At 42.6% G+C, this 144,179-nt stretch overlaps 1 protein-coding gene across 1 annotated transcript; it reads left to right on the top strand.

Moving 5' to 3' along the window:
- Positions 1-39,090: 39,090 nt before the first annotated feature.
- Positions 39,091-132,149, top strand: LOC115369719 (IQ domain-containing protein J-like). The gene is made up of 5 exons (XM_030066388.1): positions 39,091-39,099; positions 42,033-42,097; positions 42,384-42,455; positions 43,390-43,525; positions 132,075-132,149. Exons 1-5 carry the CDS (start codon positions 39,091-39,093, stop codon positions 132,147-132,149), a joined length of 357 nt encoding a protein of 118 aa, XP_029922248.1.
- The last annotated feature ends 12,030 nt before the right edge of the window (positions 132,150-144,179 follow it).

The raw sequence follows: 144,179 nt of genomic DNA, 5'->3' as shown, positions 1-144,179 counted from the left end.
TCACATGAACTCCTAACACACACATGTCCCGGTCCCCACACCCTTTCTCTTGCTAGGGCTGTGCGGTGGGCTGATTGAGATTCAGTGGTGAGCCCAGGCCTGCGCTCACTGCTTTTATCACAAGACTTTTATCTTCCCCTCAACCTCCACACTTCACCTCAGTCAGATAGCGCAACCTGCCCTAAGCCCCGTGCTCTGCTGGGGTAGCCGGCCAGCCGCTCGCTGGGGCACCCTCACACCACCGCCGCTGCCACCACCACTGCCATCAAACAGACCATTTCTCTGTGAGGCACGAGCTACAGATGGCAGTGTGGCACACAAGCTATGTTTTGATGTGCTGTTTTTGTGTGCAGAGTGGTTTAGTTATTTTTGTGCTTGTGGGGACCACAGGTATGAATATCTGTGTGTGTGTGTGTGTTGAAAAAAAGTGAGAGTGATGTTGTTAAGGCTTTGTTTACAGTAGTCACATGAGTGCGTGTGTGTGTGTGAGAGAGAGAGAGAGAGACAGTATGGGTTTTTCAGTGAGCATTTGTGTAGGCAGCTCATGTCTGAGGAACATTTAATTAGGTCTGGCCAATTTTCTTGCATGCCCTCCATCCTACATTTTCTTTCTCTTTCTATCTCTCACCCTCTAATCTCTCTCACACTCGCTCACAACACACACACACACCCTCGTTAACTACAGACTCTTAAGGATGACCTCTATAGCCTATTAGCACTACAGATAGAACAGGATAGCGTGTGCATGCATTTGTGTGTGTGTGTGTGTGCGTGCGCATCCACGCGTATGCCTATGATGTGTAAATATGGCACTTGCTTAAAGGTGGGTGATTTAAAAGCTGCTGGTTGTTTGAAGAGCCTGTATATGTAAAGCAGGTCATGCTGGCAAGGACGTATGTGTGTGTGTCTGCGTGCACACGTGTGTCCGTGTGTGCGTGCTCGTGTGTATGAATATTTGCTGACACAGGCTTTGTGTCCTCCAGCGTTTCTCTTTGCTCTTTGCTTACCCAACTCTTATTAAAGCAGTAAATATGGCCGGGACATAAATTTGACGCCATGATTTAATTCCATTCTCTCTCTCAGTCTCTCTCTCTTGCTCACTCTCTCGCTCTCCCTCTCTCTCTCTCTCTTTCTCTCTGTCTCTCTGTGTGCTCATTAATATGGCATTAATGTTGCCTTCTCATTAGGAGGCCAAGAACTGCTGGGGGGCAGAGTTTGATGCATTCTGTTTCAGGGCACTCCTTGCTCTTTTGAAATATGCCCACCTTTCCATTCCTCATCAATCTAGTTTAGCGGTGGTGATGTATTGCAGCCTGTGTGAGTTTTTATGTGTGTGTGTAATTGCAGTTTTATGTAGATGTTCTAGGGACGTTAAAGAGCCAAACATGTGCTAGGTGTTACTCTGCTCCCATCTTGAAAGCTGCACCGCAACGTGCGCACTCTCAGGATACACACTCAGAAGATACTGGAGGGTATCGAAGTGTGTACTGCATACACAGCACAGGCCCTTGTGCATTCACGGGCTCCTTAAGCGAAGATGAGCCCAATGCTATAAAAATATTGGCAGATTTGTAGTAAAGAAAATGAATTCCCTTGTAAATTTGGTGTTTGGGAAATTTAATTTAGAGTGACTATAGTTACTTCAAGTACCGCCCACCTCACATCACACATGATCACATTCTGCACCACGATTTGATGACTCTGAGGGAAAATATTTAATTGGCATGAAAAATGATTCTAATTTATTCAGATTTTATGTTGCTTTAATGTAGGTTATTACTTCTATTTAATTTTTACCGGCGTGTTATCCTTACCAAGCTCTGCTCTTAATCAGAACTCGGTAAAGAGCTTTTTAAATATGCTGCTCACAATGCCTGGAACAAAATGCAAGAGGTTTTTAAGCTTGATAAACTGGTGCCCCTTGGAGTTTTAAATAATTGTTGAAGGACTTTAACAGTGATAACATAGAGTGACTTTGCTTCAGCTATATCCACTTTATCAGAGTATCTTGTATATTGGGAAATTTTAAGAATTATGTAATTTGCATGTTTGCTTATTCTTTATTCTGTGTTCTTTATTTGGATCCCCATTAGCTTCCAGAAAGTGGTCACTAATCTGCCTCGGGGCCAATAATTAAAAACACACTGAAGCAATAACATAAATAGACAAAAACAACTCAAATGTAAAGATCAGTAAATAAGTAAAATAAATCTACATATGAAACAAAAACAGTAACCTACAATGAAAACAAAAATGAAATTGTCCAATGCACAACAACGAAAGGCAAAAAATAAAAACAATCAAAAATCCTGTGACAGAAAAACCACAATAATATATATAATATCTATAATTCCTCAGTTTTTTTTTTTTTTTTTAAAGCAAATCCTCTTGTAGTCTGTCTGATATTGATGAGGAACATATTTCAGATAGAGGACAGTTCACATTATACAGTTAGTTTCTGGACTTGGCACGACCAAATGACCAGGGCTCACTTGTAAAATAGTATGTCCACAACAAAAAACATTACATACAATATTATCATAAAAGAATTGAGGAGTGTTATTCCAAATAACATGTTGCTTGTTCGCAATGACTCATGAAGTTTAAAGCCTCATGTGCTGCTGCTCATCTCGTCCAGGACTCCCCCGAAAAATACAATCCTGGTTCCAAAAAAAAGTTCATAGTAAAAAAAAAAAAAAAAAAAAAAAAAAAGTTTTACAGTGTAGTAAACTCATACACATATACAGAGCCCATCTTAATGAGCTGCATTACATACATACAAATACGCTGTGCAAAACAACACAGGATATGGAGGAAATAACCACTCAATAATGCTAATGGATTTATGTTCATCTCACGCACGCGGGCATGTGTTAAGCAAAATCTGTCTCCACATAAATTTTTCTGATGCCCCAGCGAGAAGCCACTTAGTTCCTGACAAGTATTTACTTCAGCGTTTACGAGCCCGTTAAAATCATATCAAGCCATGGAACCGTCATGAACAACATCGTTCTCTTAATTTACCAGCCATTATGGCACTTTTTATTAGTGGTAATGGTGCAAAGGAAGGGAGGCGGAGATCCGGCTCGTAGAGGAATATGGCATGGAGAGAGGAGAGGAAGAATCGAATGGGGTGACACGAAGAGTGTATGCTGTGGAGATAGATAGATAAATAGATAAAGATGAAGATAGGACGTGATACTGTCTCTGGTCTCACAATATGACAGATATATTGGGTGTGCATCCCTCTATGGATTCTTACACAATGGGACAGTTTCCTCTTTGTTCTTTTAATTGTGGCAGCATGATAATCATACACACTTATTATGCATATCATGAACACAGCATCCTTCCCCTCTTTCTCTGTGTCATAAATATGAACATACATATTCACACACACACACACACATACACACACACACACACATTCGCACACTCGCACATTCTTCCCTCCTCACATCTACAGCTCACACATAGAGCTAATTTCTCACAGTGAATAGCTGTGATGGAGGTTCCTCTGAGTTGTGAAAGATCCATTTGGAGCGGTGCGCAGAAGAATGGGATGGCATTGCACAAAGGACTGAATACAGTATAGAGCTTCGCCTCTTATGCACCCCCCTCCCCCTCCCCCCATCCACCCTCTTCCTGTGAGATGGAGCCAGACAGTGAACAAGAACATTAGTGAGAGTGTGAAAGGATGAGAGGGTTAAGGCTGGACACTTCAGGGCTTTAGACTGGAACCCAATTTTCATCAGCCGGCTGATGGAAAGGAAAAAAAAAAAGACTTTTTTTGTGTGTTTGTTCTGTTGAATATGATTCTATAGTATAGAAATGGGGCTGCCCCAGCTTAGTACAGCACACATGAGGTTAGGCTGACTTTCTGTTAAGGTTGCTTTGTTGAATTAACTTAAACCATGTCGTCTGTCTTTTGTATGCTCTGACGTCTCCTTTTGAGCCACTCGTTTCAAATATTGCCTTTTCTTCTTATCTGTCTTCTTTTCCGCTTATGCTCTCAGTTCCTCATTTCTCCCTCCTCCTTTCTCCTTCTCTGTGCTTTTACCACCTCTCCATCCTTGTCCTGTGGTTACCCGGGAAACTGTTTCTGCATGTCTCTGACTACTGTTCTCTTCCTTTGGGGTTGATGTAATAAGAAAAATGCATTCTTAAGCAAATGAGATTAGGATTTGTCAGGTGTTTTTTTTTTTTTTTTTCTTTTTGTGTATGATGTTTTGTTTTTCTTCTTTTAATACCTGTCTACAAAACAAGTTGGCAGCATGTCTGTATTTTTTATGTGTCTGCAAGTCAGTCATCCAGCCTGCAAACTTCTTATTTGAAGGACTCAAAACTGAATTTAACACATTGTGTCTAATATTTTTATACTGTATTGCCTAGTAACTTACATCATCATGTACTTACGAGGCACATTATCCCATCAGAGGAAAATGTACAGCAGAACACACAACTATAACTGATAGATATAAAAGTGTATTAATGCTGGGGACGGTAAAGGTGGAAAGGTTGTTTTAGGGCTGTACTCAGTAGGTTTGGAAATTTAACAAAACCTGTGGCCGACTGATCACTGCTTCATGGTTTTTGCCTCCTGTTGAATCCTTCACCATTTTTTTGGTTCTGTAGCAACAGTGAGAGAAAACAAAGGAAAATGTTATCAAGTTTTGTACCATTTTTGCGTTTATGTCTAACACATTTATGGCCATATAATGATAACATCGCCCCACACAAAATGTCCAAATGGCTAGATTACTAAAATTGGAAATGAGTGACTGAGATTAAAAGTGATTGTTACTCAATAAAAGGCATTTCTAAAGGGCTTGTCTACCAAAGACCTGTGATGAAAAGTGCTGCCGGTGTTCTTTCATCACTTTCATCACTTAGCACACAGCGCTGTGGGTGCAAGATGTAGCTGTTTCAACTTTTTCTCAAGTTCACTGCTCATCAGTGTCACTTCAGAGCTCCACCGGTCAACAAGGACAGAGCAGGAGCTGGACCAGAGAAGAGTATCAGAGCCGGTGTATCCTGGTCTCCACTGATAAAGCCAGGCCTACTGTATACAACAAACACAGAGCTATCTATTAACCAGCACCAGCCAAGTGAAGCAACGAACAGGCATTGTGGGAGACCTCAATGATGAGAGGAAAGAGGCAGGACTGCCATGTAGCCGTAGGAGAAACATCAGATGATGAAATAACTTTTGCCGTTCTTGCTTGACGAGGTGTGCCGCCACTCAAAGCATTCTTACATGGACATCAGGACGGTCATGCGAACCACATGATTCATCTGTAGGTGCAGGGAAAGTGTCAGAGTGCCAGGGCACAGCTCCAAGGGATTAACCAAGCCCGGTAGAAGCCATCCAACACAGAACAGACATTAGTGATCAAGTCAGGCAATCAAGCAACAACATATAACAATTAGTATTCATAAAAATGGTTTGTGCATGTTGGTACATCTGACAGGGTTTCAGCTCCCCTGAATACATTGTAAGACATAGATGATGAAATATGACTAAACATTTAAATCTTTATTTTTAGACAAAATTTATCAGAAAAGCTGCTACTCTACAAACACATGTCCGAAAGTCAGCACACAATTAGCATGGTCTACATGTTATAATATAAACTAAAATGCAGGCATTGACAAAGCCCTTAAACAGCCATATCAGTGTTTTTTCATGTTTAGTGTTATTGTAGTGTTATGTTATTATTAAATATATATACTTTATATATACACTACTTCATATATGTATTAGTTTCTGCTAATCTTTTGCAGAAGCAAGCAGTTGTATTCTTGAGCTCTGATATCATTTTCCCTACTTTTTAAGCAGCCATTGGATTCCATTCATTCCACTATGATATCAAAGTAATCTATCACCACACATTAGTTTTCCTAAACGCAACAGCACTGATGTGTTTTGATGACTTGAAATTGGACAGAGTGAAATGGTCCCTTCACTGTAAAATAGTCCACTGGGAAACATTTGCGTTACACAGCCAAATATCAGTGCTGTGGTTTGTGGCTGGCGACGACCTTGTTAGCCACACAAGCAGAACATTACGAGGTGGGTGCTTTAACCAAAAATTCAAATATGAAAATAGAAGGATTTTGAATGCAGAATGGTTTGTTGCAATGTAAAATGACAGGTAAACTGTAGTAAATGGGCCAAACATTCAAAATCACTGATATAGTGTTTTAAAGCACTTCATGTTACCGCATTTTTAAAGCCAGCCAGGCTTTAACTTCCACTAAGTGTCCAATGCACAGGGCCCTTGTTCAGAAACAGGAACAAAATCTGTTTAAAAAAAAATACACTATTTAGGTAGTCCTAATTGTAAATTAAAATGACATTACAATTTTTAAACTTAGACTTTATGCTTACAGCTGTTGCTTCCAAAATAAAACAAAGACTTTTCAAACAGATTTTTGCTGTGGCTTCGTCTTTTTTCCTCAATTACCTAGAACTTGGCTGTGTGATCGACTCAAGCCTGTCATTGTTATCCATTGGATTCGCAGCAGCTTAAAAACTAGGCTATAACCTCCAAGTGACTTTGCATCTTGGCCATAAGTGGCAACAAGCACCAAATAGCACAGCTTGCTTTCTCCAGGAACACATGGGAACAATCCCCAGGTGCTGCACAGGCTCAGCTGCACGGCTCACACCAGCAGAAAGAGACATCCACACGCGGGCAGCGCTACTAAACATTCAGTCGATACAGAGCAGCACGGGAAGAGAGAAAAGATGAACAGATATCCCCGACAGAGAGAAACACCTCCAGTTGCACATCATTTAAAGAGCCATGTGAGATGGAGAGCTACTGTATAAAGGCCTCGAGGTAGAGTGAGAACACAATTTACTGCCGCCACCTGTAACCAGTTAAACCCAGTACAAGCACAGGCTCGTGCGCCCTGTGTATACTATTCAATTCGCCTTAATTTAATTTGTGCACATTCTTGTGCATCACTGCCCACTGCAGTCTGCTGCACACCAGGAACAGCACAAAGAGACTTCAGGTTTACTGCCTTGTAGTGCCTTGGATTAGTATTGAACTTTTTTCAGTAAACAGTTGTACCGCAATGCAGGTTTGACCAGATCCATCTGTTTGCTTGCATTCCACTCCACTTTGTGTGTGTGTGTATGTGTGTGTCTGTGTGTGTTTACTGTGTTTATGAGTATGTGGCCATGCATTCCCTTTTTCTGTTTATTTTGTTGTTGTGGTGACCAGCTTTAACCTTGCGAGGCAGTTGGAGTCGCAAGATCACAAACACGTGAGAATCCGTCTTGCATGCCAGGCTGGCAAGACAGATTCTCACGTGATTGTGGTTGGGACCAATCAGTGTCCTGGCAGCTACGGGCGTGGTTTATGTGTGAAAAAAGCGGGATGCTGCTGTATGATCAGTTGTATCAGTCAGCAAGAATGATCTCCTGACACGCTAATTACATAGGTAGCTACACTGACTTGTTTTCCAGCTGTCAGAGTTCCTCAGACTGCCGCTTGCTGTTGTTTTCTCTTCATCAATTTCCTACTATGTCTCATGGCTCGTTGATCTGATTGGATTAAGTTAGCCTTGATGAACACTAACAGACAGATGGTTCATCCAATCACCTGCCAAGTTTTTTTTTTTTTTTTTCAAAGTGCCTGCCCTTTTCCAATGAGTTTCCGATCTCAACTTTTCAGATGGTTCTGTGTAACAAACCATCTGGCATGTCAGGTTAGACCAGCCTGCTTCATGGGCACAACATCCTGGTCTCTACAAAAAAAAAAAAAAAAAAAAAAAAAAAAAAGCTTTAAGGTTACTTTAAGGTTAAGGTAAGCATTAAGGTTAGACGTAAGATGGTTATGCTTAAATGAAATTAATATAAATCCAAACGATGTCCCTACAATGATAGTAATACAAGTCTGTGTGTGTGTGTGTGTGTGTGTGTACCTGTATGTGACAGGGCCCCACTATGTGCTAGCTGAGCCCTGTAACCCACTCCCACAGTGAGGTGAAATGCTCTTCACTGCTCGCTGCCTTTCTCTTCCTCGTTCCTCAGGCTGTGGAGCATCCAGATGGGACAGCATAGGCAGAGAATATTGAAACCCCAAAGCTGTGTGTGGCAGTGTGTGTACTGTGTGCGTGTCTATTCAGCATATGTGTGTGCATATGTAGTAGTGTGTAGATGGGTGTTTTTCTGCTAGCCGTCTGTGTCCAAACGTTCAGACATCACTGCAGGCAAGCCCTCTCTATCCAACACTCCCGTTGCTGGGCTTTCTCCTCCCCGCTGCTCCTGCCACAGGATTAGTTGACACCATCCCCTTTTCTCTGTGTGTTTGTGTGTCTGTGCGCTTCAGAGAGAGAGAGAGTGACAGGGTGATTGGGTGGAGGAGTAGAGAGCAGTAAATATGATTCATTGTGGTGCAGCCACAGTAAATGTTTAAAATTTGAAATGATAGTGGGGCCGGTTTTTCTTTCCAGCACCTCAGCCCGTCTTCACTTTGCCACTACAAACTGTATTGCCTTCATGTTGCCCATCATTGCACCGTCTCACCCACTGCCTCATTAACCCCAGCATCAAGTTGCATGACTAATAGACTAATATTACACTGATAACAATCCTGTTTGTGGTGGTAATTGTGTGAGGCAATTTCCATCCATATTATCCCATCTCTCCAGAACTGATAAGGAGGAGGGAAACCATCCCATTAACTGGCTAGGATTAGTCATTAGATCAACAAATATCAGGCCTCATGGTTGTCACTCCCAGTGGATGTCAGAAGTGTATGAGCTGCAGATGGAGCCTGTCTGGGAGCTGGCGCTGGGTCAGACTTGCACTGTCTCAATTTCAGGTTTGGCAGAGTAGAAAAAAAAAAAAAACAGTGGCGCTCTCATTAAATCAGAAAACTTTCAGCCAACAGTTGATGGATGAAGAAGTAGGAATGAAACTTTATTGATTATCCATTTTCTGTGTGTGTGCGTGTGTGCGTGCGTGCGCCAGGAAGTGTGAATATGTGTATCTGTCCCCTTGTGTGTGTATGTATCGGTATATTTGTAGGGTTTCTGTGTGTGTACACGCAGACATATGTGTGTTTGTGTGTGTGTCAGGGGGTTTTGCTCGCTCACTCAGTTCCAGATGGCACTTTGATTAGGATAATTTATAACTTCTAATCAAGCATCTCTTTAATGACATGTCTTTTCCTCCATGTTCTTTCTACACTTTCCGCCTTCTCTCCTCCCTCGCCCTCACCTCCTCCCTTCTTCTGTTCATCCCTCCATCCCAGCGGACAGTTTGGTGGCTAAAAGATGGATGCCTTGCTTTATTCCTCCCTCCCTGTCTTTATTTTGAAAGTATTTATTTCAGTGCTGCTGTGCTGTTAATTAGAAATAGCTTTATGACACCTTTTACATCATGGCAGAGACAGATGCCCCTGCAGACACAGAGAGGGGGGAACCAGACACCTTAGGAGGATGTGTGTGTGCGAGGGGCTCAGCCTGCATATTTAAGACAACACACTTCAACCAAGCATGTATATGCACACACACTCACTCACACACACACACTCACCACACTCACAGGCAATAGCATAAAGATTGCCTCCTGAAGGGTGGGAGTACAGACACATGGCTAGTAAATATTCAAGTCTCATTGTGTTTTCACAAGATTGGTGTTGCGCATTTACAATTTCCTACAGTGACACTGGCTGAGCATCACACACACACAAACACACACACACACACACACACACACACACACACACACACACACAGTCATACATGCTGCTCAATCATTCATTGAGATAAGCGGTGGAGCTTATCAGTGATGAGCACAGGCTGCGACATGGCAGCCAAGTAACCTGACTGCTCCCAAGTTGAGACAATAATGACATTCATGGAACATACACATGCACGCACACACACACACACACACACACACACACACACACACACCAATGTGTATGCCCTTCACCACAAAGACAATCGGCACATGCAATGCAGTCAGACCACAACGTGTTCAGTGCATCAGAATAATGACCCATTTGCTAATACACATGCAGACAAAGGCAGAGCTCCGATCCAAACTCATACTCGTGTTGAGGATTTATCCAAATTAAAGAAGCACACAGTCCAAGAATTGTCTTCATTTGCATTCAACCACCTTAACAAATACAACACTGGCATTCAGTAATGTACCAATTATACCAGCAGTGATAATCTCTCCAGTGCTCTTGGGCATAACAGGTGATAGAGCTCAGAAAGACACACTTCTACCTTACAGGAGGTATTGGTGAAGTGCTGACGATCATAGTGAACAGAGGTCTTGAGGGTATTATAGCACTGATACAACACTTATTGCTCAATGTCAGAGAAGTTGTCTAATACCTTAGCATAAAAAAGTCAAGAGAGCTTGAAATACGGTTTCCTAAACCTCCATAGTTGCCATTATTTAGCTTGGCCATCAACTCATAAAACAGTTTGGTGTGTTTTACAAGCTCATAAACCTCATAAACAGCACAGTTGGAGCCACTAGTCAGATTGATTGGCTGAAACTACTTGTTGTATAAGCCCAAATGTGCAAAATATGCCTCACATATAAAAAGTGCTGATGCCTGAATGCATTTATGAAGGTTTATGAAAACAGTCTCCAAACACTGAAGGAATAGCAAAATGGTAGCTACAATCTGGCAGTACAATGACAAAGGATTTTTTTTTTCCTTTAATGGCTGTGCTGACAGATGATACTTTAATACAATATGACACAAGGAAGAGAGAAAGACACAGAGAGGTGGGTATTTAACAAAATACCTGGGGCCTTACCATGTAGATACAGTCCAGATCCACACTGGGAAGCATTACCCTAAGTAGACAAAGATAGAATGTAATTATTTTTTGCTCAAGAGACATAATCCTGTTATATTCAACCAATATATTGAAAAATTACTCTCAGTGTAATACTAAAAACATACACTCAGTATGATTATCTCTAAAGTAGACTCTTGTTTTTTTTTTACCTGTTTTTAAAGATATGTTTTACTAACATGACATAAAAGCTCTTCTTATGTTTTGCAACAGCACATTAGTGCCGAAGCAAACTGAGTATTGAATTCCACAGCAGCAATGTCATTGCACTCATGCGATAATCCCCGTAATGCATATCAGACAGATCAACATCGAGAAACACTGAATAATTTATTATTCATTCACAGCAACCACAGAATAATTGGATACCAGAGTCTCCAGTTGTGCACATGAAGTCAAAACACATACACACACACACACACACACACACACAATTACACAGACTCACTGTCAGCAATGCACTGAGCTCTTTTGGTTGGTGTAGTCTCCTAGAGGGTTGTTAACCAGAGAAGTTCGGCTAGTGTGGAGAGACACACACAACATAAGTGGAGGCAAAACACAGCGTAGACCCTGCTGGTGGTGGTGGTGGTGTGTGTGTGTGTGTGTGTGTGTGTGTCCCCTCTACCTGTGAGTTGTTGAGTGGAAAGAGCTCATACTGGGAGGGAGATGGGCTTTTCAGTGGATGCTTTGTGGCCCATTGAACCTCCCCCACCTCCACCCGCCCTGCTGGTTTAGTCTCTCTCTTCATCTATCCTTTTTAGTCTCCCCTGCTTCCATTACACCCCCCCCCCCCCCCGACCCCCCACTCCCCACCCTCCACCCAACCCCAACCTCCTCGTGTAACCACCTTCCCACTCTTCTCTCTCAGCCTCTCCTTTAAAGCCGTCTCTATGTCTGCCTCTCTCCCTTTTCCCGTTTTCCTCCAGTTTTCTCCCTCTCACCCTCTTTTCCCCACCTTCTGTATTCTTTCCATCCTGCCTCTAACCTGCAGGTAGCCCACATTCATCCTTATCTGTCTTTTTATGCCAAATGCAGCTCCATTCTGCTCCACTTGCACCCTCTGTCCCTTCACTCCTTTCCCATTTCTTATATCCTCCATGATTTTGTTCATCCTTTGTGCTATTCCTTTCCATCTCTCTCCCATTGCAGGTGTTTTTTTTTTTTTCACCTCTTCTTTTGGCTTGATTTTGAACCGCTCTCTCTCTTTCTCTCTCTATCTCTGCCTGCACACTTTTTTTTGTCATTTCCATTCTCCAACCTCTAGCCCCATTTTGCCCCCATACCTTCCTCCTTCTCTTCATCCTTACCCGTTGATGTTCACTCCCTTACGGTCTCTCTAGCTGGATAGCATATAATTGGCCACTACAGGGCTCCTATCAAAGAACAAGGAGTCATCAGATGAGGGAAAATTGTTCTCTGTACTCTGTGTTGGAGCGAGAACGCAACGAAGTTCAATTCAGAGTTGCACTTAAGTTTCTGAAAAGAAAGCACAAAAGAAAAAAACGGTCCATGAAATTGGATGCCCAAAAAAAAAAAAAAAAAAAAAAAAAAAAACTATAGCCTCACACGTTTCTACAATAGGTTGGCATTCACAGTGCTGTTGCGAGGAAGCCCAAATGTCACTTCAAAATATCACTTACTCTATTTAAAAAAGTATGGGAAAGTGTAATTCTCCTGTAAATCAATGAATGCTTTTATATTGCTTTCACAAGGTCATTGGTCAAACCATTGCCTTTTAGCTGGCATCTAGCATAGTGTAAATTAGCATGTCATTGAAACCACACCAAATTTACTATGATATATGACATTGCACATGAAATGCTTTTTGTATCACTGTGTAAACAATCTAGTCTGTATCAAATTGCTCAACATGATTATTTATCTTTGAGAAAATAACTTAAATCTTCTCAAACAGATACATGAGGCCACCAGATGACAGTGAGAATTTGTGCCTAATTAGAGAGTACCACATAAATATGAATGCAGCACGTATACAAATAATGCATGCAAATAATGTAGCTCTTAACCCTACAGGTAAATGCCTTATGTTGTTTGCAACAAGTAACAACAGTTGGAGAAATAACAACATTTCATCTGCGCTGCCATCTCTCTTCATCTGTTTCCTACTTTGTTTTGCTCTGTCCCCCCTTCCTGCACCCTCCGTCTGTCCACGGTGGCCCTGTGGCTCTGCTTTAATCTCTTGCCCTGAAAATCATTCAATCACCAGCCACCCGACCTGCCACGTTTCTTCATGTCCCTCCCTGCAGTATGCAACACTTTCCCCTCAGCTGTCCCTCTCTACATCTATCTCCCGACTCTATCGCCCATTCTGTTTCTCCGCTCGGTCCGTTCCTCCGCCATCTTCCTGTGTCTCTATTTCTTGTCTTTTATCTATGTTCTCCTCATCATCGGCGTCTGTTTGGTATGCTGAGAAGACAAACACTTCCTGTCCCCTCTAATTTTGTACCCTGTGAATATTTGTCTGCTCTCTTAATGAAAATGTCAGTTGAATAAGGGGAGGGGCGGGCGGTCTGGGCTTTAAGCAGCTAATTTGGTTTCTGGTAATTTGTTTAACCTTTATATAGCCCTGTTTTCCAGTCCAACACATTGTTGAAGGATCAGCATGCAGGGTAGAGGTGGGTATTTGAGGTCTGCTCTGTCTATAATATACTATTAATAGTCTGAATTACTCTCTCTTAGCTGTAGGGAAGGGGAGGGATAACTGACCTCTTTGGTATGAACCTGACCTTGAAGTGAAGCTGATATATCATGGACAATAAAAAGCGCATGCATAGAGAAACGGCATCTGTCAAGTATGACGGCAGGGAACAGGAGAGGAGCTGTTGTTTTGGGAGAGGAGAATGATGGGTGGATATGGGGCGAGAGAGAAATGAGAGGAAGTGGGCAGACAGACAGGTTGAAAGACAGAGAGCCGAGGTGATGGGCAAGAGAGCAATCTGGGAGAGAAACACAGAGACAGGCGAGGCAACGAGAAGGATGAGGAGGGAATAAAAGTGAGATTGGTGTGTTAAGGAGATGAGTTTTCAGATAGAGCAAACAAGACAGAAAGAAAGAGTGATGAAGGGGGTCAGGGGCAAACAGAGAAAAAGAAAACACAGTTAAGGGGATTTGAGAAGAAAAATAGTGTGTGTGTGTGTGTGTGTGTGTGTGTGTGTGTGTGTGTGTGTGTGTGTGTGTGTGTGTGTGTAAGAGAGACAGAGAGAGGGTAGATGTTTATGGAGTTTGTTTTAGCCCCTTCTGATTGACGAGGCTGTCTGTTGGCAGTAATGTCCGTAGAGTACTGATCAATTGAATGTCACCCGCGGAGAAAAAAACATAACATGCACCATAAAACTGCTGCTCACATTTTTAGTAGCCCCGCCCTCTCTGGTCACACACATACACACACACACGCAGACATCTCATGACACAAATAGCATGAGGCACATATCATGACAAGTTGAGTGGGACAGTATGTGTGTGAAGAGGTGTAGGTGTCACAGTTTATGGTTCGTCAGATTGTTCCTCCTTTAATATCTGTGTGTGTGCCCCAGTGCAGGTAGGTTGGAGCTGGGGTTGGGAGGAGCTTGACCTGTTTACGAGGCACCATAACACAGGATTTACTCTAAGGGATAAATAGATATAGCCAAGAGGAATGAGCAGCAGATAGATGCGGAAAAGACAGATGGAGGGATGGAGTGGTAGAAAGTGAGGGTCACCAGTCACACAGCGGCGCACGCTGACAGATAACCGCTCTGGGCTGGATGTCAACGCTTGGTGTTTATCGTGCACTGGCCCGCCAAGTATGAACAAAGTAATTCTGTGCGAACTTGCAATTCTCAGAAAAAATATATCATTAGATTAATACATTTTATCGCCACTCCTGGCCTTACTTAGCAAAACGACAATGTGCACTATTAATGCAGAAGGCTACTGGCTGCATTCCAGCCACAACCTTAATCAATAAGACAGAGCACAGTGCAAAGAGAGGGGCCCGCCCTTTCAAAGATGTTATCATTAAGATAAATTTTGAGTAAAATCCTTAGAGAGATGGCAAACTAAAGCATGTAATTAGAAAACATCATCAAACTGTGAGAATCCGAGGTCCTTTCTGCTGATTTCTTCGGAATCAAATGGTCAGTTTTCCTGGGGATTAAAGCTGCTTTCTCATGTAAGACTGGAGCAATCCAGTGAACATACATCCTGCTCACTTTTGATTGTCTCTTCAGCTGCACCTCTTATCCTCCACTAGGCTCATCAAATAGTATTAAAAGTTACAGTTACTGCACTGTAGCTTGTTAGCACAATGCACTGAGGTTTGTTTTTGCCAATTACTGTTACATCAGAAGAGGCGATGGCTCGCAAAGGCTTCCATGTAAACATGGAGCTTTAGTTAGCAATGGCATCAGGCAAGGAATTTGTCACATCAACTCTACTACTATGACCCAGGCTGTAAGTTTTTATGTAGCAAGCTCTAAAGGGATTTTATCTCTAAAAACATTAGCTAACATATTATTGCAGCACTAGTAAGACTTGTAGCTTTTTCAGTTCCAACAAGCTCGATATTTTCACTTTGCTGGACAGTTGGTTGGTCTTTCCAGGGTAACAACACTATTGTTACTCTACAGGGGAAACTAAAGCCCACCCAGCCTTGCAGGAACATATTACTGTAGAAAATGGAGTGCCTAACTATTATCCCTCCATTTTCTTACAGTTATTGACTTTTAGGAACTCTCAGTTCTTGGTGGATGATGAAGATAGTACTCAAGAATAATGCTAAATAAGAAAATCCTCATTTTTATTTGGGTTTACCATCCCTTTAAGTCCCATTCCTAAGAAATGCCCTAGCACAAAAGCATGCTGTATGTAAGGTGCTGTGGTATTGACCTGTTTATTAAAATAGCTCATTAAATAAAGTTGACCTCACTGGACTGCCCTCCTTCTCTCCTTTGTTTCTCTTTGTCTCCTAGGCCTAAACTTTGTCTTTTGCCCCTCCTCATCTATCATCTTGTCTACCCTCCCCTCTGTCTCTTTCTCTCATTTTGTTTGTCCAGCTAGCCGTCCAGCTGTCTCAGTCTGCTTTTGCATTCTGAATACTCATTTACGAGAACAGGGTGCTGATGTGAAGCAGCAGAAAACCACGGGAGTGTGAGAAATTTCAAGGAAAGTCAGGTTAGGAGCTGCTGAAGTGCCACGTGTGGTACCCAAGCCTTATGCACACACACACACTTACATGTGTGTAAGAGGAAAGGTCACAGTGTGGAGGACATTAACCAGCCCTACATTAATATTAAACCCCTTGAAAGGAAAGGAGAAATAAGGGGACTTCCAGCAAAGTTTTCTGTTTAGTCGTATCTCATTTGGACAGATCGAAGTGTCTGCCTTCCAGTTACTAAATGACTTGTTGTGCCTGCAGGGAAAACTGCTAAATACATATGAAAGAAAAAACATCTGAAAAAAACACATATAACTGGTGTGCATGTGTGTGTGTGCGCCTGTGTGTATTGTGTGTGTGTATGTGTGTGTACATGTATGCTGTATGTCAGTGTGGGTGGATGTGTAGAGAGAAAATTTCATTTTGCTGATTCTCTTGTTTTTTCGACTGAATTATTCATTCAGGCAGCAAACTCTTTCATCCACCTCTGCCCTGTTCCCCTCTACTGTATGTCTCCTCTGCCCTTTCCTTTTGACTAAACACAACACTTCCTCATGTACACTCCTCCAGGCTGACTATCTCTTCTCCTCACTCTGTCCTGACCTCATCCCCTCATGCCTTTCTCATTTCTCCTCCCTCTCCCTGTGTATTAGCCTCCCTCTACCTGCTCAGTCCTTTCCTTACCTTATCAATCCCTCAATTTCTAACTCTGTTTTATGTCCCACTGCTCTTCATCCACTTCTTTTTCTCTGTCCTTATTTCATTTTGTTTTGCATCCTACTCTTTCCTCTCTGTCTCAGATCCCCTTTCATCTTTGTGTCTTTTGATGACAGTCACTCCCTCTGTCTTTCTTCAACCCTCTCTTCCATCTCTTTTTGTCTCTCACTGTCTCTGTATCTCTCCGTCTCCCTAACTCACTGACTCATATGGTCCTCCTCCATTAGTATTCCTCCAGGGTGGCTAGACACCACAATGTGTCATGTGTCACCTCGCCAAAAGGCAAACCATGAGGAACAGGCCATGTTAAGAATTCCTGCAATATCTCTGTGTGTGAGGGAGGAGAGGGAGGAGGAAAAAGGCATTTAGCTATAGAACCAGACAAAGGGGCAAGGCTTTGTTCTGAAGGAGCACAGTTATGTTTGGTCATCCATATGTATTGAGGGCGCAGACAGGGAAGGAGGCAGACCAGCCGAGGGAAACGTGCTGACTGCATGTGTGGAGTGAATAACTGCTCGATTTCATGCTTCTCAAAGAAAAATGATCCTGCTGAGGTGTTGTCTGGTTGTATATGTGAGCATGCTCCTGCACCTCGGTGTTTATGCATCTCTGTGTGTAGGGGTGTGTTTCCATCCTGTGTGTGTATGTGTGGTGTGTGGTGTGTGGATGGGTGGGCAGTTGAGTGTGCGCATGCATGTGTGCATGTAGACAAGAATTTTCTTGTATTTCTGCACTTATGGAGATCAGATGAGGAAAGGTCCTTCAAGGTGAGGACATATTGCTGGTGTTCGCTCCTTGGATTCAGGGTAGAATTAAATAGGTTAGATCGGTTTATGCTAGAGTAAGAGGTGAGGTTGGGTATGTAGTGGTGTTAAAAATTTAATGTGTGTAGGATGTCAGAGGACTACAAGAAATGTGATTGGTCTACCTGCCCACTCTGTGTTTCCTCCCACATGCTTATGATTAATTTCCCCTAATAGTGATGACATCATGGCTCAGGCTGAACAGAGGCTAATTGAGGAGATTAGCAAGTATGCAATATGCAAACGTACCGACAGCTCCTCATGAAATTATAAATCCTGCACGGTGTTGCTAAATCCACAGTGAGAGCTATTCCAAAACATCAGTTTGGGCAAAACTCAATTTGCCTTACAGTTTCTTTCAGAGAATGTAAACACAATTATTCTCATTTTTTTTAAATCAGTGATTTATTAGCATGGAATTAATAAAAAATTTGACACTGACACCTAGCATTTTGGTGGTTAGGCGCAAAGCCAGCAAAGCAAAATGCTATGGCATACAGTAGCAGTGGCACTTTGATTCAGAGCATTAAATCGTGCAGCAGGGGGAGCCGATGTAGCCAGTGAGGACCTGGAAAGTAAAAGTGTCTGTGTGGGTCTGTTCTGCCTGTTTTACAATCTCACATCCATGCAGGATGCTATGGATGATGCTTTTTTTCTATATGTGTGCGTGTTCTGTCTATTTGTATGAGTCTGTTCTGCCAGACTCAGCTTTATCTGTACAATATCAGTGACAGTAAATACAGACTACAGTAACTCATGGTGAGGGCCTCCTTCTTCATTCCAGCTCTTTGTAGCTGTTAGCTAGACAATAGCCAGCAGATATAATCCGGGACAGCCCTGTCAGCTTGTACAGGTATTCATGAAATGCATGAATAGCCATGAATCTAAAATGCATGTATTATTCAGTGCGAGTGTGTGATGTAGTCCTGTGTGTGGCCTCATGCCTGTCTTCCCACAGTAAACCAGCAGTGGCAGGCCAACTCCTTTTCATTTTGCTGGAGAAATATATTGAGTGCGCCACTAGAGAGGGATCCTAACCCTCTCTTCGCTGTTTTGCTTGTGGGCACCAACACATGTACACATACACACACACATAATTGTTCAGTTTCACACACCACTCTGCACTTTCTCTCTCTCTCTCTCTCTCTCTCTCTCTCTCTCTCTCTCTCTCTCTCTCTCACTCTCTCCCCCCAGGGCTTGACATTAACACCCCCTCCCAACCGCCAAAAGCAGGCAGAATTTGGCAGTAGCGTGTAACATCATCACCTTTATTATCGACTTTGGCAGATAGCATTTTATTCAAAAATAAAAAATATTGTAGTTTACATATGACACCTGAAATAATTCAATTGTTTCAGTGTGATACTACATGACACCATGACTCCCATGAGCTCTGCCTGCACACTGTGCTCATCTCATTGGTCCATCCATGTCATCATCCCACTTGGGACTTATTCAAATAAAATGTTATTTCCAAACAAATGCATGCTGTTACAGTCTCCAGTTACCCTTTACAATGGAAACCGCTCACAGTGGACTCTCATTCAGGCAGAATTGATCTAAAAGTAGGTGAGTATTACAGCCGAGGGAGGCACCCAAATCCAAATCCATATTCAGCAAGTAAAGAAAACCGGCTTTGGGACGCATAAATTACCCCTCTGAACATTTTTCTAAAAGTTTGACCTTAAATAATTTATATATATTCAATAATATTTACTCACAAGAGATGACACCGCTTTGGCTCAGTTCACTCAGACGTTGGTCACTGGGAGAGACAATAGTCTGCCAAATAGTCATTAGAGAGGGTTTCCTCAACCTATATATTTTTAATAAGCAGGAATTTCAGTCATTTTATATTTCTTTGTGGTTAAAAAAAAAAAAAAAAAAAAAAAATGATTGAAAGAAAAGAACTGAAAATCACATCTGGTTTGAGCCACGTCTACTTTTTACCCTTTTTTTACTTCTCTTGCAGATGAATGTCTAATTGACATTTCTATATTTATAACATGAATATAATATAATGAAATGGAGAGCTTTGCTATTTACTGAATTTAATTGACTGTTTCAAAATACAATACAGTTGTTTTCAAATTACAAACTAAAGTACTGTATAATTCAAATATAATACAGTACAATATATAACATATACTGTGAAACTCCCAAATCCTCTTGAGTTTAGCTTTTACTTGTTCTTCTTTGTGTCTATTTCACTGTATTACACACATCAGACCCACACTCTGGTAGCGTATAACTGCGGTGGCGCGTGTCGCCCTGCCTGCATGCTGTCTGCAGCACAGACCTTCATACCTGTTTGAATAATTACATAATTAGAGTCTGATGGGATTCAGATTGAGAATTATAAAGTCTAAATCATACCAGCGCCTTAGCCGGTGTACTAATTTTGTCCCAGCGCGGTGACGTGAAACCACACAGCTGCTGCCCAGAGAAAGCCACTTTTCACCGGCAGGAGAGGCCCTGCCCCAGCGCCGTACTTTGTCAACATGCGGTGGTTAAACAGCCTAGCGAACCACAACAGATTATAGTTTTGAATTTGAATGTTTGCCCTGGCTTCTAATAGGAATCTGCATTTATTTGTCAAAATATGTACTGTAGCTTTACCTGGCCAGTAAAAACGACTCAGAGTTTGATTGGGAGTTGGCTTTTGACTGAAGTTTTATGTTAGTTCAAATTATAGTCTAAAGTGGTATTGTGCTGTTTACAGATACAATAATACACTAAGCAACAGGTTTGCAAAATTCAGTAAATTAAATAAATATTTTTTAAATATTAAAAGAGTAATAATCATATTTTCATGTGTGAAAAAACTCAAAATTAATACTGTAGGACTTCTTGATTACAATAACCAAATTATTTAAACAGTAATTAGCAGGTTCCACTGTATTACTTTTTGTGAGCCAAGAGATTTGGGCTGGTGACGATGTTTAGTGGCTAGTGACTTTGGAAAACCACTAGTTAAAGTGGCCGGTGAGTCAAAAAGTTAATGTCAAGCCCTGACACCCCCGCCGTCTTTCCGCTGTCGTACCACTGTGAGCAAGGGCTGCCATCGAGCCAGACGGTTGTTTTTCTGCTACAAAAGGAAGCTGCTGTGCTTACATCTGTACTTATCAGCTGTACCCGTCTCCCCACTTATCACACTTAACTAGAGCAGGTCCTCGCGTGCGTGCGTGTGTGTGTGTGTGTGTTTCATGTGACGTAACCCTGGATATATGGGTAGCGGCAGAAAGGAGGAGGAGGAGGGATGAAGGAGGGTGATGAAAGGACGAGATAAGGAGAAGATGGCCTGAGAACACAGCACATAAAAGCAGCACGTCGTCACACAGCCTCTCCTCCAGGCGTGAGAGATCTCTGTGTCTTCCCCTGAGGCATTTTAAAGACCTGCAGCATGACCACCTGGCAGGTCCCTACGGACACACACATAAATAACGCTCCTCACACACACACGAAGGCCACGACACTCAGACACATGCAAAAATCACAACTATGCGAGTGCCTATCACACAAACCAAGCCTATTATAAATACCTTTCCCATGTTAATATTGTTGTGATGTAATGTGCTGAAATGTGACAGGTCTGATTTGCGGTGCTTTCACAGCTCTCAGTTGGAGTTAACCCCTTGAACTCTGATTTTTCTTTACATTTACCCTTACAAAGCTTCAAAGTCAGAAAAAGCATGTTATATATTTGTAAATATATGTACAACAATGACACATACCTGCTGGTTTCAGTGCCTCATTAAGGCTACATCATGCTTATATGGAGTGAAATTTTCAAACCCACAATACCGTCGTTTTATGGCTGCACCATTACATCAAATAGAGAATGCTGTATCTAAATGTCTTGTGCATCATTTTATTCGCATTTGCCTCAGCAGGACATATTTGGTATCTTTAGAAGCCTTGGGATCTCCATTTGAATTGAGGTTCTGTCAGTATGAACAAAGCGTCGTGCATTTGCGAGTTAATAAAATGGAGAAAGAAGGAATCAGAAAATGATAGGAAGACATGTAGTTCTGTGTATTTCTGGGTGATAAGGTGCCCTCTAACACATGCTAACACACACACACACACACACACACACACACACACACACGCATACTGACCCTCAGTGTGTGCCCTAGTAGACAGGTGGCGGTGCCATTGCTTGTTGCTAAGCAATTACCAAGTCCATTACCCCTGCAACATGCCCATAATGTGTATTTTGTCTAAGTGTGTGCGCTGACTTAGCATGTGTGTGAGCTTTTATTACAGCAGGAGCTCTGAATTAAAAACCAACCAGGCCATTTTTTGTGTTTGCTGTTGAAAGGCAGTACTTAGCTTTTAGCACATATTTATTCTGTTGTGTATATACAGTCAAGCCTTGGGCATCACTTAGTGTTTATGTGTGTGAGCACATATGTGGGTGCCTGTGTGCTCTCATGTACCCATGTGTGTGTTTGCATGACATGTGCAGGCTGATATACGGCATACCAGCTAAATGCAGCTGCGTGCGTTGGCTGTAAATAACCAGCAAGTTATTAGAGAAGGTTGGACCACAGTCGCTCACGAAGCACACTGCAGACGCAGGCACGTGCTTGAGCACACAAGAACCGCCTTGATCACACAGATCCATACTCACAGGTACATAGGCAGACACACAAGCTGTTAAACACCCCAGCCCTTGTCCTCTCCCTCCTTACTCTCTCTTTGTCTTTCTCTTTGTACCATTCTTTCTCATTTTATATATCTAGAGGATGGATGTGGCTAACAGTCCACCTACTGCAGAAACTCTCTCTTGTCCCTAATGCAGAAATGATTGCTATCCTGATAAAATTACCTATCCCCACTATTCTATTAAATTCACTCCTCTCTAAAAAAAAAAATAATAATAATAATAATAATAAAATACATATATACAGAGGGAAAAGGCAGCAATTACCCTTTCTGACTGCTCCCTCTTCCCCACCCTCTCCATCCTGCTCAAAAAGTGGTGATAATGCTTTACCTTTTTTCTCATTTGTTCTTTGGCAATTACTACATGGTGTTTGCTAACAAGATGAGGAAGGAAGGTGAGGGCTAATTCTGGGTTCCCATCACCAGGACACATACACACTCACACATGCATGAACCCGCTGATGACAACACACAAAGGCTTCTATTAATTACTTATCTTTATTGGAAAGCAATTTTTCACCATGTTGGGTGGTAACATGCTGCAGCAATATTACTTGTCTCAGTAAAGAGTAGAGATCCAATTTTCTATTTACGTTGCAGGAATAATATTGCCGTCATCACGCACGATTTATGCAAAACCATGACTACGTAATTGTAATTCTTTACATATCCTAATCTCTCTGTATATTTTGTTCAAAATCTGTCATTGACCTCTTAACATGTGCACACATTTATTGTAGTTCATTCAGATCTTCAGAAATGTCTGTAGACCTAAAGTAAGCATCTCCACGACTTTGATTTCATCTAGCCATAAGATCACAAGAGCAGTGTACATGAGTGTCATTTGGTCTGACTGATCTTCCAGGAGACGGAACTGAGACGTACAGAGTTTTGAAGATAAGAGAGGACGCGGCTGACAGATTTGGAGATGTAGCAGAAAAATGCAGCGTAAAGAATCACCTCTGAGTAATGTATGATGCTTTTTGAGAGACAAGCTCAAGACTGATTATTTACTGCAATCAGATTATTCCTAGCCCCGATTACGCATTGTTCTCTCATTCGCTGTATGCGACTGTCACACGAACCGAATGACCGACATACATTTTAATAGACATCCCGTCCGCCAAGCAGGAGAAAGTTTCAAACTTTCAATAGTTTCAAAATTCAACTGTCATTTATTTCTAATTAATTTACCGCCACCTCTCTGGGTTCGCTCTTACCATGTATTGAGGATAAGGGCATGTGTTTTGGAAAGCCAGTAAATGACAGAAAACTTCAGACAGACACCTCTCTCTCTCACACACACACACACACACACATGCATTCTCTCTCTGTCTCATTTCTCTCGCTCTCTCTCTGGGTGGTGGCCGAGTAGTAGCAGCATGCTGATTTATGGTGTATGTCTGTTGGCTCTAAATGGGATGTTTTATTCAGTGGTGGGAGGAAGTGACTGCCTTTTCTACCGCTCTCCAGAGCCTTGCATTAAAACACACACGTTTGCACGCACGCACACACACACACGCACACACACACTAAAAGGATGATTTACCGACCAACACTGACACTTCCTCTTTGTACTGGAAATGGTGTTACACAAAAGAGACAGACAGACAGCTTGACTGACTGACAGAAAGAGACTAAATTACAGGCATATATGCAAACTGACAAACCGACAGACAGACAGACAGACAGAAGCCAAACTGACATAGAAAGAATAATAATAGGACCTACTGTGGCAGTAGTTAACTTTTTGTGTATGTGTGTGTGTGTGTGTGTTTGTGCATGAAGTCAAGGTCACCCTCGTGAGTTGCATTTCCCTCCCTGTTGTCAGACGTCACACTGACAGCTACACATTTAGTTGCAAGCGGAAGCAATGGAAATCTGTGCATGTGTTAGTGTGTGTGTGTGTGTGTGTCTGTCTGTCTTTTTGTGCATTCATGTGCGTTGGTTCAAGCGAGTTAGACTAAGAATGTATGCTTTCGGATGTGTGTGTTTGTGCATGCATGAACAAACAGTGTGTGTTTGTGTGTGTGTGAGTGTTCACAGTGGTGTGAATAATGTAGTGAGAAAAACAACGTGAATATTCATTAGTTGTGTACCGGTGACAGTTACTCGTGTACCTGTCACTCAGAGTCTCTTTGGGTGGATGAAGTTTTGTGAATGCCACACACACACACACATACACATCCATGTCCTTGAAAAGATGTATGCCCCTTCTGCATTGGGGTATTCCTGCTGTTTGCATTTGTATGAGTGTGGTGTATATTTTTCCATGCCTTTCCCGGTGTGTTTGAGTTTGTATTAATGTGGTGTGTTTGCTTGAGGGTGGTGATCTGCTGATTTATTCATCACGCCTGTCCCTAAGAGTCATCAGGTAAGCAGGGTAGACTCAGGCTTGTCTCCTCTGTGCTTTTATGACCTCCAGTTGATGCTCTAGTGGCAAACCTCTCATGCCTCTGCCTGCTTACACACTGCTTTAATACCAACGCAACACCAGCCAGGCAGACAGGTGTGCTAAACATGACTTATCCCTCACCTGTGTCACTTCCAATTGGACTCTAATTGAACATGTGCGTTCGTGCACATGCATGAGTATATGCATGTGTATGTCCATGTGTGCGTGTTTATACATGTATTATATGCCCAAACTCATTTCAACACCATGCCCTCCCTGCAATCAGGAGAACATGGACAAGTTGTGCAATAGCTCAGCCTGAAGCCGTAAAAACGGCAGGTGAAATGGCGCTCAGAGCGCACACAACTCTCCCTGAGCTCCACAAGAATATTCAGATAGTTTTCATTTGCTGCATGGCTGGCTCTGGGTGATGGCCGCTCACTAGGAGAAGAAAGGAAAATATAAAATTAGAGGACCCGTATTGCATAGGGGAAATGTGTTTGTGTTGAACATTACAATTCCCCAGTCCCTCACTAAGTCAGAGAGGGATAGGATGGTTTACAGCAGGAATGACAATGTGTGTATTCCCTGCCGCGTGGGGGATGTTACCTGCTTTTGCATGCCTCTCATCTAGTTTGCATGTTTGTAGACTTGCAGTGCATGATTGTGTTTTGAACAGTGTCCATTACCTGCTGTGCTCCTGTTTTCCTAAACCCTGCAGGGAAAAAAGAAGGTAACATTCAGAATATGATATGTGATGTACCAAATGTATCGCAGGGTGTCAGGGTTACAAAACAGACAAAGACTGACGTGATATCTGAAATAATGAGGAGACGGGCAGATTGTCAGTGAAAGGACAGAGCAGTGGAATTTTTGAAGGGCACGCTGGAGAGGAAAGGGAAGGAGGAGAGGAGACAGTGAAAAGATAATTGGGTGTTAGGGAAGAAGAGATATGGGAGCCTTGAATTCCTTGCAAAACTCAAGAGTTGACCCTGGGTAGAGGGAGGAGAGAGTTACAGTCCATCAATAGGCCCCAACTAGTTTTGAGCCCACATACACTTCCGTGCCTTTCTCTGTTTTCTTTTTTTTGTCCTCTACTTCATTGTCTCTTTTATAAATGCCCTCTATTGCTTCTTTTTTTCTCCTTCACCTGTATGCCCAGCAGCTAAAACATGTTTTGGTGTGTGTCTGTCTCTGTGTGTGTTCGTGCATTCTCCCACATTGCTGCAGCTTTTCCTTTAGTGCTAAATGTAGTTAGAGTTTAGCCGTAGGGCCGGATATCAGAGAGACACCCCTCATTCTTTCTATTAAAGCTACCAGCAGCCTGCTATTCTTAGCTCAAGTAATTACAACACACTTATTATTACACAATAGGCTGGAGAGGAGTGTGGAGGCGTGCAGCTCATCATCTCTCACCATCTATACAGCCCCCGGCGATAAAAACCCACACAAAGATGCATGCACACGTACATGCGTATGCATACACACCAAGCACATGAATACAGTTCAGCTCACATGCCTGTCACTGTCTATCGTATCTGAATTTGTTGTTGTATATTTAAGTAAGTGAGCAAGTGCTAGTTCCTCAATATTTGGTGTGTACAGTGCAAAACAATCACTATGTTACCAAGACATTTAGTCTCATATTCAGTGATAAAATCTTGCTTTTTTAAAAACAAGTGAAAAAATCTTGATACTAGTGGGCTAAGTCTTGTTTCTACATATTTGTCACAGAAAAATTCCCAACACAAGTGAAACGACATTGGACACAAGTGAGATTATCTCCTCCTACTGGCAGATTTTTTTCACTTGACTTGAAAAAAATACAAGATTTCAAAACTGAATATGAGTGTAAATTGCTTGTTAAGATGGAGATTAATTTTGGCTGGTGCTCTTTGTGGTATCAAATTTGTATGGACTCAACCCAGTGGCTTCCTATTCAGCACGAGGTGACTAAGGAAAAAGTTAGTCTGCACTGAATGTAGGGATGTGAGGAGAGGAGAGGAGAGGAGAGGAGAGGAATTTGGGTGTAGGAATAACAAGAAATGAAATAAGCGGTAATGAGAAGACAAACCTGTGAAGTGACTGCTCTAACAGACCATATGGGTCAGGCTGCTGCATCTCAACTTAGTCTGCTGATCTGCAAAAGGTGTGATGTGAGACTTTTTTTATGCACCTTCTGTCTGGAGCTATCTGTTAAATGTGGCACTGCAGGATTTAGATAGCAACTCTTTTTAGATTAAAAACCTTAAGATCTGTGGATTTATCATTGGCAGTTCAGAGACACAGAATCAGAAGGAAAGATAATGAGAAAGCGAAAAAGGAGGAACAAGAACTGCAGCTCCCCTTCCTCTCCTCCGTGCTGTTGCTGTCATGCTTGTGTGTTTGGGGGTGTGTAGGACAGGCGAAATGGCTTGTTTATGGGCAGATTAATTGCTTTTATGGCCATGTTTCTCCCTGTGACTGGTGCTGGGGGTTTTAATGAACGCCCACGCTGTCTGCCTGCCTGCCATGCCATGCCTGCTGCTGCTTTTCAGAGCATAGCCAGGCTTTAGCTAGAGCCCACCACGGTTAATGCCTGACGCTCGCTGCATGGCCCTGCACAGGTGAATGATTTCATTGGTGTGTCTCTGCATGTGTACGTGAGTGTGTGTGCGTGTGTGTGAATACGTGTGTGTGACTGCGTATAGTTCTTGAGTGGCACAGTACCGGTGGGTGGTTCTACCCGAGGCCCACACGGCTGAGGGCGACCAGCCGTTAACTGGACCGTGACTTTAATCATTTCCTGCTGAGCTGGAGAGGAGTAAGCCAAGGCTTTACAAACTGTTAAGCTTCGGTCATAGACAGAGAGATTCTTCAGAAGACTTTAAGAAGTCTTTCAGCAAAGGAGATAGAGCGATTAGACAAGAGGTGAAAGAGACAGTTTAGCAGCAAGGGAGAAGGAATTAGGACTGAGGCAGGGGCGCAGAAGAAGGTTTACATGGATCAATTAAAAATTCAACACAATCTCCCTCTTTCACTGTCCTTCACTTACAACTTCATTGCCTCTAATGTGCATTACCTTCTCACTCTGCTGTTTTTCTTCTCTCTCCTTAACATCTCTCTCTCTCTCTCTCTCTCATTAATCAGGTCTGCAGGCTTTCTTTCCTTGTTATAGCTTTCTACTTCATTTACTCTTGAACAGGGATGCACCGAAGCTAATGGACAGTCGCAGCCCTAACTAACAGCTCAGACCTGACGCAAAGTGTGTGTGTGTGTGTCTGTCTCACCCTCTGCAGAGCAAGAGAGAGCAATAAGTGAATCAGTGAATAAGTGTCAGTGTCAGTGAACCTGCATGTATGACTTTATGTTTCTTCACACAAATTTGACAAGTTTTATGCGCATTTATGCATCCATTTAATTGGGCACATGTATATCATTTCAAAAAGCTACGGGAGAAGGTGTCACTGTATCTGCAAATCAAATCATGACAACCTTTCCTCTCCTATATCATAAACTTTGCTCCCTCGTTTACAGCAGCTTTAAGTGCAAATGGCACCTTTAAAGGCTCCTTGGCTTGTCCCTACAGAAAAAAAAAATGTTTGCAGGTGCCATTTGACTGCCTTTCTCAGTCTGATCTCTCAACGTGGAGCTCAAAATGACTGGCAGAGCTCCAATAACTGGCAGAGGGTAGAGATAATGGATAAAGTTCCCATAAAATTTAGGGGTCTTCCAAAATTGTTCAGATTTGAAATAAAGTTCTAAACAGGATTGTACCATCAAAATTATAAGGCCCCGGGGAGCTTGTATTCCTTAGTGTGCATTTCTTTTACTACCCTCTTCACAACTGCGTATACAATCTTATTAACTAAGAATGCCCGTCCCTCCATTTGACTGTAATGTTCAATAAAAAAAAAAGACTTTATCGTTGCATATATTTACCTTCAGCTTTTTGCATATATATTGCTCTCCGCCAAGCAGTGCGGTCTTTAGTACAGTGCAGTTCCGCTCGGCTGCAGTAGAAGGCAGGTAGTATTGAGTGGTGTTGTAAAAAGGGTTGCTTTACTGTGTGTTTGTTCTGGCATGTTAACGGCTAGCTTTACAGCTCTGATTATGGCCCACCGGAGGAGCTGGGAGTGCTAACTACCCAGGGAAAATGCCTTTGGCAGGAAGGGGAACGGAAAATGTAAATGTACATATACTGCCTCCTACATTCCTTTAGGGTGCACATGGCCTTGTGGAGAATGGAAAGCCTACTGTTAGACGTTTTGCAGTCTTCGAAAAAAAAAATCGAAACAGTGTATATTATGTGGTGCATTGCTCTTATCTGCTCTCTAACATCTGGTATTCACAAGCTATGTTTGGTCCTTAGTTATACCACAATTTTAGCAGTACAGTGGTGGGCCAACACAAAACAAGAACCTATAACCCCACAGCCGCCACAAGGCAGGAGAGCCCCACCGTCCAAATGGTCCCTACCCCCACCTATTAACAACTATTTTGATGAGAATATATAAAAAAAAATGGTTTTAGTACTATTTTTTTGAATTGCAATTACATAGGGTGCATATTGTCTGTATTTTTAGACCCAATACTGGCATAAAAATAATATTTTAAAAAACCTTTGGTGGTCCATAGTTTTCTCCAGGGGATGTAATATTTGTTGCTCTGTTTGAGAAATCGATTCAAACTAAAAACATTTTGGCCTTAAAGGAAAAACTTGTCCTCTTGTGCTTCTTACAGCTACAACTTTGATAATGATATCTGGCAATCTACATCAATGAGTAATGAGGAGGAGTTGAATAAAGAGCACTTTGGACAGCTCCTGCAGTCAAGGCTGTCACAGGATCAGCACCTTGACTGCAGATGTGGCATTTAATAGTTGTAATGTTAAAAAGCTCCAACAGTTTAAAATGAGTAAAATTTAGGTTAATTGACTAAATAATCTGTGTTATTATTGCCCTTGGCAAATCAGGTGCTCTTTATTCTCCTGGGAACTGTTTTTTTTTTTTTTTTTTTTTTTTTCTTCTTTTCCCTAGAAGCTCCTTACACTTGAATAGCCTGACAGTGAAAAGGTTTTGTTATTTCAACAGAAAGGGAAATTGATGGACATTTTATTTTTACAACACACTGTATTTCATTCTGCATGACCAGCCACGTCGTTTGAGAGTGTGAGTCATGAGGTACATACGCACACACACACTCACACACACACACACACACACACACACACACACACACACATTACACAGAATTATATTTCCACAATGGACAAGTGTCTGTTCCAGCCTGACATGACACAGATGCTCACTGTTGCCTGACAACCAGGGGTCTGTGGAACTTTGTGTGTTTGCTGTTGTTGTAGTTATTGTTGTTGTAGTTATTGTTGTTGTTGTTGTTGTTGTTGTTGTTGTTGTTGTTGTTGTTGTTGTTGTTGTTGTTGTTGTTGTTGTTGTTGTTGTTGTGTGTGCGTGTGTGCCCCCTGGCAGTTTGTCTCCTCTCCTCCAGCTGGTGTTATCCACATACTGGCTCCATTAAGCTCCCTCCGCTCCTGAATATGTTCAGCTATAGGCCTGCTGCTGGTGTTAATTACTGACCACTCAAAGAGAAACAACCCATTTTTTTCCTCTTACCCCTTCAGTTTTGCCCTCAAAACTGTCATTGTCATTACATTGTCATTTTTCATTATTTGAGCATTTTTATACAGTAATTGTGATGTGGTAATGTTTTGTTTTTATTTATGTGTGGTTGTGTGTGTGGTTATGTGTGTACTGTATCTGTCTTAAGGTTTTCTTCCTGCTCCATTTCCTCTCTCTCAGTATGCAGCGCCTCTCCTCTCTGTCTCTGACTCCGTCAGTCATTAGCCTAACCCTCAGAGCGGAGAGGAGGACGTGTGTGTGTGTGTGTGTGTGTGTGTGTGTCAGACTGCGATAGAAAGAGAGAGTGCCAGCAAGCTCTGATTGCAGGGTCATTCAGGGACAAGACTACTGCTTCTGTCTGTCTGGAAACTGAATCCCAGCAGACACTGCCACACAACACACACACACACACACACACACACGCGCGCGCACACACATATACGTGCAGGTGCCAGAAGACACAGTGTCTGGCCAGTAATGGCTACAGATAACAGCACCTGTCCTCAGTTTTTGCTATCACTTACACACATACTCGCACATACACAAACACACATACACACACATACACACTATGGTGACAGGGTGTGTGTTCTGTGGCAGAGGCAAGTGATGGGGATGTGAGTGTGATGGCAGGGATGGTGCCGGCTGGCTGGCTGGGCCAATGGACCCCAGGGAGGCTTGACTGATAGAGGCTGCCTCCAAGCCCTCTGGATAGCCTATCTGTGTGTGTGTGTGTGTGTGTGTGTGTGTAAGAGAGAGAGAGAGAGAGAGAGAGAGAGAGAGAGAGAGTGGAATAGAGAGATTACCACTGCCTGTATAGTATGGCAGATGGTGTGATGGTGTTTAAACCTGTTAAGTTACCATCAGTAGAGGGCCGGGCTCTGACAGCTTCTTGGCTCAGAGGTGACTGGAAGGAGTCCTAGCCTCAAGGTTATAGCATATTGAGTTAGGAGAGTTGGGACTTTACTTGATGACAGTCCAAACTGAGCCAGCAAGAAATAATCCACTTATGCAGTGACAGGGTAGTTCATGTTTCTTGGTTGTCTTTGTTTGTTTGTATGGTGTTTTGTATGGACAGGATATTCTTGTCAGTTCGGGTCGTGGAAAACTAACGGTTTATCGTAAAAGATTATTCACAGTCCCATAGTTGCAGTGGTAGACAAAGTACACAGTCAAAGTATAGATATTTCTGGTCCAATATTACTCCGCTACAAGTGAAAGTTCCACAGTCAAATTACTAATTGAATTTAAGTACTTGCATTTAAAAATACTTCTGTGTTCAAAAGCACATGTTCTTTTTAATATCAGCACATTGCTGTGTTATTTTCACAGTGCATTAACATAACCTCGTAACTCTCTCAAACCACCCAATGAATGTAAATGACTTGACTGTAGAACCACAATGCTTCACAAATGTACTTACCACTGCTGGGTTAATTGTTTGCACTTTGCTAACAAATTGGAATGGATGTGTTTTACTTTGAAAGCAGATGTCTTTCTTGCACTTGTTTCACAGAGCTGGATGATGTACATCTCTGCTTTTGAGAGCGGTTGCTGTGATTGTTTTTTTTTTTTTTTTTTTTTTTGAGGAACACGGCATGGGGTCAATCACATTTTAGAAGAGAAAAAAATTCAACAGCTGACTTCAAAGTTATACTTAAAAGTAACAAGTAATGACAGTAGAGGTCATAAGAAAAATAACCCTGCTGCTTACTTACCCATTTAGAGATGGACTTTGGAGAGCTTATACAGAAGATTCATTGATTTGATCCACATTTTGATTGTAGTCAGACTACATTTCTATTGCACTTTTCTAGTGTACCAGACGCTCAAAGCACTTTTCAATGTTTGCCTCACATCCACCCACATACTCACAGACTGATGGCAGAGGCTTCCATGCAAGGTGCCAAGCCGCCCATCAGGAGTGGTTAAAGTGTTCAGTGTCTTGCTCAAGGACACTTCAGCACGCTCTCTGGAGGAGCTGGGGATCGAACCAGGAGCACTCCGATTACCACTCTACCTTCATATCTTGTTCGACCTTCTTTATTCAGTTTTGACTTATAATGACGTGCGTTTCTGTATGTTGTCAGTATGCAACTTTTATATTTGTCTTTAGGCTGCATTATACAACCTGCAAGGTTGCAGTTTCCAATATCTGTATGACCCTTTGCTGAATTAGTTTAAAGAGAGACAATGTAGGAGGTTCTTGACTCCGTAGGCTTGAGAGGAAGAGAAGGAAATGACTTTTAAATTATACCAGAACACTGTTTCTCAAATGGGGGTACACGTACCCCTGGGGGTATGTGGAGGAACTCCAGGGGGTACGTGAGATTTTTAAAAAATTATACAACACGTAGATCCGACCGAGCAATCTGATTTGTCAATCAGACATTTAGAATGTGCTCAAGTGAGCATGACAGCACGGCTAGCCGTGCTCAAATGAAAAATATCTCATCACTGAAAATATTACTCCACCTACAACTTATTGCCCAAGTCTGTGTGGTTTCCATGGCAACACGAAATGTTTCACTGAAACCCGCATCAAAAGCCGCTGTCAACTTTGTTAGTCTGTCCTCAGTGGGGGCCCTCTGCGCTGGTGGCTGTTCTCGGCTGGGGCTGGGATGTCTCTTCTCGTGGGGCACACCGGCTGGGGTGGGTGGGGGCTCTGTGGCTCTGTGGCAGTGCCCTGCTGCAGCGCCATGGGTCCTCTGCCTACCTGTGGCTTGGTGGGCCCCTGAGCTGTGGCGTCCTGGCCTGGGCCGTGGGCAGCCCCCAGCGCAGATGGCAGCGCTTCCTGACCTGGTTCCTCTGTACTCAGCCAAACAAACATTATGTGTGTGTATGTGTATGTGTGTGTGTGTGTGTGTGTGCGTGTGTGTGCGTGTGTGTGTGTGTGTGTGTGTGTGTGTGTGAGTGTCTGTGTGTGTCTGTGTGTGTGCGAGTGTGTGTGTGCGTGTGTGTGTGTGTGTGTGTGTGTATCTATGTGTGTATATAAGAGAGAATCGTGGGGTGGGGGTTTAGAGGTTGGGGTGGGGAGGGGGGCGGGGGGTGTTTTTAACATGTAAAGCACTTTGTGCTACATGTCATGTATGAAAAGTGCTCTACAAATAAAGATTGATTGATTGATTGATTGATTAGTCTGCATAATGGACTGTTTTGTTGTCAATTTTTATTTATTTGGCTACCTAAGTTTGGATAAATGGCTGTACAAGGAAGAAAAGACAGAACAGATAAAGCCAAGATACACGAGAGTGACGAGTGAAGAGCTGGATCAGCTGGAGAGGTCAGGAAATGAAGCCGGTACGGTCCGGTCAACGTCTTGGGCCGTCAAATGTCTACAAGACTACCTGAAAAAACCCTGGTCAAACAGTTGATTTTTTCAACTGTAAGTAAAGAAGAGCTAAAAGAGCTCCTCTGTGAATTTTATGGAGCTTTAATTTCTATAATAAAGAGAATGAAATGCCTCAGCAGAGTCAGCAGCACGGACAGTACCTGCTGAGGCAGAGTCAGAACCACAGATAGTACCTGCTGAGGCAGGTTCAGCACCATGGACAGTACCTGCTGAGGCAGATTCAGCACCATGGACAGTACCTGCTGAGGCAGATTCAGCATCATGGACAGTACCTGTAAGATTTTCCACAGTGATGTGCAGGCTATAACTTTGTTCTTGTTATTAATGTGTTAATGTTATCAGTTATTAATTAGCCTATTAATCGTTAATAATTTTAGTCTTTATGAGTTTCCTAGGCTATTAATTTAATTCGATTCCCACCCAAGGTCCTTTCTGTGTGGAGTTTGCATGTTCTCCCCGTGTCTGCGTGGGTTTCCTCCGGGCACTCCGGTTTCCTCCCACCGTCCAAAGACATGCAGGTTAGGTGAATTGGAGAAGCTAAATTGCCCCTAGGTATGACTGTGTGTGTGTATGTCAGTGTTTGTCTGTCTGCCCTGCGATGGATGGCGACCTGTCCAGGGTGTTTCCTTGCCTTCGCCCTATGAGCGCTGGGATTGGCTCCAGCACCCCCCACCCCCCACCCCCACCCCGTGACCCCAGTGAGGATAAGCGGTTTAGAAGATGAATGAATGAATGAATGAATGAATGAATGTTTACATCTGTACATTGAAATGAACATTTAATAAATCAACATATCTGTGAAAACTGCCGTCTTTATTTCAGAGGTAAATTGATAATAGCCCGAAAAGGTGATTCGCAAAAGCCCCCAAAGGTGGGGTTGAAATTATATAACTCTGTTCAGCCTTAATGTGACTGCTTACTGTTGTTACTTTTGCTGCTTAGCCACATTAATCGGAGCTGACGTTAAATTGGAGTACACACCTACAGCTCAAATAAAACATCTGCCAGTGAGTTTATGAACAGATAGATGTTTGTTCTGGCGCTGACACTGGAAAGCAGTAGCCTATATTTAAATATAACTGTTAATATAAGTTCATTGTAGATAAAGATCAGCTGTGCTGCTGAGTCGGTGTCACGGCACCTGTTAGATTAAAAATGACTGAGAAGTCGGCAGAAGTATACCTATAAGTCCATGAAAAAATGATTTTTTCCAGCGGATATTCTAGTTACAACATGATTGAGTTTTGTGTTGCTATGTGTGGTATTTATTCAGTTTTCGGAAATCACAATGTCTAGAAAACATGATAAGCCCAAGTTGGCTGGCTGACAGGGACTAGTTAACGTCAGATCTCATGTATTTCCGCTGAAATGGAGAGAATACTAGCAAAAAACTTTTATATTTTGAGAGCAAAATGCCCACAGTATGAATACATTTTGACTATACATTTTATTTTGTTGGTAATAGTATAATCGCATTATTACACTTGAGGGTGTGCTTGACCGTCATTATTGTCACTTCACACCCTCTCGTGTAATAATGCTTAAATATATGTTAAAAAAAAATAGCATCCATGCAAGGTTCCTTAAAAAATATTATTTAGCCTAATAAACATTCATTAAAATATAAATGGAAGACCATAAATGGAATTTTATATTCAGTAATCAATTTCATCGTCCTGAAAAACCATCCTGAGATTCTTAATCTCAGTAGGACTTCGTTAACACGGTGAGTTAACAGTTAAAATGTATCTTTGCACCTGTGTATGTATGTTTGTGCAGTGTGTGTGTATGTGCAGTATGCTGCAAGCTGTGTACTGGACTTAATTGAGTTCATGAGGGAAGTGAACACAGCTGGTCGGTGTGCTGCAGCACTGGGAGCGGATGGACAGCCGACCAGGAAGCTGCTGCCAGCACTTCACAACATCAGGAAACTCATCAAGTATTGAAGAGGAAAACCAACTTCAGGTCGACTGAGAGCTGAGGAAGGATGGAAGACAGACTACAGAAGCAGAAAATGAGTTGAAGAGTGGGAGAAATAGAAAGATGTGTATTGTTCTTGCAGAAAAAGTGAATGAAGGAAGTACCAGCCGTGGGATGACTTGAAAAGACCATCACAGTTGAAAATATGGTGCAGTAATGTGCACTGTAACTTATGACTTTGTATGTTTATAGGTGTGTGTATATGTGTGCATGTGTCTGCTCTCTCTGTCTGTAGGTCTGTCCCTCGTGCTGAGTTAGGGGGGCATTTAGAGGAGCAGGAGAGCTATTTAAATCATGTGTGTGAGTGTTAGTGAGTGTGTATGCATCAGCTGGAGGTGCAAGGGACAGATTTACACCCCGTGCACAAGAGAGATGAAGGCCATTTCCTAGGCAGGCCGTTTCTCTCTCCTTGTCTCTCTCTCTCTCGCCGGCTGGCGGTGGTCCAGTTTAATTTCCTCTGAGCCCACAGGCTTGTTCTTTCACCCCCACATCCCCTCTTCCTCTTCCCACCCCCAACATCCTAAAACCTACTTTCATATCCTTCTCCTCTTTAACTCCATCGCCAACTCGGTCATATCACTTTCTCTCTCACCGCATCATCATCCCTCCCACCCCCATCCCCCCGTCCCCGTCCCCTGAGGCTCTCTAACCTCTCACAGCTTCATTTGCTCAGCTTCAGTTTTTGTCTCACCATCACGTCTCTCCCCTCTCCCTCGGCTCCCCTCTTGTGTCAACCTCTAATCTAGGTTTCATCGTCATTTACCCCTTTTCCGGCTCTCTTAATCCCAGTCTTTCACTTCCCTCCCTCTCACCTTCCCCCGCTTGTTTTTTTTTTTTTTTTTGCCTTCCTGTTCTCATTTGAAAAGTGGACTTAGGGATAGAGGATGAGCACAAGAGATGATGAAGGAGGGATGGGGATGAAAAGGGGAGGGAAAGAGAGGTAATGGTGAGGTCTACGGTTCACCTGGTTGTCAGTAGCTCTATTTCCTCTGTTGTTGTATCGTGTCGCGTGGGTTCAAGGTCCCATCAGCCTCTCTCTCTCGCTCTCTCTGCTCTCTCTCTTCTCAGTGACTGACTCTTCCATAAATCCACTAACACACACATATTTATACGCACACACACACACACACACACACACACACACACACACAGACACTTATACACACATAATCAATACAAGCCTGCTTGGCACTGCCAAAGCCCAAAATGACTATAGATTTTCTGTCGGCTCTGCCACTAAATTATGCAAACCTCTGGTTTATGTTCCGGCACTTTTTTTGGCATTCCCACTCCTGACACCGGATGGGCTCTGCCACCGAAGATAGAAGGATACAGTGTGGATGAGCAGAGAAGAGGCTTTTAAGTCAGACTTGGAAAGAGGACCGCTTACATTATTTTTGACAACAGGCTTTGAGAGGCTGAGGGGGAGAACGGCACTGGCTTTGGCTTTGTCACATAATAACTGCACAATGAATGCCGCTGTAGATTCTGAAATCTATACCATCCATAAAATGTGCAGTGAACATCCTGCTGAAGTTGGGGGTTTGTTTAAGTGGTGAATAATGCACTTTGGATATCAATGTTGGAATTACTGTTTCTTAAGCACACACACAGGATCAACAGTAAAAATTCAGAGCCAGCACATTGTTCCCGAGGAGACTAATGACAAGCATTATAGATCTATAATAACCATAAACTTTATTTATATATCACCTTTCAGAACAAAAGTTGCAGGGTGCTTTAGATACAGTAAAAGATAACGGCAATCAAGTCATCACTGAAATAAGCAAGCAATAAACCAGTTGAGACTAAATAAATTGAACAGTTAAACCCAAGATTATACATTATGTGCTTGAGTAGGATCTTTAAAAACACCCACATAGTAGTGCAACATATATTGACTGGGAGGTTGCTCCATAATGTTGATATTACAGATGAACCTCTTGACTTCCAACTTGATACAAGGGACTGGTAAAATAGTTTGTTTTGTTTTTTTTACTTGATCCAAGATTATAGTTTTGCACTGTACATACAGGGACAAAAGTCCCATGATAGAGTTCAGGGCCAAGCCATTCACCACTTTAGCAGTCACCAAGAAAATCTCAAATTCATTCCAAAATCAACAAGAAGTCAGGGTAAAGGTAGGAGTTAAAGTGCTCTTTCCTCTTCTCCAGGCAAAAGCGTAGGAGCTACAGTTTGAGCTATTTGCAGTGAGAAAAAAAAGCTATTCACAACGTTTAAGGTTGGGGAAAGGTCAAATGTAATCTGCTGCACATTATTGCACTTATTGATAACTGCCTTAAAACTATATTCACAGACTTAATCCTATTTGATGACTGAATGGAGAAATATTACTCTTTATTCAATAAATGTAAATTACTTTACCTCCAAAATCCTTTTTTTCTTCTTTACAATACGAGGCAGATAATTATTCACATTTATTAATCAAATTTTGGGAAGTGTTAACATTATCATCCACAGATAAAATGTGTAAAGTGACTATTGCTCAATCAAGGTTTTTTTTTTTTTTTTTTACTCAAATCATTTTGTGATAACAATATGTAACCAACAAGACGAGTATCTAGACTATAGTTTGTTTTCTCATGTACTTAACACATTATACTTAACAATCCAAGGAAATCCAATCACTGTAATAGCTGTTCATTGTAATTTGTTAATCTTCTCCACTGATAACATACTTTTTTCTTATCCTCTATAATGTAGTGCTAATAAGGTAATACTAAGTGAGGAGAAGAGAGGATCATGTGATACATGATAGCTAATAAGAGCCCCATTATGTTGTGTGTGTGTGTGTGTGTGTGTGTGTGTGTGTGTGTGTGTGTGTGTGTGTGTTTAAAGTCATGCTTTGATGTGTGTGTGTGTTCACATGTATGTCCATATGCCTACTTCCATGTGTGTGTATTGTGATCATTTCTATGTCAAAGTCTGAGCTTCTCGTCTTCTCAGCCAGTCCCTCTGTACAACAGCAGATCAGTATCCCACTGGATTCTACTCAGCTCATTCCCACAAAATCTGCCAGAAACTTGGGTGTCATGATTGTTGACCAGCTGACCTTTAAGGAACATGTGGCCTTGGTGGCTCACTCATCAAATCAAATCAAATCAAGATACTTTATTAATCCATAAAGGAAATTGATGTGTCACAGCAGCAGCATTCACACAGACAGACACAGAAAAGACACAGCAACCCATGAAATATACAAATAAATGCATGACCATTAAATAGAACAGATTTAAATAATTAAATTTTTTTTTAAAAACCCTCTAGTGAGGTAGAACAACTTATTGGTCATTAAAAAGCCTTATGGCTGCGGGCAGAAAAGACTTTCTGTACCTCTCTGTCTTGCATCTCGGCAGGATCAGCCTGTCACTGTGTGTACTCCTCCTAAAAACCCCAAGTGCATGGAGTGGGTGACTGTCGTTGCCCATGCTGGAATGCATCTTTCTAAGCATCCTCACAGAAGCTACCTGCTCAACCCCTTCCAGAGTGATGCCACTCTCAGGCCTCTGCAGATGATCCAGAGCACGGCGATGCGTCTGGTCTTCAACCAGCCCAAAACACCACATGTCACTCCACTGTTCATATCCCCCGACTGGCTCCCAGTTGCTGCTTGTGTCAAATTCAAGTCCTTGACAGTTCCATACAGAGCAGCAACCAAAACTGCTCCTACCTACCTGGACTCCGTCTTCCAGGTTTACACTCCCTCTTGGCCTCTTCGCTCTGCCATGGACCAGCAGCTGGTGCTGCCAGCACAACAAGGCCCTAAATGACCAGCTAGACTCTTCTCCTCTGTGGTTCCTCGGTGGTGGAACGAGCTACAAAACTCCATTCAATCTACAGATTCCCTTTCAGTCTTTAAGAGAAGGCTAAAAACCCAACTCCTTAGGGAACACCTGCTCACCTAATGGACTGTGTAAAAAAAAAAAAAAAAAAAATCTGTCTCTATGCTTTCCTCCATCCTCCATGCACTTTATACACTCTAGATATTACCTCCTTGTAGCTCCTCTGTCCTTTGGACCAGAACCAGGGGTTTCTGGCACTTGATGTCATTGTTCTCTGCTAAATTGATCTTTGCTTGTTGGTGTATAAAAATTTCATGTGTACATCACTTTGGATAAAAGTGTCTGCCAAATGTGAATTGAAATTGTAATTGTATGTTTGTGTATGTGTGCATGTGTGTGTGGGTGTTTCTAAGGGAGGCTAATAGTGTGTCTGGCCGGGGCAGTGACAGGGCTATCCGTAACTCCAAGGGGGAATTAAAATGATCGGCTCATTCAGTCTCACAGCAACTCTATTATCCAGAGACCTACAATCACACACATGCATACACTCATGCACAAATATATCCGCACACACCTCCTCTCCCCTCTCTCTCCATCACTCAGGCATTTCTCTTTGTCTGCTGTCTCTCTCTCTCTCTCTCTTCCCCTGCTTTTCTTCTCCAGGTTTCCGACTTCATGCTTTCTTTTGGTGTCTCTGTTCATTTTCTCTTTCTTCTCTATCTCTCTTACTCACTCTCTTTCCCTCTTGCTCACCCTGCCTTGCTCCTGCCCGTCTCAAAATTCCCAAGTGACCCGTGTTTGAAAGCCTATTTGAAAGTGTCTAAGCGAGTGTGTGAGAGACTGATGGACTGTGTGTGTGTGTGTGTGTGTGTGTGTGTGTGTAAGAGAGAGAGAGAGAGACAGAGAGAGAAAGAGAGAGAGATGGCTGTCTGTCTAGGATAGTATTACGGGGATTTGGGAAGGCTGAGGTGACATTGATTCTTAATGCAGAAGAGTTCAGGGGGTTTAGGTTGTACGGAAGCCACAGTCAAGCTACAGTTATGCTTTCACAGATCCTCTTTCCATCAGACAGAAGTTGAGAGGGACACACTGACAGACAGATGAAAAACCTCCTTGAAACGATCATTGATCACAAGTCAAAATCCTTGATTTTGCCTAATGAGCAGCTTGTTCCCGCTGGGAGGCAGAATAATTAGAAAAACAACACTGGCTTGCCACAGTGGGATTGGACAGAAGGCCAAACAAGACTTTTTCATTTATTTGATTATTTATTTTTAAAAGAAAGAAAGAGGAACTCATGATGCTGGCTGGCTTTGTTGCAGCTGGCTTTGCATAGAGCTGTAGATTAAATGAGACAAGGCTGCAGTGGGACAGGATATATATGTTTGGCTATACTTGCATTTCCATGTTCAGTAAATGGTTGTTAGGTTGTTTTTTTTTTTTTTTTTTTGACAGTTACTATAGGAGAAGCACTTCTGGTGCAATATGAAAAATATTTGTAGTTATGTGTGTCTTCCTTGTGTCTACACTACATACACCAAAAGACATGAAAAACCAAGGGACCACTGGAGCAGAACTGTTTTTCTTAGAGTGTGTTAGTGCATCTAATAGATGTAATATATTTCTTAGTGTGTTCGTGTTTTATAGACCAATCTGCCAGCTAATAGATGTAATACATTATTTCTTACGTACTTTACGCTCACATACTTAATTCATTATGCAGAAATGAAGCAGTAACACAAAAAACTGCAATAAAATGGGAGAACCTTTGCAGAATCCTCTATAAGTGTGCACCCTCCCTCACACCCACCCACCTTTCCACACACACACACACACACACACACACACACACACACTCTGGTACAGCCGGTAGGTACTCAGCGCCCTGATGTGACCCTCTTGACTCATCAGGAGGAACTGCTCCACTTAAACTTTGTTGCTCCCTTGTAATTGAATTAGTCTGCTCAATTATGTAGAGGCAGGCCTGCCCTCATTACATGGCACTATTAAAGTACAAGGATGGAGCCAAGGGGAGATGAGCAGAAGGCAAGGCGTGGAGATGGGCACTGCAAATAGTTTCCATTCAAAGTTTCAGGTTTCAGCTCTCTATCAGCTATCTGGCATCATCTGCATGTGAAATGTGACACACTTTATGAATTTTCTCCTGGTGGACAGCATCTCCTCTGCCGCTCAGTACTCGACCTCCTGCTGTTTCTCCTTCGATCTCTCTTTTACTCCCCTTCCCTGTCTCCTACTCTCTTGTTGTTTGACTTTCTCTCCTCTTTGACTTTCTTTGTGCTTCTGGGCCAAATGCCGGAAAAACGCTGAGGCAACAGAATCGGCCGAGTTCTTCCAAAGCGAGCTTCACTAACTTCAGAGGGAAACATCTAACCTTGCCCAAATACTGCCAAATTCACTTGCTGCAGGGTTCCCTGAGCTCAGCACTGCAATCACACACACACACTGGCAAGCATTCACTCCCGTATGCTAGGCACACACACACACACACACACTAGACTTGTTTTATTCTGCAGGGATCTCCTTACTCTGTGAGGGCTTTTCCCTGTGTCTATGCCAAACCCCAAAAATCTGAGATGACAACCCTACTTTCTTCTCTCTCTCTCTCTCTCTCTCTCTCTCTCTCTCTCTCTCTCTCTCTCTCTCTCTCTCTCTCTCTCTGTCACACACAGAAGGAGCTGAAGAGCCTCCAGAGTGGCTTCAAGCATGTTAATGATGGAGGTTTCCAACTGCAGAGGTGGGTTTACACACACACACACACACACACACACACACACTGCACACACCATGCAGAGAGACAGAATGAGCAGCCTGCCTTTGTGATGCTGTAAAAACCCATTTCCCTGCAGATGGGACCAAGTCATCTCTGTTTAATTACTGATAACCCACAGTGGCACAACACCCCAGACTAGGATTGGAATGTGAGTGTGTGTGTATGTGTGAGTGTGTGTGTGTGTGTGTGTGCGTGTGTATCCTCTGACTGTCCCCTAACTGTCCCCTAAATCGCTTCCTCCTCTCCTTAGTAATCAGCTGACCACAGACCTCGACAACAACATTAATACCAACATGCCGCCTATGGAGACCAAGGTGTTGATGTGAGTATATCTGTGTTTACTATCAGAGAGAAGCCACTGTGGAAGTGGAACAAATGGAACGTGACATACTCAGGCTTTCTTTGTGTCAGCAAAGAACATGACAGCCGCAATCAGGCTTAATCGGTATCCCGACGGTGGTTATCAGCTTAGTTCACCCCTCTGTTTTCTCTCTCCATGCTTTCTGCACCACTGCTGCAGTATTACCCCTCAAGACAAGAGATAATTTGGTGTTACCGTATAGATTTTTACTGCTGCTCTATAATTCTTTAATATTTCTGTGCACAATTCTCTCAGGGTTGGGTAGTACTGGAACACCTGCTATCTAAAAAATATATGTGGGGGTGAAAAGCTTCTGGGAATGAAAAGCTGAAATACAGTAACTTTCCTGAACGTTGGACATTTTCACTTCTTATTTTGTTTCTTGTACCTCAAAGTAACTGAGAAGGTTCAGAATACATTACTGAGTTTGGGTAATCCCTTGGATTGTATTATTGATTACAATTTTGAGCTGACTAGTGATTATGAATTGTTACTGAGTGGAAAATAACTTACAAACCCTATACATGGATACAATCGTCAGGGGTTGGGGCCAGCATGGAAGATATCATATGTTTTTACAGATTGTGTGTGTTTCATACTCTTTCCCTTGCTGATTTGTCATTATGTATGTGTTGGAATGATTTTATTTTCATCCGATTTAAGATGCAAATTGGAACTGGAATATATGAATTTAGACAAGACTCTGATTGGTGTTTATTTATTCTTCAAGGCTGAATGTGGGAACGTTCTTAAATAAACCTTTATCAAAATTCACTTCCCAGACTAACTGAGTCCAAAGTGAATTTGCATCAGCCCTGATGTTACAGCAACACGTGAACTGTATATGCGATCCTCTGTGTCTGTGTACATGTTGTCTCTTTGTCAACGTGTGCAGTATCCAGCGCGCCTGGCGTGACTTCCTCCAGAGACAGGAAGTGGAAAAGAGGAGCCCATCCCCTCCTTCCCTCTCCTCCTCTGATAAGATGAGCACATCAATCAGCATGACGACTTTATCAGATGGCAGCACCCCGGTACGTCACGTTTAATTCACATGTACATTCAAAGTGTTTAAATGGCGCTTTGCTCCAGGGGGACTTACAGTGAAGGAGGAAGTAGAGATTCAGTGTCTTTTCAGTACACTTCAGTACACTTTGACAGGAAGCACGACCAGTGACGGACACATGTTGGCTGGTGCAGCGGCCTTTGGGTTGTAGGTCAACTTCCTGCTTTGTTTTTAATATGGGATTGTGACCTGGTAAGGGATTCTCTTGCCTACGGCTCACAACCTCTGTGCTAAGATTTGACTGTTTCCATCGATGCTTTGGATGCGTGGAGTTGTGTTATAGCAGCAGGAGATTTGTGGAGACGTTACAGTCATAGTGTGCTCAGACCTTTGCTTCATCAGTGAATATGATCCCATTCCTGTCCAGAAGGGGGCAGCATCTCTCAGCCAATTTCCTCAGTATGCAGCCCCACACCAAGCCTCTTCTCCGGGATCAGAGGGTAAATATACAAAGATTTAGCCCCGACATGCACACACACACACACACACATAGGCACACGCAAACAGCATGCATGGAAACACAGAGAGAATTAAAATCAACAGGGCAGCCATTCTCATTCAGCACACCTTCTCTTCATTTGACCAGACCATGGCAAATCCCTGGATTTTCACAACTGCGTCTGTTCTGGTCATTATAATTCTATACCGACTTTGTCTGCACCTTTCTCGCTGAATAGCAAGTGTGTACACTTTTCTGCTAATCTCCGAGCTTGGAGTCAACAGGCGGGTTAAGTCTCCGAGGCAGCTGGGAGAGTTCTGTGTATGAGCATACTTAGCCAGTACTCCAGCTTGCCCACTCAATCACTGCGGTGGAAAGCTTTTACATTGAAGCAGGCTGTTTGATTTGGATTTATTACGGATAAAGGAGGGTCAGCTGGGTTATGAGTGAAGAGAATTCAGAGCAGCAAGCATCCGTAATAAACGTGCACTCTTTTCTTAGCCATTAGGTTTACTGTAGCAGATGATGTCAGCAGCTGACAGGCAGTGTTCAGAGCAAGGGCTGTGTTGGGGGAGGTGTGTGTGTGTGTGTGTGTGTGTTGGGGGGGGCATCATCAATACAATGTATAAGGGTATACACACATGCACACACACAGAATAAATATTGCTTGTGTTTGAGGTCCTGTGGGATGGTCAGGAAATGCTTAGCTCAGTGACTCAGACCTGCTGACAAGGGCTGATGATCATCACACACACACACACACACACACACACACACACACAGAGAGAGAGAGAGAGAGAGAGAGAGAGAGAGAACAGACAGATATGACCCCAGGGTCAAGAGAGATGGAAACGGAGAGTGGCAGAGATGAGAGGAAGAAGAAAAACAGACGTTGGTACACCGGTTGAATATGCTGATACTGGCTCATGCTCTCCTTTCTTTTTTCCTCCCATAGTTTCTATCCTCTCACCTTTTTATTAGAAGAAACAGAGAGCCTTGGCTCCCCTCTCCCATACTTTGGTTTCATGGCTTGTTTTTTTTTTTTTTTTTTTGTTTTTTTTTTGTCCTGATTGATCACAAGAGACTGTAGTAACATATCTATTCTGTTATCTTCACTATCTCTGCAGTCTTTCTCCCTCTGTCTGTTCCTCTATCGTCCTTCTTTTTCTTTTAAAGTAAGGCTGTGGTGGATGTGACAGTTCCACCCTGTTTGAATTTCTAACAGCCCTGTTTCTGTTGACCCAGCGATATGTTTCCCATCTGCACTGGGGCCTTGGAAGCACACATGTACACACACACACACACACGTAGAGGAGGACAGGAGGAGAGAGAAGAAGAGTCATATTTTCATGGGACACACTGATGTGGCAGCCATAGCTAAAGTGATTGAATTTGTAACCTTTGTGCCTGTAACATCAGTCTCTGCCACATGCAACACACATGCTTATAGGACACATACACTACTGCATGTGTATGAGTGTGTGTGTGTGTGTGTGTGTGTGTGTGTGTGTGTGTGTGTGCAGTTCTCTGTAAGGGCATGCATATTTCCATGCAAAGAAAGCTGTTTTCAAGTCTCATGTTGCCGTGTTAATGTACTGTCACCTGCAGTGCCCTATTGATTTGTAGCTGACATGATACTCTGACAGACACTTTACTGTATAAATGCTCCCGCACAGTGTAAGTTACCAAGCTCATTGCCATGGCAATCGAGTGAAATAGGGCAGCAGTGGATATCTCTCTTTATGATCAATCCCTGTGCTCCATAGCAGCACTGTGGAGGGAGGCAGAAATTATAGGTTTCATTAAAGAGGAACCTAAGAAAACTCAGGCTTTCATACTCAGATATGAATCAGCTGTCTAAATTTTATTGTTTCATAATACTGTACTGCATCAACACACATCCCACCGACCACATACATGCATACGCACGCACACACACACACAAGCGAGAGTGAGCACACACATAGACACAGACACATACACACTCCACTGCAGCTTCAATTTCAGTCTGTCGGGATGATAGATGTCTTTTTATAGCCAGACATCAATCAATAGTGTTTGGGGACTGACTGAATGCGATGTTTTAGCCGGATTACTATAAAATGGCTTCAGAAAAAAAGCACAAACAGAAGATGTAAACTGACACAAGATGTTTTTGTTTATCGTTAACTTTGATTATTTCTTATCCTACATTCCAGAAGAATATAAAGTCTTGCTTAAAGTCCTTGTTTCTCATGTCATATTAGGCCTGTCCTTTGGGCCCAGTTGCTGTCCATTGCCTTGGTGCTGATCTATGAAATGATGTAGTAACAGAAAGTAGACACTAGAGGGAGATGTGGTATCACAATGAGTTTTATTGCTTTAACTTGGGATCAGTCTGATCTGTAATAGGGAGCAAACCTGTTGATGACATTAAGGGCAGAAAAAAATGAAAAACCCCTAAAAACCCATCTGTGGTTGTCAAAAGCAATATAGCTGAAGTGTTACTTCCTGTCTCATTTAGATAATTAAAAAAGGAGCCATATCAGATGTGAACATTATTTTTTCTTGTTTATTTTATTTTATTTTTACTTCAGGCACGTTTTTGCCTCATAATCTAAAAACTCCATTCAGTGGGATAAAGATAAAAAGGGATTCAGACCCTGGTAGTGGCAAAGGTCTCCAATTATAGGGTATACAGTATGCGTTCATTTGTAGACTGCAGGTTTGCCTGTGTGTTGATATTATATATGAGTGTGTCTGCGTCTACATCAAGAGTGAGTGCGAGTGTGTGTTGGCTGGTGAAGGGCGCAGGGGGGGCAGGTCTGTCCATCTGGCCTGCTAAGGTGCAGTGGGACCGGGCCGAGCAGAGCAGCACCGCCCTTCCTCTTTGCCAGCTGTCATGGTTCTCACTCTCCTCCCTCTCCTCACCAACACTCTTTTATTGGCCTCCTCCTTCTATCTGTCTTCTCCAGCATGCCATAATTTCTTTTTCAGCTTTTCATTTCATTCTGCCCCTTTTGCTTTTGCTTTCAGTATTCCTTACTTCTTCTCCTCTCTCTCTCTCTCTCTCTCTCTCTCTCTCTCTCTCTCTCTCTCTCTCTCTCTCTCTCTCTCTCTGTCTGTTTCTGTGTCTCTCTTTGCTATTTACTCACCACTCTTCACATGGCCTCTTTATTTATGTGGTAGGTCCTTGTACATAATGCAAGTCAGTCATAGTTGAGTCTACAGAGAAAAGAGACATTCAGACTGGTTTTACCCTGAAATCTCTAAGTTAACTGCTAGGGCTGCCTGACCTGACTGACTGCATTATCCTTAGCTGACTCCAGTTCATCATTACACACAATAAGAGAACCTTCTTTCATTTATGAACCAACAGCTTAAAAGGCTGTTATGTATATCAAAGCATTTAACCCCTCGCACTTGCTTTCAACCATGCAATTCAACACAGGGCACAAATTGTTAACCTGCTGCTGACCTTTCTATTCCTAAATCTCACACACCTTTCTATTTAATGCCCAAGCTAACCTACAAGTTTGGCTACTATAGATGGAAAAGCAGAAAAGGTCACATATTGCAGCACCTCAGTAGAATGGTTATTTGCACAAAGACCAAGCTTGCTACTGTATGTATGTGTCCCCCTCAGGCTCACCGTGGTCCCATTCTGTTTTATTTACTGTACATTAATGTCATGGTGTGCCATTCTCTGGAAGGTAGACTTCATCGGCTCAGTAGTCTCCCATTCGTCTATTGCTAGAAAGCTCATAGCTGTAACGCCGCTCTGTATTTGTTGCTTTCGACTTCAGCAAGTACAAAATAATACAATACAGTAATAATACAGTATTAAGTAAAACAAGACATACAGTACATTAAGAAATTAATAAAATTATCAAAGTTAGGTTTTGTTGTTGTTGTTTTTGTTGTTCCTTTACTTTTAAGTACAGAGAACACTGACCATTGCAAAAGCACTGTCTGATGTACTGTACACGTGTGTATAGCTGAAGCTAATTTCCAGCATCAGTCCCTTGATGGGCTTTGATAGTCCAAACAATTGTACACAAGTGGTACATGTACCACTTGTGTACACTATGTTATGATTCAGTGCAAACAGCTACTAAATACACAGTACTAAAATAAATACGCATACACATTTAACCTGCCAACAATAACCATTCCTTTGTATGCAGCAGCTAATGTACAGCATAGAAGCTGTATAAACTATCGGAGCCTGTTTCCTAAACACAAGCAAATGCTTTGCAATGGCTTTAACATTACTTTACACGGAGATCCTTAAGATCATTCTCAGTCATTGTAATGCCAGCTGTCATACCAGTAGTCTAATGCATACTGTGCCACTCTTTCCAGCCATGGCATTTCCCAGCAGCCTCTTATACTGCTCTTCCGCTGTTAACCAGAACATGCCTATGATGATGTATGCTAATTATGCAAATACAGCATAAGGTTATGTAAATGAATTCCAACCCCCACCATTCACTTTGCTGCTGGATGATGGGTGTGTATGGAACCAATGCTTTACAATCCTGTTACTCTAATACCAGGGACAATGCCAAAGCCTAGGTCAGGCGATTATGGATTCACTTGAATTAGGTTAGGATTATCAAAGCCTTATGGGGACAATTCACATGTTTAATCATTTTTATTCATTCATGAACAGCAAATGGATTGAAGAACCAGCCTACACAAGGTTTTATTCTGTTCCTGCATTTTTCAGAAATGATATTGGGTCTGCTTTTGTAGGCTGCAGGTTTAATAATCCCTCTCGCCTCTGTCTTTCACCCAGATTAGATGTAAGGGTGCAGTTTGCATTCAGTGTGCTGTTGTAAGTGCGCCAGGCAACTTGACAAACCTGGCAGTACTGTATGCAAGAAGGCTGCCGTGAAATGCCTGCCATGCTTTGACTGACAGCATAATTTGTGACCTCTCACCGCTCCACCGTCACCATATGTGGAGCGTCTGGCTGTAGATGTGAAAGCAACAGACTGCACTCTCTTGTGACTGGAAACCATCAAACAGTTTGGAACAGTACAGCTGGTGCCCAGTCAGCACACTCCAGCTCTAGGTTACTTTGTGATTGCTCCCTCCTCTCTGCAGCCCTGTGAAGGACATTCATATGACTCTTGTATAATTATGTACAACGGAGACGGAGCCTTCTGTGTAATAATGCGTGATGGGGGCAGTGAGGTCTGACTTTCTGTTAATCACCTGCCAGCAGCATGTCATGTCTGACACCGACCTTATCACACCTGGGACATGTCATGTCACACATGCTCTGAGGTGTGTAATACAGTACATCCATGTGACATGCTGTGCATGTGGCGTGTGTGTGTGTGTGTGTCTGTGTGTGTTGGAAGGTATGGGCGGCAATCTGAATATGCTGTAAGTCTTAATCAGTCGAATCCCCGAGCATTTATAAACTTTCAGATATAGAGCTGCCTACAAAGGACATTGAAATGTGGAATAGTGATTTATTCCTTATCAGAATCTACACAATGCAGGCCAGTTGTTTGCAACTGTTACCTGCTCATGCCCCTCTTCAGAGTGACGTCATTTTGTATCTGTATTATCTAATAAAATCCACATGGTGTCACTGTTCTGCTGTGCTAGGACAAGCCATCAGGAGAGCAGGGAGTAGCCCATGTCTAGTCACCCGCTGGTCAGGACGGGTGCACGGTCTGCTCTCTGGACAGCATTCCTCTCTGCTTTTAACTGTGGAACTTTAAAAGTGTGACATTTGTCTGAAATTACTGTGATCAGCTTGCTGCCTGTGATTCAAATGAAGGCTGGAAATAATATGGCAGATGAATTTACAGTTGTTATGACTGGTACTTACTGGAATTCTTGGAATATGATGCTTGCAACCTCAGGAATGAGAATCCAAATGGTTGGAACTGCGGGGACTGCATGACACTGAATGTTGTGTTGTCAGGGAGACTCTCACTGAACTCTCTTTCTGTCTTGCTGTCTGTCTCTCTGTCACTCTCCCTCCGTGTCTCTCTTTCTGATAGTGCCGGTGGAGGACCCCCTCATTGAAGATAATTATCCACTATCAGAATATTTGTAATTAAAAGAGAGGAGAGTTGCTATTTTATTTCCGCCTCTTATCTAGGTTCTAGTTTCTCTCTCTCTCTCTCTCTCTCTCTCTCTCTCTCTCTCTCTCTCTCTCTCTCTCTCTCTCTCTCTCTCCCTCTCTCTCTCTCACTCTCTCTCTCTGCCCCCCTCACCACCACCTCCTCTCCCTGAGCCTTTTAATTTCTTGGCACTTCAATTAAATATTTAGCTGTTTCAGGATTGCGTCAGACTCGTGAAGAAGGTGCTGGGTTTTTCCAGTGCCCACTCCTTTTTTCCACCCCCACTCATTCGCGTCACTCTCTCTCACTCTCTCTCTCTCTCTCTCACTCTCTCTCTCAGGCCAAGGAGGCCTGTGTCTCTGCATCTCCTCAGACCCCACAACCACCATCACATGATCCAATTGATCTCTCTTTGCCCAGCAACAAGGCCTAATTGATCATTAATGTCTGATTGGGAACAGCAGTGATATAAAGAGCAGCAGACTGATACCATTATGAATCACCCTGGCACTGGAATCTATTGATTGGGGCTTTGCAGAGGTAATCAAGGCCAGATTAGCCACATGCTGTAAAGTGTCATACTTTACCCAGAAGGACAGTTTCTTAGCCTGGGCATGAGGCGGTCTATCAGCTTATGCAGACAGGAGACAAATCTCTGACGAATACTGATGAGCATTAACTAAGCATTACAGTAGGTCTGTCCAGTAAAGCAGACGTTCATTAATATAATAGAGGACTGTGCATTAACTGACCAGGACAGACAGAACGTCTGGAGATGATGGGAAGGACACTGGAAAATCATCCAACCAGTCGCATACATCATAATGTCTCATATTTTGTTTTAATTTTGTGCTATCAATCAGTTTGTAGTGAGTGGGTGTCACGTCACAATCCCCACAATTAGTGGCTATCTTATTTGAAATGACATTCATCACATTGCTACTATGACATGTGAACACTCATCATGTCACACCTGTCTGTGTTACAGATTTTAAAAAGAAGAGCAGTGTTGTAGCCCATTAACTCGGGTTGCACATCCATAGTATTATTGTTATTAAAGCACTGTTGGATAAATCTCACCTGAGCAGAGGGGAGGCTAAAAATTGCTTCTTGTTCCTGTGAAACGAGCTGTGCTCTCTTTTAACCAGCACTGATGGCGACAATGTTTTATTAATAGGGGAATCATCAGAGATGTTCTCAACAGCACAGATGTGTTCGCACACACATACACACTCACACTCACACACACACGCACATGCACACAGTGAGACACAGGGGAGGGAAACAGGTGAGGGAAAGAGTATTTCCCTTACCCCCCCCACCCACACACACACACACACACACACACATGTGTATGAGTGACATTGCATGCAAAGGAACAGCCTGCAGCATTGTGCATATCCAGCCTCATTTACCGGAGAATCAACTCCTCCATTATCAGTAGCATCATTACGCTCTCTCCTCTCTGCCTTCTCTGTCTGTCTCTCCGCCTTCTACCAGGACTCAAGGTGGCAGACCAAAATATCTACGCGCACGCCCACCTCACCCTCACCCAGAACTTATTATAGTTGCTTTGCATGTGGATTTGAAACACCAACCCTGGTTCATGGTGGAGTAAGAAGATATACGTACATACCAGTGTTAACTTGTGAAAACTGTGATGAAAATATCCATCAAACACCACTTTTTTCAAGCAAACAGCAATAACTGACTAAAATAGATTGAAAAAAAAATGTAATTCCTTGTGGTGAAGTAGGGCAGTCATGATATCAGATTTTTACTAAACAATTATCGTGTCCAAAAGAATTTAAAATAATGGTATTACTGTAAAGTAAATAGATTGCTAATTATGTGCTTGCCTTGAAAAGGCAACACATCTTATTATCTTGCATATTTCTTCTTCTTATTATTATAGTATTTTATTATTCTGCACTTTTTAGGCACGCTACTCCTCCTACAGCTTTGGTTTGAGGCCCACACAAAGAATTGGGAAAATGTGCGGCCCCATTGGGAGAGGTGTGCTATTACTTTTATAAGGAATCCGACTCACGGAATTCTCAAAATTCCAATTTTCCTGAAAATTTCGGCCATCCGAAATGAATAGCCAAAACTTCAGAAGGCTCCAAGGCCCAGAGCTTTTGACCTGCGTCCACGCACCAAATACCAAAAACGTGCGTCTTGTGTAGAAGAAGCGGTGTGTCGATTTTCAAACCGATCGGACCTTGCGATTTCTCATAATTCAATTTTAAAATCGCGATTTTGCCCTCATAGAAAAATAATGGGAAATCGGCAGACACTCATGCATTTTCAAAGCCTCACAGCTCCCTCATTCTTTAGCCCACAGACTCCATTCAAAGCTTAAATGACTCAGCAGATGTTCAACTTTATGTGTGTCATCTTCAATTTTTCATGTCTGCTTTAGTTTGCCATAAAACACAGTTTAAGTTTGGAGTTATTTTTGAGCCGCCTCTGACTTTTGAATGAGTGTGTATTGCGTGAGCTAGAGTGGCATTCCTGAGGGCTAGAGTGGAGCAGCCCTGAAAATTCGCCTAAAACTTTTGTCTTTTACTTGCTCTCCTGGCCACAATTTTCACTCCACATGCATAATTTTTTGGAAAGTAGTAGGAAAACTAGTTGTGCTTTGAAAAATGCAAATACAAAAGCAAAGTATCTTCAACTTTTTAAACTGTGACCCTTAACGAGGCAGGAGTGCCAGCTCTCTCCCCCATAGACTCCCATTATATCTGGAATGCAAAGTCTCAGGAGAGAAGCAGAAAGACACACTTTTCCAACTCGCTCTAGGGTGGGCATTTTTGGGAGTTGGAAAATAATTTTGACACCGTTTGAAAGCCCAAAGCCTTGCCTTTCTCATGGTATAATTTATTTTCTGCTCGGACTTACTATCATTGATAAAAAAGCATTTGTTTGACCACTACTTTTAGGTGATTTTTCACAGAAGCAGCACTGTCACTCATGCTGTGTGCTTCATAGAGACTCATTTCTGGCTCCGCCCACACAAGCCCCAGTGGCACAGTGGATAGTGTCTCTGCCTGCCATGCAGGAGACCAGGGTTCAACTCCCCACCTGGGCAAGAGCCACAACACTACACAGCTCACAAACAGCATAGGGCTGGCGCTTTAGCGCATGTCCAGGCGCTCGCAAGGCAAGCACATCAAAGTTTCTTCAGAAACTTTATATCCTCTAGTTACTTTTGTACTATTTTGAACCTGATCAGACCTTTAACCTGATCAGCCCTTATCAGCAGAACAAGTCACTAACTAAAACATATAAGCACTGAACAGGTTTGGCTAAGATGTTGTGTTAAATCTTATTAAATAAAAGTTTATACCTGATCCTAAGCCAGCACTCTTGAAACATCTGCACTTATAGAAACCGATTATCATCATGAACATATAGCACTCTGTAACTTTCTCACTGTTCCCCAACTATGTGTGTGTGTGTGTGTGTGTGTGTGTGTGTGTGTGTGTGTGTGTGTGTGTGTGTGTGTAATTTGCTTACAGGGTTCAGAAGAATGAAACAAGAAGGTGGAGGGTTCAGATTGTAAAGTTCAGAATATGTACTGAGTTGAATGAATGCAAGGCGTAAGAACACAGGCAAAGAGATGAATTATTTTCCATTGGAGATGAATTGTTTTCCATTGGCAATAAAGGGAACAATGTAGACGACTGAATGACTGGCATGGTTTAAAAAAAAAAATAATAATGAGAGGAAAAGGCACACCTACTAGTATCATAGTAGTCATAGTAGCATTAATGGCATCAATAGACTGCAAAATTACATCAGCATTCGCCAGATGGCTTAAGGGTATAATAATAGTTAGATAGAAGGTGCTAAAATACACAAACAGGCAATAAACAAATTAACAAAATGAGCTAAGTGTGCCTGTGTGTGTCTCCCCACTCACGGTCATAGCGGTGTGTAAGCTACACTGAATGGTGCATCAGTGGAATATATTGGAAAGCTATGGAGATGAGGAGATAGATATCGTAGATGAGATTAAGGATTCAATTTTCCCCCCAGTAGCACGGCTGAATATCACTCACCTGTTATCTGCTTTCATTCAGTTGTACGCAGCACTGCTGAGCACGGAGGAGTTGGGGTTTATGTCACGTTATGTCAAGGTCACATTTAAACAAACACACTGCTAGCTTTGTGTGGGGGTAATTTAATGGACTGTTAACCACACGTACGCTAGCTGTCTCACCGTGAAAATAATCTGTACACTGCAAAAAAACTCTAAACAAGTCACTTCGTCTCAAATTTAGTCTAACCCCCCTTATTAAATTTGGGGTTCATTTGACCCCATTGAATGTTTAACATCTCTAAATACTTGATTAACATTGTTGTTTGGCTTCACAGTTAATGATTTTTCCTGATGGGGGCAAGTGGGTAAAAGTAAAATTAACATAATGATATATGTTCAATGTCCTGTATACCTTTGGTACCCACTGGTGTTTCACTGGGGTCTATTTGACCCTGTGTAAGACATATAGGAAATATTATTTTGTACACATTGCTTTAGAGTTTATGTTTTATTTATAGGCCAATTTAGATAGTCAGCAAGAAACATAAAGTACCTGACACATAAACTTGGGTAACAGTTGTTATTATAATAGCATATAATAGAGGTTTAAATTGCTGGGGCCAAACTGAACCTGGACTGATAAAAGGAAATATATCTGGATGAGATCATGTGAATTTTTCTGGGAACAGGTATAAATATGTTGAAACAAGACAGAATAAGGCCTATGAGCCTACTTCTGTGAAGAAAATGAGACTTTTAGAAAATTCTTGAATCAATTTGATTAGTGTTAGAAACAGGTGGGATTACCTCATTCCATTGTCATATTTCCCCCTTGTTTGAAGAAAAACAAGATAGAATGACTGAATATGAGACTTGTTAAGATGGAGATTTTTTTGCAGTGTAAAAAAAAAAAAAAAGATCAGAGTGTTGTTGAGGTATAGTAAGCTCACTGATTTCTGTCTAGTGCTCTGTAGTTTTTCCCTTCATATTTCTCTCCTTGATTCAGTATTCCATTCCTCGTCCTTTTCATGTTCCCTGCCAACATGACAGCCTTCTCCCACTCTAATTCTGTGTTTCTGACCTCCTGGTCCGAACTAGTGTTTTTTGAGAAGTTAGACTCACTATGTTCTTATTCAGCTTGAACAATCCCACTACTTATTCCGTCCTGTGAGATTCCACTAATAGTCACAGTGGCTGGTGAGGCGTGCCTCGGTAGGTTACACTAAACCAACTCTGGAAAAATGAAAGACAGCACGAATACTACAAGTTGATTGCTTGTGTGTGTGTGTGTGTGTGTGCATGTGTGCGTGTGTGTGAGAGAGAGAGGGAAAGGAAATGCGTGTGTGTGTGTGTGTGTTCTCTCACTCTCGCCATCTAAGCTGTGATTTTATTAAAATACTGAACATGCAGTCTGTTTGAGAGGGAGCGAGAAAGAGGATTTTGTTTCTCGGTTTATTGGTTTGGCATTTAGAGACTGGAGAAATCACGGGAAGAAGACGGCAGGAAAAAATGTATTGAACAGAAGGGAGATAAAAAGAGGGGAGAAAGAGCCCATTCTCCTTCCCACTGAGTGGTCTGGTCTCCGGAGAGAAATAAACTGATTTGTGATTAATGAAAAGATGGAGCCGACTCTTCCCCTCTTTCTCCCCCCCCCACCTCTCTCTCTCTCTCTCTCTCTCCCTTTCTCTCTTTCTCTCTCTCTCTCTTACCCACATCGCTTGCCCAGAAAATCCATCACGGTAATGATGTCTGTGTGTGAGGAATGATTAGGGCTGAGATGAAGAAAGAAATCAGCCGATGAAAGGAACACAAAAACATTCTACAATATTATCATCACACGTGCACTCTGCGGGGAAATGGAGATAACTTGTTATCATAAAGCAACCACCTGACCTCTTGCAAAACACAAAGTCAAAACCTTCTCTTGTTTGACTTTCTCTCCACTTTCACAAGAAGCCTTCATAATTTTCAGTACAAATTTAGCAAAGCGGCAACAAATTAGTAAGCTTTAAGGTGCTAACAGGCCCTTAGGGCTCAGTTTAGATAGTGTGGTCATTAATGTCTCAGTTTAAAAAGAGATTTGGAGAGTTGATGCAGTACACAGCGAGAGTTTTGGTAAAAGAGAATGAGAGATTTGAGTTTTAAAGGAGACAGCCAGAGGGAGAGAGAGAGAGGCACATCCTGAGTTATGTGTAGCTCCTTCATGCCTCATTAGGCCAGTAAACTCATATTGGCTGTGCTCTCCTTGTCATCACCTCCACTAGCCTGTCCCATCACACAGCACACAGCCCTGCAGCACACTCCTATTAGGATCACAGGCCATCACTCTGGCCTCCTTATTTAGTCAATGACTGCGTTAAGCAATTTAAAAGTTGTTTTTCTCTGCATACAAACCCATTGAAGCAATGTAAAACACACTGTTCACATTTGCCATCATGGACATCAACTTTTAATTTACAATGTAAAAATGTTTGAAATCCAAACAAGTAAGAAGCAAGCGTCATCTTTACTGATAAATAAATAAAAAATCATGCTGGCTTTTAATTTAATTATCAGTAAAGACTACTTTCTCTTTTTTTTTAAGTGGCAGGTGTGGCTGGAACATCTTTCCATTGTTGTCGCACTCCTCAGTTTTCCCATTGTTTCATGAGCGGCCATTTTTTTCCTATTTTACTTTGTTTAGCCATGAACACCCACCCACTATTTTTCCTGCTTTTGTTAAATTTTTGATTTTAAGTAAGTCAGTCCATTAAACTTTATTTAGGGTCTTCCTGTGTAGATTTTTTTTTTTCTATTTCTGAGGCTTTCTCTGACAGGGGAGGAAAGGAGTGTTGGTGGAGAGAAGATGAGGGTGACATTCACAATGAGAAGTTGGCTGATACCAATAAGGCTGTTTTTCACCTGCACAAGAGAGGGTAAGAGGAGGAAAGCGCAGGAAATGATTTGATATGAGAGAGAAGAGCGGGGATAGTTGTAGTGGTGTAGAGCAGGAAGAGGGGTGAGCGAGAGTATCATCACACACGTAACCTGGAAGATCAGAAGCCGCAGCTCTACGCTGCACCTCCCTGTCACTTCACAGCAGCTGCAATGCACCCAGTCATTCACACAACCTTACGCAGCGAGAACACGATGCTTTGAGTCTGTCAGGTGGGGACAGGGAGGTGGTGCGGTAGAGGAAAAGATGCTAATTAGGATGAGAAACAACATTTCACCTGAAATCCCGGATGTTGAGAAGACATGCTCTGATTTTACGCATAATGCCATGCTATGCTGAGGTGAAAGCTAGTGCCATGCTTCAACAAGACACTGACAAGAGGTTCATATGGGGGTAACAAAACATGGAGTGGTGCTGAACCTCATCCTGACCTCATCATACATCACACTTCAAACTTCTCCATCTCACGTGAAAAGGATGATATCATCTGCAAACAGCAGAGATGCAAGCCAGATGTCACCAAACCAGACACTCCTTTGACTTCAGCTTTACCTTCACATCCTGTTCATGAATACCAGAGACAGGAAAGGAGATTAAGTGCACCCATGTTAGAGTCCAATTCCCGCCCTAAAGGAACTTGACTCAATGCCAAAAATGTGAACACAGCTCTGACTCTGACTGTAAATGAACCAAATACTTTGCAGTAATGACCCTGTCACCCCATCCCTCCTCAGTGCTTCCCACAGAATACCTCCAAGACCACAGTTGTAAGACTTTTCCAATCCCACAAAACACTTGAGGACAGGATCAGCAAATTCTGAAGACCCTGAAAGTATCTGCGACAGCTTAAAAAAGCTTTTCTAATGGGCTATGTTCTCTTTTCCAGCACCTTTGCATAGGCCAGGCAAAGCTACCAATCCAAAGTAAATCCTTACAGTTTTCAGGCCAGCTTTCATTCAGCCCCGGATACTTGCTACAGAGGAGCTTTCTAAGTACCCCAATAATCTCAGTCAAGGAGATCGACTCAGACCCCCCACAATCTTCCAGCACTGCCTCCTGCACGCAGAGTGTCTATCAGGTTGAGGAAATCCTCATTCTTTCTTCCTTTTCTCGACAATATCCCCAGTCAAGCTTGAGATATGATAAAATCAATCTTACTACAGATGTTTACACACTATGTATAGTGTTGTACAGTACACATCTGAATTTGAGTCAACTATCATCTTTTGTCAAACAGCTATTCAAATATCTTGAACGCACTCGTATATTCTGCATCTTTTAAAGTAACTTACTACATGTTGTCTGAAACACAGAGGATTCTATCCGCATCTCCATATTGTACATTGAATGACAGCAGGCATATTGTCCCAGACTACAAAGGGTGTCTGATATTCACAACACCTAAGAAACAATTCATACAGGATTCATAAAGCAAATCGAGAATGCCTGATGGCTTTGATATGACAATACATCCTCTTCGCTTGTTGGAGCTGCACATTCTCAAACTCAGTCATACCTTGAGTTCATGAACTCTGAGAAAAAATAAATAAATAGATTAATAAATAAATAAAAAAACACAGCGACAGAAAGCAATGTGAGAGAGGAGCGGTGTGTGTGTGTGTGTGAGGGGTAAAATGAGAGAGAATACAGCGAATGTGAGGGAAGAGAAATCTTTCCAAGAACACTCTTGCTGATCTACATTTCTTCAGTGACTTCCCACTCCTTTCTCAGCACAATAGAGGTTCTGCTGAGAAAGGAGATCACATTACTATTAAGAAGACAGCATTTTAATGTCTTTGTTGTGAGCCGATCTCACCTGGGAATAGCAGAGGTAGAAAGTTCATCAGGTGAATACGAGGAGAAGCTAACTAGTTCAGAGCGGGGGAAGTTTTCAGGTTTCTGTTATGTTTTATTAATTGTGGTTCTGGAAATGAATATCTTGCTAGACATCATTGCTATAGGTCCCCCCACCCCCACCCCCTTGTCCTACATTTGCGTTATTAATTCATTGTCTCTCTGTGCACACCAGCTATTTTGGTCTTCAGTGTGGATAAATATTTCATTGGGTGATTTCCATTCTCCAGTAGGCAGCTGTCTCCCAGCCATAAAGGCTGGAATATGGAAATGACCCTGGTCTCTGTGGCACAGTAAATGTATTCAAATCACACAACATCAATCACAATGTATATCTAATACACTTTTATACCACCATCCCTCATTTGCATATGTTTCAGAGTCTTTTACAAATTCAATATTGTGCTCTTACAAGTACCATTGTGAATGGAGGGACACTCCCCGCATGCATAATGCAGGAGAAAAAAAAAAAACCTCATTCAACACAGCTGTGTTGGACTTTTAATATGAATCCATCTTGTTCAGTGTATGAGTGCAACACGGTAGACACATATACCATATTTAAACAGCAAATGACTCAGCAAGCACTAATTTGTTGAACAGGATTTCATTTGACACATTACTGCAGTCAAGGGTGTAGGAAGGAATTTTAAATTTGGGAGGACAAACTGTCAATGTCTGGGGGAATGTACATTGTTTATTATTATTACTGAGTTATTGGAGAGTACATGTAAATGTGTGTTACCCAATTTCCTACAATAACCATTCCTACCTACCATTTCCAACCATCACTCACAATAATCTGACTTGTTGTGTGCATGTAAACGTACTGAATTCCTCCACCTCCCTACCTGCTCTGCTTAGTGTACACAACAAACAACACCTGGTGACAGAGCAGGTAGAAGGCAGACAACAAGAACACATATGTATGCTATAGCTGTAAATGCAAAAGGCATGATTATTCAATATCGGGACAGCTTATCTGGAAAACGATACGCTATCTTTCAGACCCAGGTGTCTGTGACTTAAAGATTTCAATGCCAGGTGTAAATGTCTATTTGATTATTTTTTAAGATTGTGTTGAGGTTTTTTGCTTTTTCCATCCATAGGCAGTAGACACAAATTGGACACGTTAAGAGAGAGAGACGCTACATGATAAAGGTCCTGAGCTTGATTCAAACCGAGGACACTGTGGTTACATGGTATTGACCCCAGCCACCACAATGAACTGTAAATGCCAATTTTTCTTGTTGTATGGCATCCTCGCTGGATTTCTCTGCCTTGCTCTGCTCTCTCTGATTTCATTGCGGGTGAAGGGGAAATGGTTTCTGTCCTACATTAGGTCAATTCTTACTCTTCCTAGATCCTGTTCTGTCATTTCATTACATGATGGGGAGATTGAAGGTGGATGATATTGACCAACTAATGCCTGTAATCTGGACAAGCGATTCATACTATTTTACTATCTTAACTCCCCTCTCGCTATCCATATCTGGTTTTACTGGGGGTGAAATCCATCTCTTTGCTCCTCAGATTTAGGTCTCTCTCTGTTATTTTAGACTCTGCAAATACAGTTTTGCCTTGGCCTAAGTATTACGTAATGACCATAAGGATAAATCAGGAAAACACTGAGCATGATATATTGCTAACATGAACGATATAAATTGTGAGAGGGTTCAACTCCATTAGCTACAGATATTCACATTAAAGATGGCTAGTTTCCTGACATATTTCTCCTGCATATGTGGGTGATGTAGCTAGTCACTGTAAGGTAGTGCTAAAACCATGTGTGAAAAAAATACGGACAACACAGATGGTCTGGCACTGGCGATTGCTTGAATCTCCTTTATACTCACTGACTTACAGTTTTCTGCACTCATCTTTTTTTTTTCCTCTCATCTTACGTGGTTGCTCCAGTAACCCATTCAGTATTGCTAATCAACTACTTTACCCTTGTCTTGCCAGCATGCTAGAACCATGTGAAAGGAAGCAGGCAGGAAAAATCTGTCACAGTGAAAGTCCACTCAGCGTCCTCTCACAAAAGTATTTTCTGTGAGGCTTCAAGGTTTTTCAATATTAGCTCTCCATTAGCTGAACAGAAGCTCACATTGTGTCACTGTCAAACACTCTCAAGTTGATCCCATTCTGCTGAACAGTCCGATGATCATATCCTTTTGTATACTGGACCACCTCATACACACCACACTACATAATGCTTCACCAGTGCTATCTCTCTATGACAGCTCTTGGGGTTTGAATGTTTCCGTGTAGTTTGGTTGTGTTTTGTCTGCTGTGATTCTGTGCATCATATCTGTACTGTATGTGGTTTGCAATGCTTTGTCCTTCACCCGCGGTGTAAATGTTTTGTGTAACTGTCTTGTCAAGTCATATTCCTTATAGGCACACATTGTACTTCATGCATGTAAGTGATTCTGATATGCTTGAGATATGCTCATCAAGCTACACTCTCTGACAGATAATTATGAGAGATGCATAATGAGCGTGTGAGTTCCAGAGCCTTCCCTTCTAAAAGACTACTGTAATAATACACACTTAGCAGATAAATATAATGAGAGAATCAATAAGAGAAAACGAGTGACACTGAACAATGATCTAGAACAATGGTTTTCAACTTTTTGGCCCCCAGATTGTTAAATATCAGGCTGTGGACCCGTATTTGATCAGATGTAATCTCAGGGATCCCCATCTGATAAGGTTTAGTTATTCCATAACTGTCTATACTGTAGATTGTCTGATTAACAGCGAAGAGTGTGAAGCCTATGAGCAGAATAATCCTTCTTATACATCCTCTCTTTGGGCTAACTTCTAGTTAATGAAATAATTGTGAAGTTAAAATATTCCCCATTTTTGTGGGAGCCCCCCCGGAACCTACTCAAGGACCCCTGGGGGTCCCCAGACCCCAGGTTGTGAGCTGCTGAACAAGAAAGAGAAAGATGGAGGCTGACAGGGAGATGAAGACAGTTTAACAGAAGGCAAACGGCTACATATTTCATCTTCTCCCGCTCTGTGTGTGTATGTCTGTTAGTGTTTGTACACTCATTTGGTGCTAGCATGTGTGAACACTGGCCTGCCGGTATGCTGCTGTTAACTAAAACGCACTGGGCCGTGCTTCCATATGTCTGGCCTCAAAGCAACCAGTGTCTCTGAGTTATGTGCTAAGTTGGCCTACTGTAATTAGCTTTTCAATAAGGCAGCCTCGCTCTGCTCTGAGGCACACTTTCTTCCGTCTGGCTCTATACATTCTTCACTCCATAATGACAGAAAGCCAGACTACACATGCCACGGTTCAGGACCCTGAGTGGATTGGAGTCAGAAAGGCGTGGATGTGGTATGGAGAAAGTGAAGGCATGAAAACACCCGGACGACATTGTGACATGATTAATGAGCAGCGGTTTCTACCTCCTGTGGTGTGTGATTGTGCAAGTTTGATTTAAAAACTGTACACTATATGTGTACAGTTTTTGAAGGATGAACGATTTTACTATCATACTATCACATATCTCTGCAAAATTAAGGGTTACACTTGTCAAGGTCAGCAAAAAATCTTCTCTGCTATGGTTCGCAACAAAAAAACATCTTTATATACCTTGGCTTTATAGAAGCATCATAATTGTCGTATTTGTATCATTATAGAGCAACAGTATGCTACATGTGATCTGGCAATAATAATCAGAGTTTAACACCCAACCCAAACAGGTGTCCCTCACAGTGTGAAACTGCACCTTAGAGGGTTTTTCCATAAACAACTGTCATATTAGTGTACCAATGTCCATCTCGGCACAGCTAATTATCCTGTAGGAGAGAACTCAGCATAGCATGGTTGTTTGGATGCAATCCAACAAACAGACAGAATCTGAGAGACTGGGTGCCGTAGGCATTTGAAATCACGACAGGACGTTGGGAAATCTTTTTTGCCTCAGACAAAGCATAGGATTACTGGTAATGGATTTACCTTGCTGCAAGCAGACTGTGGGCTAAAAGGTGCAATTTTGTTATTGTTTCTGCCACAGGCTGCTAAGAACCTTCAACTTTTGGCCAAAGGTTTTATCGTGTCTTCAAGCATACAGCCCTTTACATTAAGATAAGGCATTTTAACTATAGTTCATGTCACCGAGAAAATATCAGGTGCAATCACAGATGTGTGCTCTACATCTGTGTGCGTGTGTGTGTGTGTGTGTGTGTGTGTGTGCATGTGTGTGTGCGTGTGTGTTTGTGTTTGTGTTTGTGTGTGTGTGTGTGTGAGTCTGTATGTGAATCATACCCCCCTAACCCCTTGGGCTCTAGCCTAACACATGTCCCTTTGATCAGGCCTAATGTTTAATTATACCAAACAAGATAAGAGTGTGTCCTCCATCTGAACTGCTTTAGCTTTGTCTTTTTCCCTCCTATCTGTCTCTAATAGAAAACAGCGGGGTCTTATCCCAGTAGGCCTGCTATCGTAGCTGTTTGTGCTCATCTTGTGGGTCTCTGTAGAGGCTGATCTACGCCAAGTGCCCGGCTACTTATCTGTATTATAGTGTAGTACATCAGCTGACACTGTGTTAGGTGAGGTAACATTGCCTCAGGATGCTTTATTAACAGAGATGCTCACCTGACAGAGAGGGAGAAAGATCAGTGTGGATCCCTATACAGTGTGTGAAGCTGAAGACCACTGTCTTTAGTGAAAAATGATCCCACAGAAGACTTATAAACCTGGCTGTTGGCAGTTTTAGGTGGCAGAGATTAAAACAAATGGAAAGAGAGGGTCCCAACACATTCCATGTGCTTCTCACTCTGCCCCGAGCCCTGTGCATAGTAACTTGAGATGTGGTGAAAGTGGAGAAAAATGGGTGGAGAGAAAATGTGAGTTATGGAATCCATAATGAATAGTTTCAATGACACCACTAGCTGCCAGATCACATAGTTTAGCCCAATCCATCACTAAAGGGACATTTCAGACTCTTCTGCTGCAGAAGAAATATGAAAATCACAGCTACTCTGCCTGTTTTTAATTCCGCAGCCATCAATTCACTGGCCTCTATCTCAGCATAGCCTTAATTACATGGTATCTGATGTGCTATCTGCCCTCCCGTCCAAGCCTGGTCATCATTCAGTATAAGATGAGAGAGATGAGCCCATTCTAATTAAATGAGAGGGGAAGAGAGAAAGAACGAATGAGAGAGAGAGAGAGAGAGAGAGAGAGAGAGAGAGAGAGAGAGAGAGAGAGAGAGAGAGATGACATTAGAAGTGTGTGTGAGATCAATGGGGTGGGACGTCTACATTTTGGCCAAAAGAAAACAAGAATGGTTGGGATCCTAAATTACGCAGCAGTTGAGTATAAGGTAACAGGAATAAGCTATAAAACACACAAGATCAATAAGACATCTGCACTACACACACATTATTTCATCAGATGGAGCAGAAAAAAAAAACTTTAACACTGCCATATTTCATGCTTCAAATCAGTGCAACAGATTCAGGCATTCAGAGAAATCATTCATCGTTTTCCTGGTGCAGCAAATGAGTACACATACACACAGGGTTACATGACAAAACAACTAAGGGTATCTGTGGCTGTTTGTATGAGTAATTAGTTGTCTAGTCAAGGGAAATCAGCTCCCACCTCAGGAGTGTATAAAATGAGATTATGCTTTTCTGTTGGAAATTTGGCCTGCCTCTGCTTTCTCCTTCTCCAATGACACTGGGGGAAATGACAGGATTCTCTGTTTCCTTCTGCTTTCACCCTAACAAGGTGACTAATATTAGATGAAGCTGGTAAAATAAACTCTTAGCGCTTTTATGCAGCACTGTGCTGAACTGATGAGGTTAAAAGAAAAAAGCTTAATATACAGGCTACAGTAGAATAAAGGCCAATACAGCAGACGTTTACCAAGACTTTGATCCTTTTTGCCATCAGTGTGAGAGACACCTACAGAGAGAAAAAGGCTCTGTACTGTATGTGTGTGTGTGTGTGTGTGTGTGTGTGTGTAGAGGTAAGCAGCCCTGCAGCAAGGCATAGAAGGTCCCAATCCCTGAGAGCATTATCTCTTAACAGAATATGGAGCCTCCTGTAGTGCTGATCAGCTGGGCAGCCATCTCTCTCACAGTGGGACACACACACACAGAACACACACACACACACACACACACACACACACACACACACACATACACACACACACACACACACACACACACACACACACACACACCACTCAGCATCCCTCTTTGCCTTGCCTTTCTCCCAGAGCAAATCGAAGCTCTGCAGGTATCCTTGGGGGTAAACAAGGGAAAAGGAGGGGTGCGGGTGGAGAACAGGGCTGGGAGGAAAGAGGTGGGCTACACAGATTTATTGAATGCAATGATGCTGAGTTTTTAAGAGGTGCTGCTGCTCATGCTTTTGCAGTGCAAAAAAAAGATCTCCATCTTTACAAGTCATTTAGTGCCATGGTCAGTCATCAAATCTGGTTTTTCTTAAAAATCTGCCAGTGGGATGAAATAATCCCACCTGTTTCCAATGCAGTTTCAGATGTTTCAGATTTTTCTGTGTGGGAGGATGCAGAAATACTTTGAAACAAGGCAGAATGGCACAGATCAGCCCACTTGCATCAAGAAATAACTCTTGATTCAAGAAATTACTGAAAACAATTTGATTAGGATTGCAAGTGAGATTATCTCATCCCACTTTATCTCTGAATAGAAGACTATACGACTTAAAATGGAAATGTTTTGTGTTGTGCTTCCTTCAATAATATCTGTGTTGTACATTCTTTGCTATATGTCTCCTCCGGTCCAGTGTTTTTCCTAGTATCCGCACCCCCACTAAGGTCAAATAAAAAGAGGATTGTGTGATTAAGTCCCATATATCCCATCACATGACAGAAGCCTGAGTTCTGACCTCCAGGATGAGGTCAGGAGTCACACCACTGAGCCCTTGACCTTACCTCACCTCTCACTAAGCCTGTCATTGATTTTACCAAACCCTCAGTGGATGACCTTGGAGGGAGGAAGTGAGAAGATTTATGGGTTTCTCTTCTCACCAGGTAGTATCTTTTGAAGAAACGCCTCACCCAGAATTAAAAAAAAAGATTCTTTCCCTCTTACCCCGCCTCACACCCACATAGTTACCGTGTGATTTGGCGAAGTTTCCAAGAGTTTTGCTCAGAACTATTTCCTCCTGAAGAACATCAGCAAACTGTCAATCTGCCCCCAAGGAGTATGTGTTATGAGCCGATAGATATTGTTTGGCGTGTATTAGCTCCTAACAAAACACTTCACTCCCTGTGCGGTTGTGTATTATGCCAAATGTGAATGGACCTTCGGGGTATGATGTGTTTTTACACTGATATCCAGCATCTGAAAAATGAAACTGATTAGCCCGCTACAGTGCCACCAAGTCCTGAAATTTAAAGCCACACACTTACATACTGCACATCATGAATAAAAAATAGCCAAAAAAATACAAACAAAACAATTACACCCAGAGTGGCAAGTATGGACAGGGTACATCAATCGCGGGGGACATTATGGTCTCTGTTGGCTTGTTTCAGGTTGCACTGATTGTTTTCTTTCAACCTATATCACCTTATATCCGCCTATTATCCACCCCACTGCCTCCTCTGCTGTCTCTGGCTTTGTTCCCAGAGCATCTGTGAACTAAAGACACAGCTTGACGGCCATCAAGGCTCTGCCATGGACAGTTTCACAGTAAGCAATGGCTTGTGGCTTCACAGTGTTGAAATCAACTCGGATAAGAGGATTATAGGACCGGGGACGACTGAACAGGAAGTTTAGTGTTTGGAGCCCAGAAAGAGCCAGATCAGCAGCTAAGGGTTATTAGGCACCTCCGGGACATAAAGACGGGCTCTGTCTCTCATTTAGTCAGCCGTGCCTGTCCTCGACCTCTTCCTCCCTCATCCTCTGCTCTTGTCTCTCTCTGTCAGAGATGGCCACATTCCCAGTTCTGCCTCACTCCGCTTGGTGACCTTGTCTCCCTTTTCGTTGCTTCATCTCACTATAATTTACTCACCTTCTCCCTATTATTATTGCTTTTTAGTTACTCCTTTTTTCAAATCCTTTCTTCCTCTTCTACCTTCCTTTCTTTCCCTCTTTCCCTCTCATTGTTGTCAGTAACTCATCAGTGCACCAGCGTGGGAGTAATATCCCAGCTTGCGTTCATCATAAACTTTACTGTCTGGACGTTGGGGAGGAGAGGGGGGCTTATTTTCCCTCCTCTTTTAGTGCAGTCGATTTAAAGCTCAGAAAATATATGTTCACTTCCCCCGCCTTAATGTGCGTGGAATGGCTGAGCGCTGTAAAAGGGAGCCTTAATTGCACCACATCTGAAAGGAGCAGGCGAAGTGACGATCCCCCAAGGACCCCAGTACAAGAGAAGACAATGACTCAGAAAAGGAGAGAAAGAGAAGGAGAGAGAGTCACCACCTTGTAGTTTTCATGGAGCATCAGTCACAGAGGTTATAGCTATGGATTGCCTTGTAAAAACAACCAAAGGCATCTACAGGAGAGTTTCTGCGGACTGTTAACATTTTCACTTGAGATCGGCCTCTCTTTACCAGATGAGACGTAACATCTGACAATCCACAGCTGACTTGATGTTGCTGCTCTCTAGTGTAAGTTAGAGATCGACTTTTAGGGCCAGTTGATCTTTACTGTGCGTCACAGAAAAATCAGTGTGACATATTGCCCTCGGGGAAAAGAGGAGAATGTAAGAGCCTCACTGCTCCATTTTTCACTTTTCATTTGTTTAAATATTTTTGAAACAGTGTCTCTGTGATAAAACATGCTTCTGATTCAGTCATTTGCTTTACCCAGTGAAAACATAAAAAAAGATTTTAAATCCGGACAACAGCATGCCACTCCAGTACGTTTATTGTGAATAAAGTGTTTCAGCCTCAGTTGTTTTTTTTATCAGATGTGTCAATTACAATAATTCTTTATCTTTACACGTTCATCAACACATTGAAGAATGCAAAATGTATAAGTAACACAATTGTTACAGCCATAGGTCAATAGACATAATGTTGTTGTCAAACATTCCAAGGAGGAGAACAAACCACAACCCTATACATCACAAGGTAAAATTATTTCAAAATAGAGAAATTCAGGTGGTCACGGTGCCTTGACATGGCCCTAAAAAAGAACTATTTTTATGTACGGTATTGTCACGGTATTGTGTGTGCATTCTGTTTTTCAACAATGCCCTGTGTTACATTCACTCTCTTTTATTGTGGCACAACTGTAATCTGCTCCTGTTTTTCACTGAGAAAACTGATAAGAGTAATGGATGGAGATGGAGTGCTTTGCTCAAGGGTACATTTGCTGTAGTTGCTGAGAGAGTAATGTTTCTAATTCATACTCCATAACCTGATTTTTCCAACTGGTTTAAGATTTGCAACCATCAGATTATGGGCTCACTAGCCTATGGAGTCTCCAGCGTCTAGTGTAATATACTGTACTTACTGTAAACAGTCTTTTGTTGAATTGACATTTGAAAGGGTGAGGTGGTAAGGATATAATTCAGAGAGTGAGCACATTAGCCTCATGTGAATCGACACAGTTTCATTAGCATCCCGCTCATTCTTCAGAGAGACGCTGGAAAACGCAGCTCTGAAGACTTGCCAAGCAGCAGGGACCTCCACTCTTCCATCATGGTGATGATGACAACACATTAACTTAACCGTATTAACATAGAGACAAATGTAAAAATGGAGCTTAGAAATCAATCGTACAGTAAATGGAATGGGTTTGTTTATTTATTAAGAAGACAGGGAGAGAGGAGAGAGAGAACAGCCAATTACGGTTGCCTTTATGTACAAGAGGAGAGGAGGGGAGAAGAAACAGAACGGAGCTGGTGGATCGATAGATGAGAGAATGCCTGCTCCCATCTGTCTTTCACATCAAATGTTTGCCATGAAGTCAGCAACAGCCTGTCTCACAGATACACACGCGCACACACACACACACACACACACACACCCCTCAGTTAGGGCTCCAAACTCTTACGCTGTTGCCTGTGATCATCATTCAGTGATACATTGCCCTGCACTGTGCATACGCATGCATCTACACACACAGACAGAGGCATATCAGCTGATATCAGTAATTACTTTTATATATATGAGATAATGATTATGTCACAATTGAAGGTTACTTGTGGCTTCTGAGTGAAATCAGAAGAAACCATAGGGCTCATTATGCTAACCTCCTTTAGCTCACCAAAACTATACAGCATGCAGTGTATATGTGCCGTGTGTGTCTCCTCGCTCAGGCATGTTACTGCCACATGATTGGCAGTTTGTCTGCCATTTGTGTGCCTGCTGTCTATTCACGCCACATGATTGGCTATTTGTGTGCCCAGCACAGACTGACATTTAATGAACATTTTTCGTATTTATATATTGATGAAACATAAAATGTGAAAATTAATTGTTTTATTGTCCAGCCCTACAGAGACACATCATTCACCGAGCCTTTGAAACGTTACATATTCTAGCCTATGATGTTCACTGTAGATACAATGGGGCCTGTCATTTCAGAGCACTTGTACCCTCTCAGTCAGACAGCCCCAATCCATTTGCTCACCCAGCATGGGGCCAAAGGTATTCATTCCCTCTTCCAATGCCATTTGTGACTCCAGTTATCTTTTATGTCCATGTTTTCTGGTGTAATTCTGAGAAAAGTGAAATTTAGAGGAAGTCTGTTTGATTTGGCCTGTCAGGTACTGAATGTGTCTTTGTTTGACATTTGGTCCATATCAATAGAAAATAAAACACAATAGCACTGCCCATAGAGCTTTACAGTGTCCTGTTCAGGTTTCAAAGTGAACGGTATTGCTGAAACCATGTACAGCCTTCATAGAACATCACTGTGAGTGGCATTGTTTTATGGCACGTTGCCCTGAATATGTTAGTGCTGTTGACCGTCATGTAGCCTCAGATAACCTTTAATCTTTCAGCCCTTCATATGAAGTGATATTGCCTTGAAAATAAAAACTGTAACGCTTTTCTTAACTGGAAAAAAAAAAAAAAAAATCATCAAGTCATCTAGGTCCAGAAAATTATTTTCAGATTTTTCTATCTTCTTGGCCAAAGGAAACCAATTTCATTTTTATTGTCATATTTCCAGCAAATGAATTGGTGTTTTCTTCTATAGTCGTGGAAAAGTTCTAATCCTAATTGCTGCGGGCAGAAAAATAATTGAGTCAGGGAGAGGTTAACAGAAGCACATAAATACATACACACACACACACACACACACACACACACACACACACACACGCATGCACACGCACACACGCACACATGCACACACACACACAAACGCATACTAAAGCTCTTCTTTCCCAAAACATAATTCTATCAATGAGGCTTTCCGGGATCCAGTTTGTCGCAGGTGTGTTTTATGAACACATACACCAGCACATGCTTTGTGTGCACAATCTATGCGGCACAGAGAGTACCAGGGCACCGACATGCTCTCTGGAGCAGACATGAACATTGCTGTGGTCTCACCTGGTAATGTGTGTGTACAGACGTGCATAATCATCCGGTGGCGGCCCCCAGCTGACTGTGGTGCCGAGGGAAATCAAGCTGAACAGCACCCAGCAGGAACCCTTCCATTCCATTAGCTAAAGTACAGGTAGATCAGCTCTGCCTGCCTGACTCACACCATCACATGTTTAGAGAGGCGAGCAAACTCTAAACTCTGCCTGTGTGAGCGTGAGTGTGTGTGTGTGTGTGTGTGTGTGTGTGTGTGTGTGTATTGAGAGAGGGCTGGTCACGCTATGGTGCTCAAATACACATACCTGATATACTGCCATTAATCATTGAGCAGACCCTATAAATACAGCCAAAAGTGATTTCTCTCGTTTATGTGTTTGAGTGTGTGGTTGTAATCATGCAAAAAAAAAAAGTGGCCCTTTGGTCTGTCCCTTGCTCTCTCTCCCTTTCTCTTTCTTTCTCTCTCTCCATTGTTGTAGAGGAGAGACGAAGGCCGTTGCTGAGGCTTTCACCCATATTTGTCCTTCCTTCTTCTCCCTGATCAACACTCCCCCAGACCTGAGGAAAAATACTTTGATTGAAGGTGACAGCTGCCAATAGTCATGGATTTTCTCCTTTTGTCTGTGAATGTGAGTGCGTAAGCGGGTAATGTGTGCGTCACTGTATTCATGTTGGTGTGTGTGTGTGTGTGTGTGTGTGTGTGCATGCATATCTGTACTTTGCATGTGTGCATGTGTGTGCGCTTGTATCTGTCCTTATGAGCGGATGTGGTTGGTCTGTCTGCCAGCCAGGATTCAGTCATTAGGATCGTATCCAAGTCACACCCAGTTGAACCTCTCATCTCTCATTTAGCCTGACAGACATCCACAGGGGAACCCACAGAGAGGAGACATGTCCCTGTCTGCCTCTGTCCTTCTCTCTCTCTCTCTCTTTCTTCCTCTCTTTCTCTCTCTCTCTCCATTTGTTTGAGCGTGCATATCTATACATGTCCGTCCCTAAATAGATGAAGGGCAACGAGTGCTAGACCTTATTTCCTCCCCATGTAAATGTAGGGAATGTTTCAAAATCCACTCTCAGTCTCGTAGAATGGGCCCCAGACACCAAGATGGGTCAGAGTTCAGCTCATTCCAGTTGAACCTGATAAGTATCATCTAGTGCCGTCGCCGCCTGGCCAGCCTTTTCACCTCAGCTCATGTTCCACAGCTATATGGCAGAGTGTTTAACGAGCTGTGGGGGTAATTACACCAAGACGATTAGAGGCAGAATGGGCCGGCAGCATATACCACGGAATGGCAGCAATGATAAGGTTAACACATTGGAAAGTTCAAGCAACTACCAGCATTAAACTGCAGTTCTAACATCTCCAGTTTTTAACTTTGACATTTCATACCTTGCAAAGGAGTGTAACAGAAAGAAGTCATTTTAATTTTGAGCTTACAGTTGGTCTCAAAAATGGTAAGAAAATTTTTTCATACTATAGGTATTTTATTCATTCTGCAGAAGTGAATTGCTCATAGTAGCAAAGCTGCTGCAATACATAAAAAAATCATTTGGATAGTAACATGCGGTTCAGTTCAGTTCACTTTGGTTTAGTAGTGAGAATGCCCAGTAAGAAGCTTGCTCATACAGTACCTGATAGTTATAAAAAAAAAAAAAAAATGACTCAAATGAAAACATTTATCTGCAACTGTCCCTCAGGCTGAGTCCATAGCTACCTCTGTGTGTTATCCTTCCTATATCAGAGATAAAACAAAGTAAAACAATAGCTGCAGGCTGATGTGACATTAGCATAATTCATTAGGTTCTGCAGGGAGATCAGTTTCTGTCATAGTATATGCAAGTGCTATTTAATTACTAGACAGAGATAATCCACAGGTAATTACTCCTTTTTATTAATTTCCATTTTTTTAATGTCCCAATATCCATTCATTTAGTCTGTCACAGCTGCTGAGGGACTGTTGTGGAAAGCATTAGGGCAGGTTTAGTTTCATATTTAGTGTTTTCCGATTGTGTGGAAGGGAGTCATTAGAGTGATGTAAATAATATGGTAATTTGGCAAAAGCTCTGTGTCCAATATATTCTATACTCAGCTGCAATGTTATTGGCACTGTGCCTTAGGCAATCAGGCCAGTATTAACATTACAAATGCTCAAAACTTCCCCGCTTTACTCCCATACCACCTCCTCCCTTTGCATCCATCGCTGGTGGTCAAATGGACCGTCCGGCCAGCCCGCAGTCAACAGCTGTGGCTGTGTAGATCGTCTCAAAGTTGTATTCTTTCAATAGAGGACCCTTTTAAGTACAGGTGTGTCCTTTTACCAAGGATGTTTGTTTTTCTGCAAGTGTGGATAGAAAATAGAATAATGTTAATAGGATAAAAAAAAATTAAAAAAATAAATAAATAAATAAATAAAATACACTGGGTCCAAGCAAAAACTACAAACAAATTGTAAAGAGAGACACAAGACTAAAAAAAAAATATATATATATATATATATATATATATATATATATATATATACTGGGTGGGTATACTACTGAGTGGGAGGGTAGTCACTAAGGAGGAAGTGGATATACAGTACCTGTTTTGAAATAAATAAAGTTGTTATTATTATTATTATTATTATTATTATTATTATTGTTGTTGTTGTTGTTGTTATTATTATTATTATTGGTAGTAGTAGTAGTAGTAGTAGTAGTAGTAGTAGTAGTATTACATCGCTCCTGTATAGTTATATGGCTATTAGGCTGACAGTAGGGTATTTTTTTTAAATTACACGATTAGAAGCAGGTATACTCCATATACTCCATATACTCATACACCCTCCAGACACAAATATTTGAGAGAAAAAAGGGTTGGGAGGTGAGGGAGGAGGCCGGAGTGTTATGTTTCACCAGCAGAGAATCTTTTTTGGACATCATTCCCCCTCTCTCTTCCAATCAAGCCCTCAAAAAAAATGGTTGCAGACAGAAGGGAGGCTCTCAGCTAAGATCCCGAATGTCCCCCACCGGTCCAGTTTCCCCAGGATAAGCAGTAGATCAGTGCAAATGCAGCTCTGGTGTGCGAGAGACTGAAACCTGTTTCGTCAACTTGAGGAAGCTCCAGCTGTTCTGTTGCTATGGGGAACCAAAGGTGTATCCTTTAGTGGAATAAAGTGAGCAAGCTCACCTGGAGAGAACAAGGGTTTGTGGATCTAAAGCAGGCACTTTCAGCACTAGCCAAATGCCTCACTGATGTAATCAGGCCTCTCATCACAAGATATTGCCTTTGTAGGCCCTTTGTCTGGGTGCACGCACGCACACACACACACACACACACACACACACACACACACACACACAAACACCACCATGCACACACATACATACACTTATTTGCCTCAAATAAACGCGCAAACATTCCTCCTTGCAGACATAAGCAGCAGAGACCACTCCCTCAGTCACTCTTTGTTGCTCTCTCTTGCTTTCTTTCTCTTTTGAACACATACAACTTTGCCTTTACATACACATATGCCTGTGTGTGTACAGGGGTACACACATCTAAAATATACAAGCGCAAAGTAGACCAGCTATGCTCATTACCAACATACATTACTCAATTCAGTGTTATATTCAGAGCATCTATCATTTCCCCCTCTTACATCAGAACAAGGTTTATCAAAGAGTAGAGCGTCACAGAGACTTGACCATGACTTCACCGTGACTGTTTTGTGATGACTCATCCTGCTCTTCCCGACTGCCTAAACACTTTTCCATCTCTTCTGTGAGGCGTTTCTCACAAATCAATAGGTGAACACATGTACATTATATGATAGTCATCAGCTCTCAGCAGGATATTTAAAAGTTTCTTTCAATGTCCTGGAAGCTCAAAATGAATTCTAATGCTTTTGGATTTGATCAGAGGAGACGCAGTTGATGTGAATCTCCTCAATGCTGTATGCCTCTATTGGCTGAGGAGCAGGTGTGTGTGTGTATGTGTGTGTGTGTGTGAGAGAGAGAGATAGAGATAGGAAGAGAAAGAGAGAGAGAGAGAGAGAGAGAGAGAGAGAGAAGTTGTGCACATCAAGCGATGCGATGAAGTGGAGACGGTGAGGTTGTTGCTAGGATGCACATCTCTCTCAGGAGGAAATGAAATCTGGATGACGGCACAGCAGCAATCAATTAATCCTCCATGAAGTCAGGACAGCGTCATACACACCCATACACACACACACACACACACACACACACACACACACACAAACATCAGCACACACGGATATATAGCAGAGATGTGGCACTATTTCAGACTGTCCTTTGTGCATGAAGGTAATTGAGAGAGGATTAAAGCCTTTAACATTTTGGATTTATACATATGACCTGTGCTAGGTTGTGTGTGTGTGAGGGTATGAGTGTTTGTGTGTGCAGCACGTGTGCATGCCTGCTCATGTACAGGCTTGCAATTAAGGTAGAAAAACTGACATGTAACAAAGGTTGGACTGCAGGAGAGGAAGAAACCACCCACACAGTAACATAATTAGCACTGATTTTATGCAGTAAGTTATTGGCCTCCCTAAACCACAGAGGAGAATGAATGTAATCGACAGTCAGCCCTGGTAGCTTATGAATAACAATTTGTCAGCTAGGTAATATGATTTATCATCGCAGACTATTAGCTAGTGTCTACTTTTTCTTCATTGGTGAATTGATTCCCAAGGTTGAGAGACAGCAGGATGATAGCACTCTGGGATTTGTTTGAACTGGCTTTCTTTATTAAATACAATGTAAGAGATGGAGTGGAAGAGGAAGAAAGGCCGACAGAGAGGCATGAAGAGAGAGACTGACATAAGCATGCGATAGGTTCCATCACTATCACAGCACCTGTAATTAATTTCAAAGCAAATGATGAGACGGCACGCAGCTTTCTTTCCTTTGCTCCTCCATGACTCTCACATCACTCTCATTCAAGGCCTTGCCAGCATTGTCTCATTAACTCTGCATCCATTCCTCTTTATCAGTAGATTCATCCTGTGCTCTTTTGCCATCGCTCTGACCGGTGATGCAGAGACAAAGAGAGGAAGGAGGGAAACAGAGATAGTTTTAGCGCACATCACACTCACTGGCATTGTGTTGATCTGCCTGCTCTGCTGCTATGGGGTGTTTATGACAGCCAGTAAAGCTTTGGTAGAGAAATACCACACTGTAATACTCCTGACAGCAGAGATAGACACAATACTACCAAAGCAATGGGGCTTTGTATTCATCTGCAATGGGGAAAAGAAGCCTTCACAATGTATTTTGGGACTAACTCCATGGAGGTATATGTATGCATTGTCAGAGAGCATAAGATAAACAAAGAATATAAGAGGAGCATGTTCTCCAGTGTATCCTCCCCAGAGTATGGGTCTCTTTATACATGACAGAAATATCAAAGGCCTGTTTGATCTCACCACTGGCTTTTCACCCTCCGAAACAAATCGACACAGTTCAGGGTTTTTCTGAATAGCTGCTTGTTGGAGTTTTGATGATGAAATGTTGCAGTGTGTTCAATCCCTTATGTGCTGAATTTCTGAATTCCTCCCTTTGGTATTGCTCTTTTTTACCAGGTTCCTCTCATGTCTCGCTCACTACTTCTTCACGGTTCGAGATCTCACCTCGTGTGGATGCGCGGCTATTTGCATCTGGTTGTGCATCAGGTTAAGAGTTTGAATACGGAGGACAGAAAAAAAAAGAGGAATGGAGGAAAGGAGGAAAGAGGAGGGGAGGATGTAGAGAAAAGAGAGGAAATGTAATGATGGAGGAGGAGATGAGCCAGCTCAGTCAATTGTAGATGGTTAGTCACCCACTCCAAAAAATTGCCGTCCTATCTTATCCAGACGCACACACACACACAAACACACACTCACTCACTCTTACACACTCTTAACTGTTCTCTCTTGGTCCAAGTGGCTTTCAGGGTGCTTAATGCCAACCAATTAGGCCCAGGCCCATTTTGGAGAGAGCATGTCTGATTATTTGTCATTTCTCCCATCAGAGCTGTGTTGCTGGACTCATAACCACTAGTTAATTGGCTAGGAGATAGAACACTGGGTCTATATGGGTGCTTAGGCTGGCTACTGACTGATGATGATGGCTAGTGTGGGACTGAGAAACCCTATCTGTGGGGTAATGGAGACTGAATAGATGGTGCCCTGTAGATGTCTTATGTTCTCTATTTAGCCCACATAAGCCCTTGTGTCTAGACCAGAAGTGCCTATTAGAGGTGTGCTCAGTACATGGTGGTGTCTGTGCCTCATGATTAAACCGGAACATGGCAGCCTCACAGCTCTGCATGAGCCTTGCAACAAAACAGATAAATTGACAGAAAACAAGCAGAGCAGCCTCACTGTAAGATTAGGGAAGTATGCTTGTGACCAGCTTGAATCCCCTGGACTGTTTTGGAAAAACTGGCTGAGGAGACACTTTGCTACTGCTGACGTACACTTCAGCATGGCACTTGAACCTCCAGCCGCGCGGTGGAAGACTGTGGTTGTCATTGTACTGGACTGCTCCCAGGTGTCAATGTATGTAAGTTGGAATATGAAGCAGGGTAATCCCAGAAAAAGACCAAGCATGCTCAGCCAACTTCCCCTGAATATTTTTATTATTATTTTTTTTTTTTTGAAAAAAGAGAGAGAGAGCCAATGTTCTGTTGAACAGGACAGATGGACAACACCTCGACAGATAAGGAAGAAAAAAAACAAACAAACAGATAAACAGACAGACAGACTGATAAGAACCATTGGATCAAGCTGTGAATTACTGGATTGGACTCAACAGATGAGAGGAAGGAAGGAGGAAGCAATGCAAGGAGGAAGAGCTGATAGGATGTTGAAGTGAAGGACAAGGGTGGGGAGGGGGGGGATGTGAGGTTGTTTCCAGAAATAGAGAAGCAGTCAATATGTCCCGTATTGCAGGCTGGAAAGATGAGGGGATGAGAGTGTGAGAGGAGAGGAGGAGTAGAGGAGAACAAGGGGTCATAACTGCTACAGCGTGTATGAAGTCAGGGTAAATCTGTTAATTTCACACCTCACTTCCATGCCCCCCCCACTCTCTCTTTGGCCATCCCTTCATCCTACAATTCCTATTTTATTTTATTAAGGAACAAGGAGATATTCTCAGGTCCACCTTCCCATGTAACCATAACAACCAGCGGAGTGATAACTGTTCTGTCTCTACAGTGCGCCTTCATCACTCATTCTTCCCTCTATATAGCACTTCTGCACTTTTTGTTGTGCCTGTAATGAGCTAGAGGCTGTTCTTTCTAGGCAAATTGAAAGGTATCGCAGAGCTGTGTTACGCATCTGAAAGTCAGAGAAAAAGAGGAAAAACAACTATTCTCTTTCCTTTTCACTCTCCCAAGGGATGGTCAAATGGAGCGCAGGCACACTCACACTTTATGCGCATGAACACTATCTGTCAAGGCTTCATTCTCTTGTTGCATTGCTAAGTCTGATATTGCTGTTTCTGCTGCATCTGATTACCATTAATCAGTGCCTGACACATTCAGACCTTTTGCCTGGGTTCATGTCCTTCAGTAAAATGTGTGCTTTCTGATCAGCTGGGCCCTGAGATCTTTACAATAGTAGCTGCACTTTGTTTTTCCTCAGCAGCTGCAGGCTCCACCTTAAGTATTTTTTGTAGTGCATATATATATGTGTGTGTGTGTGTGTGTGTGTGTGTGTGTGTGTGTGCAAGTAAGTAACTAAGAGAGAGACAGAGAGAGAGCTGTGCTCCAGAGCAGTAGGGTTTTCTCTTGGTTTGTGTGTCACCGCCTGGTTTATGGCTGTATTAATATTGTTAGCCATGTGACCATGACCCTGCCCAGAGGAACTGGCTACACACTCTTTAGTGTGTATGTACAGTATGTGTGTGTGGGTGTATGTGTCGTCACTGGAGAATCCAACTACAATGGTATTCATTTCACTGCCATCAAGAGGGGCAGTAGGCGGGAAATGAAAAAAAAAAAAAAAAAAGAAAGAAACGGGAGAGGCTGGAACGCAGAAAGAACTAAAGAGAAATGGAAATAGATAGGCAAAGGTGACAAAAGAATAGAGGGAGAGAGAAAGAGAGAGGGAGAGAGAGAGAGTTGTGGGAGTAATACCAAAACCACTGTTATGGAACTAAAAAGCAGAAAGGTCAGCTTGTCTGTTTGAGGGAAGCGTTCCCCAGGGCTCCACAGCTTGATCTTTTACCCTCCTGGTTTTCTCCTGTTTTTTGTTGTTGTTTTTTTTCTTTGGATCTTGCATTTTCCCTCTGGTTTCCATCCCTCCCAGGCAGGGGCAGCAGTTTGTTTTGGTCAGAGACACCTGTACTACCCTCAGGCCATCCAGGCCAGCCTCTGTGGCAGAGGAGGTAATGGAGGGCAGAAGGAGGGGGAGAAGGAGCCTCGTAAGCAATGCTGGCACGTGGACGGTGGATGTAATGTGTGACATAATGTGTACCTGCACAGCAGCATTTCCTTTTCCTCTTTTCATCTACTCTCCCCTTTTCTCCTTCCACCCTCACCCAGTCCCACCTTGACACCTCAGGGACGGCACCACCGCCAGACAGACAGCAGATTGGATGCTACATATCTTTCTTACCCCCCCACCCTCTCTCTCTCTCTCTCTCTTTCTTTCCCTTTCTGCCTCTGTTCAGTGGTGATGTCATTGATGCAGAGATAAATATGTTGCTTTAAAGACTGGCTCGCTGCTGAGGGACAGTCCGCAGTGCGGAGAGGTAGTGGAGGGAGAGAGAGAGGGAGGTTTAGAGGAATGAAACAGTACAGGAAAGCCGGACGGACAGAGCAACTCACTTTTATCCGAGCCTCACTCTAATGGCGCATACTTACTGTGATGCACGTCACAAAGAGACAGAGAGGGGGCAAGAGAGAGAGTCAGAGAGAGAGAACTCTGTCGGTTCATATTTTAAATACGCCTCACAGCTCAGTCACAAATCAATGGGCTAAGCTGTAGTGGAGGGATCCTGTGTGTTTGTATGAGGGAGAGATTTAAATGATAATGATCCACAGTATTTGCACACATACACACACTCTCTCTCTCTCTCTCTCTCTCTCTCCCACACCCACACACAAGCATGGAGAAACTTAAGCAAACATGCTGAAAAAGAGAGAGGGTTGGGTTTTGTCGCGTGCAGATGTCTTGCGGTAGAGAAGAGTTATTGCCTGCCAGCCCATCCCTGAATGAATTCTCCCATGAATCATTGCACCTGCAGTGGCAACAGCAGACGGGGCTGTGTCACCGGCTGCTCTTTTTGTTTGGCCCAGTATGACTTTGTTTAGCAGGATGCCTTGTTTCTAGTCTGTTTATGTTTTCTCTGCCCTCTAGCTTAAAGTCTAACTGTGGGGATTGTCTTATCACCTTTTTCACTGACCTAAAATTCCACCACCATCCCAGACCTGAGCTCAGTGTAAACGGGTTAATCCAGCATTTCAGTCCCGTGTTCCAAACCTGCAGCAGTCCCAGGTAATTATCTGCTTTGGCTCCGATTGGCAGAGGTGTAAACAGGCCATCCATCAATTTGTGACCTGCATAGGCTCGTTGATGCAGGGCTTGCGTTACATTTTAGGTGGGCAGTCACCTCCAAGCCTCAGTATAACTTTAACCTACACGTGGTGATGAGTTACTAATACATCATCATCTTTTGGATTGGACTCTGACTAATGTTCATATTGTAGTTGTAATGACAGGCCGCTGAGGACAAATGTCAGAGATAATGCTGTGTCTCCAGGGAAGATTGTGACAGTCCTCTCTCAGTTCACCTGGAGGGGAAATGCTCATACAGAGCTTCTGCTGATATAAGCAGTGTCACCCACTTTTTTTAGCAGTACGTTTCAGGTTAAGAAAAAAAATTGTGTAAAAAAAAAAAAAAAAAAACACATTTGGTGGTGTTATTCTCTCCTCACTCCTCACTGACTTGTCTAAAATACCAAATGGTAAAGCGTGATGAACATTATGGACTTGATAAAGCTAGGTGTGTGTATGTTAGCAACACACTATAGACAGACGGTTGTCCTCATACTGGCTATAGATCTTTCCTTCATATCTTCCATTACACTTCTGCCAGTGGTGCTTAGTAAAACATGTAATTGCTGTGCGCTGACCATGCTTGGGCTTCTGAATTATGGATTATTTGCAGCTATGGGGCCATGTATGTGAGCAAGCCACATGGATGTGACAAGTGAAGCGTTCTCAGGAACATGCAATGAGGTCGGTCTTCCACTGTCCCATGGGGGCTGACTTCTGCTTGCGTGTGTTGTTGTGCGCATGTATGCAAAATAAAATAGTGCACATGTGGGCTTCTGGCTGCCCATGTATAGTACATGTTGATTGTGATGATATACTGTAGTAGCTCATACAACCAGGTGTGTGTGTGTGTGTGTGTGTAGATGCAGTGATTCATAGTGTGCACTGTATTCCTGCTCTTGTTTTGTAGCGCAGCCCTCTCTGCCCCCTATTTGCTGTGTCGTCAGCTGCTGATCAGGCTTGGTGTGTGTAAGTGCTGAGTTGCGTTAGTCTAAGCCCAGATAGACCACGAGCCTGCACACATATTTGTTTAGAAAAACGCAGACGCAGCTTGACTTGGAGACTCTTGTCATAGTTCATAGGGAGCAAGGGGGGCTGAGGAATTTGCTGAAGGATTTTCTGCCTCTCTGTCTTTAATCACGATGCTAATTAAAGTTTACTGGCTAATTGTGGCTGAGATAGTGTTTCTGTATACTGCCTACTTCACTGAGCTAGTGCCTGGCTAATTACATAGCTAATGGTCTATTGGTCTGTTCTGCTGTGGACACAACTCTAATGTATGCACAGAGGAGTGATGGATTATAGCCTGTGCTCGTCAGTCTTGGCTTCCCAGGAGACTTTGCTCTCGTCCAACACTGAAACTGGAGTGCTGGAATTCATCCTCTTTACCTGCTAGAGTAGTCAATACTTGTCCTTTCATGTCAAGTCAGAAGATCTCTGATGAACCTATAGTCTGATATACAGCCCCTCCACACACACAGGCCTATTGTTTAAGCCATTTGCTACTGGCAGCTACCTGGAATTGAAATTTGTTGCACCGCACATTTCTAGTTTTGGCATCGTATAATCCTGTGAGGGATGGGTCGTTGACAAGACATTCAAATTCACACACACACACGCACACGCACACATGAAAAGAGGCTTGTTCCACGCATGGTCACCTCTATTCAGTCAGGTCCTAACACTGACAGCTGGTAGTGACAGGCTGGTATCCCAAAGCTGGCGCTAGGTGTGTGCAATGTTTGTGCATTCGTCAGCCCTAACGATGATTAACAGGGGTTAATTGGGCACTGTGAGGCTCTGATTATGCTGCAGGATGACAAGGAGCTGGTGGAAAGCTGTCAGAGTGCTGTTGGAACGCTGCAGCTTTCCCAGACATCGCACCTGACTTCTGTCCATGCAATTCCCAACAGACCAAAGTCAGAGCCTCAAAATCATCAGCTCTCCAAGCAGAACATTTCTCAGTGTTTTTCGTTGTCTTTACAATATCGACTCACATGACTTCACCAAATAGCACCAAGTCCATTGAGTGCACAACCCAGTGTTGTTATACTTTCACAATCATGCAGTAATGTCCAAAAATGTAATTTTGCACTTTGGTCAAAAAAGCAATAATATCTAATAATTTAGCAACTTGCCTAATAATGTAGTACAGTGTAATAACTGTCACATTTTCTGGTTAATAGTGTGTAACACCTGATGACATTACTGAGATGTTACTATGACCTGATGACCTTTCTCAGTTCATATTTTAAAATTTTGCGAATTTATGTCCTGCATCACCTACTCTGTAATGTAATAAGTAATTTACTACTGCATTAACTAATGTTAATTAATGTGCTGTTATTATGAAGTGTTACAGGTATTACATTAAGTTTTAAAACATATTCACATGACTAGTCAAGGCTTTATATTACATTATTAGGCCACTATATAGGATATTATTGGATTTTATTACATTTTGAGTTAAGTAAAAATTATATTGCATTATTGGCGATTATTACATTATTGGGAGATTATTACATTTTTGGGTTCTACATGTAGAATCCAATTTTAACCAAGGGACCGTTTTGAGTGCACACCAACTTTGCCTGGTGAGTGCATATAAGCAGACTGTGTTAATTTACTTGTGGCCTTGCAGGCAGCTTTGCCCACAAGCAATAATATAAGGAAGATGGACTTACCACGGGCATAAAATACATATTACACACCAATGTCGCATCCCAGATTCCACGCTCTGCCCTGCTCTACTCTGCCATCCTCAAGCATGGCAGAGCTCAGCTGGATAATAAGGTTTACAAGAGGCAGTCCCTAGAAACACACACAGAAAAACTTCCTTTGAAATCCTTTCGTACAGTGCGTATAGTGGTATTTTATGTTTTAAAGAACTGATCTAGCCTATGTCTTCGTGTGATACTCTGTGCTTATTCACGGTTTCACACAAAAGCAGAGGGATAGCACATTCATGGACACACATGCCAATTATGAACGCCGCTACCTTTGAATTGTCACGTGTTTGTCTACTGTGTCTGTGTGTCAGTGTGTCAGTGTGTCCTTTGCCTTTGTAACGGGATCTCAATGAAGTCTCGACTGCTTGTCAGACAAACCATAGCCTCCTGTAGGCAACAAATAATAGTCACAAGGGTACATAGAAATAGAGAAGGAGACCTATTTGAATGAGGGATTGGATTCCTCTCTCCTCGCTGTGTGCTTTGAAGCTTTGGAGAAGCCTGATGATCGGATCAAGGATGCTGTAAGGAATGGGATAAAGAAGGGGAGGGAGCAGTGGGAATGAGATTTTCCTCTCTCTGGGAATGTGGGGATGTTCTGCCTCTCACTCCCTTGTGCACGCTGGCAGCGACACTAAGCTTGTCATCGCGATTCTTTGTACTGTGCATGCATACAAGTGTGTATGCGGGTGTGTTCAAAGGTTATCGTATAGTTGATGGTGAAGGGTCACACAGTGTCAGAGTGCACAAATGAACACACATGCATGCAATAAGGCATACCCATGTAATGCTAAATCATGTTGAAAACCTCATCTACCATATCAGATGCTTGATTGAATTAGATCAGCTTGTTTCTGCCTTAAGAGGATTTCTTCACATGCATTTTGTATGAGGCTGTAATCGGCACTGTTACTATCACTGCTGCTATTCAGGGAAGAGGATTATTAGTCGGGATTACAAGCAGCTGTTTCAAGAGGTTCTTCAAAGAAAACTACATCATATGTCATTCGCAGTGCGGGCCGTACAGTGCTGTAAGAGATGGAAAGGGAATTTACAAAAAAACAGAAACTTGGAAAAAAAAAAAAAAAAAGGAAGTAGAGAAGAAACTGCAGTATGATACTTACAGCAGAGCGTTTTTGGATCTTTTCCCTTTTTTCTGATGGCTGATCCAGGCATTATTAACCGGCTTACCCTCTTTATGCTGACCCCAGTCGTTTTGTATATGTGTCTCCAAGTTACGTTCACTGTTAACCATGTGTCTTTGCCCTTACTGCAGTGTCCTACCTCACCCCGCTGTCTGACTTATCGATCACGACAGCCTCAAGCTCTCTGCATTGTGGTTCCCTGGAGCCCGGACTCCACGCCGCTCTGTACTGGACTGGATGTGTGCACTGAATGGAGTAGTTTGTTACGTTTGCATGTGAATGCAGACCAAAAAGTCGTTTGCTCATGTCATACGGTATACATATTGCAGCGACACACTGTTTATGAGATGAGAGCACACATAGCTGTAGAAATAAACCTCACACAGTTCATTTCTTATTCAAGGTCTTTTGTTTGTCTCAGATCTTTTATCCGAGTGTCTTTCTTTTATTCTCTAGTTAAACTGTGAGAGAAGAAAGTGCCTGCCGCAGTTTATTTCTCTCTCTCTCTCTCTCTCTCTCTCTCTCTCTCTCTCTCTCTCTCTCTCTCTCTCTCTCTCTCTCTCCCTCTCTGATCCCCATGGAGAGTGTGTACCTGGCTCCTCTCTCTGTGCTGTGAGCTGTGGTTTGGAGTAATTACCTGGAGAGTCAGAGCAATGAGCGGGAACGCCTGACCTTTAAGTCTTTATCAGCCCACAGGCCTGGGAGGAACAACATAAACACACACACAAACACACACACACACACACACACACACACACTCACAAACATCAAACACAAATGCAATTCAAATCTGTCCGTCACAAAAAACGAGACACAGGAGTAGTGCCAAAACAAAAGAATAATACACACCAGCGAGCACACTCAAATTCACACGCATGCACACGGTCATTCTCTCATTGAAACAAATGGTGGTGTGTATAGTAGTGACAGCCCATCTCGGTGAGGGATTTGGTCACATCAGCCAGGCGCATATGGCAGGCCTTAATTACACTTGCCCACAGACGCACATAATTGATCATGTAATCAATTAATTAATGTGGGCCCACCTCGTTAGTGGCCCATGAAGCCCATTTGCTTTTACAGGTCATTAAAATGATGAAGGGCCATGAAGCAAGGTTATAAAAGAATATACTCATGGATAAGTAATGGCAACAATAAGGTAGAGAAATAAGGGGGGAGGGGGAAGTGAGTGTGAGTGTGTGTGTGTATGTTTGAAGATGCCTCGAGAGATGATTATCTATCCCTTTCAGTACTCTCGTGCAGAGACACACACATACAGAAAACGGACACACACACACACACGCATGCAAGGACAAACACGCTCACAGCTGTCTTTCTCTGTAAGGAGTAACTCTTCTTTATTTGGCCTATTTCTCTCTTCATGTCACTCCTTTCCTCTCTTCCCTTTCTCTCCACTCTTTTACATTTTCTTTCTTTTAGCAGTCAGCTCTGCTCTACTCTAGTTGTCAGTTTGTCGCCGGTTCTCATTCATAACCATCTGTGTACACAAACACGTGCGCACACACACACGTGCGCACACCAGTCAGACGGAGGCAGGTGTGCGAATGTGTTGACAAATGGAAATTAATGAGGGAGAAACTTCTTTTTTTTTTTTTTTTTTTTTTTTTTTTTTTTTTGCAATAGCAGAAAATCTGGCTGATTATTCAAATCAGAGTTGGCTTTGTAGTGCTGAAATGAGCTTGGCAGTTGTTCAGAGGGATGAAGCAGTGCAGAAAGAGAGAGAGAGAGAGATGTAAGATTTTTGTTTTATAGATTTATTTATTTATTTATTTTTTGTAAGGATTTCACCAAGCCATTGCACGTACCAGATAGTTTCCCTGAGGGCAATGGGGTTGGAGAGGTGGAGGGGGGGAAAAAAAGAGCGGAGAGAAAGAGAGTTTGATTCCTTTTAGTTGAGTGAAGAAGGGAATTGTCCGCCTATACCTGTCTATCTTGTTTTCAGGTTATCACTCTGGCTGCGGTGAGCAGAGAAGACTGAAGCAGTGATTTAACACATGACTGCTGTCTCACTTCATCAGTGTCCTGCCATCTCCCATCACCCCCACCCACAGTACACCCACAGCTCCATTCCCCTGTTACCCCACCATCTTCTCAAGGTAGTTTTATCTATCTATCTATCTATCTATCTATCTATCTATCTATCTATCTATCTGTCTATCTATTTACAACTATCTGTCTGTCTGTCTGTTTGACCACTAAGTAATCCCTCTCTGTATTTCCTCATTTTATTCTCATCCATCCGTTTTTTCCCTTTCATTATTATGGTAAACTCTGCTCTCACTACCTGGCTGGAGCCGGGCGTACACTGGCAAAACAACAAAAGTCAAGAGTGCGCCAGGCTGTTAATCTGTGGCAGCAGCCACAGTCAGCCAGCCCTGGCCCATTAGAGCATTCATTTGGATGGAAAAGTTGGGTTTTAATGTGCTAAAACATCGGAGCATATGCTCAGTAAATTCTGTAAATATTTGTCAACTTCAGCAATTAGTCTAATAATCAGTTCGTTGCCAATTATTCAATTAATCGCAAACTATTTTGATAGTTGATTAATCATTTTTAGTCATTTTTAAGAGGAAAATTTACAAGTTCTCTAATTCCAGTTTGTCAAATGTGAATATTTTCTGTATTTTTTACTCTTCTATGACAGTAAACTAAATATCTTTGGCTTGTGGAGTGTTGGTTCGGACAAAACATTAGAGGACATCACCTTGGGCTGTGGGGAAAATGTGATCAACATTTTTCACCGTTTTCTGACATTTTATTGACCAAACACTTAATTGATTAATTGAGAGAACGATTGACAGATTAACCAATAATGAAAGTAATCATTAGTTGCAGCAGAAATAGTTATTTTTTTAAGCAGAGCTGTGTAAGTGTATTAGCAAAGAGTCCTTAAGGGTCTTCCAGGGGGTCCTCAGAACTAGAACATAGACTACGATGTTCCAAAACAACAAATGTTTGGGTGATTATTTTAACATTACTTTAACCTAATCATTTTGAAGCTGTTTTTCAGTGTTCAAATATGACATCTAATCAATACTTACATCACACAAACCCAAATAACTTTTCATATCAGGGTCTCAAGTGCAAAATCTCTTCAAATGGAGGTCCACAGCTTATTGAAATTCAACTTGGTGGTTTGGGACATGAAAAAATTTGAAAACCCCTGTATTACCAAGACACTGGATTATTATCTTTTAGTATGGTCTATTTGTTGTATCTATACTATATTTTTTTGCTGGTGCAATGACCCAGTTTCTCCATGGGGATCATTAAAGTTTCATCTTATCTTATGGTGTCTTGGAGTAAAACCTGAAGGCTCTCCTGAGCTAACATTATAGCACACAGGCGCGTGGCGGCCACATTTAGAAGCACACAGCACTGGAGTGTTTTACGTAAACATCCCTGTCGGAGGAGCAAGAGAAAGACCCAGACTGAGAGAGGCAAGAGAAAGAGACAAAGAGAGTGGGAAGTCATTATAGCCAGAAACGGCACTGAATGACTAATGACCTATCAGCTCACCGCAACTGAGTCAAACACAGAGGAAGTTGGGGTTAACGGGTGTGTGGAAGGTTTTCTGCACATGTGAGCGGCTGGGCCAGTGATAAACACACAGGCACAGTGTCCCATAGTGTGTACTTTGCCTTCCTACTGTATGGTTCTTGTCACATTGATTCATGGCAGTCCGTCCTACTTACATCCAGTCGATTTGTAATAACACTATCTGCGGGCTGAGGGAATATGTCAGAAAACATTTGAATGCATAAATAAGAGAGTATGAGGCAGTTGGGTATGAGAGCATGTGTGTTGCAGGCATGTTCGTGTTTAACTCCGGCACCTCTAAGACATGGATAATCGCAGCTCAGAGATCTGATGGCTGTTAAGAAAAGCTGGAAAATGTAACACGGTGCGAGCAGATAAAAGAACAAGAGACACTGTGAGGGAACACTATGAGGAGGTTGGTCCTGGCAGGTGTGTACAATGTGTGGGTGACACCATATGCCAAATAATAATCACAGCACCTTAATTAGCGGAAGGAAAGGAGGAGAGGAGAGGAGAGGAGAGGAGAGGAGAGGAGAGGAGAGGAGAGGAGAGGAGAGGAGCAGAAAAGCAGTCGCCTCTTTGCCAGAAGATGGAACCATATCTTGCATACTAAGATAAAGTGCCTGAAGAAAAGAGAGAAAAGGAGGAAAGAGAGACAAAAAGAAGCTGTGTTCTCTCTATCTGAGGAGATAATAGCTGATCTAAAGAGAGGAAGGACAAAAGAGAGAGAGATAGGGAAATGGAAGAGAGAAAAAAATCAAAGATTTTAAAAATGAAACCATTTCAGATCAATGGTGCCATTAAAGCCTGTAGCGGATGCTCCTTGTTTAGCAGAGGTTGACCATCGCTACACGTGACAAGTATTGACTGGCCATTGCTGCGCCAATTTACCATATTGGCCATTATGTCAGGCACAAAATTATTGTAATGTATGGTGCTTTTACAAGGAAAAGCTAACGTATCACACACACACACACACAGACACATACAGTAAAAGTAAATGGGGTGACTTACGAGTTTAATCAATCAGCAGGTTTTCCCTCTCTGTGTGTGTGTGTCTGTGTGTGTCTGTGTGCGCATGTGTGTGTGCTGTGATCAGTGACCTGTGCTGGCAGAGGTCTTACTGCTGTCCCTCGTAGACCTTGGAGCTCAAGTTAAACTCCGTGGAAAAATCTTCTCCTCCTGTGCCAATTACACTGTATAGCTAATAAACTACAGCCTGAGCCAACTTAGTGTGTGTGTGTGTGTGTGTGTGTGTGTGTGTGTGTGTGTGTGTGTGTGTGTTCGTGCATTGATGTTTATGTGTGTTAAGCCTGAGAATGACGTTTCGATACACAGTGCTGATGTTTATGTTGGGGGCAAAGGGGCAGTGGTGCAAATTGAGGGGTGGAGGAAATAAATTAGGAGGAGGGGAGAAAGGCTAATGAGATTCATGTCATAATTTGTGCTAACATTCTTCGCCCTTCCACACCTAATCTTCTCTTTTAACACGTTTCTTTCAGTTTCAGAACTAAGTGGGCTCCAGTGTTGCTTTTCCTTTGCTCCAGTATTGCGGCTCAATAGTCAAAAAAAAAAAAAACATAAAACATTACTCTTATCTGACTTCAGAGGTTAGTAATATTAATTGTTACAGTAATTCATTTCTACTGCTTGTCATATTGCCTTTCCTTTTGCGCCTCTAAAACTGGCATTTGCTTCCTCTCATCTTCAAAACCTAGAATAAGTCAAGCCTGTGCACTTAAGTGTGAATGATCAGGGTGACAAAACAGGGCAGTACAGCAGGCAAGCAAATACCAGCACAGTCAGAGGCAAGAATTTGAATGTCAACATACATTTGCACCCATAAGATGTTATTTTTTATTTTATTTTTTTTCTCTAACTGGCTGCTCTCTGCTTGTACTGCTTGTGCTCTCTGTTTCTTTGAGGGCTTGATGTAGTGATGATGCTAAAGCACATGCTTCTGGAGATTTGACATTGTGGTATAGTTGTTTTAGAAAGATTTTTTTTGTACCGACACACAGCTTATGATTGCCAACAGTGTTCCTGTCATCTTTGTTCTCTATAAAATCAAGGCAGTCGGAAATTCTCCTTGCAAAAAGTAAACTTCTCTGACATTTTAAGAAGAAAGAAAATGAACTGAATTGTTTTTTTGTTTTTTTGTTTTTTGTTTAGCTGATATCCCGGTAATTTTGTTTATCCCAGTCACCTTTTTCTAAATTTATTGGAGCTATTCTAGCCAAATTTGTTTTGTAAATTTTTTTTTAAAGGTTTAAATGTTTGTGAAAGGCATCTGAATGCAGCAAGCATTTATACACAAGACACATCCAGCTTCCCTGCTGCACAAACACACACACAACAGCTGTGCAGAGAGACAGACAGAGAGACAGGTCCCTCTCTGACCACCCTTAACCAAATGACTGTAGCAGAGCTGTCATCCATGAGAACGTGTCTCTCTCTCTCTCTCTCTCTCTCTCTCTCTCTCTCTCTCCTCCACGGAGTTTGGCTCCATAAATCACTCAGCAGTGGGACGTCTCATAGCCCCCGTGACACAAACACATCTGACAATCAATTCATCATGATAGAGACTGGATACGGTGGGGTGGGGCGTCACCAAACTTGTGCTTGTTGACAGTGTGCGAAGTGACTTTTCCCACCCTTAGTAGCCCACCCTCTGTAACGCGGAGGGGGGGGAGGCTATTGAGCGAGTTGTGTGTGTGTTTATCTGTCCAAACGTCTCAAACTGTATAGCGTGTAGATAGTGTCATTTTAAGTGGCTTCACGGTTATATTGCAAATCTGCTGTGTGGTTATGCTTCGCTGCTATGTGATACCCAGAAAGCTGCTGAAAAGTTAAACAAGAGGAGTGACGATAAACTATTTCTGTTTTGTCATACCATCAAGTGGAAAAGAAAAGAATGTCAGAGAAGCCATGTTTCCTGCAAGCCTCTATATGTAGAGAGAGAGAGAGAGAGAGAGAGAGAGACTGCCAGAAGTCACTATGCTGGTGGTTGTAGTGGACAGGGAAGAAATAAAAATATTCCTTTGATATATGCAAAAAAAAAAAAAAACATAATGGCGATATTAGACGGAAAACAGCAGTACAATGGAACTATTTATTACCGTGGAAATATTAGAAAGGTTATGAAACCCACCAGGTAGTATGCAATTTGGCCTTCAGCTAAATCAAAACTGCAGTGCACACTTGCTTGGTATTAAGATGTCTTTTCTGTCCATCTTTCTCGTTACAAATGATGACATAGGGCTATAGGCTATGGAAACACTCCTTAATACACTTGATTTTTTTTTTTTCGGCATTTACTGTAACCATCTGCTTGAGGTTGAGAGAGAGAGAAAGAACCAGAGAGAGGGCGATCAGAGAGAGATTGAGAGAGACTGTAATCACTGGCTGTCTCCTCTGTCCTCCCTGAGGGTCAGAGGTCATCAGAAGGTGCTGAAGCAGTGCTGTGATTCATGACATCAATACTGGAATGGCTTTAGATGAGCACAGGCTGGTGACTACATGGGTCATTAATGGTAGCGTTATGACACCCACACACACACACACACACACACACACACACACACGCACATAAGCACACGCACACGCACACACTCACTCCGCATACATCCTTTGGCACATCCACAGCGGAACATGCACACTGACAGACACGCCCCTCCTCCCCTTCTTTAACTAATGACTGGAGGCAGACGAGGCCTTGAGTTGCTCCAGGAGTCACGGCCCTGGAGCCTAGTTAAAAGCTGCAGGGGAGGTTTTGTATGTAAATGCATCTATTTGCAGGGACGTCCGGGTCAGAGGAGGCAGAGCCTGTTTAACATTGCCAGCAGCGCCCGCCGGGAGTCACGGTGTCAACGCTCCACCACCTCCTAATCACCTGTTGGGAGCCCATTAAAAGTGTGGGCACGTGGGAGTGTGTCAATGCAAGTGGGTGATTACATGTGTCCATGCGTGCATGAATGTGTGTGTGTGTGCGTTGCATTGTGAAGATAGTTTGACTAACTTATTTTCTGTATGTCCATCTTTCCCCGTGTGTTTCTATGCTTTGCTGTCCAGTGAAGTGTGTGTGTGTTTGTGCATGTCTTTCACATATGTATGTCATAACTCATGTATGTGCCTGTGTGTCCATGTGTGTTATTCATCACATACTATACAACGTGCAGTGTTTAATGAGGGAGATGGAGGGAAAATAAATATAGTGCCTTTGAAAATGATTTCATCTCACCCTTTTATTGCTTCTCCTTTCCACCCGTTTATTGTGTGGGAGAGCGGGTATGGAAGCACAGAGAGGGAGGAAATTTGAATCATTACACTCCAGTGTCAACATTGGTTTGTCTTCCTTTACGCCTCTGCTCTGTTTTATTCATTCATCCCGATACAGCTTTGTGCTGTACTGTGAGCTCCGTTGTTAACAATAGGGCAACTGCAATGCATAATTGCAGCTGCAGACCATAATTGGTAACACTTTATTTGGGGGAAGGGTGATAATGTGTAATTCAGTCATTTCTACAAAGCTGACATTGCTTGGGATGTCTCTGTCATGACAACATGTGCCAAGGCTATGACTGTTGTTGTAAGTCGTCTCTTATGAGCTGATGTTTGGAATGTCTTAGTTATTACAACTTAAGATCAACCAACACACTTCAACCATCATACATGACACAGCAGGCATACTTACACATATTTTATAGTGCTGAAGTACCTCCTGACTAGAGCCCAGCAGGAATACTGCATTGGATGTGGAGGGGTTATAGGGTCTTCACCAGAGTAGAATTATCAATACGACAGGAGGATGGCCATGGGCTGCTACAGACAGAGGGCAGACAAAGAACACACACACTCACATATATAGTTAGTGTGTAGTAAGTGTGTGGACAGTGACACAATATTCATAATTTTGCCCTTGTACACCACCATAGTGGATTTGAATTGGAGTAATCAAGATGTGATTGAAGTGCAGCCTTTCAGCCTTTCAAGGGGTTGAACAAAAATATGGCATTAAGCATTTAGGAATTACAGTCAGTTTTATACCACGTTACCCCAAAGTCATCGGACACTTGACTAAAAAGCAGTTTCATGGCCAGGTGTGGCCTTTTCCCTTGTTACTCAATGACAAATGAAGAAAATAAATAAAAGGTCTGGAGTTCATTCCAAGTGTTTGCGTTTTGCATTTGTTAACTGTTTATCATAACCCTCAACATGTGATCCAAAGAGGTGTCTGTGCAAGTGAAGGAGACCATCATTTGTCTCAAAAAGCAAAAGAATAAATAAATAAAAATAAATCAGACAGAAAGCAACAACTGTAGGAGTAGTCAAATCAACAGTTTGGTAAATCCAGAAAAAGAAGGAATGTACTGGTGAGGTCAGCAACACCAAACGGCCTGGAAGACTACAGAGGACATCTAAAGTGAAGAAAAGAAGAAAAGAAGAAAAACCCTCTCACAACTTCTCAGGAAGGAAGGAACAGCTCATGACGCAAAGCGGAGCACATCATCTGTCCAGCATGGTGGAGGCAGTGTTATGGCATGGGCATGTGTGGCTGCCAGTGAAACCACATCACTGGTGTTTATTGATGACGTGACGGCTGATGGAAGTCACAGGATGAATTCTGATGTTTATAGGGCTATACTGTCTGCTCAGATTCAGCCAAATGCCACAAAACTGATAGGACGGTGCTTCACAGTGCAGATGGACAATGACCCAAAACATACCGTGAAAGCAACCTAAGAGTTACTGAAAGCAAAGAAAAGCAAAGTCAGTCCCCAGACCTCAACCCAAGCATGCTTTTCACCTGCTGAAGACCAAACTGAAGGCCGAAAGACCCACAAACCAGCAGCAGCTGAAGGCAGCAGCAGTAAAGGCTTGGCAGAGCATCTCAAGGGAGGAAACTCAGAATTTGGTGATGTTGTCCATGGGCTCCAGACTTCAGGCAGTTAACGTGTATAAAACTGGCTATAATTTCTAAATGGTTAATGCCAAATTTTCGTTCAACCCCTTAAATCAAAGCTGAAAGTCTGCACTTTAATCTCGTCTTGACTACTCCATTTCAGGTCTACTGTGGTCGTGTACAAGGGCAAAATTCTAGGTACTGTGTCACTGTCCAAATACTTATGGACCTAACTGTAAATACATGTCTCCCCTGTGTCTGTAGCAGTGCACACCCATCCTCCTGTCGTATTGTTAATTGGTTTGACATTTCCTACCGCTGACCAAAAGAGAAACTGTCATTAAATGAATGTGGTGTGTGTGTGTGTGTGTGTGTGTGTGTGTGTCTGTTTCTTTCTGTCTGTCTGTGTTATATTGCCAGTCCGAGAGGTCAGGGCCAGTACACATACCACATCATTTCCTCTACCCCTTTCTTCTTGCTTTCACTTTCTCTGTGATGCCTTTGCTATATTTATACATCAAACACCACCTGATTCAGCCAATCAGATGACATTAAATGCATTGCAGCATCGGTGATTAGCCAGAGTGAAGGACTGTGGGATGCCATAAACTCACAGATAAAGCTGAAGACCACTATCAGAGCAGCCTGGGCCTCCAAAACACTTCAGCAGAGCCATAGGCTGATCGCCTCCATGTCACACCGCATTGATGCAGTCATTCCTGCAAGAAGAGCTGTGATTAAGTGTTGAGTGCATTAATGCACATAGTTTTAAGAAGGTTGACATTTCTGTATTACAAATCCTTTTTTTAATTGGTGTTATGTGATTCTCTAATATTTTGAGATATTGGATTTTTGATTTTCATGAACTGTAAGCTGTAATCATCAAAATCAAAACAAAAAAAGCTTGAAATATTTCACCTTATGTGTAATGAATCTAAAATATATGAAAGTTTCACTTTTTGAATTAAATTATGAAAAAAAAAAAACTTATCCATGATATCCTATTTTTTTTAAGATGCACCTGTACTAGGGAGGAATTAAAGAGATTTTAATATGAAATTACAGACATCCTCTATTAATAATTAAACTCCAGACGTGGTTTGGGAAACTAATCCCATCTGAATAGGGTTTTGACAAAGTAGCATCACTTCTGCCAGTATCCATCTACCTACTGAAAAAATGAAAAGGTGTTTAAATGTAGGAGACTTTACCACTATTTGTCTCTTTCTGCCTCTGAGCCAATGATCAACCTTTGGCCCCATTGGAAAACACCTCTACAGCTACTGTACTGATTCATTAACTCCTCAGCTGTTTCATAATCCTTCAACAGTGTGCGGCCTCTCTCTAAGCAGAGAAGTATCAGAAATACTGCAACGATGAGATGAAACAGATCAGCCAGTGAAAATGGTATGAGTTGAAATAGATTGAAAAAGTAATCTTAACAGTTGATTACATGTTCAGTCGCAGTTGTGCATTTTAATTCCAATGAACATTTCATTCCAGTGTAGCTCTGGTGAAATCAAATTCAGCTTTGATTTTTTTTTTTTTTTTTTTTAATATAGACTGGGGGGGAAAATTACTGCGTCTTCTCATTGTTGTCCTGTAAAATTTGAACTATTCATTTTAAGTGTAACAGCATTGTGGGTGCTAGGCTGTAGGAGGGTCTTCCTCTTAATTAAAGCTGTATTGTGTGTGAGGTCAGTGCCAACTACACCAGGACCATTACCCCAACAAGCTGAGAATCAATGCAGTGACAGAGGGGCATTCCTCTTTTCTTTAACTCTATCGATTCTCATTTATCCCACCCACCCTCACACAGTATGCATGGGCTGCATTGAGGCATGAGGATGAGGACAAACATGCACAATGTGAGTAAAGATTCCCTCATGAGCTGTGCATGCACTGTAAGTACGTCTGTGCTTGGATGGATGTGCATAAAATGGGGACATTCAAGACAGAAACTGTTAACAACAAAGTTTTTATTGTATATTTTAGTATTTCTGGAATTCCATTGTCTTTCTCCTGTCCGATTCCATCTCCCTCCATCTTTCCACTCCACTTTTATCTCATTTCGCCTCAAATGCATTACTCACTCCCGTTCATTGTCTATTCCCTCACAACAAACCCACTCACTGGCTGCCTCACAGCTGGAGTTGTGAAAATAGTATGTGAGCGTATGTACTACGTTTCGTCTCAAGCCTTTGTGTTATCCATTCTGTGCTCCACAATCCATTCTGTCTTCTCCTAACTCATCTTTTGCACAACCTCCTTACCTCCCTTCCCTATCTATTCATTCCATCTCCCTGTTTGCTTGCTATATATCTGTTTCTGCAGTTCTCTTTGCAACCACATTAGGATAAAAAGACATTGGTGTCTGTCTCTCTTTTTTCCCCTGTTGTCAGTCAAACACATATCACAGTCTCTGGCGAAAAGACATTCCTCATCACCTCTCTCCCTACCTCCCTCTCTCTGTCCAGTTAGGCAGTGATAGTGTAAAATACTGTGAGGGCAGTAATTAGGAGTGTGTGCAGAGGCCTGGGCCGATACTGTGTCAAACATGCAACATGCTTTACAGCTGCCTGCTTTGTTCAACACTTCAGTTTTACTCTGAAGAAAGTTTTGCACCCGCAACGCCACATGGTGGCACACAGTTAAATGTTGATGGAAGCATATCATCTAGTATGCAGACTCTGTGTTTCTATTACTCTGGAAAGTAATAGAGTAATATTTTGGGTGAACGGTTCTTTTAAGCTGAAGAAATGTGAATCAGTCCTTTCTTTACAGACCACTGTGGACAGCTGCAGTGGCCATCGAAAGCTGGAAAATCATAAATACAAGCGGGCCTCAACTTGCTCATAAATAGCAGCAGCTACAATTACACAATTGTCCATCATAATCTAAATAAAATAAGAGCCACTGTTAAGTTGCCACACCTACAGGGAACACTGAATTTTAAGATGCACATTTTCTTTCCTGAGCAGATGATTGAAACTTAAACACACAGTAGTATGATATTATGAGTGTTGTCACTCATGCAGGCAGACAGACAGTGAAAAGAGGCTGCTGGGGCCTCTGTCTACCCAAAACAATATAGCAATATCATCATGCTTCCTTGATGTATCATCTACCTGCTCTCTCTCTCTCTCTCTCTCTCTCTCTCTCTCTCTCTCTCTCTCTTACTCCCTACTTCACATGTACACATTGTGTGTGTTGTATTTGCAACTGTGTGGACTATGCATTTACCATATTTATGTGTAGGTGTATATATGTCTGTGTTTGCGCTTACATTTACAAGGTTATATCCTAGAGCAGCCTCTGTCTTTCTCTTAAGCATGTGTGTGTGTGTGTGTGTGTGTGTTCGTGCGTGCCTGTGAGTGTGTGCATGTGTGCACATGCATCTGCAAGGTTATTCCAGACTATACATATATTGGCCCTGGACCTGATCGCGTATGCTACAACATTGCTGCAATCCAGAGTCCTGGGAGTTTTTACGGCAGTTTATTTCTTTGGCGGTGAAAATAATGGCCGTTATTCAGGGCACGGTTATGAAATCTGACTTTTAAATTGTATACAAACACACATCACACATTCACTGACATCTCTTCTCCTCTGCATGCCCTCGCAATGCTTTTCCATTCTATTTTCTCTCTGTTTGCTGTCTCTCCAGGGAGGGCTCCTATGAAGGGTCTACAGCCCTGGGACATGCTCTGTTAATAGCCCCCCTAAATGAAGTCATCCATAATGTTACAGCCCTTTCATACACACACGAATGCACTCACACACACACACCAGCACACCCTTCACACATTCTCCTCTGTCTGCCCCAGGACATACTGGAAGCAGGGCCCACTGGGACAGGGGAGCGGGAAGACTAAGGTAAATTTGACTGAATGAGAGAGGAAATGATTGTATGACTTTGGAATGGAAATGGAGGAGAGACAGGCATTGGAGGTAGAGTTTTATTAAAGGTTGCATGGGTGAAAGACATGTTTGGATTGAGTGGCAAGGGATGGATTTAGGTAATGGTAAAAGTCCTTGAAGGGAAGGAAAACATAGAGGGAAAGATAATGTGAAGGAGCAGCGATGGAGGTAGAGTGTGATTAAGGAGTGCCAGAGGGTGGCAGTGTCCACAGAGAGGTGTCTGTTCCTGCTTCCCTACCTTGTCTCTAGAGTCACAAACCTATTTTTAAAGTTCACAATCACATGCATATTCATTTTTATTGTTTGTTTGAATCAACACGTGCCGAATCTGCATCACGGATGCATCAAGGCACAGCAAACAAGATATTTTTGGAATTCATTTCTCAGGAAACCAGCTCATCTATGTCTAAATTGCTCACATTGTTTTGTGACTTTGGTATCAAAGCCGGCCGCACAAACAAGGCTTTGAGCGGAGCCGAGTTCTGTGGGCGTTGTTCCAGCATTGCAGCTCCATTACGTCACAGAAAGCCAGTGTTTCTATTGCTGGTCCCTCTCTGAATATTTCACACTGCCTTCCGCTCCTAGGCTCTCTCCGAGAGAAAGGGAACCATAATAAATTTAGCTCTGCCACATCGCCCTACTTCCTTCTCCCCTCTCTCTCCCTCTCTCTCTACCTGTACTGTTCTGTGTCTGCCTCTCTATTCTCTCCCACACAGTCTCTTTTTCATTTTTTCAACCTCTGTCTACCTCTGGCTCTCTATTCTCCCTCCCTTTCCTTCCTATCTCTGCTACCACCACCGCCCCCCCTCATCCTCCCCAGTCAGAGTGGTAATGGCTCTGAAAGATGTATGTGATGTAATCCAAACAGACTGCAGTTCTGTGTCAGGGATGCCGCTCCCTCCCCTCCCACCCGCTACCAGCCGTCCACCTCCACCCACCTCCATCCTGCAGTCCCCGCTGAGACATGAGGAGGCATTTCTCTCCTCCGTCTCCTCTGCATCTGTCTCTTCCTGACTACTCTATGTGCTCCTCTCCTTTTAATAGAACAAGGCCTAATATTGTGCCATACTTTGCTCGTCCAGGACATTTTTCACTCAGCCAACATGCCACTGTGTTAGGTCATGATAAAAATGTTATGTTTTGTTTTTTTTCAATGCGACCGGCTGTGCTCTGTGTAAAACAATAAAAGAATAAAGAGCTATGGGCAAAACAGCTATATATGCACGAGGAAAAACAAATCCAAGGCACTGGTCTTAGAAAAGCTTTTTTAAACTCTGAATATTAGATGCTTTGTATCAAATGGAAAGTTTCAGATGATCATGTGCTAGTTAACAGACAAATCATTTGTTCAACTTCTTTTCTGTAATAAGTTGCACTTGCCACTGAAATAAATATTTGTTTGGAAGAAGAGACCTTCTTTTTCCAAATGCGATCCAACCCAGGCGCTTTACTTGATGTCATCCTCTGTCTCCTCTGCATTTCCTGTCTCTCTCGACTGTGACTTTCAAATAAAAGCAGAAATGCTAAACTCCAGTGAGCACGTCTCAACAACACACTGAAGTCGAGGCAATGGTCCTCCCACGGGCCAATTTGCTATATATCCATTTTCAGTAAATAAATAAATAAATGAATAAACATCTGCCATAAGTTATAGTGGATCTACTCTTTAAATATGTTATGTGGCAATAATTCAAGTATCTAAAGTTTCTGTTGCCCACTCAAATGTATTTTGAATCATCTCACATTTTTTGGGCTATTAATCATACCATAAGAATAGGTGTAACTTTTGTTTGCAGCTGGTGGATATCTATGTTTAAAATATACACCTCAAATAGAATACTGAGTTGTTTTTGACATTGTTAGTGGATAATGATGGCTGAACCACTGCTACAAATTTCCAGTGTACAGGGAATGAGCTGCAGATCATTGCACAGTTGACCTTATGAACTCCGGTGCCCCAAAGGGCTGCAGACAGGTGCTCAGCTGATCAAAGCCACTATAAACACAGTGAACTTTTGTACCTGCGTATTTCAGCTTTTTCCTCTCTCTGTCAGTCACGTACTTACTCTCTCTCTCTTTCTTCCTCTCTGAGGAGGAAGGAACAGAATGCGACTTGTCAGCGAGCGACAGCACTTTTATCTGTTCAAATAAAGACAGGCAGGAAAGACGGTGAGAGGGAGATGCCGGTGAAATGAAAACATGTTTTTTTGCAGGGAGCGAGGGAGTGAGTGAGAGAGAGAGGGAAACCAATGGAGAGAGACCAGAAGTGAGGAAATTCAGATGAAAGGGAAAACAGCAAGCAGTAGAGGACATGTTTAAAAACCACATGTGAGTAAAATAAATGGTAAAATATTGACAGCAAGGAATGTTAGGCTATTTCAATCCATCTCTACACCACGACACACACATACACACAGTCTAAAATACCTGCAGAGAAATATTTCCTTTTTTCCTGCTTTTTGGTGGGACTTACTGTGTGAAGCTATCCCTTCAAACATTTCTTCATCCCAGATGCTGAAGTCTGACCACCATCAAGATCATCTTTTTCCTTTCCTTCCTTGTTTTTAATTCACCTCACACCTGGTTTTCGTTTTCTCTCTCACTCGTTCTCTTTTTCAAAATCAAGCTCAGTGCTGCTCTCTCCTGAAAATGTTCAAACGTGTGACTATTTTTTTTTTTTAACGTCCTCTGTTCTTTCCTCTGTGAGGGATTTCTGAACGCTTGAGTTGGCAGAAGTTTCCCCCTTTGTTGCTCTGCCTGTTTGTTGTATGTTCTTCCCAAATGCAAATCCCATTTGTTTTTTTTTTTGTTTTTGTTTTTGTTTTGTTTTGTTTTGTTTTTACATTTGTCTTTTGATGCAGACCTGAAATGAATCCACTGAAGCATTTCTGCTGGGATTCTAAAAAAAAAAAACAAAGTCATTCATTCACATACAGTAACTGGTTTATCATACAAACCTGTACTGAAATCATTCTTTTAACACCATTTTCCAGTTGTTTGCATTTGATGCTGTAGACTTTTCATTTCATTGGCTTCCAAGTGTTTGCATCTGTTGTTACCAGTAAACAATGAAGGCCAAATATGCAGGCCATATTGGGCAAATATGGGGCAGTGTTGTCCATTGGTCTAAATCTGTTGCAGACTGTGAGGCCATAAGTATGGCTCTTAAATCTGGCCGACTGACATGATGCTCATTTGCTGGAAAAGTCCAAGCTGGTGGTGGCTGAAATGGACAGGAACTCATGTTAATGTGGGCAAAGGAGGATTGTTGCTCACAAAACACCCACCCCTAATCCTAAAAGTGAGCACATACACAGAACATGGTGTTGAATGCAAGGCGTGCACAAAGGCTTAGCAATGAACAAATGGAACATGCATGTTCACACGCATGTAAGGATTTCCAAACATAGATCCAGCAATGTCTTTAGAGTCATAAGCACACATCACGTCCTCTCCCCAAGATAAATTAACACACATAACACAAAAACCACACACACCTAGACCTGCCATGTGGAGAGCCGCCCAACTGCAGCGCTGCAGCGCCAGATTTGGGTCAAGTGGTGGATGGTAGCCGTATGGCTCTGGAGTTGAGTTGCTGCTTTTTAGCAGATTGGATTTGCCCCCTCATCTGCTCATGGCCAGGCACTTCGTTTATGTAATGCTTAGAGAGTGGAGCAAGTGGTGAGAATGGATTGAGCAGAGGTAGAGTGAAGAGGGAGAGGACAGGAGGAAGAGGCAGAGCTGGACTCAGGTTTTTCTAAGTAACTTAGATGGAGCCACTCAGCCACCCCACTCTCCTCTTTCTGTTTCTCACTTTCCCCTCTCAATTTTCAAGAATAGGCACAGACACACAAGGAACATTGCAGGAACACCTAAGCCCAATTTTTGAAAAACATCAACTGTTTCTTTACCCGACACCAGTGAGGAAAGAAAATATGTCAGTTTTGTATAAATCACTTTTTCTGATGCCTTAGTTGTTGTTTTTTTAATCCACGTCTTTATTTTACCTTCATCTGTATTTCCTGCCATCCATAACATACATTTCACCTCTAACACATGATTTCTGCACACACACACACACACACAATGCCACACACATACTTTGGCCTACAGATGCAACATGCATACACACCAATGCGGCCCCCATCCACCCATGCACATACCTACCGTAGACGCACTCACAAACACACCAACCATCTCTCTAACCTCTCTCTGGCAGGACATAAAGTCTGTGTGATAAGCACTAATGCTATCTCCTCTCAGTAATAGATAAATCAATGCTGCACTCTCTGCCAATCAGAACGCTGCCCCAGTCCAAACTGATACAGCAAGCGCTCATGTCCACGGTAACGATCGGCCCGCCTATGCACTGACAGAGTTGATATAATGTTGTTATAATGTTGATGCTGGGCTTATCGATTTCCTGCGAATCAAGACAGGAGAAAAGTAAGAAAGACAGGAGAGGGGAGAAGAGGAGAGAAGAGAAAAGAAGAGAAGAGAAGAGAAGAGAAGAGAAGAGAAGAGAAGAGAAGAGAAGAGGAGAGGAGAGGAGAGGAGAGGAAAAGGCTGAGTTGAAAGACAGGAGGAGGGAAAAGGCATATGAAGGGAATGGAGAGATAAAGAGAAAGGGTGTGTTGACGAGACCAGCAGGAGAGATGAGGTAAATGTCTATTCCCTGTGTTAGAGAGAGCTTGATAATCAAATCTCACTCCACTAAACCCTTGACTGCACAGAATTAAGGAAAATAGAGAAAGAGAGACAATAAAAGAATATAGAGGGTGGCATTTTAATTCACCGATTTATACAATCAGCCGTTGCATTTTACCTCAAGGTTGCCTTGCGAAAATTGAATTTTGTATCATCTGATACTTTCCCTACCTCTGTGACATTGCAATAATGAGCTGCACTCAAACCAGAGCTCAAATCAAGTCTTCAGGCAGTATAGTGGGTGGTGGAACACAGTGTTAGTAGAGAGCAGCTCGAAACACCATGACGGCATTTTGAAACCAAGAAAATGATACAGTTCATGCGCCTGTTTTGGCAATACATAAATGGCACAACCTCACTCTGGGATAAAGATATGATAGGATGATAATAAGAAGATACTTGTGGAATAACTTCTATTTTCACCCCTCTTCCACTCCCCCTCCTTCATCTTCACGATATTTGTCAACACAGGATGTAACCCAATTCTTACAGTTTCAGGGAGTGAAAGATATGAGGGTAATGAGTAAGAATTTTCCTGTGTGACTTATTGTAATGTGTCAACACTGTTTAACCAGGTCAAATTCTGTCTGCACCCATTGTACTTGGTAAATGACAGCAATCTGATTCTAATAAGATACGGCTGGTGCACACTGAGATGAAGCTGTGGCAACGTGGATAAATACAGTCACCTGGGAAACCATTCCTCATCTTTGCTCAGTTTGAGTCTACCTTATATGATGGTCTTACGATTCTCTCTTTCTTTCCCTGTCCACCTTCACTGTGTAATACAAAACCAATTAAATTATAGTTCGGACTCTGAATTGCTTCCAAAATTCAATGACGAATCAAATCAATATTTCAATCCCAGGATCTTCATCAGGTTGTAGCAGGACGTACACTACTATATGCACAGCCACTGCAGGCAGGCCAATAACACAGCTGACTGCCACAGCTCAATTCAGTAATCATAAAGGTGGGTCACCATATGCAAACACACATATAGTCACTATGTTAAAATTTTCCAAAATACGCAAATTATCAAAATAACAAACTAAACTCTGGTCTTAGGTTGTCCTGTATCTTCTTTCCTCCCCCTCCCCCTTGCCATTTCAACATCTGGTTGTTTGTTCCTTTTACATATTTTGATGATTCATTTCTTTCTTTACTGGTATGTGGAATCTTTTTTTTTTTTTTTTTTTTAAATGTTGTTTCAGTGAACTATTGTTTGTCTTATCCTGATGAAGACCCTTATGGCATCAAAACACTGATCTAATTTCTCATTAAATTTTGGGAATTATTTTTAATTCAGTATGCAGTCTCTCTTTTTTGTATTATTATTATTATTATTATTATTATTACTTCCCAATTAGTGCCTGGGTGGAAGTGTAAAAAAAAAAATCTCACTCAAAAACATATGTCTAACAAGTAAGAGTTCATGTTCTGTATGTGATGGGTCGTTTCCACGTACAAATCCACCAAAGGTGATAGAATTCCACATATGCACTGACCTCCTTGAAGATATTTTGAAGGTCCGGTTTACAGTCGTATCACTGCGTGGCAGCGTTATGAGGGTAAAAAACACACAACAAACACAAACTACAACCTGGTGTTTCTACTCAAATGGCCAACATCTGCGTTTTTGCTGGCTAATTTACAAGCCAAATACATTCATTACTGCTTGGTGCCTACAAATTTTGATCTCTCATTGTTTTTGCTGTTTCATCTGTTTTCATACTTTTGCAAAGTTTCATAAACATCCACCACCACCGCCCCCTCACATGAATAGCAGCTAATTAGCTTGCTTAATTCTGAGGGAGAATTCACTTGGCCTGCCAAGACTAATCAACAACAAGTGCACAGACGTGCTCACATATATCTGCGCATGCGTCAGTGTGTGGGGGGGTGTCTGACAGAAGCTCTGTCATAAATTGATATTTTATCAAGTTTTAAGCCATAATTTCATGATACACTTTTTAGATCATTGACATTTTACCAACAAAAGGCAATTTTATCCATCTTCATCATCCCTTCAACAGTGTTTATCTGAGACCCGATTCCCACACTCAGTCACAGTGTGGGCCATTTTAGCAGGATTCTTAGCTTTCATACCTGGCTCTAGTCTGTGCGTACTGCGCACAATATTGATTTTATTCACAACTTTGACCTATTCTGGGAGCACTCCTTTCTGAAAATCCTAGGTAGTCGAATGCTTGCTGCTAATTTGCAGCATGCTGACTTCTCTTCCTTTTCTAAGCCCACAAAAAAGTCTGTCATACCTTTTGCTCACACCAGCTCCCCCTTGTGGATTGATCACATCGCTCTTTGAACTATTCCTGTCCATAATTACCAACAGACATCGTACGTCATCGGCAGCTAAACTGGCAATCGCGATGGATTCCGATTTTATCATTTATATCTGTTTCTCATCAAAACCTATGGTCAACAAGTTTTTATGTCTTGTGGATTCTTTTAATCTCATTCTATCAGTGTTGGGTCCAGCACATCAGAAGATCAGAACACATTAGATCTTGTGATACCATCAGTTCTGTCAGAACAGAAAACATTTCTTCATCCCTTGCTCCCATTAAATGTAGCATCCCCCAAGGTTCAATTTTAGGGCGTCTTCTTCTCATAGTACATGTGTCCCCTTGGCTCTGTCTTTGAGAAATACAATATTTGTATCACTGTTATGCAGATGAAACACTTTTATCTACATCACTGAAGAAACCCCTTCAACTGTCCAGATGATATCAAACGCTGTATGGCAAGGAACATCTTCAGCTAAATGAAGACAAAACTGAAGTAATTATATTTGGCCATCCCAGGTCTGTCACTAGCCTACACCAATGCACCTGGCTCCCTGTCTGCAAATTTGCTCAGTGTAATTAAAAATCTTGGTGTCTTCTTTGACATGTCATTGAATTTTAACAAACAAGTTAGTAGTGAGACCAAATGTTTTTGGGTCCGGTTCTAGTTCACTTGCATTGGTTACCAGTGAAATACAGCACTGATTTTAAAATCATATTTTTGGTTTGAAAGCCCTAACTGGATTAGCTCCACGACACATTACTGATCAGCCAGTTCCATATTATGTCCCAGGACCAGCCATGACCATACTCTGAGAGAAGTGTTTCAGTCCTACTCACACCTCAAAACCAAAGGTGACCACCCGTTTTCTGTCACTGCTCTGGAACCCGTCCCACAATAAACCCTGTCCCACCACTGCCAATTTTAAATCAAATTTAAAGACCCACCTTTTTCTCTTGCTGTTAGTTCAGTCTGAGGTTGCCTCATGGCTTCATGGTCCACTCTTAATTTAACAGCAACATCTTCTCACTGTGTTTTAATTTGGTGTTGGTTTTATTCAGTTTCACTTAATTTTACTACTTTGATTTTGATTTGATCATTTTATTAGTTTTATGTTGTTCCATTGTAGTCTTGTCTTTGATATATTATACCTTTAATCATGCATACTTGCATTGTTAATCCATCTGCCTCAATTGTAAAGCACTTTGGAACAACTCATGTTGTTTTTAAATGTGCTATAAATAAAAGTGGCTTGACTTGACTCGACATTCACCCCTATACAAACCCCTGATTTATTGCTTGTGTGTACTCATGCATTTGCTGAAAAACATTTTATTTTTCAAAAAGCGTGACCTAGTTTTCCCGACTCTTTTCATGAGCAGCATCTTTTTTAATTAGTGGCCTAAAATGTCATTGTGCAGCTTTACTTGGAAATGTGGAGCAATACTTTATAATATGTGGACTCCAAAAAAATGTCCCCTTTTATAGCCAAATTCTGTATGTCTCAAAGGTGTTTCAAAGCATAACCTTTGGTGTTTCAAAACACTTAATTGTGTTTTGAAAGGCAAAGTCATTTTTCAAAACTGCTTTGTTGAATGTCTTAATGCACCATTTTCTTTCATATCACTTAGGATGCAGTGCTTTTAGATGCAACAACAGTTTTAATGCTGTATGTTTTGGTAATGTGTGCAAGGGCAAGCTCTGATTTGTGTTGTGTGTGACAAGGCAAGGGTCATAAAGTACAACACTGTATATAACTTGGCTACCATTGTCATCACTGTCACAGTACACCTGCACCAATGCTACAGCCAGTTTCTTTAGTTTTCAATGAAAAAGAGAAAGCTTCCTTTTGGGTTTTTCAGCATTTCTTCATCAATCTTTGGAGGAGCTACAAATAGTGGCATGTTTTTACTGTGGCTGTGCATCCTCTATTCCAAGCCGAACTCTACATTGACAGAGACAAACTTTGCTATTGATCTGGGTACACTGAACGCCTCCCCTCCCCTCACATCCCACAGGAAAATTAAAGCAGAAAAGAAAAGCTTGTTTTTCCCTTCCCCCTTGTTTCCCTTCTCTGTCCTCTCTGCACTGCTGCCCCAGACAGCCCTGCAGTAATTCAGCCCGCAGACACATACACTGTCTGTCTTTCTGTCTGTCTCTCTCTCTCACACTGTCTCTCTCCTTCTCACTATGCCTTTCTATGTTAGCAGCTCTAATGTGTGGGGCGTGAGTCTTTTACAGCATGTCCAATATTACACCACAGGGCCCCACAACCCAGACAACAACTCTAACGATGCAGAGAGAAAGAGAAAGATAATGCAGGGATGTGAGGAGGGATGGCGCAGCTAAAATCAGCAGAGTAAACCCATTTGTCATCTTCCCATATTCACACCACCGCCTACAGCTTGTAAAAGACGCACACACACAAACATGCCCCACACACACTAACAAAGAAACATTACACCCTCTACATCTCACCTTGGGCTTTCTACAGAAGTTGCGGCACTCACATTTGTAGATATGTACACCATACTCCCTAATTACCACACCAATAAGGTTGGAAAGTGTAGACAGCCTTGTAATATTCCATCTGGTTCCTCTGTGTCACCATACATAGCTCATAACACAAATTAATGCCGTATAGGCTTGGGAAATATCTACAACTTAATATCATAGTAGTGTCTCACTGAAATAGTACCAAAATATAATATTCCAAATTATCCAATTTATTTTGTTTCATTTTATTCTAAATTATTCTTCCAAAATTTCTTAAATTAAATCCTTAATATACATGAATTGCACATTAATCAAACTGTCATGTGTTTAGTTATCTATACTTGCTGTCACTGTTATTATTTTGTGCATCTGTTGAACAGTTACGATGAACTTGTCACTAGCTCCAGTGCCAAGAATTGATCTAGCTTTTTAATCAAACTGAGGTAAAATAAAATAATAACTATGAAACAAAAGTCAGCAATGGGTCAGTTTTGCAGGAAATATTGCAAATGACCACAAAATTGCTGGATACTGGGCCAAGCCTAGAGTCAGCGGCAGCTCTTGCAGTTTTTACATGGGGTGGCATGCAGCTTCAGGGTGGGTGAGCGGGCAGGCAGGGTGAGGGATGCAGTGCTCCATCATCTTTGAATAGACTTTTTTTTTTTTTTTCACTCTAAAGCTCTATAAGCATTTTTAATATCTTCTGTGAAGCACATTTTATGCATGAAAGGTGCTATATAAAGAGAATGCATTATTATTTATTATAAGAACTAAAAAAAAAAAAAAAAAAAAAACATTGCGGTACAGGAATTTGTAACAACAAAGACCTGGCATACCATGAGGTCCAGCTGTGGCAGAGATCTCTTTAACCTCCCTGTCTTTCTTCGCCTGTCTCTTGGTTTCTGTCTTTCTGCCCATTTGTCTTTTTGTGTTGTTCCCTTTCTGGATCATTGTCTTGCTCTTTCTCTCTCTATCTGAATCACTTTTATCTCTCGCTGCCCCGTCTCTCTCATTTTTACTTCCTTTGGTCTGTCGTAATATTTTTTTTTTCCTAAAAAAGCTGGAGATGTCCCCACTTTTGCCCTTTCTCTTAATATTCTCTCCGGCTCAGATTCAAGATATAAGCGGATTTGAAGAGTCAAGTCAAGGCATTTGACCACCCTGCGGGGATGTATGACTAATAAGCTAACAAACTATTACTGTTTGAGGATGTGTCAGGCTACCGATTATCTTTGATTTCTGTTTCATTAAAAGAGAGGCTATTTTTTTCATTGGAAATAAATGCTTGAGCTGTATTTCCATTGCACTTTTCTAGTCCACCAACCACTCAGAGCACTTTACTGTGTTTGCCTGCTACCATGCAAGGTGCCAAGCTGCCCGTCAGGAGCGGTTAGGGGTTCAGTGTCTTGCTCAAGGACATTTTGACACGCTCTCTGGGGGAGCTCGGGATTGAACCAGGAACCTGACAATTTCAAGATGGCCACTCTATTTCCTGAGCCACACCATCCCAAGCTAAATTAAATGAAATTGTTTATTTTGAGTTCCAAATCACTGTTTACCGTCTCAAAGTCATCCCCCTAACATGAGCCCTAAAGACAAACAAAACAAAGAAAAACTCACCCCCAATACCCAAAGCCGATATGGGAGAAAAAGAAGTAATCTTTAGCAGAGTCAAATTCCAATTTTGTTCCCTAATACAAAAAACAAAAGGCTTAGAGACAAGCACTCTAAAGGAATGGTGTTATAAACAAATTTACAAGCACCTAAATGAAGTTGCAAATAGAGTTTCGCTCACTGAGCTTGGACGCCGGAGTTTTGTTCGTGTGAATTTCGGCCCAACAACAATATTTCATTGTTGTTGTTTTTTATGTGTGTGTGCGTATGTGTGTTTGTTTGTTTGTTTTTTTATATTGCCCAAATTTGGGTGGCAGCTGGTGTGGCAGGGCCTTTTTATAGGGTAGCAGCTGCCACCCTGTGCAACCCCCTAGATCTGCGATTGCCTAGAGTTCAGTGTGCTAACTCGCTGGCGATGGTCGTGACTCAGACAACTTGTGTAATTTTACTTAATTAAAATAAGGTTATCTTAAATGCCCAACCTGCTTCCTGATAAGTCCATCAACATGGTGGTAATGACTTCATCCTAAAGCATCCTACAATCAACCTCACTGTCACTGTAAAACCTTTATAGCTCTTGTGTTTTAAGAGCCTGTCAAGCTTCGTTGGCGTGGTATTCAGAGGACACAGTTCCCAAGCAGATTTAATTTCTCCATACAGACAGACTCTTAGATAGTCTGACAGGCAGGCAGATAGAGAGGAGATGTGTGCTAATATTTGCCTGGTTATCCATTGATCCATGTGGATGAGTGCTGAAGCTTTGTAGATTAGGTGGCCTGCCTCAGGGCACTGTGGAAACCAGCAGGATACAATCTCACATCATGCCGTCTTAACTGGTCTCAGCTTGGGGGGGTGGAGGCGTTGGGGGCGTGGGGGGGGCAGTCATCTCATCCAGAAGAAACTGTGTAATAAAGGATTAAAAATACTGGAAAGTTGTTAGAGTAACTGAATGATTAGCAGTGGCTCCCAGATGGTGCAGAGTAGCGCACCTAGCCTATATTCAATGAGCTGCTGCTGCTGAGATATGAGATGCCGAGCTACTGTACAAGACCCAGCTTTGTGATGGCACATTTCTCTGTGATGTGATTTAGCTAGCTGACTGATGTCTCCAGTGGTTTTTGTGTAAACGCTCGTAAATGCTCTGATCATTTGACAAGAGGAATATTGCCGGGCTGATTATTCTTCATTTGCTAGTGCTAAATCTACCCATGGGGTAAATTATCGTGGGAGGGAATATGATTGTTGTTTTTGCCACTTAGCGAAATGCCTTCCTCTAAAGGGGTGTTTCCAGTGTTGATGTGTGTCGACAAACACTGTCTGTTTTTTTTTGTTTGTTTCTTTGTTTCTTTGTTTGTTTGTTTTACACAGAATTGTTTGCATCTCTGTAAGCATATGCACTGTCGCCAGTACCATTTCAAGCTCAATTAGGAATGCATTGATTAGGCTATGGTGACATGAGCACAGGCAAACACAGCCTATAGGGAGGTGGAGGCAGAAAATACATATAACGGCAGCCTGGTGTGGGAGTGGTGCCATGAAAAATCAGAATGGACACCGTTATGGGGCTTGGTCTCTATAGTCTCCATAGTGGCTGGTATTCTGTAAATAGTGAATGAGTGCAGTTTGTGTGTGTATGTGTGTGTGTGTGTGTGTGTGTGTGTGTGTCTGCAGGATGTAAAAGCAGGACAGACGCTGAGTGCCTCTCAGCTCTCCTCATTCACATGTGTTCCCCAGAGATGCACATAGGCCTGTTTTAGAGTGCTGAAAAAGGAGCAAGAGCTGGGGGGAGAGAGAGAGAGAGAGAGAGAGAGAGAGAGAGAGAGAGACAGAGAGAGAGAGAGAGAGAGAGAGAGAGAGAGAGAGAGAGAGAGGGATAATGACTGAATTCTGCTGGTTTAACCCTTCAATGCAAGGTGAGATTGTGAGAAATAATGCCTAGTATGTTTTGAATCTCTCTTAGCTGAATGAATTAGATCATTCCACCTGTACCCCCCCTCTTTTTCTTTCTTGCTTTCTCTTGTTCTTGCTTGTCTACCCTCACTCCTACTCTCTCCATCACCCACCATCCCGTTCTTTCCTCTTCTGTTCTACTGGCCTGCCAAGTTTCCTCTCCTCTCGCCCACCTGAGCCCAACACCTGTGTGAGCGCTGTGTTCCAGGAAAAGGGGCCAGGTTGTTGTCGCAATCAGCCTGTCACGAGTTCCCTCCCGCTGCGTAGCTACCTCACGCAGGCTGCCTGCCTCCCCTCTGGAGGGCTGCAACAGCCCAGCACAATGTGTTTCAGGAAGGGGCTTTCGCTGCACACTCTCTGCGATTGGGTGGATGAGTATTTTCTTATCTGTCTGCACACACACACACTCAAACTCAGGCAGGCAGACACACCTGCACACACAGACACGAATAACAAATTGTTATCTGACCAAACTTAACTCATAAGTGTGGGCTGGTTGGGTTTTTGTGAGTCGTGATAACCCTCTCACTGCCACCAGATGGCCCGCTCTCATTCGTCGGTGTAATGATCTGGCAGCCAATCACAGGCTATGTAATATTCATGAATGAAAACAAGGCTGGATGGCGGAGTAAAGTGTTTGGTGAGGGAAAACAGACATTATGTTTGTTTCTCTCATTTGTTCAGATAGAAAAGTGTTCCCACATTTTATCATGTTTATTGTGGTACTGTCACCGCGCCATCAGCTTTCGCCCACACATGCAGTCAAAGAGCGCTCATCAGTTTGCAACGTGTAAACGTTAAGTTGGAGGCATTTTTCAAATTAGGCAGAATCCTCAACTTTGTTTTACCAGCGTTCTCCAAGTTACTCGTAGGAAAATATATATTGTTGTTAACCTGTCCAGTCGCACTCTGTCTGATCTCTCATCAGCAAGAAAATCTCAGAAATCACTGATTTGATGTTTGGCACAGTAAAGCACAATGTGTTGTTTCAAAAGATGGTGTCTCCAAAATGCATTTACAGTGATTATAGTGATTCATTGTCTTTAATTGCATTGGGAACACAACACACTTGCCCAAACACAGTGGAAAGCAATGCACTGGAACGTGACACTGCTTTGTTATCTGTGGCAGCCAATTAACTTCACACATTCTCTGTAATTATACACACACACACACACACACACACACACACACACACACACACACACACAGCGCACACACACTGTCAGGCACATGTATAGTCTCGCAGACACAAACGTACTCACGCATACACAAACTCACACATGCACACAGATAGATGCACACAGACACACGTAAACAACATAAAGCTGTTGTGTTATCTGTGATATACAATTAAAGCATATTTACCATTGTGCTGATGGCAGCAGTAATGACTGGGGTATTAATCCATTAGTATGCGCAGGCTGTCTGTGATTTGCTCTGGAACACTACCTTGCATTGTTAAAGCGTTCAAGAAGAAAGTGTCTGCCGCAGTTTATTTTCTCTCCTTCTTTGTTTCTCTCTCTCTCTCTCTCTCTTTCTCCAAGTAACCTCTCCTCATTTTACCCTGTCCTCTTTCTGTTTTCTTATTCATCACAGATCTTTTTTTTATCATTTCCAGTTGCTCTGCCCTTTTCATTATCTTGCCAGTTCCCCCTTTCCATTCTCTCCTCCTTCCATGGGTTATATTCCCAAAAATGATATATGGACCAATTTGGAGGGGAGGAATCCTCAATAAAAGTAATTTAACCCTCTAAAGTAATTGCACCCTCTAAATTGTGACTTTTCTTTTTTTTTTTTTTTTTTTTTTTGCCAGTAACAGGCTCAAGATAACATTGAGAATAGTCATTTGTGAGTTTTTCTTTCACACCACCAGTCTTTTTTTTTTTTTTTTTTTTAGTAGAGTAAACACCACCTTTTTCCAATAGTGGATCTAATCTCATTTCGGAATCAAACTATTCACTCCCTGCCTCCTTCCCTCCTTCTTCGCTGCTTCCCTTTCCCTGGTGTAATGACTCATCTAATGTGTTGATGTCAAGCTTTCAGCTATGTCACTGGCCTCCCAATCACACACAGAGCTAGGCAAGCTTAGACCTAATCTATACACTGCAGCCAGTCATCTCCTTCAAACCAGAGGGAGACGGTGCCACAGGAAGAGAGTGAGGGATGAGGAGGAGGAAAAGATTAGTGCCAAAGGGCATGATGAGAGAAAAAAAAACTGAGGAAAACAAGTGAGAGAGGGAGAACTTGCACCTCCAAAGAGGCATGGTATACAGAGAAACAGGTGTTGACACAGTGTATAGGCTCTATAGAAAATGTGTGCACACAAGTGAGTTTTGCCCAATCCCAAGCCTACTTGTTATTCTACACAGTCGTCTGGCCTGAACATGCTGTTGACTTAGAACTGTACCATGAAAGAAAGAAAAAGAGAAAATGTCCCTGCTGACTCCTCTTTGAAGGACATTGTAAGATTGCAGAGATCACTTTGCAGGCCCACAGCATCTCTCTCTCTCTCTCCTCTCTCTCTCTTTCTCTTGCACACACACACACTCAAATTCTTTCTCTCTCTCTTTCTCTCTCTCATCGGTGATGTGTCAGACCCGGATCGATATATGGTGCGTCTTCCAAAGATAGAGTGGCAGGCCAAGAAAACCCTTTGGAAAGGAGGAGAAAGTTAGAGTACAGGCTATGAAAACGTGTTCTATCATAACTGCAAATATTGCCAGTCACTCATCCCTGTGGGTGCCACCTTAAATTGAAAACAAGGTTGCAGGGAGGTCAAAGCAGGACCTCTTCCAGAGGGCTGAGTTGACTTTTTGTTACTATTGACAGTGTTTGCCTAGGCTTACATATGGCCATGCTCTTATTTCTGTGGCTCGCTTCACAAAACTGACTCTGTTCTCTGTTTGGTTTACAATAGGGGTAGCAGAAACAAACAACAGTGCATAGCAGGTTTGGATTGGATCAACCGTCTGTCTATCATTAGCCAAACTGTCAAACCAAACAGATGAACCATAAATGACGCAGGATGAGAGCCATTTTTGCTAAGAAAATCTACCCTTTTCTGCCCTTAATCTGTACTTACATTCCTTAAAAGATGTTGATTGGTCCAGCCGTTCGGTGGAGTCTAACCAAAAGTATCAATGGCAAAATTTGTAGTTTCAGTCACATGATTTATTCGTACCTGTTATGTATTTCTATTGTTTTTTTTTTAATGTGCATTTTCTATGTTTTGTACTCAGGTCATAATTGAAATCGAGACATTGCTCTCAAATGGCCCTCTCTGAGTTAAATAAAGGTTTGAATGAATGACTGCATAAATTTTGCTTCTGTTGTTTTGTGTAGATCAAAGTCAACAAGTCTAACACTATTAGTTCGCATTTACTTCTCAACACAGCGATGACGGTGCATAAAGAGACTGTAATAGTGTTTCCTATTGGTTTATTGATGATTTCAAGATAATAATGTTAAGTTCTGAGGTCAGTTGATGCTTCCATTTCAGACCAAGCCAGTGGCCAGAGGTGTGAAAATCCACTTGCTCAGATGCTGCGCCTCGCTGACGTCCTTTCGGTCTATTATTCACTCAAATCCACATCCACTTGGCTGACTGCTCTGGAAAAACATCTCAGAGGGGATCAATAAGACATTCATTTCGTCAGTCCATTCTTCTGCCACCTAATGTACCTCAGCCACTGTCTACCCATCCTTGTAGTTTATGTGTTGTTGTTGTTGTTGTTTTAACCAAAGCAAGTGCAATTCTCTGGTTCATCCCCAGTTCACGGCTATCTCCATGTTGCTCCCCAGCGTTCTATACCATCACCACTCACCTCTTCACAATCTCACTGTGCGTGTGTGTGTGTGTGTATAGATAGGTTTGGGTCCACTGCATTGTGTTTTTCAGCACTGTAGGCTAGACTATAATGCTCCACCGAGGATATGAGTTCAGAGTCAGTTGCAGGAGGCCTAGAGCCATACGCTTAGTGTACGTTGCACACAACTATTCTAATCCACGCACTTCAGTGGGACCCAGCTAACAAGCCCCTTCGCTTCTCTTTCCACTCACATCTATCTCTTGACCTCAATATGGCTTATTCTCTTAATCATATCTTTGGGGTATGGATATTACAAATGTGAACGCTCCACAAAATACTTGTTCAAGAATTCACCCTGGATTGACTTTTTGCTGTAACTCAGCACTCCCTCCAGGGTAAGAAGTACACTTTTTTTTTTTTTTTTTTTTTTTTCAGAGGACATTTTCTTGACTCCCTCGAACTGATTTTAGGGGCATTTTGGTGCTTTTCTAGGGCAATTTTATTGAGCTTTGAAATAATTGCATTGTATACTCGCAAACAACCACTCAGTTTGCACCACTAAGATTTGTTTGAACCTCTCTCCTGCTGCTGGAAACTCACAGCCCACCATACAGAAAAGGATGGAACCATTTTCTCCATGTTCTGTCGGCAACCTTTCCACTCCCCCCCTTGAATGTTGAGTTTGTTTACAGTATTAGTTGTTTTATTGGTTTGTTTGTTTTTGTTTTTTTTTTGTCAATGCAGTGGTTTGTGTGGGCTCATCTTGCACTGTTGGCTGCACAATGCCAACATTTGCTACCGCCTCAGGCTGCGTACAAGGTTGTTTTCTGATTAAAACCTGTTTAATTTTCTCACTCAGAATATAGTGGAGAGTATCTGTGGTGAGAATCCACCAGGGCACAGACGTTCACATTACTGCATGAATATCTGACACCTCAGCACAAAAAAAAAAAAAAAAAAAAAACTGAGCAGGATGAACTGCAAAAAAGGTATCCTATGGGTGGCATTTTTTTTTTTGCCCCCCTCATTTTCTGTTTCACAGTTCTTTCATGAATTTTCAAGGGATATTTTGGCCCCGAGCCACCATTAATTTCTGACACTGATTCCCCACATATCCCATTTGGTGTGAAAAGAGAAAGAGGTACAGTATCCCGGTACAGTATGCTTAAAAAAAGAACCTGGGCTCTGGTGTAGTCGTCGTTTCTCCGCTCCGCTATAGTGTCAGGAACGCCTGCCTGTGGTGGCCCTGCAGCACCACAGTCCTCTACATTATATGTGATGGGAGAGGCTGAGAGACATAAAGCGTTATTCAGAGTGTGAGAAATAGTGTGAAGGTAAGGGAGGGGTGAAAGATGAGGGAAAGACACTATGAAAGAAGGGAGAGAGTGCATAAAGAGGAGAAGCAAGCGAGAGCCCAAAGAGTGGAAATAGCCCGCAGGTAGATGGGGTTCGCCTCACATGGTTGGAATGTGATTATTTTGTATCAGTAGACCTTTTCAGAGCCAAAGGAGAATCGGCATCATCATCTTGGCCATCTGTTTTTCTTTTTCTTCCTGTTTTTTTTTTTTTTTTTTTAATTTAGACAATCATCTCTGTGTCACATGCTGCAGCGCCTCAGAGCTCGAGAGGCACAACACATCATCTGATTCGGAAGTCCTCTCACACTGTAATCTAATTGATTTAACCTTCTCTTTCCATGCACTCTCTCATTCGCTTGCTTGCTGTCTCACTCACTACCTGAAGCACACACACACACACACACACACACACATCTGCAATGCTAACACCTCTCATTTCTGCAGCGCTGGCTGGGCTGAACCACATGCCATTGATCTGTTCAAGTGATTGATTGCAGAGGCTCAAGGGTTTTGTAATTTCAATCAGGTTTTTCTTTCTTTTTTTTTTTTTTTTGCACCTTTGCAAGTGCTCATGGGTACAAGTACGTATGCTCACTCAAGCATGCACGTGAACACACTCACTCACACACACCCTGTAGTATATTTTACCATATACAGTCACACAGTTCCCCGCTAGGAAGGTGGAGACACGCAGCACTAAGAAAATTAAAGCTTCCTGAAATCCTGGTCCAGCTAACTGTATTTTCTCTGCTGTTTATGTTGTGTGAAGCTGTGTGTGTCATTTTCCATGTGTGTAAGATGAGATGAGAGAACTGGTTTGAGTTCAGATTGCAGCACTGTCTAACCTGACGCTGTATTTTCTCACATGGTGCCGTTGAAGGCCAGAGGACAGAGCTCCAGCAGCACTGTGACCATGTGACCGACTTATCGTGAGGAGAGAAAGATAAAGTGCCACTCTTGCCTGTTTTCAGGAAAACAGAGGGCAAGGCAAGGTGGATATAGCAGAAGGACGAGTGTTGATGTAAGCAGTTTACCACAGACACCCAGACACCCGTATCGCAGAGATTCTTGATAAGACACATTCCTTCCTCCTGCACTGATAGTGCTGTTGCTCCTACTGCTTTGTCCATGTGTGTGTGTGTGTGTGTGTGTGTGTGTGTGTGTGTGTGTGTATTTTGCGCTTCAGCCTTTTAGGCGATCAGGTTCTAACAAGTGTAGTTTAATTATAAAATATTCACTTGTTAGGAGGTTTTGCAAGTCACATGAGAAAAGCCTCTTTTCAGGTTAAAAACAGATCAGATTTCAGCTTTTTTAAAGGTTTGATGGTAGAATCGCTGCCTCATGGACATCCGTGAAGCTGAGGTGTCAGTCAATATTGACCTTTCAGCCTTTACGCCAATGTCAATCTGTGACCCCGGGCCACCCAGGACCTGACTCATATGAAATCATCAAACAACCCCCTCCTTTTGCTCCCTCTGTCTTCATCTCTTTCGGTGCATCCTCTCATCTCTGTGATTGATGTTTGACTCATCTCTTCTCTCTCTCTCTCTCCCTCTCTCTCTATCTCTCTCTCTGCCTCCCTTCCTCCCTTCCTTTCCCTTTCTCTTTTTTTTTCCACCACAGACCGTCTGTTTAAAGGCATGGTAACGGGGTGAAACACTCTTTTTATGTTTCTTCTTGTGTTTCATCTGCCTGTCTCTGTCTCGCTGCCACTGAGTTCGTGGTCTGTTTATTAGGGTTCCCTCTGATATCAAACACATCAGTCAGATAAAATATTAATGCGACCACCGCGGTGTCGTTATTTGTGAATTTCAGGGTCAAATGCAGGGTAATTAATTTAGCTCATTCAGATGTCATCTGCGCACATATTCACAACAACCGGCTGAAACATAACGGTGTGGCGCCTTTTTCCCGTTTCTGTCTGATGTCATCTTTCTCCCGTCAGCTTTGTCTCATGTAATATGAGGATCATCCCTGAGATTCAAACTACTTTCTGTTGCACTGTTACTTTGTGTTTGCCGGTTAGCTTTCCTATTAGATGCACAGTGCCATCTCCTGCATGGCTCAATCTCAGTCCTTTGCTTTTGCTTGATCTCATTGTGGCTAATGTACTCAGACTTCCCTATTAGATGAGCTGTCGTGTGCTGAGGTCCCGGTTTTGTCATCTGCCCTCCTTCCTTCCTATTTCTCCCCTTCATCACAGCTGAGCTAATGACATCCAATTAGCACTCTGTAATTACCTCATCACCCAGAGAGGCCTGTTGCTGATTGGCTAATCAAGAATGTGAGTGTGCGAGCATGTGTGCATTTGTGTGTGTGTGGGATGAGTGCGGAATCTCACAGCGATTGTATTTTTTCTTTTTTATCTGTTTTCCTCTTGGGTCTCAGCCCATGCCCCACCTTGTCGATTTCTGTGCATTCAGCACCTCTTTGTCCATAACACTATGTTTCAGACCAGATTCCTCTGTGGAGACCTGAGGAACCAGAAAGCAAACAGCTAATCCTCCAACTAGCTAACACCCCCTGCCTCCACAGGCACTGCTGTTTACTTACACACACATATACTCACTGTGTTTATGCCAATTGATCATTACCAACTGTGCTGGAGCCCTCTTTCCATCAGGCCTTGGCAAAGTGGCCATCTCTTTCAGACATAGTCAGGCAGGCAACTCCACTGAAGAATCAGTTGGCAAATACACACATACACACACAAAAAAACACACACCTAATCTTTCACATGTCACAGAGCCTCCGTGCAAGGTGTTGACAGTGTTTTCTCTGTGTTTGCATGCACGCACATCCACATTCTCTCAGTGTGCATGATCTCACCCCTCCCAGCATCAATCAATGTCCACCCTCTCTAATGAGGGCGAAAGAACTGACTCATTAAAGCACCTCATTCTCCCAGCAATGGAGCAGAGTGAAGGAACGACTACTAGAAATAAAGAAGAAAGAAGAAAGAAAGAGCAAGTGTCAGATAATGGTAATGGAAGAGAGAGAAACAGGGAAACAGATTAACATATGGAGTGGAGAGCCGGTGAGACAGACGCTCCGCTGGCAAGAGAGGCGAAGAGGCATAACGGAGTCCGAGGTGGAAGAGAGGTGGAAAGACGGAGACATGAAGAGCTGGAATGAAAGACAGACAGAGCGGCGGGAGGATGATTCCTGAAAGGCGATGGGGAGCGGGGATGGTGGGGGTGCGCATGGATGATAGTTTCATTTGTGCAGGCCTCCTCCGTGGCAAATGGCGAAATCGCCCAGATTTCCTCTTTTCATGTGCTGTGTTTCTGTTGGGGAGCCAATCCGTCTGCTTGGCCAAAACTCAAAACACCCCATATTTACTCTCTCTCCAGTTCTCTGTTCCTCTCTCTCTCTCTTTTTTTTTTCAAGTCAGAGGCTTGTCGAGAGCTACTTCAGGCCCCTTGTGCTGAGTGTAGGCATGAGTGTTTCATCTTAGCGCCTCTTGTAAGCCCATCAACCAGATAGAGTCACATTGTCCTACTCTGTTTTCATACCTTTATTAAACCATATCAGCAAAATCTGTCCCTATGCTGACAATGCTCTCCATACTGTCTTGCTCATTCACATTCTTTATTTGCCCCTGCTTTTTTTCTATGATCCTCGTTCCTTTTTTTCTTTTATATTGCCCTTCTCAGCACTGTGTGTGTTGGGTTGACATTTGGAGCGGTGTTATGGTGTTTGGAAAAGGGTTGCAGTGTGTGTGTGTGTGTGTGTGTGTGGAAAGGGGGTGGGTGGGAGGTGAATATACACAGAATCTGGACGGATGGCGTTGGGCCCAACGTTGCCCTGTGGAAGACAGCAGCACTGTGCTGGAGGATTAACCGCTGTTTAAGCCCTTATGTCTGGGGCTTCTGCTCTCTGTGTTTGTGTGTGTGTGTGTGTGTGTTTCTGTGTATCTGCATTTGCATATGTGAATATGTGTATTTCTATGTGTGTGTGTGTTTCTGTCTGTCTCTGTGTAATTTTGCATGTGTATTTGTGTGAGTTTCTGTATGTGTCTGAATGTGTGTGGGCACGTTTTTCTGTGTGTGTGTGTGTGTGTGTGTGTGTGCGCGCGCGTATGTGTGTGTTTGCGTGTGAGTGTGTGTGTGTGAGTGTGTGCGTGTGTGTGTGTGTGTGTGTGTGTGTGTGCATTTGAACAGCAATGTCTGCTGCTCGCAGATTAGCACAGAAAATGAAAACAATGGCCAGGCTCTGGGACAAGAGGAGATAGCGCTAAAAAACAGAAGAGAAGAAAAGCAGAGAAAGAAAATGGAGGAATGGAAAAGCCGGAAGGGAGAAAAAAAAAACAAAAATCTGAGTGGGAAGGAGGGTTAATATCAGGAATTGAGTAGATGAATGGGAGAGGGATGATATTAAATAAGAATGAAAAGAATACATTACAGCACCGAGTAAATGAGGTGAGAAGAGGTTTGATGAGATTTGGGAGATGGAATGGGTGATGATATGCAAGAGGGAAGCAGGAGAAGGTTTAGATAGAAGTTTAAAGAGGGAGAGGGTGCAGGAGATGGATGGATGGACGGATGAAAGCATGAAGGCTGCAAATTTGGCCTCACTTATCTGTGAGGCACCAGTTAAAGTGCCTGGGGCTTCCTAGGCACTTTAACTGGTGCCTCTCTCTCTTTCTCTCCCTCTCTCTCTCACTCTCTCTCTCTCTTTTTTGTCTGTCTTTCTCTCTGCCCCTCCCTCTCTTAAAACTCCCATGCCAACAAGGTCTGTTAATTTTGTGGGATCTAACACGCTCATCGCTGTTATGCATGCATGCACACACAGATGTCTGCTTAAACATTCATAAATTCACAGTGTGAAGCCATACATGTGTGATAGATTTGTCTTTACACAAAATGCATGCACACAAACATGTACACGCACACACACACACACACACACACACACATACACACATCTAGTTGCCACTATCCATCAGGCTGGTCCCCAACGTGTCCTGTTCTTGCCTGTGGCCAGCAGGTGTCACATCGAGAGGGAACTTGGCTCACGCTGAGCTGTTGGCAGCGGACCAGCCTGTCCCCATGTCAAACGCACACACACACAAGCATTTGCACACTGCACTTGCACAAAAATACACACATACACCTACTGAACCACACGCATACATACACACTAGCATACAGAGGAGGTGACAAATACACACAAACATGCACATAGAAGGTGACACACACAGCTGCTGGCATGCCTCCGTTTTCTGACAGGCTGACAGAGGGCTGCTGGCTGAACACCCACACCACTGTGCTACCCACTGGCCTTCAACTCCATCAATCTCTGTAACACACACACACACACACACATACATACAGTATGTAATAAGACTCACAAGCATATGCTCAGGCATGCACACAATTTACAATAAAGAGAATGGAAGAGAAGGGTACAGAAAAAAAACATATATAAAGAGTGCAATTAAATGCAGTCATTTTAATCTAGATTTTTATTCTATAAAATGTTAGGGTAGTTGCTCTCACTTCATTGGCCATGAAACGTTTTTAAAAAATCATCAAAATGCATGCGGTGTGTGCCACAGTATTGGACATGATCCTAACAGCTGGGGAGGCATGCTGAGGATGCAAAGTTGTATCTGAAGGAAAAGCATTTGTTAATATCTGGAATGCACCAAAGCATCGGATAGATTGCTGTTTGCTGACTTTTCCTCTAAATCTAACATCACTCAGCCTCGTATCCTCCTATCCACTGACTGGCGAGATGAAAACAGGATATACTCTGCATCACCAGTCAGGGGAACAGGATGCAGAGGGGTTATTGTTAATGGCAGATCTCCTCCCCAAAGGCAGCAGATACCCTCAGTGCACCTTTCCCCCCTGTGCTCTTCATCTTGTATACACATGATTATAGAATCTCTTACATTGACCATCATCTGGTTAAAGTTGGTCACACAGAGTTGGTCTCCTCAGGCCAAAATCAAGAGCACGGGCTTGCTCCTGCCAAGCTTATCGAGTGGTGTGACAGCTCTTTCCTGGAATGTCTCAAAGTGTCAGGAGAAGATCGCTGACTTCTCCAGACATCAGCCATCCAGTTTGTTATTATCCACGGAGAACCAGCGGATAATCTCGGCAGCAACCTGACAACAAACTTTCAAGGCAGCAGCCAGCCTGAAGAAATGCCAGCAGATGCAATGAGCCTGATTCATAAAATGCATCACTAGATTTACCGTGGCAGCGAGGGCAGGCGGCAGCGCAGTAACGGGATTCCTCATTCATAAATAAGCCTTTTTACCAGCCTCTTTAACTTTTTGTGTATAATGTGGTGCTACTACCCACTTTGCTCATTTGCAAGCATTGGTGAGTGATTCATAAAACTGCACCCCCACACCAAATAAACCATCCCCCTTTGTCAGCTGGTAAATTTCCTCCTTAATTTGCCCGTTTGAAATGGACCATCTTGTCTACAGTTTGTGCAAACAATTCTGGTCCCACGCGGAAGTGATCAATCATTGAGATACTTAGATAATTACTAGGCTGAAATGCCCACTCAGTTAATGAATCAACTGATATACTAAATGAGTCAATTGATATAAAAAGCATCATGTAGTTGTAGGACTGCATGAGGAGGATGTTAATCTGTTTGATGATAACTCTATGTTGCCATGAAATTTTGCGATGAGAACTGGACAGTTTGGTGGATTAGGTGCGCCTTTTCTTTGGTTTTGGTTCTTTTATGTTTTTATCTATTTTACCTTTCAAACACGAGGCAATTCAAAGTGCTCGGCATAACATTTAAAAGACACAATTCAATAAACGAAGGAAAAACCCAATGAATTAAATTTGATCAAATAAAGAAGAAAAAAACAATAGTGCCTAATTAAAAGATTTTTTTGGGCATTTCTGCTTTATTTGACAGTCACAGTAGAGATAGACAGGGGAGAGAGAGGGAATGACATGCAGCAAAGGACCTGAGGTCGGATTTGAACCCTGGTCGCTGCGATCAGGACTGAGCTCTGGTACATGGTATGCACTCTTAACCGGTGAGCCACCGGGGCACACCAACAGTACCTAATTTAATAAAAGGGAGGGGCACAAGGTAAAATCTGGAACTCAGAAGCTGAGAATTTTGGGTATTTTTTGCCTCATGTCTTTCGTGCTCATCATGCCTGCTGGTGTAGTTAGCAAGGTTGTTACATGTGCAGCACTTCATTAGCATGACGATCTTCATTGACTCTCAGCTGGGACGTGCCATTATTTTCTGCCATGATAATACAATACGGCTGCAGTAATTACCATGTTAACTTTATGAATGAGCTCAGATTGCCACGGAGCATATTTAGTGATAGTGTAGTAGTGTTGTTGTATGAGTTTTATGAATCTGGGCCAACATCTTTTGAGGAAGCTCAATTCATTTGAACTGAGCTGGGACATCCCTGTAACCTTTTACTACTCATTCCCTGAAAGTATGACAGCGCTCTTATCCTGACCTGATTCAGTTCACTCTCAGTCAGAGACAGGAAGCACCTCCAGGGCTTAACATCTGCTCCAGGATCATCGACCGCTCTGCAGGCTCTCCTTCCTCCGCCAACAACAGACTGTAAATAAGCTCATTCCAGTCTCAGTGATCCACCCCATGTCCTGTATTCTGCCTTTGAGTGGCTTCCAGCAGGCGCCCTCACCGCCCAGGATGCAAAACAATCCATGGGAAGGCAACCTTTGTCCCTGAGGCCATCAGGCTCACTAACAGCAGCAGCCGCCTCTCTCTCCCTGCTGGCAGGAACTGACATGGATCATAAATTCAGCAAATTTATAGAAAATATCTGTAATTTGCTAATGTACCATGACAGTATAATCATCCAAATATCTTACTCTGTATAGTAGCTGCTGAGTCACAACTCCCCTGTACTATGGGATCTCTAATCTGGCAGCCTCTGCTTTGATCTGGTCAATTACAACGCTGGCAGATTGTGTCTATTTTTAGGTAATACTTAGCAGGAAAGGAGGACCGGTGTTTTTGTTTGTTTGTTTGTTTGTTTGTTTTTGTTTTTGTTTCTTTGATCATGTTAGGATCAAGTGTGTTGCTATGCCCCCATGTGCAGGAGCTGAATTGTAAGAAATACAGCAGAGACTTTGTGTTGGGTGAGCCACAAACACATCGCAGACGACCATTTCTGATGTTGCTGGCACCCTGCGTGCACATTAGCTTTCCTTGGTTTTTTACTGCGCTGAAAGCTGATAACGGTGGTAGAGCGCCACACGGCATCAAAAAGTGGAGTTCCAGACGCACATTTTCCACAGGAAGTTGTGAGAAGTGACATCGAGTGTCAGCTCTGTGGTTTCCTCTGTGTGTGTTGTTGACTGCATGAGGGGGAAAAGGGGGTCAGTGGTGAAAATGAAGAGATTAAAACATGTGAAAGAAACGCAAACGTTGAGGTAAGCCCTGAGTTCATCCCGGTCACCAACATTTCTAAGTCTGTCTTTGTTCATACGCTTTTTTCTGTACAGCAGACATTTTCTTCTCTACTTCATATCTTTCTTTCTCTCTCTCTGTCTCTCTATCTCTCCCTCTCTCTCTTTCACTGGTTACTCTCTTTCTGTCTCTGTCTTCTCTCTCTCGAGTCAGTTCCTAGACGATGCTGGTTTAATCCCACACTTTAATTGGCTCTAATCAGGAAAGTGAAATCCCCTTTATCCTCCTTGTCTGGTTTGTGTGTGTGTGCGTGTGTGCGTGCGCGCGTGTGTGCATGCGTGCGTGTGTGTGTGTACATGTGCGTGTGTGTTGAAGCGCATATGTGTGCATATGGGCATATGTGTGAATGTACCCATGAGGGCCCTACTGTTTTTGTTAATCCTCTTTCAGACACACTTCCAGTTTAGCCTTCCTAGCCTTCCAGCCAACACGTACGCAGCATGCAAGCCCCCCACCCCCTACACACACACACACACACACACACACACACACACACACACACACACACACATAAACATGATAGGTGTCTCACCCCTGTTGACTCCCCCCTTGTAGGGTTAGAACTGGGTTAGTGGGTTTCTCATTATGTCCCATTACTGTCCTGTCACCACTGATTGTTCGGAGGGGTCCGGCGCTAAAGCGAAGCAGAGGAAGAGATTTGAGGCGGCAGCGTTCAGAAGTCAACCAGGAGACCATGAGGAGGAAATCTTGCCTCAGTCAGAGAGGATGAGGGGGAGAGGAAGAGGATGGGGGGACAGAGGGAGGGGTCACTGTTTTCTGTTCTTTCTGAAGCTTTGTTGTTGATGTTGTTGTTTTTTGTCAAACTCTTGGCAGGAGAACACTCAGCAAAGCCCCTCATGAAAGGCATTTGATGGACTGACTGCGAGCAGCTGGGTAGGATGATAGGGTGGAAGGAGAGGGCTGCGGCCAACTGTTACAGCAACATGGAGGAGACATGAACCCAAAGTATAACCATATCAACAAACACCTGTAGCCTTGATTGAGTTTTGCAGTGGTGAATATGAAAACATATCGATTGAAACCTACCAGCACTGTGCTTTTTGTGTGCCCTCCTCTGAAATATGAATAAGCAGTCAATAAAAGTAGAGAAAGTAGACGGTGATGGCCCTGCGTGGCTGTCGAATGTGAGTGCATGAGTAATCCTCCGTCGCCTTGCAACTACTTTTGCCAGCGCTGGTTAAATGACGGTTAAGGGAGGAACAAGAAGAGGCAGCAAGGCTGAAAAGATGAGATGGGATGTTACTGAGAAAGGCAGCGAGGGCGAGGTGAGATGGCTATATTTGAGAAGCAATTGTTTTGGGTTTAAGGCATGTATAGGTCAGTCTGAGCTCAGATCTAAGTGTCATTAGATGGGGAAATGGAGTATGAAAGACAACTTTGGCCAGAACCATGACAACTTAAACTGTCCAAGTAATTGCTAGGGTGAACATATCATAGGTGGTATCATGCTCGGTGTTTTGGAAGCAGTGGCAGACGCAGGCAGAGGAACAGGCAGGCGGACATACACTGGTGGCCAAAGTTCCTGAGTCTTGCTCTTGGAAGTGGCATCAGGCATCAGGCAAAGAGAGTAACCAAAACGCTTTGTGTGTTTGTCTTTCCTCCACACCCTGAAAACAGTGAAATTAATGCAAAGAAGGGGGAGATGTCCGATCATTCTGCCTGCAACTCACAACAACAAAACAGTAAACATGAAACATGTTGAAGCTGTCTTCATGTTCTCGATTATTTACCGCTGCGATGCTGCATTTGGTTGTGGAGAAGAGACACACAGAGGTTGAAAAGGGGGTTGGGGGTGCTAGACAAGCAAGAGCTGAAAAGAGGAAACTGCTGACAGAGATCACCTGTTGCATGACATGCAGTTGCATAGGAAGACAAATGGTACGTTTTGTCTTAATTACACCAAACAATCTCTTGATGGAACAGTCTTTAAATAATCTGTTATTTTTTTGTTATTTAATCTGTTATTCGCTCCTGTTTCTAAAACGGGGAGATACTTTTGCACTTCTTGCATCGTATGTTTAACCAGTCAGGGAGGTCCAGAGCTAAAACTCCACTCCAACAGCCTCCAGGAGATTAGACAGTACAACCTCGGTTGCAAGGACCATCGTCAAGCCCAGGAACTCAACGCCTGGGGCAAAGACAGGGACTAGTTCCTCTGGTACAAACAGGGGAAATAGTTCCTGTATTTCCAGGGACAGTTGCGGCGTTGAACCGTGGGTAATATAATACATATTTTTCTCAACTAAGAAATCATTGCGAGAGTTCTAAGAAGTCAATATGACACATTGATCTCTGCAGCGTGTTTCCTCCCACTGCTATTCCCTTCTCACATTTGCTGTCCCTCTTTGCTCTTAAGAGGTCGCCATATTTACACATACACACACACACAAACACATTGAGAGTGCACACAAGTCAGATTTTCTCAAAATACGTTCACTGACACCCTTAACACAGATCTCTTGGAAATCTAGAGGGCAATTTCACAGCGAATCTGTGGTATCTGTAAGAGGAGGGTGGGGCTGTGCGTGTAAATAGCGGATGAGATAAAGAACCCAGTTGTGTGTCTGTGGCCTTACCAACACAAGGACATTAGGATGGGAGAGAGGGCCGGATGGAGTGATGGAAGAGAAAGGGAGAAGAGGCTTGATGGAGTGATAGAAAGAATGGGAGCGAGAGGGAGAGAGATTCCCTCTGCAGCGTTGAAGGTGAATACCAATGCTCTTTGGTCCAGATCAAAGTGCTGGCCTCCTCTTATCCTCCCCTTCATCTCCTCCTCACTCTCCCCTTTCTTCATCTCCTCGCTCTTTCCCTCACTCACTCACTCGGTCTGTCCTCCCCTCCTCCTTTCTCGCCGCGTTTTTCTCTTATCCAGCCCTCCATCTCATCTGCTTCTCTCTGCTCCGACACTTCACCACCCTGCATTCATCACTGCTCGCTCTCCTTTCTCCCTCTCCTCCCTTTTGTCGCTCCTCCCTTTTCTTCCCTCACTTGTCACCTCTCGCTTGTGCCATCTCTCCTCCCCACCCTCTGATTCCCTTCTTACCTCTCACATGGGTTGTGTGAGGAATGGTCAAGCTACCTCCTCTCTCTCTCTCCCTCTCCCTCTCTGTCTCTCTCTCTCTGCTGTGTGTGAGGGATTGTGTACATGGCCCGGCTATCTCCAAATAGCCCATAAATCATTGAGGCTTGGCATGGCAGGGAGAGAGGGCCTGCCAGGGCAGAACTATTAACACAGCCAAACCACTCTCATTGCCGTCTCTCTCTCTTTCTCACCTCCCTCACGCCCCCACTCCCACTTTCTCCATCTCACCCTCGGCTCTTTCTTTTCTGTCCCACCTCAGCAATAAGTCTGCATCTTGAGGACAAGGCATTACACAGTGACTCACCTTTCCTTGTAGAGCACAAAAGATGACTGCAAAACACTCCTAAGTCGTGCGGATATAGGATTTAGTGCTGGTTGTTTACACTCGCAGAGCAAAATCATTCAGTTTCCCCATTGCCCCCATTCCAGTCCAACCAAAAAAAATGTTCCCGTTCCTTTCCAAGCCACTCAGTAAGACATGTCTCACTGCAAGGGAGCCAACATGTTGAGCTCCAGCCGAGCTCCAGTCAGCCAACAGATGGATTATGCTCCGTCACTGTGATGCATGGCTTTCATTTGCCAGTTTGCTGAATGTGTTCCGTAGTCACTCATTGGTATTCATTGTTCCTAAATGCCTCTCTATATGATCGCCATTTTATTAGGCTACAACGCTAACGTGGGGTTCTCCCTGCCCAGCTAATCCCTGTGTGGGTGGAGGATGGGGAGTCATAATGCCAGCCTGTTATTGAGCCATAATCCCTCTCTTTCCCTTCCTCCATTTACCACATTAAAAACAGAAAGAGGCGAATAAATAGTTGAGGCCATTTTCTCATTATAACAAAAGAGATTAATCCAGCAGGTATAAAATCAAATTCTTTGTCTGTTGCTTTTCGAAAATCTCATTCACTTGTGTTGCTTCTTGGAAAGCACCTCTCCAAACCCCTTCCAGCCAGTAGCACGCTACTAAGCCACAAAAATCAGCAGCTTCCCAGCAACGCGAGAAGGGACCACGCCTGTTCAAAAAGTTGGGCTCGCGGCACATCGTTTCAGATGAAGGAAAAAAAGGAAGGAGGGGATGAGGGGAGAACACGTCAAGCGATTGTGATTTGCTGGAGCTCTTCAGCCTCTCAGACAGATGCTGTGCCTGTCAGCTTGGGACCGATACACTGATGCGTTGGTCTGAACGTGTTTGGTGATATGCAAATTCATATTCATTTTAATATGTGTCTTTCATCGTCAAATCGTAGTGTAACCCCCCTGACACTGCAGCAAGCCCACGTCTTAGTACAATACACATACATGCACATGTAGTATATAGATATTTCTTCCTCTGTCTTTTTGCACACATGCACACACACCTACACACACAACCATATTAACATTCTCACATCCAGCCATGGGGGTTTGATTGGGAATAGGTAGGGAAATTACACATATCATTTAATTTCCCTTGGGCCCACTGTCTTAGACAGGCGCAGAAGCATATGGCTATCCTCATGTTTGTGTGTGTGTGTGCGTGTGTGTGTGTGTGTGCATCCTCAGGTTGAGATGGATATCTTTCGGACAGTTTGCCCTAGGCTGTCTCACTTTTGTGTGTCTGTCTGTGTTTCTGTCTGTCTGTAACTGTTAAGTGTTCAGCTTTGCGTTCCCTCCTTGACAGATGGGTCAGGCAGTTTTTGGCCACCTCTCTGTGTGTGTACTGAACCTGGCAGCCCGTGCCTTTCAGCCACCTGTGTCTTACTGTATAGCTCATGTCCCATAGGAGTGTATGATTGATATGTCAGGCAGCTTGCTGGCCACCTTTTAGGTCCGCACACCATCGGGGTTTCATCTCAGTGGACCAGGGTGGCTGATTGGTCAGGCAGTTCCTCCGCTGGGCTTTTTGCACCCTGCTGGGCTTCATCTGATTTTTTGAACAGACTCTCTTGGGACTTATGGCTATATGTCCTTTGTCAGGCTGAGTGTGTCTGTCTGTCTCACCTATCAGCGTATGGGGGATACATGCAATTGTACATATTCTCTGTTTCTTTCTCTTTTCAAAGCTTTTCTCTGTCTGCCTTTCTCACTGTCTTGCTTTATCTCTCTGTCTCTATCTCCATCTGAATCTCTTATTAGTGTTTGATTGAAGGAACTGGCATGCAGTGGTATGCTTTGTCTCAGACGTAGTTGCTAGTTCTGCAACCTGTCAGAGAAACTTACTTAGACACATTAGCGCGCACAGGCACATTTCTTACTTTTTCTGTGTGTGAGAGAGAGAGAAAACAAGAGAGCGAGGAAGACATTGTGTTGTTGCATGTACATCTGGATGTAAGTTGGTCTGCGTGCATGCGTGCACACACATTTCAGAGGCACAATCACTTGTGCATGTGTAATTGGATGTAAATGGGGAGGGGGTGCTGGCAGAATCTGCTTTGGACAGCCAACCTGTCTGGCAGCCTGGCACCTGTGGCATACCAATCCAACTGCAGAGAACCCTGAAGACTGGCAGATCTGTCCGTCATCCCCCAATTACAGACTTGGAAGGAGAAGGAGGGGGGAGGAGAGAGACGCAAACTCTGAGGAAAAGTGGATGAAAGTGGAAAAGTAAAGTAGATAGAAAGGGTGAGGGAGGTTGGCGTTGGTCAGGGGGTTCAAAGAAAAAGCAAGGATCAGCAGGAATGCGGAGAGTCAAGGGTTATTGTCTTCCTTGTTGGAAACCTACACACAGACTCACTCCAGATGAGGTGCTGCGAAGATGCTCTGCCAGTGGGATATCATCTCTGAGTCATAGGTGAGTAGTAGACTGGAGGTGGGTTATAGCAGGAGCCTCTCGTCTGCAGAGTTAAAGACAGCCGCCGTGCAGGAGGGGGGTGGGAGAGAAGACGGTCAGGTCAGTCCGACTTCACTCCTACTCACTCACATGACACACACACACTCTGTTCTCCTCCTCCCTTCTCGGTGCATCCCTCCATTGCGTCCTCTCGTCTACTCTCACAGATGGACAGTCAGTGGTAATATCAGCCTTTGCAAACTTAGCTCCTCTTACTCGTGTTGCCACTGAGGCAGTACATTGTCGTGAATCCTAATAGTGTTGCTGTTGATCAGATAGTTATGCTGCAGAGGAGAGTCAGGCTGGAATAGCACTCGAGTGATAGTGGAGCCTTGTTTGCAGAGGGCAGGGATTGAGAGCACATGCACGCACATACACACACACACACACACACACACACACTCCCCATCTGAATCTGAACTATTTGCCTCCTACATTGCTACAGAAGCACTGGCCAAGAAATGGCAAATATTTATAATTATTTCACAGCTCTATCTAGTATATATACAATCTCAATCACAAAAAAACATACACACATGCACTTCTTATACAGTGATGTGACTGTGTGTCAGAGCAGAGCGAGCTGGAAGGTGCAGTTGGGGAATCATTGATTTTTACAGTAAATTGCTGTAAAGCTTCTCATGTCCTGGAGTGGCCTTCTAGAGAGGGAATGGCTGAAAACCGTAACTTGATTACTGCTCTCACACAGGACATGCCGGACCTAACTAAGACTGGATTGAACTTCAGTGTGTGTGAGTGTGTGTGTGTATTTGTGTGTGTGTGTAAGTGTGTGTCTGTTTACACATTAGATTGCTCAGGCTCAATTTAACTAGCAGCTGCCTTTGCACCTCACCCTGCTGTCACCACACACACCTGAAAAGTGACACACTTCTACGACTTCTACCTTCTACCATGCACTTGCGCACAAACATGCACAGAAACGCACAGTCATACCACACACACACACGCACACACACACATGCTACCTATTCTAAGATATCCTCCAGACACTGGGCCTTAGCCAGCAGCAGTTTAAGGGAAATTAATGAGCTCTTATAATGAATGCATCACCAGCCTGTGTGCCGTTGCCTATGGGAAGACTGCACACACACACATGCACACGTACACACGCACACACGCTGCAGCCCACAGGGAAGACTAGATTAACACACAGAGATGGAGACTGCTCAGTCACTATGGTTACGCAGATGGGCCCAAGAGAGAGGCCAGCCAGCGTTGAGGTTGGAGGCAAATGGCACACGCACACACATGCACGCACACACACACACACACACACACACCACAGATAAATTGACACATATTGTACTTTGTCACATGTTTGCTGGAGGGTGTCCCTGTTCTCCTCTGTCTTCATGAACTTGAGCTCATCAGGTGGAATGAAGGTGTGAACAAGGGTTTATGTGTATTAGTGTTACACAATGATAGGTCAGAGCCCTCTTGGACATTATTTAACCCACTTTAATTAAATTACCACCTCCATTCTCTAATTCTGACTCATTACCAGGAATGAGCAATTACCATTAATGAGTGAATGATGAGTTACTGATTAGTTGATATTAAAACTTATCAGTTCCCTTGTTTGTTTTTTGTTTTACTATCAAGCATTTAGAGATTTACTCTATGCAAGTTGATTATGTTTTATAAATAATGCATGCATAATTCTGAGACCTAATTTGACTGCCACCTTTGTTTCATTAACATTCTGGGGGGTTCTCGTGCTCCAAGTGTCCCACTGTGCCTCCCTGTCCTATCTGTCTCTGTATACTTAACTGAGCCTTTAGGCCCCATAGAATATGGCCTATGACAGCACAGCAGACAGAGACTCTTTTCTCTTCACACTATAAAGTTTCATTGTCCCTTTTTCTCATCAGGGAATTGTAGTAGAGATAGCTTTAAAGTGAATTATGCGTGAACGATATGGCTTGTATGTGCTCCATATCCACCGGGACAGGCAGAGAATATATCACTTTGTGGAAGGGGAACAGGGGAAGACGAGGGATGGTTTAGGACAGAGTGTTTTCCTTTTCTTTTTCCTTCCTGCACTCACATATTACCTTGTGGGGTTAAATCACACTCTGTAGCTCCTCTCACTTTTGCTCTGTTTTCTCTCACACACACACATTTCTTGTCCATCCCACCGTTTTGCCTCCCGATCTCTCCCTCTGTCCCTTGCTGCTGCCTTTGGGGGGTCATATGTTGTCATCCCTCCAATCTCTGAGGACTCTGCAGCCTGACAACCCAGCCGCCTGCTGTCCCTGGGGGCCAGAGGTGCTGGAGGTGCTGGAGGAGGAAAAGGAGAGCTAGGACTGCTGTGCAAGATTGGAGATGGGAAAAGAGTCAGGTGGGGAGTGATAGCTTAAGCTTGGGACTGGGGTCTGTTGCTACCCAATTTGGATCGCTGGATCATGCATGCACGGAGCCACATTTTACAGCGTGACATAAAATTCAGTCATCAAGCTTTTACCACGGTGCCCACAATCCAATGTATTCTCTGCCTAGCCTAAACAAAGATCAAATATAGGATGAAGGCTTTAAAACTTTTATTGAAAGCTTGATGCCCTGGAAGTGAAATATGAAATACTGTGTGGGATGTCATCACGGTTCCTTTATTTCACGTAATTTTATTTTTTTTATTATTTCTTTCCATTCACTGCTGTCACAATATAATGATGTGCCTCTGTGGTATTTCACATTGCAAAATGGTACATTACGTGCTTCTTTTTTTTTTAAGTAAAATGATGCCAGAGGAAGACCATCCTGCTCAAAATGCATTGTGCATCCATATCTTGTATATTGACATTTTGTCTGCCAATGCTCTCTGTGCGCTTGTGTACCATGACGCTATAGAACTTTAATAAATCTGTTTGCAACCTCCATTCATTTTATTTTAATTAAAATGATAGCACAGCCAACGCGTAAAGGAGCACACATAAAGGAGACACAGTGTAAACAATTATAATAATCAACCCTATATAGCACTTATCTAAGACAAGGCTCATAGGATATACATTCATACATAAACTGAAAACATTAGCTTGCAAAATAAATAAATAAATAAATAAAATAAAAAACAATGGGGGGAAAAAAAAGCAGATCTGAAATCTTTGCCCAGGCTGGAGCAGCTTTGTATTTTGGGATTCTACACATGCGTGGTCCAAATTGGGCAGTGATCCAAGTCGCGTGTGCACACATGTATCAGTGCGTGACCTCAATACACATGTGAAAATAAATAATGTTTACAAATGGGTTAGGCAGTGAGATCCCACCGTGCATGTGGAGGTTATTCCGAATGTGTGATTGTGCTGTGTGTGTGTGTGTGTGTGTGTGTGTGGGAGAGAGAGAGAAAGAGAGACACAGAGAGGCAGCAGAGGTCTCCAGTGACACCAGATGAGACCACGTGGAGCTGGGAGGCCCTCTTAGCGAGTTGCTACAGATACATGGTTGCCTATTCTTAGCATCGACACAAGATGCTGAAATTCTAGCTACACTTTTTATGGGGCTGCAGCTACACCTGTCTGGGCTGGGAGAGACATACACGCACGCACTCATACACACACAAAGACCGACACAGTGACAGAGAGAGAGTGAAAACCTTGACAGATAATATAAGCTTATAAATTGCACAGTTTTTTTCCACAAACTATAAGCCATGTGGTTTGCGAGTGTCATCCTCAGACCTAAATCACTGGGATCCTTTTCTCTGGCCTCCATTGTGCTCATCTGTCCTTATCCAGTCCTCTAACTATCAGCCCCTTTATCCTCTCTTCCCTCCACCCATCCCTGCATCTGTCGGCACATCCATCCCGGCGTCACAAATCCATCATCAAAGTGTCCGCTATCCCATCCATCCCTTCATTTATCCGTCCAGCCATTCATCCTCTCGTCCATGCGTCCACCTGTCCAACATCTTCCGTCTCATCATCCACCCGTGCATGCATCCTGCCTTTCAAATATCCCTCTCTTCATCCATCAGACTCTGATGGACCGGTAGAGTAACCCTTGTCACATTCATCCTTCCCTCATCCATCCATCCATTCCCCTTCATTCTTCCAGACAGAGACGGTTTAGTGGACTAAATGAGTCTGTCCAGGTATGACCAGAGCAGGGCAAGTCGTCAGTGTACGACACGATGACTGGCTGGAGCTGCCGGACAAAACCAGTCAAGTGCAAAACTAATCTACCTATCCATTTGTCTGAGAGCAGCAGAGGCAGACGGAGGTGGTATAATTGTGCTCGATGTTATTAGCATCGCCGCGGCTTTTTGTTTCTCACGGTTACGGAGGCCAGATTTCACAGCTCATTTTTACAGCGCTCTGTCTGTCTCTAAGCTGTTTTAGATTGCACAGACATGCCGATAATTGAATGAAAAACAGGTCCTCTGTAGGCGTGTGTGCGTGCATGTGTGTGTAATGTGTGTGTGTGTATATGTGTGTTTGCGTGTGCATGTGTGTGAGTGTGTGTGTGTGTGTGTGTGCATGTCCCCATTTGGAAAAAGCTGTTTTCTGGAGTCAATGGTTAAGGTTAGGGATGGAGTTAGTGTAGATCTCCATAAAATGACTTTAAGTCTATGTAATGCCCCCCAAAGTGACATAAGTAAACTTGTGTGTGTGTATATATATATGTGTGTGTGTGTGTGTGTGTGTGTGTGTGTGTGTGTGGTGCAAGCCTGGGTGCATTTTATGAGCAATAAGCTGTTGTTTGTGATCCTCTGTGGATGCATAGATAATGCATGTCTTAGTCAGCAGACTGGCAGCCTTTATATTATAAAACCATGCTCTGGATAATTGACTATAAGGAGGCAAGACAGAAGAATGGAGATGAAAGAATAATGTATACATTGATGACACTATGAAAATATAGCACATCCAATGTGATTTCGAGTTGACACCACAGAGTATCACATTGTCCGCACGGTGAAAATTTGTCGCCTGAATGAACAAAAAATTACAACTGAACAACGTCTTTCGAGTTGCATCGGCTTCCCTCTCCTACCCCTTGCCCTTCTGACCAAAGTGCCTAGGTAGTTTAAATGTTAATGAGTTGGATCAGTTTAATAATGTCACCAGAGCTCGGTTCATCAATCACTGCTTCATGTGGAATACCGTAACGCTGACGTGAATCCAGACCTGACTCATGCAAATGGAAAGTCATTATGCCTCTTAATTTAAAAAACACTGTGCCTTTTTCTAATGTTAATAAACTGCTGCGTGTATAAAATCCCTTCCATCCTTCCCGCCCACATCCTTTTACACCTCTCTCTCAAAAGCTATTACCCCATTCGTATTCCCTTTTATTTCTACCTTCATTGCAGTTTTCCTCCTTTCTGTCTTTTGACATTGCCTGTTCCCTCTGTGCAGACCCTCTTGTTTTTGCACCACAACTTGCATTGTTTGCTTCCCCTGTTCTTGTCAGGCCTTGTATGCAGACAGTTTCATGTATTCACACACACACACACACACACACACACACACACACACACACACACACAAACACACAAATCATGATGCTGTGGCCTCTATCTTTGTTACTGAGACAGTGCTGTCTCTCCCCTCTAGATGTTACATTAGATAGGCTGAATCAAGATGGCATAGCATACTCTCTCTTATCCTGTGTGTGTGTGTGTGTGTGTGTGTGTGGCTGTGGATGGTTGTATGAATTTACATGGGCATGTGTATATACAGTAGTCTGTGTGAAGTAATCCAAGCAAACATTACACAGACACACACACACACCATGTGCTTTCCAAACACGTGAATCAGGGGTCAGGAGTTTATACTATGGTCATGTTCTCGTCTAACCGGCACACAGTCTGATGAAAATCCATAATTCAGACTTGTAGCTGCTGTAAGTTCGTTAGTTACCCACACACAATTTTTTTCCCTGGAGCACATCACTGATCTGACTAATGCAATGCTGTGACAGTCCCTCCTGCTTACTGCCTTCTGTCTGCGACTTCATGTGTGTGTGTGTGTGTGTGTGTGTGTGTGTGTGTGTGTGTCGTATTTACCGGTAGGTCATCTTTAGCTAGTAATCTCATTTCCATTCCCTCTCAGACCATGATCAATTCAGGTTGAGATTACTCACCTGATTTCTTGTCCCAGGAGAGATCATGTATGCAGAACAGCTTAGTTGCATGTGTGTGTGTGTGTGTGTGTGTGTGTGTGTATGCAATATTATTCACGTATGTCCACTTGTATGCCAGCATGCAGCAGCTCTCATCCATTCCTAATTAGTGTGTGATCGATAGCTGGTTGTTGTGATGCTGTGTGTGAGGAGCGCTGCTGGACCGAAGGAACAGTGACATTTCAGCGGACAGGGATTACTCTGTTGACCTTATTGTTGCGATTAGAATGCAGCGCCAGCTCCCCAAAGATGACCTCACCTTGTTCACACTGTGCCGCGATGCTGGAGGTTGTTGGAAACCCGCTCCTTTCCGTATCCGCCGGCCATCCTTCCCTCTCTCTCTCTCATCCTCTGGACACTTCTGAAACAATCTCCTCTGGCATATTTCTTTTCTTTACATTCCCATTTTCCCTCCGTTTTCCACAAGCATGTTTGCAACTTGCTTTTAAATTATTGCGACATCCATCTCGGCATGTTTACTCCACCTTCCATATTTCCCTCTCTCACCACACTGTCATCTCAAGATTATATATCACAAGATATTCAAGTTTCCTTATAGCTTTTTTCTTGCTTTTGTGTGTGTGTGTGTGTGTGCGCGCGCGCATTTGCACCTGTGTGAGTTTGCGACAGACTCGAAAGAACGAGGGCACAAAGCAATATGTATGACTCACATCTCGGAGACCTTGTTTCCATCTCGTTTTTTTTGTCTTTTTATTTTCAACAGGACAATCTGCTCTGTTCTTTTTTTAAGTTTCAGTTAACTGTGTTGTGTCCTTATATAATCCCCAAACACTCACGCACACACACACACACACACACACACACCGGCACACACACCCATCCCCCATCTCTCTTCTCTGTTGTTCATTGCCCTGGTGTCCCACCTGAGCCGCAGATAGAGAAGGAGAGTGTGAGAGAAAGAGAGAGAGAACGGCAGAGAGAGAAGGAGAAGGCTGCTCTCCTGCTGTTGCTCATGTGCTTCATTGTCCCTGTGATGTGCTGCTTATTTTGTCCTCCATCTGTTCTATTCTGTCCATCTCTCCTGTCCCTCTCTCTCTCCATCTTTCTCTCACTCTCTCTCTCTCTCTCTCTCTCTCTCCCTCTCTAAGAGTAGTGATTACAGACCACTTAGGATGTGATGTCTGGCCCCAGGAACAAAGAGCAGCGAGAGGCAGAGACTGAGAGAGAGAGAGAGAGAGAGAGAGAGAGAGAGAGAAAGAGAGAGTAAAAAGAGAGAGTCATGGTAGGACAGAGATGAGGCATGGTTTTGTGATGCATCAATAGCTCTAAGTGGTGTCATTGTTGATGTAGATGGCTCTTGACCTTTTGGATGGCAGCCTACATGGCAGAGGGAGAGTGAGGGTATGGCAGGACAGCGCTGAGCCTCTGTTATAGTACTTTTACACCAGCCAAGCGGGTTTATACTATTTTTTTGTTTTGTTTTGTTTTGTTTGTTTGTTTTAAACTAAAAAAAAAAAAAAAAAAAAAAAGTAGGTCTGTTTACATGTTAATTAATGTTTACACATTAACAGACTGCATATTGAAATATTTCAGCTCCATGGTGTCACAGTTTTCCAGTCTGATTTAGACTCAGCATTTTCTCTGAGACTCCAGTCTAAAATATCTAATAATAAGTGATCTATTGGCAATTCATCATTTTGTATTGACTAAAGCTACAATATTCATAATTGAGACTCAACTGACAAATGTGTAGACTAATGTAATTTAATGGTTGGGTCTCCTACATGCTTATTCTATTAAAGTCACCCTGAGGTTTAGTGCTGCCTACCTAAAATAGAGCAGTAGAGCACTTTCTGTGTCATTGCACATGTATATTAGAAGGCGACCCATTTGTACCTATGTTGATCGGAGCCAAAGTCAAAGCCGTTAATTACCCAGGTTTGCTGCAAGTTTTAGGATGTGGAACTGAAATGATGGGCTGACCCGTTTATACTGAGCTCCAAGATGCCAGTGGGATTTTAGGTCAGTATAAGAACAAACAAAAATATTCTAGGCTTGTGTGTGTATGTGTGTGTGTGTGTGTGTGTGGATTTGAGTTCATAATATGTGTGTGTTTGATGACGTGTCATCACACACAGCTTTGGGGGCTTGACTGAGGGGCATAGCTTTTGAACCACAGTGCAGGCTTGTCATCATTATCATCATCCTAGCATCAATGGGTGACTGGCACACAGAGCTGGGATACAGTCCCAAGTGGCACGGTAGCTGTGGGGGCGTACAATGGAGCGGCAGCAGCAGGTGAGGTTGGGGGATTTGGGATTTAGCTGCAGCTATTTGGTTCCGTCAGAGGGGAGGGAGTTGGTGGTGGTGGGGGACACAAACCTGTCACACCTGTTTGAAGTCCACTCTGCTTATCAGAGAGCTTTTCCAGCTCACAGAACACAGCCAGCCTGTCACTATGCAGGACAGAGGCAAGCTCTGAAAAAGGGAGGGCCAGAGGAGAGGAGTTGAAATGAGGAAAGGAAAGGAAAGGAAAGGGAAGGAAAGGAAAGGAAAGGAAAGGAAAGGAAAGGAAAGGAAAGGAAAGGAAAGGAAAGGGTGCACAGACTGGGTGGAGACACAGGATAAAGAGAGAAAGCTATGGGAAGAGATTACGCTCCAAATTGCACATTAACAGCTCATTAGTCTCACATTCAGTGAGAAAATCTTAAAATAAGTGAAAAAATTCTCCAAGGGGGATAATATAATCCCTGTTGTTTCCAATGCTAATCAATTAGGCTACTTGATACTAGTGGGCTGATCTGATTTCGATATATCGGATTTTGGTATAATGACAATAAAGATTTCTGATTTCTGATCTACCTTATTCTGCTAGGTGTCAACATATTTACATTTAAAACATACATACATATACACTTTATCAGGTCCAACTGTACAATCTAATGCAGTTCAATACAACAGCTCTGACATAAATTCTATCTTTTAAGAAAGTTTATAATGTTCCGTTTTTGTTGACATTGTGGAGACTGTGTAAATTTAATTCTATGTTTATTATTGAGGTTGTAGTTTGCAGAGTTCTTGTACTGGACTACATTATATTGAGAGGTGTTTCTAATTTTTTGTCCTCCCTATTCATTATACATGAGGGGGACAAAATAAAATGCAGTCCAGTCCAACAGCAGCACTAACTATGAGCTCTATGCCAAACACAGAACTGAATGAACACCTCTATTACTGTGACAAAAAGAAAACCTGAGCATTATAGGCATCAGAAAAGTAAACTTTATGGCACAACATTTGTATTGGATTGTATTAGATTGTACAGGTAGACGTAATAAAGTGGTGACTGAGTGTATATACCACATATTTATATTATACCCCCAGAAAAAGTCCTGATACAAGACCTGCATAGGAAACAAATGGGACCATCTCATCCCACTAACAAATATTTTCAACTGTATTAAGAAAAATAACATTTAAAGACTGGTTATTAGACTGAATTACTTTAAAATTAAGGTTTTTTGTAATATAGAGCTACGGAGCAACGGCAAGTAAAATACTGGAAATGGAGGGGGTGGAGGGTAAGATAGTACAGTTGGAGGAGGGGCACGGCTCTGGGGGAGTATTTTGGGCATAAGAATCCCTCTGTAGCATCCCACTGCTGCCAACTTGGTGATAACATGCATGAGTAGAGCTCAGGTTCAAGGAGATAGGAAGATGAGGGAAAAAGAGAGAGAAGGAGGATGGGAAAAGGAGGGCAAAATTGATAGATTCAAAGAGGTAAAGTGGTCTGAAAGCCTCCCTTTCCTCCCCCATCTCTCTCTCTCTCTCTCTCTATCACTCTCTCCTCTTGCCTCACAGGGGGGCCTGCTAAGGACGTTAGTGTCCATTAAATTTGCAACATGTTTACATAAAATGAACACAGCCTCCAGCTGTCAGTCCTCCTGCCCCCCCACCCTCCGACCTGCTACATACAAACACACACACACACACATTCTCTCACTTATATATCTCTGATGTGCACTACTTCTTGTTAAATCAGATGTGCAATATAAACGTACAGGTGTAAATACATATATAACTGCTGTATTAAAAATTATCGGTTTTAAATTATTCAGCCATAACAACATTTTGTGTAGTTGTGACATATCCTGTTGTGCATGCATACGTACCTCAAGTAGCCTATTTATTAATCCTGTTTAATTCTTTGTTATTTTTTGGCACCCTTCTTTTTTGTTTTTGCTACTGTAAACCGGAGTCAGAGTCTTTGTATGCATCAGCGCACTTGGCCAATAAAGTTGATTCTGATTCTGAAATTGTGACTGTGATTTTGTGAAGAATTTATTTGCTGATGACCAACCAGTGCTTTCATATGTAGATTTCATCAACGTACAGATTGAATGGTTTATCCTCCACATAAGAGACAATAAACAGATCATCTCCTCGTATATTCCCGGTGACCTGTCTTTCCTGTAAATTGATCCAGTCATAATCCATTAAAGTGCTGCAAATGAGAGCCTTGTTGCTAGGTGACGAACCCGTTTACATTACGTGTAGTCGTTTTCCTCCGCTGACCAGCATTGTGTTTAATGTAGCACAAAGTTGCAAAGTCATGCACGCAACATGCATGTACAGTGTTCAGGTGTATGTACACACACACACACACACACACACACACACACACAAAGCATTCTCTTACTATGTGTGTTCCCTGCTTTCTAGCTTTTGAATGATTCAACACTGCCTATTGCAAGGCCCATTTGCTGTTTGATTCCTTTTGCCAGGTTGGATTTCTAATACAACATTCTGCTGATGATTCCCGCTCTCTCTAGCAGGGAGCTGTGGGCCTGATGCCCTCATGCCTATTTACCCTCCCAGCCACTTGAATAGTTATCTCTGATGGTACACAAAGCGCCAGGAGCCCGGAGGAGAGAGAGATGGAGAAAGAAAGACGACAAGTATAAAAGACAATGCGCTGGAAAGAGGGAACAGCAGGGTCAGTGAAGATGCAAGGAAGGCAGAAGTGCTTTAGAATGAGGTTATGATGAACAGACAAAGTGAAAAATGAAAGCGATGAGCTATGTGAGGGGAGTACAGCACTGGGGTGGGGGGAGTGTGTTTATACATGACGGTGTGCTAATATCATCTCTAGGGGCATGCTGTGTTGAACAGCCCCAGTGGAGCCAAGGTGGGGCCTCCTTCCTCACCTCCAGGAGCATTTGGCACCACCTCTGACATATCTGCTGAAGTGGCTGGCTGCCATTATGGATCTCTCATTGGTTCACACTGGAGTGCTCTACCTTTTATTCACTGTGGCTCTGATACAGTTGCCAATAGCTTTCCTGTTCCAGCTGCCATTAGTTAACCTAGCCAGGCTGCACTGACCGAGCCAGTACCTGTGGGTCTAATATTTACCCAGGGCACTTCAGCATGGTTTCATTTAACACATGACAGATGTGATTACTGAGACCAAACAATTGCTTTTTACACACTCTGGCAACTTGCGCACTGATTCTGCCATTATCCGTGCTCTGTGGTCATGGATTAGCTCTAATCATCACTGTTTTGTTATATAATCCACTTGAAGAAGCAGGCTATTATGATTTAAACTCTCATAATCTGATCTCATTTCCTCCACTGTCTCCTCCATTACTTCATCATTTCACTAATCTCTGAATGCGTCTCCCATCTGCATTGAAATGGGAAGTATGAAAATACTGCAGCAGTATCATACTGACTTGGGATTGGTCTCCCAACAGCAAACTGCAATGTGAAACTCTTCTGCTATGAATGTGCAAGACAATACACACATACATGGGCACAAGGACACAGTCACTCCTATATGCAAAGAACTTCATCCTCTCACATTGAAAAGAAAGAAGTCTTAAAAAAAAAAAAAAAAAAAAAAAAAAAACAATGTTCACTCAGTGTCTAGAAGAGGAGACAACAGATGATAGTGGTATATATGTAGAGCCTAACAGGGCCTAACAGGGTTTGGGGAGGTTGATGATGTAAAGATTTCACTGTTGGGCAGGAAGGCCCCAGGCAAGAAGTTTGTTGACATGCCAGCTTACACAGACCATGGCATAACTATTGTTGCAGGCTATTAAAATTTACTTATGAACCAAAGAGCATACACAGAGTACATAGTTCCAGTGGTAAAGGTTAATAATACAAGTAACACAAATAAATGAGTAATATTTCTGAGGAACAAGTATTCTTTATGTTATTTTCTTGTGGCTACTACTCACTACTCTTACTCAAGTAATATTTTTTACTGGTAGTCTCTTTTCCTCGTTACATTTGACCATATAGGTTGGATTACAGTTGTTACTCCCTTCATGATGGCTTTAAGGCCAGTATAAACCAATGATTCAAACCATTTTAGAAAAGTTGCAGTGTCTCAGCTGGAATCAAGGCGGTTGATGGCGTTGCTGTGTCCCAGCTCAGGTAGTTGGTGTCTGGTTTTAGAATAGTGTAATGGTGTGAGTCTGGATGTTAGACACTAAGTGTTTTTTTCACAGAAAGTCCAACAGCGGAATATCCCTCTTGGAAATTTCTAACCATGGTGATAATGCAGCGTTCACATTGTAACCTCAGGAGAAATTAATATTTTCAAAGGGAAGAAACTCTGAATTTCCTTCATGGGGGAATACCAAGGAAAAGAGCATTCATTTTCCTGCACTGACACAGTAAATGCTGTGTTGGAGAAATTTTACAGATGATACTCTGATGTCCCGGTCCTGTGAAGGCAGCAAGAAGCTGTGCTACAAACTATGCAGCTCCAGAGAGCTGACAGAAACACTGAAGTAAAGAGCAGCGTTGCTATGGTAATGATACACCATCATCATTGGTGTGTCATGGGTGTAAACTGTTAGGTTTTAAAATGTTGCACACAGCATTCTGCTGCAAGTAGATGCAAGTTTCAACTTGTCTTGTGGTGAATCTTTGGTGTAAACTTGCCTTAAGAGAGAACTGATGATTTTCATACGGTGAGAAGAAGGCCACGCTGCAGTCAGTGACCTTTTCAACTTCAAGTCAAGCTGGTCAGCTAGCTGCAATGGAAGGTCAAACAGACAAATCAGAGGCTGCAGAGAGCAGCTCTGACAGGTGACAGTCAGTGAATCATCTTCACAGCAAATAAAAATGCTGTTAAATCACTGTTTTTTGAATCACAGTTCTTTTTTATCAATTTTTGTGAAAATAGACAAACTAAAACTGTAACTAGTACTCACTAGTCAATGTAGTTTATTTATTTATTTATTTATTTATTTATTTATTTATTTTAACTGAATACTGAATACTGAATTTAGTCTTACTTCAGTAGTTGTCTTACAGGGTAGCCTAACTTTTTCTCATACTCAAGTGCATTTTTGAATGACTAATTGTACTCTTACTCATGTATGATTATTGTGTACTCTACCCACCCCAGCGTAGTTTTTAAATGGCAGCAAAAATAATCACAAAGGCAGCTAAATAAATTGGGCTTATTGTATTGTAATCACTTGATCAGGTTGAATTTGTTTTTCAGTGTTTAACATAATTGTATCAAGGGTTCAAAACTGTAACATACATCAAACAGCATTATCAGATTATGCAGTGATGCAGCATGAAGGAGAACTACTTTCTCTGGAGCCTAAGGAACTCACTGTTACAGACTGAAGATTTTAAGACAAACCATAAATCAAATCATCATTTGCAAAGTAACATTGTAGAGGAAGTTGTTCCCCTGAAGTCAAAAATAGTGACTCGAGGGGAAATTCTGTCTTTTGCTGCCTTTAAAAAGATGGCAGCAAAATGAGTTATAGCGATCAATAAAGAGACTGAAAATCAAGCTTTAAACAAATCATAGTTGTTTTGATTTGAGGCTTTTTACAGATTTAGGAAAAGTGTGATAGATTATTAACTGAGATGATGGAAAAGACACTAGTCAACAAACATAAATACTGTGATAGTAGTAATATAGTAAAATTGGATGCTATAAAATGAAGTAACAAAATCAAACATAATCTCTATCAGAAACCAAGCCAAGAGTACAACTGTAAAAGGGTAAAGAAAAAATAGCACAAGAATTTACAAAACACTTCAAGCAGCTATATCGTCCTGAGAGCTTTTTACTCCCACGAGAGAGAAGTGAAGAACACTTCCAAGGACTGAAGTTACCACAGAAACAGAAAAACAGAGTGGCACTCATATTGGGTCAGCCATATCAGATGAAATTAAGACTGCAATGACTATATGAAGGGGAAA

This window comes from Myripristis murdjan, chromosome 13, assembly GCF_902150065.1.
Source record: "Myripristis murdjan chromosome 13, fMyrMur1.1, whole genome shotgun sequence".
Lineage (NCBI taxonomy): Eukaryota > Metazoa > Chordata > Actinopteri > Holocentriformes > Holocentridae > Myripristis > Myripristis murdjan.
Note: the sequence above shows the minus strand (reverse complement) of the source record. Positions and strands in the feature narration are given on the sequence as shown.

Bases quoted from the DNA above. Each gene is read 5' to 3' on its own strand.
- LOC115369719 (XM_030066388.1), top strand. The intron at 42,456-43,389 runs GTGAGTATATCT...CAACGTGTGCAG, and splicing joins ATGGAGACCAAGGTGTTGAT to TATCCAGCGCGCCTGGCGTG. The intron at 43,526-132,074 runs GTACGTCACGTT...AGGACTCTGCAG, and splicing joins TATCAGATGGCAGCACCCCG to CCTGACAACCCAGCCGCCTG.